The sequence below is a fragment of the Neomonachus schauinslandi genome, chromosome 3, assembly GCF_002201575.2.
Source record: "Neomonachus schauinslandi chromosome 3, ASM220157v2, whole genome shotgun sequence".
NCBI classification, from domain to species: domain Eukaryota; kingdom Metazoa; phylum Chordata; class Mammalia; order Carnivora; family Phocidae; genus Neomonachus; species Neomonachus schauinslandi.
Window position 1 is genome coordinate 39,750,038 of NC_058405.1, and position 144,179 is coordinate 39,894,216.

General features: G+C 36.9%; 1 pseudogene; it reads left to right on the forward strand.

The window, feature by feature from the left end:
- Window positions 1–52,360: 52,360 nt before the first annotated feature.
- On the forward strand, window positions 52,361–108,610 carry LOC110587657 (annotated as a pseudogene).
- Window positions 108,611–144,179: the final 35,569 nt, after the last annotated feature.

The window sequence follows — 144,179 nt, forward strand, 5'->3', positions numbered from 1 at the left end:
ACTAATGGCCTTTAAGCAGCCTTACAAATACAAGACAATTAATCTCTATTAGCAAACACACAAGACATATTCTCAAAGTATATTAAAATAAACTTTATATTCAGGGCACCTGGGTGGCTCAAGTCTGTTAAGTGTCCCATTCCTAATTTCAGCTCAGGTGTTGATCTCAGGATTGTGAGTTCAAGTCCTGCATTGGGCTCCACACTGGGCATGGAGCCTACTTAAAATAAATAAATAAATAAATAAATAAATAAATAAATAAATAAATAAATAAATAAATAAATATTATATCTAAATTAGCAATCCTTGTTCAGATGAATTATAGCTATTAAATCTACATATAGTCAGGATCAACACTATGAAAGCCATTCTTTGCTTTTCAATTGGGGCCTAATTAAATTTTACGTCATTGGAGTATGGCAGAGCAGAAACCAATATATAAAGAGTAAAAGCTGAGCAGAAAACCCATATACAAATAGTAAAATAGCAAAATCATAGTTAACTTTATCAAGCCAGAACCTTTGTAAAAATAACAACAAATAAGCAATGATTCAGAATGTCCATTGCCCTCCTTGTTGTGATAACCCTGTGACCAAGTGGGTGATAGTAGAACTTGAAGACAATGTGTTTGTTTCATAAACTTTTTTTCTTTTAATCTTTTTATTTTTTTGTTTTTTTTGTTTTTTGTTTTTGTTTTTGTTTTGTTTTGTTTGTAATCTTTTTAAAGCAATATTTTGTGGCACAGCTTATACAATCACAGATCTATAAGTATTTCACCTAGATAAAAATTTCAGATTTGGAGGAACGTCTTTAAACATTCTAGACAAGATCCTTACCCAGGTTCCACACTGGTAAGATTTTAAGATTTCTGTCACCTACAGGGTGCTCTGTACACTCTACCACACTCTTCTTGGGGTTCTTTTCCCTGATCAGAGTGCCTGAACATTCCATGTTGCCTGTTTTTCAACAGGAACCCTACAGTTTATGCCAGCGAGTGAGTAGGAAGAACAGAATAAGATGAAGCTGACCAAAGAGCAGAGCGTGTCTGGTTGAGGGTTTGGTTGGCGTGGTGAAGGTTGAAGAGCTCCTGTTTCTCAAATAGCCAGCAGCCAGCTACTGCATGTCTCACCTGCGTCCAGTCTGTCAGGGAAACAAGTGTTTGTTCTTAGGAAAGCCTTTGTGTTATTGTGTTTGTAGTTTTAAAGTAAAATTCAAAAGAAATAGAAAGCAATACAGCAGAAACTTTTTTGGGGTATATTTACCCTCAAGGTTCCTACGTATCAGAACATACATGAATAAGTTTAGTTTTTGGGATTATGAGTTATTTAATGTTATTAAATGTTACTTATGATAATGACTCTTAAATGTTATTATCATTAATATTATTCTATAGTCTGTCTATAAGAGTGTTTATAAATGTAGCAAAGTGTGATCCAGGCTCTCCTGGATCCCAGTGTTTACATAACACATTTTACCTAATGTTCAAATGTGTTACCTCCTTAATCCTCACAATTTCACTGGGGAGTCAGGATGTGAAGATGGAACATTTAAGCAAATAGTAATATCAAATCATTACTGAGCATTCCCTATGTGTCCAACATTATATTATGTGGTTTACATTTACTAATTTATTGAATTGTCATAGCAACCTTGTGAAACAGAACTATTATCCCATTCTTTAGATAAGAAAACAGAAGCTGAGAGAATTTAAGTTGTTTGTCCAACATCACACAACCATCGGATTGTGAATTCAACAGTCTGGTTCAGGAAAATAAAATTATTTCCTAATGTAAGTCAATGATAATATTTAATCTAGAAATAAATATATTAGTTTTTATTCAGTAGATCTCTTTATCCAGATTGCAAGTCGACATGATGTGAATTTTCAAAGTTACTTTTTCTAAGCAGGAAACCAAGATCCACAATGAGTAACGGAAGTGCAATGATGCTTTCATTCCATGTAAGAGAGAACAGAAGGCAGAATTGTCAATCTCTCTTCTATTAGTCCAACAGCTTTTGTGGTTTCATGTGGCAGTTCCGTGGGCTGCATTATTGAATCTGAGTTGACTCTTCTGAATTTATGTCTCTTTGGAGTTTTTAATATTCCTTATTTTCTGACTTTTTTTTTTTTTTGTAAATAGGGTAATTTGAATTCAGTATTGTGGTGATTGTTTGTAGAATTTAGTTTAGCTGTAGATAATGGAAATGTCTTTCATAAAAAGTATCATTTTATTAAGCTGAAGGTGGGCTTTGTTCCCTGGATAACTTTTTGTCATTGGGCCTGCCAAAAGAAGATGGATTTGTATTTTAAATGCTTTGAAGTTGGGACAATTTAAATGAGGGAAATTTCAAATGTTGCATTGAGACACAGCAAATTCTTTCATTGCCTGAAGCAGATAAAGAAAAAAAAAAAAGTCTGACTCATTTGCGTTCTTCTTTTAAAGCTGTTTTAAAATTGTCAGGATGAGGTGTTTGTATGTATCAGGAGTTTTAAGGCTTAGTGGCCTGATTAACTGAAAACCAAACACATTAACGCTGGTTGGTAATATCCACATTTTCATTAGTTTTTAACTTTTTATTATATGAAAAGTTGGAATTTTAGAAGGTGTCCTTGGAAGGATATTTATTTGGCAGAATCATCCCTAGGGAGGTGCACATATTTAAAAAAAAATCTTGTTTCTCATATTTCTCTCCCAACATTTTATGCAGGTGAAACCAGATAAAAAGCAACATTCATAAAACACTAGAATAAAGAAAAATATCATAAGATATAGCCTGAAGGAGAATATAAAGAAAAGGATAGGCATTTTTCCTCCCTACTTCCATTTCTAGACCAGGTAATATTGAACTTTTTTTGACTCCAACCCACAATAAGAAATACATATTACATTGTGATTTGGCACACATATCCAAATGCACAACTGAAATAAAAGTTTCATGAGGTCCTACATGCGATGTACTCTATTTGCTGTTTTTTTTCCGTTATATTTTTACCACATTTCATTTTATTTGAAACAAATACTGGTCATTACCATTCACTGAACTTCAGGATCCAGCACTGAAATTTTTGAAGTTTTAAAGGGAAAGCGGACCTTTCTGTTTCCCTTTATGCCCACCCTACGTCATCACCAACCATCTTTCCAGCCGTGAGAAAGCCATTACTACAATCTGGGGTCATGCAACAGTTGTATTCTCAGAGGACCTATATTATGAAACACTTAACGTTTCTGTGCAGTTAAAAATAGAAATTGTCCCACGACCTGATTTTAATGGATACCCGTTTACTGTGCCCTTTCCAAACACTTCCTGTACATATTTAAATTGAATACATTTTGAAAATTTAAAACAATGAACTGATTCAGGCATTCTTTCCTGAGACACATGACTGTTTCTAGGCAGTTATAAAGTATGTCCAGCTGTTTGTTGAGGGCAAAACTTCTTTTTACAGAGGAAGAAGATTTTGATTTTTTTTTGAAAATATACATGCCACAGATTTGCCTATGAATGCGCCTCTTGTTACATTTATTAAGGGATAGGATTAAACGGTTCTCTCTCAACACTTTCTTCTCATTTCTTAAGCAAACACTTCACCGCTGAAGATCAGCCATAATGTTACATTAGCAGAAGCCAAGTGAAGTCTAGATATTGAAAGGTTTGCAGAACAGCCGCAGAGGGGCAGACCTGTTACTTGCAACTAAATGCAGAATGATGCCAATCTACCGTTCTGCCTGCACTCTCAGATATCTTAATCCTGCCTTGGACCCCTTCCCACGACACACACACACACACACACACTCTCTCTCTCTCTCTCTCAGTTCCCTTTCTAGATGCTCCTGTGACCTATACTCTGCTTAGATCTCCCATTCTTGATCTCTCCACCCTCCCCGCCGGCTCTCTCTCTCATTTCTATCTCTATCACCTATGTGGATCTCTAAGCCATGGCACTGCATTGTATTCTTAGAATTCACCATTTGCATCCGACTTTATTCTTCCCATAATGATTATATTTACTTAGATGGCTCTAGATCTGAGTTTTTGTCCCTTGACCTCTGCCACTGGACAGAGCCTGGTTGAATTACAAGGTTTGCTGCTTGCTGCAGTCATTTCTTCTTTACCTGTGTGTATGCTTCCCTATATTTTCAAAATGTACGGGCCTAGTGTTTTTGTTAAGATTTTTTATTTATTTATTTGATAGCGAGAGAGAGAGCATGCACAAGCAGGGAAGCAGCAGAGGAAGAGGGAGAAGCAGGCTTCCCGCTGAGCAGGGAGCCCGAAGCGGGGCTCGATCCCAGGACCCTGGGATCACAACCTGAGCAGAAGGCAGACGCTTAACCGACTGAGCCACCCAGGCACCCCTACAGGACGAGTAAAGGCCTGGCTTTTCCTCCATCTCACTTTCTCCCTTATGTCTTTTCCCATTTGCACTTCCTCTTTATGAAGTGTCCATTATCCATCTTACTCTTTGGCAACTGACCATAAAGTAAGTTTCTGAAAAATGAATCACAATTTTCCTTTGAGTTACATTTAGGACGAACAGACATATTCCTTTGAAGAAAAATCTAAACTGCAAAATTTGGTTAGTCATCTTCTCCATTACATACTGGGAAATACTGTTTACAGTGATTTTTGTCAATGAGATATATTTCTAAATCTATACTCAGATCTCTTGGACATGTCAGACTCTAATCTCTTGGTTGACATTTTCAGTGTTTTAGGTGATAATAGCAAATCTTGCCTTGAGGTGATACATTCTAACACAAGTTTTTATTGATACTGGACAGGTCTCTTAATTTCAAATATTTAATTAGTAATACAGAAGAAAGTAATGCAAATTGACCAGTTCTACAGTTCTATCAATATATAGAATTTATTTAAAATAAGAGTATGCATGTTGAGAAATTCTAATGATACATCAACTCTGTTCACTACTCCTTTTCTAGAATCCAGCATAAAGCCTGCACTTAGAAGTTTCTTAATATATCTGTAAAATGTAAAAAGAATGAATGTTCATGTCCTCGATTCAAATGCCAAAAGTAAAATAGACTTAAAGAGAATTTTATCTGTCAGCGTAGGTAGGGAAATTCATAATCTTTTGCACGTTAAACTATCATGCTCTCAAGAAAAAAAAAAGAAAGAAAATAATTCAGCAGAATAATGTAATATGTGCTAAGTAATGCTAAAGCTTCCCTTGTTTCCATTTATTTTTCCTTAGAGTTTTTAAGTGTTACAAAAGATACTGATATTAATTGTTCTAAAGCAAAGCTTCATTTTTCTTCCAGATATGCAGGATGCCTCCATGAAGGCAAATTGGAACACTTGAAAAATATTTATGTTAATCAGTAAATGCTTTAGTGCACATTCAGCCCTGTTAGCCTCTTTGATTTAGGAGTCTGCTGGTAGGTGGGAAATGAGCCTGCGTGCATCTCAACCCTCCCTTTCCATGACTCTGAAATACCGTGCATACTCCACTATATCTCCCTCCATGGGGTATCTCTCTTTCCCACCTTTGAGGAATAGGGCCAACCATTCCTTTCTCTGTCTGCCTTCTTCCATCGGGGGTCACTCTGGTGGAGTAACAATCGCAGTATGAGAGCTAACAGAAGGAAAACAGTTTGTAAGCCTATGAAACAATGAGCTCATGGCTCCAAGGACAGGCTAGATCCTTCCAGGTGAGTACTCTGCCCGCTCCCCTGAGAATCTTCTGTCAGTCTCTCCCTCATCCTTAGTGCCATCCGGCCAGACGCTGGGTCCAGTAGCATCTCTGCGGGTTAAAGAAGCCACATTCTTTGGAAACGGCACTCGGATTGAATGTATTTTCTCCCGTGCCGGCATGCTAGTGGCCTGAGCATGCCCACATGACAGAGAATCTCATGGAAACGATTGTGAGCAAAGGAAATTGTAAGGCTGCTTCCACTGAGAGACTCTGCGGGCGAACTTCTGGACGAACTCCAGTCATTACACATTTGGAAAGGGTTTCACACAAAGGTATTTTGTGCATGAATGGTCTAGAGGAATAGGTTTCTGGACCAACTGGTGTGTAACTAATTTTAAAAAGTCAGTTTACCATAACAATTATTTTATGGGCTGCAGAGCAGATCTCATTAAAGAAGGAAGGGAATTGTAAATTAGAGGAGAAGCAAACACATTAATATGCGTAATGTTGCCTCTCTGAACACGAACATTACAAATGGGATTAAGAATACAACTTTATTTTCATCTTCTTTTCTCCTTATTTAAAAAATAAAAAGGATTGTTCAGTGAAGATTTCCAAATATGGCATCTCTCAGTTTCTTGATTTGGCTTCTCACAGACATTTTGAGAAATACCTATTAGTTTGTCCAAAAAGTTCTCTGAAGGTGTCCTAATCATTTTATTAGCTTACTCAATTTATCAGAACCTCTTTTGTTTTATAGAAATATTTTGAAATTCCTTATATTAGTATTTTATTTATCCGGTGGCCACCTGCTTTCTTCTGTAATCTGTTTTAGAATTAAAACGAGTTGCTTAAGGCTGTTCTTGATAGCTATTAGAGAAAATAAAATATGTATGCCCCATTATGTCTTTTGCTGAAATAAGCTCAATATTTTCAGTCTCATTTATTTGATTTATTTAAATATATGGGCTTTTTGCATACTTTTTTGGAGTGAGGTGTTTAAAACACCCATTTTTCTATTTTGTTTGTTCCTCTTCCTCTCTCCTCTCACAAACTTTCCCCAAACATTAATATATATTTTCAGATTAAAAAAAAATGCTATTTAGGAGAGGCGCCTGGGTGGCTCAGTCAGTTAAGTGTCTGGTTAAGTGTCTGCCTTTGGCTCAGGTCATGATCCCAGGGTCCTGGGATCAAACTCCACATTGGGCTCCCTGCTCAGCATGGAGTCTGCTGCTTCTCCCTCTCCCTCTGCACCCTCACCCTCCCGGCTCATGCTCTCTCTTTCTCAAATAAATAAACAAAATCTTTTTAAAAATTACTATTTAGGAAAAGATTGTAAGTATCTTACATATATATCTTGCAATATGTATAAGGTGCTAAACACTTTTGAGATACTTTCCCCAAATTTTAGAGGTAGTTCTAAGGTTCCTTCTAGAAATCTTACCATTAAATCCTTTTGTATGCATTCATCAACCCCATAAATATTAATTGAATATTTACTACATTGTAGTCAGTGATAGATTCAGATTTGGAGGAAACTAAGCTTGTATAATTTTGGAGTCCGTCTTTAATAAAGGCTATAGGATGAGCCATTTACAAAATGGCAGATGTTTAACAAAAAATATATGAACTTGTGAATGTATTACTTGGGGTCCTCCCAGGGCCTTGGAAGGTACTTAAGGAAAGAATGGACCCCTAAGGGCTTTGTTATGTTCACAAGAAATCTGTCTCTAGGTAAACACTGTAACTTGGGCCGGCAATACAGAGATGAAGAAGATATATTAGAAACACATTCATGGAATTCGGAGTCAAGTCAGAAATAGTGACTTTAAATAAACCTCATATACAATCAGTGTTTCTGTTCTTATTCAGCCCTGGGTGATCTGGCTACTTATTCAGCCTCTCCCACCTGAGCTCCTCTCTAGTTCTATGCACCAAGGCTTCCGATACCCAGCTCATTGTATCAAATTTCCCTACTTTTCCCATCACACCACATTATATTTATTCCCACTTTAGCCTTAGTTAAAACCTAGCTTCATCCAGTATCGTCTTCTTGCTTGTGGGTAACTCATTATTCTACTCCCTGTTGTAAACTCTTGAGGAATGGAGCAATGAGCGTTCTTCCAACTCCATGGCTATTTTGAATAATTATCTATAAGCAGTGATTCCCAAGTCACACCAAGTAAGGACACATATTGTTATTATGGTAAGTCAGTATTTTCGTGACTCTTTCCTCAATTCTTCTGGAATTCTGGACACTGTCAGATTCTTCTTCCAAAGTTAACACAGCATATTCAAGGTCATGTAATGACAGTGTTCTCTAGCCTAACCTCTTGGCTCCCTGTGATAGCTTCTCCCAGACCCTGTTTGGCTGTGACTGTATCTGCAGTCATTGACATTGTCAGAGGCTATAGCTTCTCCCCAAGGTGCCCCATTACTGTGATGCCTGATAAAGTCTACGCTGAGGCTATAATGCTCAAGGTCAAAGAAGCTATGTTTTGAACCAAAGAAAATGTTCAGAGTTTCAATAACACAGCTGGAGCTTCTGGCAGTATTGTAGAACTTCAGAACCTCATGTATTCATGTCATGAGTAGGCAATGCCCTACTCATGGGCAGGGCAGGGGAGCAGACAAGAAAACAGATTTGTAAAGAAAGGTTTCAAGCATCCAGAAAAGGTGAAATGATTTTCAGTGAATGCCGATAAAACGATTACCTTGATGCTTCTACTATTTTACTACTATTTGCTTAACTACATCTCTATCCATGTATCCATTATCATCATTTCTTTTTTTTTTTTTTTAGATTTTATTTATTTTATTTTATTTATTGAGAGAGAGAGAGTGAGAGAGAGAGAGCACGAGCAGGGGAAGGGGCAGAGGGAGAAACAGACTTCCCGCTGAGGGTGGAGCCCTACATGGAGCTTGATCCCAGGACTCCAGGATCATGACATGAGCCGAAGGCAGACGCTTAACCCACTGAGCCACCCAGGTGCCCCTCACCTTGTCTCTTGATGCATTCCAAAATACACTTTCCCCTAAATACTACAGTATGCATACCCACTAAAACTCACGTTTATGTGAATGTTTGGGGAGGTGACAAGTGTTAAAATAGCAATTCTTCTCTTTTACTTCTTACGCAATAAACATCTTGTGGTGTGGTTATTCCTTTCTTTGCACCAGAAGATTTTATTGTTATTTTCTGCTTTAGGCTTTCATCATTATCTTCAAAATCAGATTGCTTTCTGCAACTCATTAAAGGATTTGGTAACCTTATTTATAGTCTATTTCTTTGTGTCAACTTCTGCCGCTATTATGGGTAACTCCAATACCAATTAGCAACCCATTTCCAACTCAGAACTTGTTATCACCTGGAAACAATCAACTTGTGAGATTACTGGTGGCAATTCTCCAAGGCTTTTTACACATCATTTTGGCTTATCTTGCCAAACATTTTTGAATAGCAAACAGCCTTGGCAGCCAGAGATAGCCTATCCCTCTGTGTTTGTTTCTGAACTGATCTACCATACCTAGAGAGCATTTTCCTCCCCCAACATTCCACTGTAGTAAAGTCTTCTTCCTCTACCCAGGGAATATTTGCTTACATTGCAGGGTTATAAGACAATGATTCCCCTGGGGCAAAGGTACCGGAGGTGGTGTTGCTAGAAGCTCCCTTTTAGATTTGATGTTCCCCAAGCTGGGTGTTCTCAACATCACTCACAGCAGTTTTTTTGTTTTGTTTTGTTTTGTTTTAACCTGGTCCTGACCTACCATCCTTCCTAAATTACCTTTCAGTGTGTCGTCCACCCCTGCCTTCTCTTCCCTTCTTTTCATACACTTGACTCACATCTCTACCAATTCTATTGCTAATATCTTAAAATTCTTTTAATACCTGTTCAACCGTATGAACATCCTATCCAATCCACAAGCGAATGTCTCTACTCCTGCACGTGAACTTTTGAACTCTGATAGTAAAAAGAGGGTATTGACATCTTTAAAAATTTCAAGAATATGATGACTTTAGCTGGGTGACTAATCCTACCAGCATTTTTTGTCTTTAGCTTTCATTTCTTTTGTCTCCCACTCCCCACATAATCTACAGAATCCATCAGTGTTTTCCCACTGAAATCCAGACTTCTCAGAATGGTAAATTTTCTGCATGAGCTGGTTCTGGAATGCTGGTCTAGCCACCCATACCAAACAACTTGCAGGTCCTTGAGTAGGGGATGGTCTCTCTTATCCCAGGGCTTTGCAAATGCTCTTCTCTCTCTGGACTGCACTTTTCGTCTCTTTCTACCCAGTGGAGTTTTACTAATGTTTGTAAACTTGGTTCAAAAATTATTTATTTATTTATTTATTTGAGAGAGAGAGAGAGAGAGTGAGGAGGGGCAGGGGGAAGGAAAAAAGAGAAAGAATCTGAAGCAGACTCATGCTGAGCACAGAGCCTGACACCTGGCTTTAGCCCACAACCAGGACATCATGACCTGAGTCAAAATCAAGAGTTGGGTGTTTAACCGACTGAGCCACCCAGGAGCCCCTGCAAACGTGGTTCAAATATCATCAACTCTTTTGACTCTTCAGAAGGAAGGAGAAATTTATTAGAAAAAAACATGGCTTTGTAGATAGACTTACCTAGATACAATTCTTTAGTGAGCTTGGATTTGCTTAACATCTGTAAATCTTATATTTCTAGAAAATGAACATAGTCATGCTTTTTAAGTGTGTTCTGCTAAAGAAGTAAGAGTTAAGTTATACAGATAGTGGATATGTCATTTACAATGCCACTACATAATTTAACTTTGGCCTTTTGATGTCAGATCACAAGAAAGTTTGCTTTTGCTTTTGCACTGAGTATATTCTTCACAATAGTCCACACAGGTAACAGCTGGATGATAAACACCTATTCTCTATACACAGTATCTTTTAAAGTGAAAATGAAAGATATTTATTTTTGAAATGCATTATTCATGAAATAGGTGTCACTTGACAAATTTATTTTGGAATATAGTGACTTGAAATTGTTTTTATCCCTTTAAAAGTTGGTATATTTTTCTCCATTATATAAAATGAATTATGTAACTCTGGAGTGTCAAAAAGCTCAGAATTTAGAGCTGAAGTTAGTGTATAATAATGGGTTAACTATATTCCTTTTACAGACACCTTTTTAATTTCTTTTTTCCATTTCTTTGATTTTTCTCTTTCTATTTTAATAATGCTTTGTTTTGATTCTCAATATTTTTAAAAATAGATATTCACAGCGAAATAAAAAGGAAATAACTAATTCTATTTTGAAAGTACAGTACATACCTTCAAGCAATTTGTTATTCAAAATGTTCAGAATCAGCTTGCATTAGGAAGGAGTAGAATAGAAATACTGAACTTGAAAATAAAATTTTATAAAATAAAGGATGACTTTTATGAAAGGATCTATTATTTAAAATTCTACTAATTACAATAAAATGTGTGCTGTGTTATTTAAAATATGCTTTCAAACAAATCATGTTATTTGAGCCTCAAAACACCTTCCTTAGTCTGTTTGGGCTGCTATAACAAAAATACCAAGATTGGGTGGCTTAAATAACTAACATTTATTTGTCACAGGTCTGGAGGCTGGGAAGCTCAACATTCAGGTACCAGCTGATTTGTTATCAGGTGAGAACCTGCCTCCTTGCTCACTAACAACTGTTTTGACACCGTGTCCTCCTTGGTGGAAGAGGTGCAGGATCTCTCTGGGGTCTCTTTTATAAGGACACTCATCACCTCCTAAAGGCCCTACCTCCAAATACCATCACACTGGGGATTAGCTTTCAACATATGAATTTGGGGTGGGGGACACAAACATTCAGTCTGTAGCAACACCCCTGTGAAGGAGGAAATCACATGGGTGCCTGAGTGGCTCAGTCGGTTAAGCGCCTGACTCTTTTTTTTTTTTTAAAGATTTTATTTATTTATTTGACAGAGAGAGACACAGCAACAGAGGGAACACAAGCAGAGGGAGTGCGGGAGGGAGAAGCAGGCTTCCCGCCGAGCAGGGAGCCCGATGCGGGGCTTGATCCCAGGACCCCGGGATCATGACCTGAGCCGAAGGCAGACGCTTAACGACTAAGCCACCCAGGCGCCCTAAGCGCCTGACTCTTGATCACAGCCTAGTTCTTGATCTCAGGGTTGTGTGTTGAAGCCCCACATTGGGCTCCAAACTGGGTGTGGAGTCTACTTAAAAAACAAACAAACAAACAAAACTAATAACAGAGCCCTACCCAGTGGTGCCTCATAGGTTTCACCAGAAACTTCAAAATTCCAAGACCCTTTATGATATGGACCACTGCACATTTGAGTAAACATAAAGTAGTAGTTAATTCTTTGGCCACTGGATTGGTTTGAAATTCTTACTCAGCAATTAACCTACTTACACGGAGTTTTGGAAAGTTGCTTGGCTCCATGTACCTCTGTTTCTTTGTTGGTAAAATGAGGATAATATCATGCCTACTGAATAGTGTTGTTATAATAATTAAATACCAGGTGAAAAAAAAACTTAGAAGAGTGCCCAGAGTGTGATAACTATTCAATAATATTATTCTTACTATACATTCTAAAATAAAAACTATCCTCAGTTGCCTACATTGGCCAAAGGCATAAAAAGGGAAAAGGTATTTATTATCCCCACTCTGGAATAATGCTGGAGGCAGAGAGGTTGGTTGGGAGGATGCCATGGTAAGGAGGTATAGAGATTATTACAAAACAATTGCTTTGGGGAGGATAAGTAAGTAATAAATATATGTGATTTTTATGAAGTAGTAAAATGATGGCAACTTTCTGGGCCTTTTACAAAAATCTGCATAGGTTTTTTTTCAAAGACTCTATGAGAAATGCCATGAATATCACACAATGCAATGTATCAACACGTGTGAATATCATGTGAATATCAACAATCCAATCATTGTTATTTTGGAGCCCTTTTAGTTTAAGGTATCTGAATGTGGAATCTGAGTCTGGGTTATAGGAGTAAGAAGGTGAGGGTGAATATGATTAAAGATGATGTAGGGGCGCCTGGGTGGCTCAGTCGTTAAGCGCCTGCCTTCAGCTCAGGTCATGAGCCCAGGGTCCTGGGATCGAGCCCCGCATCGGGCTCCCTGTTCGGCGGGAAGCCTGCTTCTCCCTCTCCCACTCCCCCTGCTTGTGTTCCCTCTCTCGCTGTGCCTCTCTCTGTCAAATAAATAAAATCTTTAAAAAAAAAATAAAGATGATGTAAAAATATATGAGATTTAGTGAAAACTCTGGCATAATAAAGAGAAATTAGTACGGGGCAAAATGACCACTGAAAAATTTACATTGATTCAAAAATACTTTTCATTGAAATAAATCTCTGGAGTGGTCCAGTGATGACTCCTTGACATCACAAGTATGAGATACAATAAGGTGTGATCTGTGCAGTACTGAAGTTAAGGAAAAAGAGAATTTAACATTGATTGGTTTCTTCCAAGAAATTGGGACACATGGATTATATTTTAAATAGTTAGAAGTCAAATAGAAAATAAGTAGATTGGAAGTTATGAACTAACTTTGTATATAATTAACGTCCAAAATTGACATTTGCAGTGTAAATTTTATTCTTCGCAATTTGGGGGTTGTAATTTGTTACCTTATATAATTGTAATTACACTGAAGTTAAAACCAAAACTTACACTGCATCTTCTATTCAGCACTCCATGCCCAACATTACTACAGCTAAACCCTCTACTGGAAATCTTGCTGTAAAGCAGGAAGACCATCTCATAGCCAGAAAACATGAAGTCAAACCCTATGTCAAACCTTTCAAATAATGTAGCCTTGGACAAATCACCATCATCTCTCAGAGCCTCTGTGTCCCTATTTGTCTCATGGGAATTATGATCCATGTCCCATAAGTCTGCTTTAACTGAAGGTCATTGTGTAGAATAGAAGCTCAATAGATGCTTAAAGATATGTATTACACAGTTGAGCCATTTCTGTACAGTGGAAACAGGAGGAACTTAGAGTCCATTAAACCTGTGGTCTCAGGAAAATTAATAAACTACTCTAAACCTCAGGTCCCTCACCTGTAAAAGTGGAGATATTCCTACTTACAGAGAAAAAGTATTGTGAGTATTAAACAAGATGATGTGTGTAAACTGCCTAACACAGCTCTCAACATAGAGTGGGCTCTCCATAGATGGGAGCTATACTTCTTATTAAATTACCAGATAGAGACTCTTCTAAGAGCTTGCTCTTGCATGGTTTTAAAAATGAATTTAAATAAATATGTAAGCATTTAGTTTCAGCTTTAAAAAATTACAGGTATGTATGAAATTTTATATATCAAAGTACAAAACTTCCAGAGTATTAGCTGGGGTTTGTTTTTTCTGTTTCAGAAGAGCATTTTTTTTTTTCCTCTTTAAGGATGGGTAAAGATAAATTATCATTGTGTTCCTAGGATGGGACCTCTCTTAACCTGGAGACAATATAAACAAGTGTTCGTGATACCCTAGTAATAACAACAATAGTAATGATAATCATAAAATAAATAAAAACTATCAGCATATAGGTGCTGTCTTAAGCATTTTACAGGTATTATCTACCTTAATCTTCTCAACAACCTTATATTAGCAATTTTCATTGTCTTTACTTTAAAGATGAGGATTTTAAGAACAGAGAGGTTAAGTAACTTGTTTGAGGTCACACAGTAAGGCAGTTATCTGATCCTAGTGCGTAAAGTGGGGATTAGTAGGAGTGGGTAGTAGAATTCTAAGTAAAAGAATGAGAAAGAGAAGGAGAACTGGGGTCTTATAAGTGCCATTTTCTGTTCTATTTCAAAAGAAAACTCTGTTTTGTTTTTGTATTAACCATCATCATGATTGCCACTTAGTCATCTTTAATTCTCTTTTCTTTAGACTCCAACTGGAATATGGACTTCATGATTCTTGCCCATCCTCTACATCATGTTCAAGCAAGGTCATGCAACCAAAACACACTACATATTTCCTCTATAAAAATAATTCTAAAATATAAATCTTCATCTTAGTGTTCTTATGTGGCCTGAGGCTCCACCACACTTCTGTCCCTAGTCATTTATGTTTCAGATAATAATGGCACTGCTGTCCTCCCACCTGTTGAGGGCAAAGTCCTAGGAATCATGCTGAATTTTGCTCTTTTTCTCACACCTACTCCCAAAGCTGGTCACCATTATCTGCAAATTGTAATTTACATCTAGCCTTATTTAGCATCTTCACTGTTATACCAGTAATGTTGCATTGCTGGCTGCAGTGGTCTCCCCACTGGGTCCCTGCATCGTCTCTTGGCTATTCAGAATCTGTTCTCCACATTTCAGCCAGCTCAGCTTATGAGGGCAGCTATCAGATCATATTGCATTAGAACAAAATTAAAACTCATTACCTGGTCTGTAAGTAAGGAAACCATGTGTCTCAGATTGCCTGGGAGAGTCCCCATTTATATGGATTGTCCTAAATTGCTCTGTCCTAAATTGTTCTAGCCTCCTATTCTCAATGCTCTCTTTTTTCTTTTCCCTTCTCCTCTCCCTCCTCCTCCTCCTCCTTCTTCCTCTTCTTCTTCTTCTTCCTCTTTCTTCTTCCTTCTCCTCCTCCTTCCCTCCACTCCCCCTCCTCCTCCTCCTTCTTCTTCTCTTTCTCCTCCTTCTTCTTCCTCTTCTCTTCCTCCTCCTCCTCCTTCTTCTTCTCCTTCTTCTTTTTCTTTTGATAGTCTCTTTTCCACGTTAAAAATTGACACAATTAAAGCAATAAATTATGTGGAATCTCTGACTATAAAGCTCTGAATGCTCTGAATGTCTTAGACCTTGTCTACCTTTCTGTCCTTATCTCTTCCACACCTTCCCCCCTGCCCCCAGACTTTGTTTACTCTTTTCTAGCTACACAAACTGTCATTATAACCCCAAGGTAGTTCCTGCCTCATGATCTTTTATTTACTGTTTCCTCTGTGTGCAGTGCCTTGTCCCAGGTGCTTATGGTGGTCTGTTCTTTCTCCTCATTCAGGTCTTAGATCAACTATACCTATAGAAAGGTAATATTCTTCACTACTTAACTAATCTGTGTCGTCCTTTTGTTTATTTTTTAAATAGCACTTGGCCACAATCATAAATATGTATATATTTTGATTATCCATTTACTTGTGTATTTTTCCTCATCTATATAGCATTTTTCCTTTTTTTTTAACACAATTAATGCATTGACTTGAGCTTTCCGGGGCTATTGTAGGCTCTACTTCTACCATCCTTCATAAACATCTCAGTCACCTCCCAAGGAACCGGCTATTCTTTTTTGACATGCAAGAATCAAGGAAAGGGATCTACACTGAGGGAATATTTATTTTATGGTCACAGGTTCTCCTTTAGATATAGGCAGTTTATTTATTTATTTATTTATTTATTTTCGTTTTAAGTCTTATATGGGGATGGACATCCAAAGATCGTTTGAGACAATATGTTAGGGGTCTAGTAAAACTAAGATGCACACTAAAGAGAAATGATAAAATAAGCCTGCTATTTAATACCGGATTTTATAGATAAATACTGTCTGAGATGTTTATAACATAGCTGTAATGAAGTCCTGCCATAAAAATTGAACTGGAGGTTTAGCTGAGGCTTGCAACTATTCATTAGAGATGAGGGACTGTGAGTTAAGAAGAGATTTCATGAAAATCTCTGAGTGATTCTTACCAAGTTTTAAAAAGGAGAAGAAAAGCATAAAATGGGTATAATAGGCAGAATAATGGCCCCACAAAGATGTCCACATCTTAATCCCTGGAATCTATGAATACTTTGTAGATGTGATTAAGCTAAGGACCTTGACAAGGGGGGATTAGCCTGAATTTTCCACATGAGTCCCATCAAATCACAGGAGCCCTGAAAAAGTAGAGAAAATCTCCCATCTGTAGTCAGTCAGAGGAAGATGGGACTGGGAAGAATGATCAGAAAGAAGCAACATTGGCAGCTTTAAAGAAATGGGAAGGGGGCCACAAGCCAAAAAAATGTGCATGTCCTATAAAAACTGGAAAAGCAAGGAAACAGATTCCCTTTAGAGCCTCCAAAAAGGAACACAGCCCTGCCATACTGGGATTTTAGCCCAGATATCCATGTTGGACTTCCACAGAACTGTAAAGTAAAAAATTTGTACTGTTTTAAGCCACTAAATTTATATAATGTTTATAGAACAACAGATATTTAACACAATGAGGGAAATGATAGAATTATAATTTTGCCTTTTCTCTATCACCGTTCAGATTATGAGCAGAAGGAATTTTATTTTTCTCTTAGTTTGTACCCTTAGACCAATATCTCCTCCATTTCCCCCACCCCCAACCCCTGGTAACAACAATTCTACTCTGTTTCTATGAATTCAACTTGTTTTAAGATTCCCCTTATGAGATCCTACAGTATTTGTCTTTCTCTGATTGGTTTATTTTGCTTAACGTAATGTCCTCCAGGTTCATCCATGTTGTCACAAATGGCAGGATTTCCTTCTTTTTTAAGGCTGAAGAATATTCTTTTCTGTGTGTGTGTGTGTGTGTGTCTTTATCACATTTTCTTTATTCATTTATCTGTTGATGGACACCTAGGGTTTTTCTCTATCTAGACTCTTGTGAGTAATGCTGCAATACACATGGAAGTGCAGATACCTCTTCCAGATAGTGATTTTATTTCCTTTGGATATATACCCAAAAGTGGGATTACTGGATCATGTACTAGTTCTATTTTTAATATTTTGAGGACTACCCATATTGTTTTCCAGAGTGGCTGTATCAGTTTACATCCCCAATAGCAATGTATAAGGGTTTTCTTTTCTCCACATCTTCATCAACAGTTGTTACCTTTTGAAGGTTTTTTTGGTGGGGAGGGGGGTAAAAAAAACATCCGGAATTTATTGTCCAATGAAATAGGCAGCATCAGCAGTTAAACTACAGGGGTGTCTCCATAGATCGTACATTCACAAGGCATGATTTGCTTAACAGTGAGAAAGCCTTGGGTGTGTTCTGTGTCACAATATCCACTTCACAGTGTAAATAGCTACTAGTATTGTGTTCAACTTACAATTCCAGGAGGAAAGGCACAACTTGGCAAAAAATGTTTTTTTGGATCTTAAAATCAGGTGCAATAATACAGCCAAATGTTCATAAGAGTCTTGATCAATGTTTCCACATAGAAGGAGACTGGCCCACTCAGAAATGAAGGTCTTTCTTTCTCCTTCCTTGTTAAGCCATCAGAGCAATGTTTCATCATTTGCTAAATATTACATATACAAAAGGGGGGATTTAAAAAGAGAATCACAAAAATATCTTGAACGTCCAGGTGCTCCCACCATATGTCAACTTGGGTTTTAAGACAAGGCTTCAGAACACTCCAGTGGTCATAAGATAGGAAAATAGAGACGATGGCTACAAAAATAAAATAAATAAATAAATAAATGAAGTAGACAAAGCTTTCACTCCTGTGACTTGCCTGTTCCAACCTTATAGCCTTCATGCAATACTCAAAAATAGTCTTCATAACCACCTGGCATGAGATGCACCAAGGACATTTTTGTACAAATTAGTATATGAACCTATAAGAAACCTGCCCTTCCACGGGTTTCTTCAAGAAGGAAAACCCAGTTCTTCAATCGAGTGGGCATTGGCGAACTAAATTAAGTTACCTGAGGGTCCCTGCTCAGGGGCACACCTCTCCTGATGGCTCAGGAAGGAGGCATCTGGAAAGCAGAGGGAGTACCTTGGCACTCTTGGGGTTCCAATGGAACTGTATTTAAATAAGCAGCCACATGTATTGACTCCCAAAGGACTGAAATCAGTCCATTTGAGGGTATCCTACTTAAGGTACCAAGGTTAAAGGAATTTTGTAATTCTACAGCCTTATTTAAAAAAAAGAAAGTGCATTCAGGAAAAAAAAAAAAAAAAGGATGGGTGCAGAGTTGTGGGTCATACAAAACACGTCCCTAAAGAGATGCCAGATCTTGTCCATGTACCTGCATACAGTCACCAGGGAAGTATTGAGTTTTTGCTAATAGCCATCCTAACAGGTGTGAGATGATACCTCATTGTGGTTTTGATTTGCTTTTCCCTGATGTTATTAATTTTGAGCACCTTTTCATATATACCTGTTGGCCATTTGTATGTTTTCATTAGAAGAATGTCTATTGAGGTCCTTTGCTCACTTTTAAATCCGATTTTTGTTGTTGTTGCTATTGAATTGTATGAGTTTTTGTGTTTTTTTTTTTTAAGATTTTATTCGTTTATTTGATGAAGAGAGAGAGCAGAGCACAGGCAGGGGGCGCTGCAGGCAGAGGGAAGAGGGAAAAGCCGGCTCCCTGCCGAGCAGGGAGCCCAATGCAGGGCTGGATCCCAGGGTCCTGGGATCATGACCTGAGCCAAAGTCAGATGCTTAACCGATTGAGCCACCCAGGTGCCCCGAGTTGTATGAGTTCTTTATAGATTTTGGATATTAACTCTTTATCAGATATATAGCTTGCAAATATTTTCTCCCATTCCATAGGTTGCCTTTTCATCTTGTTGCTTGTTTCTTTTGCTGTGCAGAAACTTTGTAGTTTGATGTAGTCCCACTTGCCTAGTTTTGGGTTTTTTGCCTGTGTATTTGGGGTCATATCTAAAAAATCATTCCCGGGCCCAATATCAAGGAGCTTTTCCCATTGTTTTCTATGAGCACAACAAAATTAAGCTCCTGAGGACAGTGACTGCTCTACTCAGTTTTATCCCTAGACCCTAGAATATGGCCCTGCACAGAATTGGATCAATGCAAATGAGGTTTAGATGCCTGCACCCCATCCCTGAGCAAGTTTCCATTGATAGCCTATTACCAGAAGAATGTCACTGACAATTAATTTAGAGATGGAGAAGTCACACAGGAGGACAGGGACGGGATGTTCTTGAACAGAGTCTTGACCTGTGTAGTGGTTGTCATGTTGTCATCAGTGAAAGAGCAATGCTGCCAAAGACTCGGGACCTAATCCCTGACCATGTAGGCATTGGGTCCACAAGACCCTGACTGCCATTCATCTGAGATCACATGCCTGGTTCAGTGCTACAGGGGCTTTGAAACTCCACACAAAACTAGTCACCCACTCCATTGAGTTGAGTCACTATGATACCCATAGACACTTACAAACCCTAACAGACTGACTGTACAATCATAAAAATTCAGCATATCTACCTATATTTGGGGACAATGAGGAGGAATTTTAGAACATTCTGAAGTGAAGACAAGGGGAGGAGACATCATAAATAATTACATGAAAAAATACCAAGAAGTCAAGCAATTAAATGAATCACATTTCTTTTCTTTTTTTTTTTAAGATTTTATTTATTTATTTTAGAGAGAGAGAGCATGAGAGGGGAGAGGATCAGAGGGAGAAGCAGACTCCCGGCTCAGCAGGGAGCCCAATGTGGGACTCGATCCCGGGACTCCAGGATCAAGACCTGAGCTGAAGGCAGTCACTTAACCAACTGAGCCACCCAGGCGCCCTGAATCACATTTCTTCTTTGATATTCTCTTGTATATTTTTAAGTCATTCCAGTTAAGATACATGTTGTATCCATATCTGCTACTCTATGAATCCTCGCAAAATCTGTTCTGCTTCAGCCCCCTTGAATTAGAAAATTCAGATTTTTTTCTTGCCTGAAAAAATTATTAATAATTTTTTTAGAAATTGACTTCACCATGTAAAATTTTCTCCAAGTTTCACATTTTGCCCAATAACTGAAGAAAATCTCAAATCAGATTTCTAAATTTAATTTCTTTCATTAGTTGATTTTAAAAAGTACCCAGAAATATACTGAGATGTTCAGATTTTTTTTAATAGTAGGGATTAATGCTCTCTTCCAAGATCAGTCATATCACTACAATTTGCAAAGAAACCATTTTTATCAGTGTGTAATGTCTATGTCAGTTCAATCTTTCTAAAATTACCAGTTTATTAGCTTCAGGGAGTATATTACTTCTTGGTAATCTTCAACCTTCTATACATCACTTTCTCCCTGCCCCCAAGCTTAGCACTTCTTGAAATACCTGAGATGTTTGATGAGTATCATTTAACCACATTCTTGCTAACACACCTTCTACAAAGTATTTTGGTTATTAACAGAAAAGAGATATCACAAATATCAAGTGAATAAATTGTGAATAAGTTTTTCCAAACCAGTTAACTCTCATTCTTCTGCTTTTCCTAGTAGGTGAAGAGTCGGTGTTCTTCATTTAGACTTCTCACTGTTTTCCGTGGCCTGTAGAGTGGGACAGTTGGTTGGGTGAATGTGAGTAAAAAGAGGGCAGCCCCTGGGAACTTATTTGAGAAGCAGAAACTCTGGCATTACCTGGACCTTGTGAATTGGAATCTGTATTTGAAGATCTTCAGGCGATACACACAGGTCAAATTTTGAGAAACACTGCTCTGGAATACAATCCATTCGGATCAGGATAATAGGACTAATTTTTTGGCAATGCTGAGGCCATCATACTTCTCGGTCCTGTTATTCTCAGTCACCACACAGTAGGTAAGTACCTCTGGGAAACATCTTCCATTTACCCTCACCACGCCGCTGTATTGCCCTTCTCTGAATCACGTAGCCGCATGCCCTCACTCTCAATCTGTTCCACTGGAACCTGGTCATCCTAATAATGGTCATAGTAATAATAGCAGGGAACAATAACAATGATGGCTTTGATGATGATAGAATGCTTCTGCCAGCACCTGCGATTTAAGTAACACCCTCTAGTCCTGCAAATGAAGATACAACTTCCCTACAGATCTCTCAGGATGCTGTTGCTGATTCTACGATACCTGGTATACCTCAGAATCTTGAGACCCCTCTTTGCAACTTTTTTGCTCTGAGATACAGTTTTTAGAAAACTCTTTCTTCCGTTCTCATAGAAAAGACTCGGTCTTCTGAGGCTTGTGATTTCAAGCCGGCTAGTCAGCCCTTCTCCTCATCGTTACTCTTACCTTCTGCCTTCTCTGCCACTCTTTCTTACTCTTCTAAGGCTTTGAACTGGAACCCTCTGCCTTTACTGGCAGAACTCTGTCATCCACATGATTCCACAGCAGCATCGTGTGACCTCAATTTTAATGATTTTTATCTCCACACTTTTTATCTCTCTTTCAGGGATGCAACTGGACTTCGGCATTATCTGAAATTGTCATACCTCTGCCATCGGTACGATGTTTAAAGAAATGACTCTATAGTGTTAGAAAAATCATACAGACCTCCTTCCTAGTTTTGCTCAAAGTCCATTACTATTACCATTTTCTTGCAAGAACTTTGAACTATTCTGATCCTCTCCCTCTGTCATACACACTTGGCAGATCCTAATTCTGCTCGACCCAACTCTGTGTCTTCTGAGCAACTCCATCTAAAGGAATGAATAGTACTGGAGAAAACTAGACTGCCTGGCCTTACTTTAAATTCATTCCCACAGACTTCAAAAGGTTATTCAATTGCTCTGAAATGCTACACATTTTTTTTTAACTCTCTGAGGAAACAGTTTGTAGCTTCTCTTTTTTGCTCAATATTCCTACATTGTCCCTCCACCTCACTCTCAGCTGATAGCCTTACCTAGATAAGAAGGAGACAATGAATGTCTTCAGGAAAGAACTGTGTTATCATCCTACCCTGAACTGTAAAAACAATACATGAGAGTTATTGACCATTGACTTGTGCATTACACCTCACATATCCCCTCATTTCATCCTTACACCAAACCTACAAGGTAGTTGTCCTTTTTTATTTTTATTTTTTAAAGATTTTATTTACTTATTGGACAGAAAGAGAGAGATCACAAGTAGACAGACAGGCAGGCAGAGCAAGAGGGAGAAGCAGGCTCTCCGCTGAGCAGGGAGCCCATGTGGGGCTCAACCCCAGGACTCTGGGGTCATGACCTGAGCCGAAGGCAGACGCTTAACCGACTGAGCCACCCAGGCGCCCCAAGGTAGTTGTCTTATTGCAGATGGGAAAACTGAGAAAGTAGGGTGTGAAATAATTAAGTGTATTCATCCTGGATCCTGGAGTCAAACCAGCTCTGCTGCTAGAGCTCTGACTTCAGTCCGCTTTCAAACCACAAGCTGATATGCACAGGCTTGTTTTACTGCCGTAATCTGCTCAACAAGTGCTGTGTGTCAGACCGTTTTGTGGTGTTGTGGATGAATAATTATACCAGAAGACACCTACCAGAAAATTAGAATTATTATAAATGCGTTTTTCTGTTCAAAGGCTACTGTACTTTGTCAGGAGTTTGTAGTTCTAGTCTCTGCTCTGAAACTTACCAAGTCTTCCATCTTGAGCAATTCCCTTATTACCACTAGGACACTCATGTACCATTTTTTTTTTAATATTTTATTTATTTATTTATTTGAGAGAGAGAGAGAGAAACAGCATGAGAGGGGAGAGGGTCAGAGGGAGAAGCAGGCTCCCCGCTGAGCCAGGAGCCTGACGCGGGACTCGATCCCAGGACTCCGGGACCATGACCTGAGCCGAAGGCAGGCACTTAACCAACTGAGCCACCCAGGCGCCCATCATGTACTATTTTTAAAAGAAAGAGGATTGAGCACTAAGGATACTCCCAGCTCTTACAGATTAAGATTATTAATGACCACAGGCACCGATCCATTTCGGGTTGTGTGGTAATTAAAGATATCCAGAAAATCTTTGATGCTGCGTTCATTGAAAAGTTGGGTCTATGTCCTTTCTTCTTGGATCTGTTGCAGGCTCTGTGACTACTCTGACTGGTGGAATATGGCCGAAGTGACGTTGTGCCACATTCTATCTTTTAGAGTACTCATACTTGAAACTCTAAGCTGCCATGTTAGAATTGTGATCATCCTGCTGGAGAGACTACATGGAGAGGTCCTAAGAACTCCTAGTGAGGGAGAATGGCCTGGTGGCCATTCCTGCCAAGGCATCAGAAATGCGAGTGAAGCCATCTTGGATCTTCTAGTCCAGTTCAGGGCCAGCTGAATACATACAGTAACCACATTTGATGCCATTTAGAACAGAAAATCATTCAGCTAAATGGGCCCTGAATTCTTGGCCTAATAGCCATGGGCACAGTACAACAATTGTTGTTTTAAGCTACCAAGTTTGCTGTGGTTTGTAACGCAGTAGATAACTAGAACAGATTCCAGCTCTACTCATGAGTTTAGACTGTTAGGTTTGCTTTCCTGCCCAAAACAATTGCAGAAAGAATAAATCAACAAGTATAAACAAAGTGAGTGATTGAACCTTCTACACATCAGAGGGAAAATAATCTCAATGTTTGTACATGCCTCAGTCCAATTAAGAGTATCCTGAAATGAGAGCAGGTAGGAAACCCAACAGGCATTAAATGAAGGTGCTGACAGAGCCAAAAGAAACCCTCATAATTAGGGAATTCTCTTAGGAGGTTGGTTTGGGAACATAACATTTTTCCCACTAGGTTTAATATATGCTGAAACAATATAATAAACCCACTTTGTTCCTCTCTCCCTTCCCTACTCACTGAATGCTTTTGTTTCTCTAACCTTAAAAAATCAACTCCATTCTGATGGTGATGGTGATGGCCTGAGTTGGAGGATATGTCCGCGCCTCACTCAGGGTCTATATGGCAATTACTTGCATCTAACCAGTAAAACTAGTTATGGAATTTTAAAACTAGTTAACAGAATATTTCCTATAGAATTAATTTAGCAATTAAGAGACTAACTCTCTTTACCTATTTTACAATTTTTTTTGGATGAATATATGCCCAAGAGACAGAGAAATAGTAATACAAATATGAATCAGTACAATCTGATGTGTGTGGATGAGGGGTACTTGCAGGGGACTCTGAAAAGCCAAACGTTATCTATCTGACACCTGAAGTTAGACCATGGAGGGAGCATTCCTAAAAAATTCTATGGGAGCTATAGGCTCTAGAGAAGCTGTTTCTTTTGTGAAGCTGCTCCCAGGTGGGTCTACAGCCAAGTGTCTGGTTGTAAAATTGGGGCTACTTTGTTCAGTGGGACCAACACTTAAGAAGAGACACAGAGTTGGGATGCCTGGGTGGCTTAGTTGGTTAAGTGTCTGCCTTCAGCTCAGGTCACGATCCCAGAGTCTGGGGATCGAGTCCCGCATCGGGCTCCCTGCTGAGCAGGGAGCTTGCTTCTCCCTCTGCCTGCCACTCCCCCTGCTTGTGCTCTTTCTCTCTGACAGATATATAAATAAAATCATAAAAAAGAAAAAAAAGAGAGAGAGAGAGAGACACAGAGGAGAGCAAGGACCAGGTGGGACCCTCTGACATCTCTCTGTTGCTATCATGATGTCTGATTATAATGACTTTGTGAGAGATTGTTTTGTTTCCTTTTCACCTCCCAAATCTCTCAAAGTTTCTTCTTTCTCTCTTTCTCTTTTTTGCCATTCTAATTTAGAATCTTATAGGACACAGAATTCTGGGAAAAAATTCCCAGACTGAGCCCAGTTAATATTTCCCAATCCATGACCATGTGCCATATACAGTTTTGGGAGGTTGAAAATAACCAGTAATTTTCTGACCAAAACAGTTAATTCTTCAGAGCCTTCCCCCACCCCCATTCTATAGAGAATGTCACAAATAAAAATCAGAGGAAAAGAACAGTCAAATCTACATGTTACAGTTAAAGGACACATTTACATGTTTATGATATCTGTTGGCATCGTGAAAGCAATCAGTATATTCTACCAAAGGCATTAATCATCATTAATGTTTGTGTAGATAATAACTTCTTAAGAACTATAAAATTTCCCCATGTTAGCATTCCTCTTGCTTTAAGACTGTAGTCTACAAAATTCAGAAGGGTTTTATGAGAAAAGAGGGTAAAAAGGTTTCAAACTTGAGAACTTAATCTTTAACTTGGAGGTGTCTATACTTAGGGTGATTTAACCTTTGTTCTCATTTGGTGACCTAATCTAAACCTTTTAGGTCCTTGGAATTGTGCTACATATAGCACCTGGTTCTAGCCTAGAAAATTCGACAAATTAATCTTGACTCCAAAATGTTATCTTCCCATTATCTAGGATCAGAACATTAAAAAGACTATATACATCTATCTCTATCTCTATATCTATTTATCTATCTATGTATCTATCGATCTATATCTCAACTCTATCTAATCCAGCAATTACAAAAGCATAAGCATTCAAGATGTAGGAGGACCACAAGTTTCTCAGGGAATTGAGGAGAAGGGGAGCAAGTCAGTTCTGTCCTGACTGTGGAATTTGCCACTGGGTATGTGGTAGAGCTAATTTCAAATTGAATTACGCAAGACTGTTGAATCACAGATCAGTACCTCTGAAACAAAAAATGCAAAAAACGTTAAAAAAAAAAAAAAAAAAAAGAAGAAGATAGCAGGAGGGGAAGAATGAAGGGGGGAATCAGAGCTGGAGAAGAACCATGAGAGACAATGGACTTTGAAAAACAAACTGAGGGTTCTAGAGGGGAGGGGGATGGGTGGATGGGTTAGCCTGGTGATGGGTATTAAAGAGGGCAAGTTCTGCATGGAGCACTGGGTGTTATGCAGAAACAATGAATCATGGAACACTACATCAAAAACTAATTATGTAATGTATGGCGATGAACATAACAATAAAAAAATTTAAAAAATGAAATAAATCATTTTGATTGGTCCCTCAGACCCCTGCTTTAGCCAAACTTAAAAAAAAAAAAAGTGTAACTTTATTAAAGAGGCTGAAAGAACTATAAAAATTAAAATCAAAATAACAATAACGTGGCACTGATTAATAAATAAAAGTTACTTTAAGTCCTTGGAAAAAGACCTAGGGGGACACCTGGAATTTTGCAAAGAAAATATGGTCAAGCCATTTCAGACAAGCATAAATACATTTAACGTAGATATATGTGGAATTGACCCCTCTGAAGCACTTTGAATTCCAATGATCCATTTGGACATAAAGGATACTCTTTGGACCTCACTCCTCTTCTAAGTCAGCATGTCTGTTGTATCGACAAGGACTGTAGGTAATCTGCTACCTTCCTCCCCTTGGAATGAAGCAGTTTCTTATCTTCAATTTCTTCTCACTGGATGCAGGATTTTCATAGTACCTATTCCACTCTATCTTTGGAGAGAATGCAAATCTTCCTAAAGGAACTAGAATCATTATTTAAAGCCTTGCACTTAGCTACAGAATGATTCAAGCAGAGACAGTAACTCCCTTACCAGTGATCCTTAATTTTGACTTACAGATTTTGGCTCTATAGGAGACATTTCTGTGTCTCTGTTCAGGCAGTCCCAGGCTTCCCTGATGAGACTGATAGAAAAGGCATTGACTTGCATCAATTGAAAGGTTTTATGACTGGACTGAGATCAGAAATTCATTTTACAGACCACTGAACAATTGCTAAATGCCTGCTCACTTCAGTTTCCAGCCATTCACTAATAATTTTAGTCCTGGGGTGGATTTTATGAATACTGGTCAAATGCCACAATAGTGAAAATGTGAATTATTGGAAAAAAGATGATTCTGTTTTCTATGTGACCTCATTGCCCTCTAAATTTCCTTTACAATTTGTTGTGAATTTCTTCTTAATCCATGAAAGCAACTAATTTCACATATTAACATTCTCACTGTCATTTGAAATTAAGGACATTGTAATGGATTGAAATAAAATAAAAATTAATTTACCATATATTTTATCTTTTCTCTGGAATTCCCATTTTTACATGTTTAGACTGTTAAATGCTGGCTATAGAGGACTATTTTCTTCTTAGTAGAGACTTTAAATATAATATCTGTTTTAAAATACTTGTAGATACTTATCAAAATCATTAGGGTACTATGTGAATTTTGACCTTTGTGAATCATAAAATGGCCACCAGCTAACTTTGAAGTATACAGATATGTTGATAATCCAGTGCTGGTAGGCTAAATTGTTCCCTAAATTTCAGTGGTTTAGAAAGCAGAAAAGTTTGTTGGTGTTTTGTTTTGTATTTTTTCTCATGCAATGAGAAAGTTTCAGGGTGGAAGTTTCGTGTTGGCTCCATGTTCAGGATCCTAGTCTGTCATATACAACATTTGTTTTTTAGGACATGGACAAGTCCAATTAGCTGGAAGGGGTAAAAAGGATGAAGGGGTATTTTGGAAAGATTATGAAGAAATTTAGAAGACAGAAAGGCGTTAAGAACAAGAGAATTCACAGATAGGAGAATATGTATGTAAAAGGCTCCCTTGTTAGGGCTCTTGATTTCAGGTGACAGAAACCTAAATCTAAGTGGTTAAAAGAGGAAAGGGAATATTTTGGCTTATGAATTTGAAATGTCCAGAGATAGATCAGCTTCAGATATGGCTGAATATAGGGGCTCAAAGATTATCATAAGGTCTCATTCTTCCTCTGTCCCTGGGTTCTGCTTTCTTCTCTGTTGACTTCATTCTTAGTGACATTCTTCATAGTGACATCCAGTACTAAGGATACATCCTTGTGGTCTTCGAGACAGCAAAAAAAGAACATTTACTTTGTTTTATATATATATATATATATATATATATATATACACACACACACACATACTATACTATATGTACTATATATTATACTATACTATATATATACTATATAAACTTATATACTATATATATACTTTATACCATATTTTATATATTTTATATACTACACATATATTAATATATATATATTTATTATAATTATATATAATATATATAACAAAAGAACATTTATTTTGTTATTATATATATTATATATAAATACATATTTTCAATATTTTCTATTTATATATAAATATAATATAGAGTATGTTATATATAAAAATTATATAATACATATATTTACATATAATATGTATATAAGGGATATATATATTATATATCCCTTAACATTTGGTACCTTTAGCTCTATCTGACCATGTCTGTGTCACATGCCTATCTCTGAAGTCAGGGGAAATACTCTAATTCCAATCTGGACAAAGAATGATGCAATGAAGTTTCCAAGAAATTTGGGTGCTTTTACTTCATGAAAACATAGACCATGCAGCCACAATCACCAACGTCCTCTACATAGGTAGAAAAACATCTTGTGAGATAACATATTAACTCCTTAATGTGCGAAGTATCCTATTACTGTACTTGGCTTTTCTTTGCAGTCAAATAGTGTTTTTTAAACCATGGATTCATTCTTTCCTAGTTATGATTAATAGCCTCTTTGTGTTTCAAAATCATCCTGAAATCGAGATATTGATATGAGGTAACCTAATTTTCCAAATCTGACTTGGCCACACCAAAACACTTCTGTGGGTTGATTATGGCCACTGAGACCATTTTGCAACCTCTGCCCTAAGTCCTTTAAGGAAGTGAGTTGGAAATTTCCCCTAGAGTGAGAGGTGTTGAAGGCTGGTAGTATGTGTGCAAGAGTGATAAGGATTCCTTCGACTGGGGGGAGGGGGGCAGGATACCAGTTACTGAAAGTGGCGAAGAGTGGCAACAGTCTCATCATCAGTGTATTAAAGGCTGAGGAGCTTGGTTGGTAGTAGCTGGGAATATCTGTGATGATTGAAATCCTAAGAACTCTAATCTTGGGAGACTGGTAGAAGTCCTCATGGTTCTGGTCAAGGAGCAATAGTAACAGTGACAACTATAACGTGAGAGGCAGTGGACCCCATTTTTCCTGGACTATGGCAGCTACAGCTTTTTGGTAAAACTCAAGGGAAGGAGAGAGAACCATGAAAACTGAATCATCTTGAACCTCATGCCAATATTGGTGAGTGGAGGATTTGAAACAATTTTTTTAAAAAGTGCCACTTCACATAGTAGTGATGTCTTGGGACGTTCATACTATTACATTAGCATAGTTCTGAGATTGAAGATGGCACACTTAGAGATCAGGTGCCATTTATCACTCAGTGCTAATAGCACTTGGTAAGGAAACACCCATACACTCCATTGGAAAAGATGAAAGAGAGAGAAGTGTGTAATGAGATATAAATCACAGGGGTAATGGAATAGCCAATATTTTTGGTAGTCCCAAACAAATTGAATAAATGACAGTTGAAGATTGGAAAGCTATAATAATGTTCATAACAGAAGAAATTTTAAAAAGCGGAAAAGTGAGATGATTATCCACTATGTTGCCTTAAAATGAACAATCTGTAGTAGACAGTCTCTGGGGATGAGTGACATCCCCAAGAGATACAGTAGCCTCTTCTACTAATGAGAAGCTTGATGCTACTGTGTTTTAAAAGGCATGTTATTTCATCTCTCTGGAATTACCTGGGGCAAAGATACCATAAACACACTCAAATCACCATTGCACACTGGCTAATGACAGGTCTGCCTGACACAGGCCTGTGTCCCCGACCTTATCCACCTTCTACATCAGGAGAAAATCAAGATCATTATGGTTATTTTTTCCACCTGCTTTAAGCCCTCACTGAGTGAGAGACCCATGTTCACAGGAAAGGGGGGGCGGGGAAGGGGGTGGAATCTGTTGCCTCCGTAACTTAGTTTTAAGCCATTCACAAAGAACATGCACATAGTTTCGTTGTCTTTCTTTCTCTTTTCTCTTTTTCTTATTCAGAAACAGAGAAATTTGTATAGAAGTAGTTACTTTCTGGTTATAGGTAGAAAAAGGAAACAGAATATTGATTACATATTTGGGGGGTATTCTTATGACTTGATAAAAAGGGATATAGGGAAAAGAAATGCCAATATGAGAAGTGTGCTTGAATGATAAAATATGCACATTAGAAAATACAAAAATATTTGTATGTCTGATATATCCTTTTTATTATTTTGCAAAACCGGAATAAGGCATATATGTAATATTTAAATGAAACAGCATTATGTAGGAATCAGATTACATTCAAAGTATCATACTAGATTCCATCTTTACGTTTAAACCATAAATTAAATAATAGTTTTATGATTAAATCACTTACAAGTTAAGCAACTTTATTCTGTTTTCTGGAATGAAGACTTCAGAGTTATAACCAAGGACATCAACCAAGTGTTTGAGACAAATAAGAATCAATTTTTAGTATATGTGGTTTTGCTCTCATGAGGACACATGCATTTCTCACATAAGGCCGGAAGAGTCAATGAGTAATTAAGCTAACATAAAACATTAATGTTTATTTTTGAAAATTAAATTCAGAACATGCCATCTTCTACCTTCAAATGCATTGACATTTCACTAATTAAAAAATGAAGCTTGTCTTTCCTGTGTTTTTCTGTCTGGACTGAGATCACGGTTGTTGACCTTGGCCAGCTACCGCGGCACAGCCCTGTGACGCTCTCGCTTCGCCTCCTGCCGGAACCACCACCGTCCCACAGCAGGCGTCCCTGGGGTTGGTGGACAACACCCATGGCTCACCTATTCAGAGAAAGAAACCAGACAAAGTAGCGTCAGTTCTGAATCTTGACCGACTAACGGATTAGATGTGAAGTTGATTTAATACATTTAGGACTATATTTTCTTCTAGTTACTGGAGCAAATCATCAGGTTTTGGCTTATTTTAAAAGAAAACAAAACAACACAAAAACCCCCTCACTATCAATTCACAGTGATTACTTTATACCTTTCTCTTTTGTTGTCCAGTAGATAAAGTTTTCAAGCCAATTAAAAAATGCATAGGTTGTAACTATTAGTTGGCTGTTTATCCATTCGCCATATCCAGCCCTAACCTAAAGCCATCCCCAGAATGGAAACGCAGCTGTGTTGTTAAATTGCTGCCTGGCTAACTGCTCTGTGAAGAAGAACGGGGCAACGAGCAGTCAAGGGCCATTATGACTTAAATGCAAACGAAGGTCATCTAAAGTTGTCTTAATCTTTTCCCCATTTTCCACAGTCTGTTTCACAATCACTACCATTGACATTCATACTTTCTCTCACCTTTGCTAGGATTTGGTCTGACCTCACCAAAGCAGAGGAGGCCTGTTTTGAGGTGCAGCCTGGGAGAGCTCCTGTCTGTTTAGGTATTAACCAGCTTTGCCCCACACTGAAGAGTGATTAGTTTAAGAAAAAGAAAGGAAAGGAAGAAACAATGAAATTGGCTGACACAGCAGTCTAAGAATGCTTAAGGAGTTTACTGTAATGAGTTTCTGAAGAGGACTCCAGCAAACTTTTGAATATATATGTATATGAATATATAAATCTATTCTATAAATTCTGAATTTGGATTCCCTGGCATTTTTCTGATCTTGAATGAATTTTAGTTTATTTACTTATTTATTTTGCCAATATAATAATATTTCAAGTAAAAAAAAAAACAAATGTGGGCTTAGTAAGGAGAGACTTTATTAGACAGGATTTTGTAAGTAGAGGGAGAACATTGTGGGGCATCTCAGCCCACAGATCTGCAAGACTCTGAGGGTTTTTCTTTTTTCTTTTTTAAGATTTTATTTATTTATTTGACAGAAAGAGACACAGCGAGAGAAGGAACACAAGCAGGGGGAGTGGGAGAGAGAGAAGCAGTCCTCTGACCGAGCAGGAAGCCCGATGCGGGGCTCGATCTCAGGACCCTGGGATCGTGACCTGAGCCGAAGGTGGACGCTTAACGACTGAGCCACCCAGGTGCCCCAAGGGTTTTTCTTTTTTAGTGAGGAATTAACAGGGTTACAAAGGACTGGGTTTGGGGAAGTAGGATGAAAGGGTGGCCTTCTAGGATAGTAGTTCAGAAAATATTTTACAATAAGGCCAGCATATTCTCAGGAGGGTCTGTATGCTGGCTCTAACTGAGGGGGAGTCAAAGTTCCTCCTGGGAGGAACACGCATTTTGTTCTGACTGATTACTGGGGACAGTAGACCAACTAATGAAATCATGGGGCAAAGAATGGAAATTTGGACAGAAGGTCTATGCCTGGCCTTGTCATAGGTAAACAAGGGGGACATCTACATCTTAAAAGGTTTCAAGTATCCCCAACAACTTTAAAAAGATGCTATAACTTGAACATAAAGGAGAAATAAAAAGAATATAATTTATAATAAAGTAATATGTATTTTAAAAATGCAAATACTCAGATATGAATTTACCAAAAATACATGAGATTCTTGCATCAGCAGAGTCACCCAGCGTGGGAAAAGTTACCAAAAAAAAAAAAAAAAAAAGGAAAGAAAGAAAGAAAAGATAAAAACAAACAGACTTAAGCAGGTGTTTCTTTGGTGATTTAAAATCTGTGATCAGCGTGACCAGTAGTGACATGATTTTCTGTAATGATGATCAAATCTTGGTAATGTTTCAAAACAAACACAAAACAGTCTTCCCTGAATTTAAAAGTTAGCTGCATTCCTGGTTGATGCATTTTTATTAAAACCATGTGAAAATATTTGTGCCCATATATATAATGGAGTAGGTCACCAGGCTCATGTAATTATAAGCAGTTGTCTCACTTATATAAAAGCGGGAGATGGGGACAATTTTTTCCTCATGTGGGACCCGAACAAGGTGCCCTTAATTTTTCCCTCAGCTTGAGTCAACTTCAAACAAGCTTCTTCCTGACTCTAGGCCCCTAACCTCCTTTTCCTGAGAGCATTTACTTTAGAAAGCAGGCAATTGTAAATTATTTCTCTGCCTGTTTGAGATGCAGATCTTCTTCCAGCACCTCACCAGTTTTAATTAAAATCCAGTTTCTCAAAGACCTTGGGAGCCATCTCTGGAATGTAATCATCAAGGAAGCTAGCGCCCCTATCTTTCATTCTCTGTAGGAGGGTAGGCACCTAACATCGATAAGCAGCAATTAGCAAACACAGAAGGCCTAATCACATTGAACAGCCGGCCCATAGTCCTCTAGGATTTTTCCATTAGTTCATCACATGCTTAAAAACACTCCTACTTTTTGTTTCAGAGGAGTTCAGCTCAATCTCTCTGTTCCATTGCAGAAATTTTGAGTAAAGTCTTCTTTGCCTGTCCAACTGATCTGGTGCAACCAGACTCTAACACAAGCTGCAATCAACCTACACCCCAGACCCCTCCAACCCCAATAAATGTCGCGACTTCTCCCAGTTACAGTGTAACCAAAATCCTCCCACACCATTTCTCAAAATTCCTTCTGCACATAGTATGACTCTCTGGAGATCCATTGATTTAAAGTATCTGACACCTGAGGACCAGAGTTTGTAACCTGCTTCCATACTACTACTTGATTATAACCTGGAGAAAGTTACTCAAACTCTTTAAAATGTAGTTTTCTGCTCTTTGTAAATACATAGAAATGATACCCACCCTATATATGACTAATCCAAACATAAACCTAAACTAGAACCACTTTATAAGCAAATTACAGGGAAATATCACAGCACACTTGTTTTTAAGTTATCTCAATTCAAAAGCATTTGAGAGAGAGAAAGAGGCTGAGAACATTCAGTGACTGGTGGAAGCAGGTGGTTACAGGCTTCCGGGACCTCCTGTAGAAAGCTATTGAAGGACTAATTAAGGGCCAAAGAAAATATTGCCTAAACACAAAGTGAGATGTAGCTGGGAGACAAAGGCAAAACAACAAACAGTAAAAGGGCAGAAGCTTGGTAATTTTACTGAAGAATTCTAAGCACGGAGAGCCTTGAATAAATTAATTTCTGAATATGGTACTTGCTGAGAAGTTCGTATAAAATATACTAGTAAACGCATCATGCATCTAGACATAAATCCATTTCGAATTGTATGGACAAAAACCAGCTTCATATACTTTATGGGTGAGTTAAGAGATTTTCAAGAGTAATTTTAAAAATTGCTCATGAAAATTTTGCGAGTTTTGCTCCATGCTCTGACTTTAGGCTCCAGCCCCTCCAGGTAACACATGGTTCCTCCGGATAAAAGAGGAGTCTGTATCACAGGCTATTTATCAGCCAAGAGCTATTGAACTCTTACTTTGTGCTCCGCCGCTGTGCTAAGCCTTTCCATTCAGGGATTCATTTAAATTCCACCACTCTTTGATCTAAATACTAGTTTACATACACTTGATAATTTCTCCTCCATTCGAAAAATTTCAAAACATATTTACTGAATGCCTGATGGAGGATGTACAGAGTCCAAGGAATAAACATTCACAGTTCTGCCTTTGGAGAGTATATTCTTCGGAAAAGGAAGAGGAGACCGTAGAAAGTCAATGTCACAGGAAATGCAATCGAGATAAAATCTTATCTGGTACTTTAGAAACCATAGAAGAGAAAAGTGGTCGCTAGTTCAGGAAGTCACAGATGTGGCCTTTGAGCATGCTGTATGTTACATTAGGTACCAAGGTACTGATGGAGCCAAGTGTGTCAACTGCACTAGCTTTGGAATCTGAAGACCCAACTTCCACTGCAAAGAAATCACTTAACCACCCATGAACTTTTTCTTTTTTTAATCTGTAAAATGGGTATAAAATACAGACTGGATCTGGATCCAGTACTGCTTTCAGCCAGCATGTGGTGGTTCATTATACTGGTTCCCTGTGACAGCATTTGTGTGGATATTTTGGGCATTCATTCGGATTGGTCAGCGCCCACACTCTGCTGATTGTTAACTATTCTGAATATCACCTCTGCTTATGCCATAGGAGTTTTGTGAATATACAACCGGTTTATGTTAAAGTATTTTATAAAATATTATATCAATAATAATAGGTATGTTTGCTCAGAGTAGTTTGTCAATTTACAATTTAAACAGTTCGAAAGTATATTTCGTGAAATCGAAAACCCTGTCTTATTCATCCTTGCTTCTCCAATGCCCATCTGCCCTAAATGGAGAGATTCTATACGTTGTGACCCCATCTACCTGGATGCCAGTTGGTCACGGAACACGTGGTTATATAAGTAAGGGTGGGGACCAGAGATTTGTAGCATGGCCTGGGAAATGATTTATGCATATCACTTTCCTGTTCTTGGCACTTTGAACAAAGAATGTAAGAAGGAGTTTGACAAAATAAAGAGGAAAACAAACAAAAATCAACCCGGATTTCATTAAAGTGAAAGTCCAAATATACTACTAAGGTCCCCAGGGCTTCCTCTAGTCTAGGAAACTTCCTCAACTTGGTCTTGAGTAAGCGCTAGCCTTGTCAACATTAGTCCTTACATTGTGTTTACTGCTCCTTACTACCTCTCACAACAGACTTTCTTAATTTGATCTATTTTGATGAATCTTTTATCATTATAGCAAAATTATGACCGATTTTGTATCCCAGTGTCTAGCAAAATGTCTTGCCCACAATAGGCAATCAATAAATATCTAAAAAACAAAATTATCTATACCTAAAAAACTTCTATGAGTTTTTATTTGAATTGTCAATACTACCATTTTATATATACATCTCTCTTCTCTCTCTCTCTCTCTCTCTCTATATATATATATATATCTCAAATAGGGAAGAATCTTAAAAACCATAAAAATGAAAATTTCCTCTTTTCAAAATGCCTTTAAGTGATATAATTTTCCCTAAAGACACATGAATTGACCTAAAAACTTCTCCTTTTCTAACTCTTTTTAAAATACATACCATAAATTGCCCTTAGACAGCATTTGTATTCCTGTTTGAGTTGATAAAAACCTTTGTAGTTCACTGCCATCTTCATTATGCATGAAATGTGACTGTGGAATATACTGGGACTCTAGGAGCAATAATGTATTACCTTGATGCTCACATAGATCAAAATCTGATGGTTAGATTGAGAGATGGGATGAAATGCAGGTTGAGCAAACATTTTCAGTTGAGGTTTCTTGACTTGACAGGATAAAGGTTTTATGACTATTTAGGCTATTTTGTAGTGAGTATCATGCATTCATCGAGAGGGCTGATGACCAACCTATTCCATTGTTGGCCCTAATACTGTGTGTTCATCTCTTTTCATTTCTCAAGATAATATTTTGTCATTTTAAAATTCCTTTATTACAATGCACCTAAGTATCACAATGATACTTGCCACAGTGTCTTGATCCTGACTCACCTCTAATATATATTTGTTCATTAAATAATCCATATTTTAGTCCTAGTGAAGCCCAGATAATGTAAGTCTTGGATGAAATAATTTAAAGACAAAGTCACAAAACTATGCACCAACAATTAGAACTATGCTTCTATAGATTTACTATTTATTCCTGACTGGGACTAGTTTTCTACCGATGTTGATTCCCGCTTTCTATTTTTAATAGACCTTCTGAGTTTTAGGTAGGCACAAGGCTACCCAGCAAATTACATTTCCCAGCCTCATTTGAAGCTCACTGTGAGCAGAGGTGATGTGAACCACTTCTGTGTTGTCTCTTAAAAGGGGATTTTGCCTTTTCTTCCCTCTCCCCGAGAAATAGACACAATATCAAGAGCTGGAACAGCTTCCTCAGATCTCGAAGTTAGCAGCTGCAGGTTGAGGACAGCAGTCCTGCCTTACTAGCCATATCCTCTGAAACATACTGTAAGAGAGAGAGAGAGATGGTAATTTAAAGCTTCTATAATTTTTGGCCTCTTTGTTGTAACAGCTCAGACTATACCTTACTAGTAGAGTAACATTTTAAAATTCAACTTCTATTTTATATCTTTATTTCTTTCCTCATGTCCTTTCCTCCCGAAGAGGTTACTCCTTGTTGTCCAGCTGAGGGAGCCTTAACTTTTCTTCTATTCCTATATCATTACTGCTGTCTGTCATCGCCTCTGGGCTTTCTTCTATTTGCCTTAAGCACTAGGGTCACCCCATTTTCTGCAGTGATTTATGATGTCTAGGCATTTTAAAAATCAGCCCATAACGCTTTTGAATTTGCGTATTTCTAGAAGTCAGGAGTATAATTAGTATTTATATCTTCATCCTCAGCCCTTAGCACCTTCCTTGGCAGACACTATGATCGAAGAAATGTGGCTTGGATGAATGAACACAGAAAACCTCCCCAAAAGGGGGCCATGACCAGAGAGGAGCAGCATGGGGACGGTGGGATGGGGAGGGTGGAACTGCCTCACCACGGGGCTTCCCTCCAGACTGAGGAAGAAGGGAGAACACCAGGAATCAAGGCTTGATTGTTATGCATGTGCTCCTCAGGTTGTTTTATTTTTTTTTCCTTAATTTTAATTTTAATTTTTAGCACCAGCTGGCAGAGCCCACTCCTCCCCTGGCCAGCTGTCAGCATCTGTGCCTATGGCATGGGGGAGCCCCCAGATACTCAAGGCAGACCACTGTATACATTCCTTAAGCTTTCTTAATAACTTGTTTTTTGTTTTTTGTTTTTTGTTTTAGCACCTAATCATTAAGCTAGTTATCCTTTGAACAGTTAACCTTCTTCAAGAACTGAAGTGGTTGTGGTTCTCTAAAGAAATGTTTAGTTCACATCAGCTTAATTTTCATGAGCTCATTTATATATTCTAGTCCCACTTTAGATTTTTGTTTGTAATTTTCAAGTGTACAAAGGTGTTCCAAGACCTAAATGTCATAACAGAATTGACACTTCAGTTCAGTGACTGTTTTTTCTTGTTGCTTTTCTTGGCAAGTGAGGTAAGCTCAAAAAGTTCTTTCCTTTTTTTTTTTTTCGGTCTCAGGTTTGTAGTCATGATCCTATATGTAGTGACCCTAAGCTGTCACCTAACGGAATCAGTTCAGTGACCTGTACAAACTACATTAGCAATCTCTATCTACTTTCTACTGGATATGTGTCTAAATCACAGTTGGCTATCTTGTTAGCTGCCTCAGTTAAAAGTTGGGTGAGAGAATGAAACAACCTAGCTTTCATCCCTAGGGGATGTCCCTTAGCATATTGGAGGCTCATTAACAGAGCTTTGGCACTGAGATTGACCATAGTATACTTGTATTAACAGGTTTTTGTACTTGATAAATGTCTATTCATGCTAAATGTCTATACCAAATTCTATTGACATTTAGTTTTTAAATTATCTTCCGTATTTGTTTGTAATTTGCTCAGGAAGTATGCATAGTTCCCATCTGTTGAAATACTGATTCTGATTTATGATTTAGTAAATTAAGGAATGGTTGGTTTGCATATTAAGCTTCACAAGTGATTCACAATATATTACATTTATATTGCCCTTTAGAGTTCTACAAAGTCCTTCCATGAATGCTATCTGTGAGCATATTGGGGAAAAGAATCATGTTTAATTCATCTTTACATCCTTAGCATCTAACCCAATGCTAGCACATGGAAGCTACATAATACAGGGCTTTTAATGAACTCATTTGAGTCTCTCAACAAGTCAAAGAAGATGATAGAGGGGCTAATTTTAAAACATGCACACAAATTATTTGACATACCTTATGTTAGTTTCCTATTGTTGCTATATAACAATTTATCACAAAGTTAACGGTCTAAAACAACACAAATTTATTGTGTTATAGTTCTGGACACTGGGAATCCAAAATGGGTCAAACATTAACACAGGGCTCCAGTTTTCTGAGAGTTCTGTGTAAGAATCTGTTTCCTTGCCTTTTCCAGCTTCTAGAGGCTGCCTTGTGTTGGCTTGTGGCCCTACCTCACACTGACCCCTGCTTCTGCCATCACCTCTCCTTCTGTGATTCTGATTGTCCTGCTCCCTCTTAGAAAGACCTTTGTGATTACATTGGACCTGCCTGGATGATCCAGGATCGTCTTCCCTTCTCAGGATGCTTAACTTAATCACATCCGCAAAGTTCCCTTTACCATGTAAGGTACCAAATATACAGGCTTCTGGGATTAGAAAATGGGCATATTTGGGGGGAGGATATATTTAGCCTACCACACTCCTCGAGAGAATGAGTCTAATATGGACTTCCCTGGTCTTGGTAACTTGCTTATAGAATAGAATGCCATGGAAAGTAACAGTGCACGATTTTCCAGGCTAGGTCATATGAGTCAATAGAGCTTTAGAGCTTCTACCTGGCTTTATCTCTTTCATCTTCCTTGGGCTATAGGTTTTGGGACCCTAAGCTGTTTTATATATATATATAAATACAAAGATAAAAGGTCTGGTTACACTAAAGTTGCTGTTAGAGAGATGACCTGGTATTTTGCAAGATGTGTAAGTTCTAGAGATCTGATTTACACATTGTGTGTATGGTTTACAATATTGTACTGTGCACTTAAAATTTGTTAAGAAAGTAAATTTCATATTAAATATTGTTAATGTGCATGCATGCACACACACTAACAGAATACTTTTGGAGCTAAAATTTGGATGAAAACATAAATATGAAAGTTAACCCCTTTGGAAGCCTCAGCAAATGTTGGGAAGGGTTTGGACTTATGTAATTACATGAGATGGGGCCTCTAGCCATTTTCTCTGGATATTAAAAGAAATGTTAACTCAAGAAGTCTGGAAGAATTTGTTTGTTATTCCAAAATTTTATTCCAGTCTAGATGTTGCTCTGAAGCTTAAATAGTCTCTTAAAACAAGTAAGTTCAAAAAATGAGTTTGACTCACTTCCTCCAATGCTCCCTATATTAATAACACCTGTACATAGCTGGAAGCCATCTCTCACCTTACCTTCTTGTTTCCTACTGGCCATTAGATTTTAAAAAGGATCTACTTCTTAAGAGCTTGCATATCTCTCTCCAACTTATCACCCCTCCCCACCCTTCTGTCCATAGCTTTAATTCTCACGTGGGTTACATCCACCCCTTAGGTGCTTTTGTCACCTCTTAGTTGTTGTTTTTTTTTTAAGTTTTTATTTATTAATTTGAGACAGAGAGAGATCACAAGCAGGGGGAGGAGCAGAGGGAGAGTTGGGACTCGATCCCAGGACCCTGGGATCATGACCTGAGCCAAAGGCAGACGCTTAACCGACTGAGCCACCCAGGCGCCCCTGTCACCTCTTGTTTTGTTCCTTTCTGAATCGTTCTCCATCCTCCTTTTAGGGTTATCTTTCTATAGAACAATTGAATTGTGCTCTTAGGTTTTGATTCCATTTGCTGAGTTCTTGCCCAGTGATTTGCCTTTTGCCTTTGTGTTAGTCTGATTGGACTGCGGTTACACAATACCATAGTCTAGGGGACTTAAACAGGAAAATGAATTTTCTCACCTTTCTCAGGTCTTGAAGTCCAATGTCAAGGTTTCAGCCAACTCAATTGCTGGTGAGGGCTCTCTTTTTGGCTCACAGACATCTACCCTCTCTCTATGTCCTCACGGGGCCTTTCCTTGGTGCATGCGTGTGGAGAGAGAGGAGAGAACTATCTGGGGTCTCTTCTTGTAAGGACACTAATCCTATCAGATCGGGGCCCCACTCTTATGACCTCATTTAATCTTAATTTGTTCCTTAAAAGCCCCATCTCCAAACTCAGTCACACTTGGGGTTAGGGCTGCAAAAATATGAATTTTGTGGGAATACCAATATTCCATGTATCACATCTATTTTAGTTAATTTAATTTTTCATCTCAACTAAAGCTATGAGGTAGATATTACTATTACCACTTTATAGAAAAGCATACTGAGACAAAAAGAATTAACTTTCTCAATTAGTATTGGAATGAAGAATTTCCTGATTATTGGGTTCATGATGGCAAACTTGGTAATAATAACCAACCGTTAAGCCCACTAACTTTTGCTGGGTATCCGAAGATTTACAAATAAGTCCCTTTATAATTTCTCCCACTGACTACTTGCCTCTTCCCTTTTGCCATTCTAATCACCAGCTTATAGGCCATAATACGTAAGCTCCTGTGACTTTGCACATGATTCTCTGCCTAGCCAACTTTTTACTCATTTTCTAAAGCTTATATATGTCAATTCCTGCAAGAAACCAACACTTGCCCACTCTTATCTGTGTATGCCGTTTGGGGTAATTTTTTTCATAGACCTTCCATATAGCACCCCTGGCCTATCTCTCACCACACCGCGTTGTCATTGTTTCCTCTCTGCTTCCCAGGTGTTTAGGAACTGTTCAATTTCAGTGACTGGATCTTGGCATTACTCTAACACATAGCACCCATACCTGGCACATAGTTAAATTTCCATAAATGCTTGTTGAATGAACCTAAGGTTGTAAGTATAAGTGTGGCCCACTTCTCCCTAGCAGTAGAATTGTAGTTTTGTCTCCAATCTGTTCCTCGCTATCCTGATGACTGGGAAGTTCAGAGTTCCAGCATTTTTTCTTACTTAAGAAGTGTAATATCTGGGGCGCCTGGGTGGCTCAGTTGGTTAAGTGACTGCCTTCGGCTCAGGTCATGATCCTGGAGTCCCAAGATCCAGTCCCGCATCGAGCTCCCTGCTCAGCAGGGAGTCTGCTTCTCCCTCTGACCCTCCCCTCTCTCTTGCTCTATCTCATTCTCTCTCTCAAATAAATAAATAAATAAATAAAATCTTTAAAAAAAAAAAGAAGTGTAATATCTGTGTATAGATTTGGAATTTTTTTTTTTTTTTTTTTGCATTTAAGTAACAGTGCCCATCCTTTTGGAAAAAAATTTACCTAAGCCTCAAGACTTGAGAATGTGGAACTTACAGAAAATTTCATTCTACTATTAAACTTTGGAAATGTAATTTTTAAAGTGCAAACAGAATCCAGGAGTTATATTTAGTTTCTAAATTGGCATTTAGTGGGAGCATAGTATTGAAAATTGCCTTTCAATTTTCTGTTAGCTTGTCAGCTGGTATATTGTTCAATGACTCCAAGATATAATATCTGCTACTATAGTAGCCTAAGTACCTTAAAAATGATATGTGACTAGTGGAATTAAATTTTGTATAGGATAGGTGTCTTATATAATAATGGTCGTAAAATACTGTTCCTTTACATCAAGACTATGACAAGAAAAAAATCATGATTTTTTTCATTCATAAAGCAATAAAGAGTTTAACAAAAGGCTTTGGCTTGTGGTATATTAACAGATAACAATATGTTAATTTTGTTTATCTGAATAATAATTCCATATTTTATGAGTTCAATCATCAACCTGGGAAAACTCATTCAGTAGCAATACCTGGGATCATGTATTTTTCATTTTGCATTAATTAAATAATGCCAGCCATAATACAAGTTGCCAAGATAAAGAAGTTTTTCAATCTGTTAAATTTCACACTTGTTGGGCGCCTGGGTGGCTCAGTTGGTTAAGCGACTGCCTTCGGCTCAGGTCATGATCCTGGAGTCCCGGGATCGAGTCCCGCATCGGGCTCCCTGCTCGGCAGGGAGTCTGCTTCTCCCTCTCCCACTCCCCGTTTGTGTTCCCTCTCTCACTGTGTCTTTCTCTGTCAAATAAATAAATAAAATCTTTAAAAAAAAAAAAAAAATAAAAAAAAAAAAAAATAAATTTCACACTTGTTTATAAAACAGAAGGTCCTTCAAAGTTTCTTAACCCGGCGCTTACCATTTTAATTATAAAGACCAAATGTCAAGTTGTCTTTGCAATGATATATAACAAAGCAATTTTTAAAATTCTTGCATCTTGTTGTAGTCTATTTGTGTTTCAGTATTCTGGCATAGGTTTGAAGATGAACGTCTCTTGGGCGCCTGGGTGGCTCAGTTGGTTAAGCGACTGCCTTCGGCTCAGGTCATGATCCTGGAGTCCCAGGATCGAGTCCCGCATCGGGCTCCCTGCTCAGCAGGGAGTCTGCTTCTCCCTCTGACCCTCCCCCCTCTCATGTGCTCTCTCTCATTCTCTCTCTCTCAAATAAATAAATAAAATCTTAAAAAAAAAAGATGAACGTCTCTCCTTCTCTCATTATGTTTTCTTGCTAAAGTAAACACTTTAGGGATATAAAAAATCCAGCTACCATTTCCTCCTCCCTAATTTTAGTGTAGTACACTCAGATTAGTGTTTCCGTGAGGCACAGGACAGAGCAGGTTTGCATCAAGGCACAAAAAAGAGGGGGTGGAGAGAGAAAGAGGAGGAAAACAGCATTAACACTAATAAGGATAGATCTAAGTTCATGCAGCTTTTCGAAAACTGCTACTGAGAAATATTTATAGCATCAGCAGTTATTTTTATCTTTCATTTTTCAAAAGGGATACATGTGTTAAGTTCTTTTTCTATTTTAACACTGTTGTGGGGGATGCCTGCCTGGCTCAGTCTGTAGAACGTGTGACTCTTGGTCTCAGGGATTCGAGTTTGAGCCCCATGTTGGGCGTAGATTGTACTTAAAAAAAAAAAAAAAAAGGTAACACTGTGATCCTCATGCCCTTGGCAGCCCTGAGGGATCATTGGGCAGTGTGTTAGGGTGCCAGGGCTGCCATAATAAAGTCCCGTAGACTGAGTGGCTTAAACAACAGGTATTTATTTATTTCATAGTTCTGGAGGCTGCAAGGCCAAGATTAAGGTGCTTCCAGGTTTGGTTTGTCTTAAAGCCTTTCTCCTTGATTTGTGGACTGTGGCCTTTCTTGCTGGGTCCTGACATGGCCTATCCTCTGTATACATTCACCTTTGGGATTTCTCTGTAGACTTTAATCTCCTCTTCTAAGGACACCAATCAGATTAGATTAAGGCCATCCTAATGACCTCATTTTAACGTCATTACTTCTTTCAAAGCCCTATCTCCAAATGTAGTCCCTTTCTGAGGTGTTGGGTGTTAGGGGTTCAATAAATCAACTTTGAGTGGACACATTTCAGTCCATAGCAAGTAGTGTTAGTAGATTAACACAAGCCATGTGATCTCTTTCCCTTTTATGTTAGCAATTTAAATTATTTTTATAAGAGAGAATGTTTGGGAAGTCTGTAAATATCTATATTGAAATAATGATTGCAGTTTTTCTTATCTCGAGGGCACATAGGTTTGACTTACTAAGCATAATAGATCTCATTTAAATAATACTTCTTTGTCATATTACCTAACTTAATGGAATTGTACCTAGTTATTATAATTCCTGTGTAAATGTTTATGTATTACAAATTGTATTTAGTAAGATGGTCACATGATGTTAAACTTTTGTCTAGCATATGAGAAAGGGAAAGAAGAAAGAATTCAATGTGATTATTACATTGAATGATACTTTTAAGGAGAATATACATCTGAAGGAGCAGAGTAGTTGAACTATAAATGAAAAACTTTTCTCATGTGAGGTCTCTACATATAAAATGTGGAGGCTATAAAATCTTTTAAAACTAATTTCCCAGAAAAGTGAGGAAAAATTATAAAGGAATGAGATTTCTTTTTAATGAAACAGAAAATGTAATAGAACACTGTTTTTTTTTTTTTTAAACCCTATAATGCGTTCACTATGTAATACATTTAAAATTGGGTTATTATAAACTATATGATTATCTATTTACTTAGTAATTGAATTAAATATCTTCCATCAAAGGAATAGTTGATTTATTTAAGAGTATATCTATGTAGAACTATATAAAACAAATTCGTGGCATTATTTTAGTGTGAAATAGCATATTATAAAGTTGCAACATGGAATGAGTGGAAAATACAAATATAACTCAATGTTTGACCTACCGGTCATAACTAATCAAAGACCTCCTATTGTTCTTTATTTCTCACCCCTATTAAGGGGTTGCCACATCATGATTTCAGATATCATTTAATCTATCTTATATTTTTCCTCTCTCCCAAGATTTCTAGGTTTTTTTTTTTTTTGCATGAATGGTATCTTCATAAATAAAATTTTAACAATACCTGTAATTCTCTTACAAATTGCTGTTCTTGATTAAGCCATTGAATGGGTACCATCTGATAAGCAGTGATACAGACAAATCAAAGGGAAACTTGCTCTCAAGTTGCTGAGATCTGGTTGTAGAGACAAAAAGCACACTGACCTTGCAAGACAATTTGATAACTGCAATATTAGAGGTAAACACATGGTGCTTAGAGAGGAAGACTATAAATTGGCTCAGGAGTTGTGCTAAGGGTGGTGTCATGAAGGTTCACAGGAGATGACAGCATCAGAAGTGAATTTTGGAGGGGTGCTTATGTGACTCAGTTGGTTAAGCGTCTGGCTCTTGATTTCGGCTCAGGTAATGATCTCAGGGTCCTGAGATCAAGCCCTGCATGGGGCTCCACACTGAGCATGGAGCCTGCTTAAGATTCTCTCTCTCCCTCTCCCTCTATCCCTCCCCAACCCTCTCTCTCTAAAAAAAAGTGACTTTTGAAAGAGATAAGAATGGGTGCAAAATGAGGAATTCTCAGCAAGAAATTGTTCAGAGGTTCTGATGTACATTAGAGAATGTTCCAAGTTTGAAGAAGAGGGTTGAAATAGCTTGGTATTAACCAGGACAGACAACAATTTGAGTATCAAAATTACAGAAGGAAGCAAGACACCTTTCATAAAAAGCCTTCTATGCCCTACTAAGGTGTGTAAGTTTTATTTTGTAGGCAATGGAAGCTTTGCAGAGGTTGATGCTGGAATAATATTTTAGAAGATATCATATTCAGTACAAATTATCACAGGCTTAGCAGCTTCAAACAACACATATTTAGTATCTCATAGTTTCTATGGGTCAGGAGTCCAGACGTAGCTTATTCAGGATCGCACAAGTCAAGGAAGGTGCCACCTAGACTGTGTTTTCATCAAGATACTCAACTGGGGAAAATTCCACATTCAAGCTCATTTTGGTTGTTGGCTGAATGCATGTCCTTGTGGTGGTGTGACTGAGGCTGCCAGCTTCTTACTGGCTCTCTTAGAGGCCAACCTTAGATCTCTGCCAGGCATCTTCTGTGGAGGCGGTTCACAATCACAGCGTGGCTGCTTGTTTCTTCAAGACCAGCAGGAGAACTTCTCTGTCTCCTGTCTCCTCTAGCAGAGCCTTCTACATCATAATATAGTCACCGGAGTAATATCCCACCACTTTTGCCATATCTGTTGGTTAGAAAAAAGTCATAGGCTCCTCCCACACTCAAGAGGAGTGCATAATACAAGGGTTTGCAATACAAAAATTAACAAACAGACTATGGACTAGATCAGAATCATTCCTAAGGTCCACACAAGCAGCATCAGCATTTCCTGTGAACTTGTCAGAAATTCACATACTCAGGCCCTACGCCAGACTTCTTGAATCAGAAATGTCAGGAGTGGGGCCCAGCATTCTGTGTGTTACCAATTTCTCCAGGTGATTCTGGTGCCTGCTAAAAAAATTGAGAACCACTGATTTAGGTGCTAGATCTTACTCACCTAGGAGTAAGGTTTGATGTATCACCTGATGATACTAAGAAATGAGCTGGGGGATGTTTTTAAAATCAGGTTATCTCCTCCAGGATTAACAGGAATTGTAGTGGTAGAAGAGAGCAAAGAAAAACTATATAACAAGAGTCAGAGTGTGAAGCTAGGTTCGAGTTGTTAAATCATGTACAGCAACAGGGGATGAAAAGATGGGAATTTGAGGAAGTGGGCAGTGAAAGCAGTTCCTGATCCAAAGCACAGGAAGATACAGTGAATTTTTATCTGTTTTTCTCTATTTAGGGACCTGGCTTGAGCAATAGTGATACAAAAGGGAAGTAGACAATTGATGTTGGTGTTTTTATCCAAAGAGAGTTTATTGAATGAAATAACAAAGGGCTGGGATAGATCCACATTCAGGGGACAGATAGAGAAAGAAATCAATAAATGTAGTATTAAAAATGCAGAGGAGAAAGCTGGAGAAATGTATCTTAGAAGTTCAGGACAGGGAGGGTTAAAAAACAGAGGGAGCATTCCAGAGTGCCGTGCTCTACAGGGTGGTCCGAATACTTCCAGTTATGAATGGCACAAACCTAATTCAAACCTTTTAAAGCAATGGATATTTGAATGCATTTATATTTTTCACATATATGGGAAATCCAGGGTGATACCTGATGGGACCCATCATGACTGGATCCAGGGTATTAAAACAGGTTACCAGGAGTTTCTCTCTCTCTTTCTTTCTCTCTCTCTCTCAACCTCCCCATGCCTTTCTCTCTGTCTCTCTCTCTGTTTCTCTCTCTCTCTTCCCCTTTCTCTCAATCCTTCCCCCCACCCCACCAGTTCCAGACTCATCTTTTATTCCAGAGTTGGGGAGACGCAACATGAGTTTTTCTCCCCTGGTGCCCATATACATCCTGTGAAAGGATTCTGATTGGCTCTGCTTCAATCACATGACTACCCCAAGAGGATAAACTATATCCACTGGCCAGCCTGCATCGTGTGACCACTCTTGCAAAAAGCAGGAAGGACTAACTGAGTGACAGCCCACCAGAAACAGTGTTATTGCCGGTGAGGTAAGTTCTGTGAAATATCCACTGGTTTTGACAATCAAAAGGTCATTGATGTCAGAACTATTTTGGTAGGTGGGCTGCTACAAAAGCAAGATTGCAGTGACTGAAAAAGTGTAAAGGAAAGGAGGCAATGATCCTTGTTCTGTCCATGGCATCATGGCCCCTGAAACAGCTCTTCACAGAGAAATTCATCAGTGAGCCCTGGCCAGAGTTGACAAGTTTTCAGTTTTTACCATTTTCAAAAGAGAATTTAGTTGTTCCTATTTTCTGACCTGAAATAACCAACAGTGCACTGAAACAAGAGGTTTTCAGTCCTGGCCCTGTGCTTTCCACCTGCAGTCCTGTCCAAGGGGCCGGAAAGGCTTCATGGGTCAGGTTCCATGCCCCAATTTCTAGTTGTGTCCTGGAGTCCCAATTCCTTGCCAAAATGTCTGTAAATCCACTTACAAGGATTGCAAAGTTCTCTCCTCCATGTTGATTGACTCAACAATAGGCCCAACAAGTGATTTTTTGGTGTCTGGAGACAAATAAAATACTTGGAAATGTGGACTATGATAAACAAATGCATGGGTATGAAGCTCCCTATAAGGCTACAGCTGGGGCTGAAAGCACAGAAGGGTATGCTGTGGACCAGCTCTGCTTGGGTCTCACCTTCCAGCGAGAAACTCCAGGAAGTCCCAGAAATTTGAACTTGAGGAAAATGACATTGAAATGAAGAGTTCAGATGTAGGAGTCAGAAAAAAGCCCAGGTTTAAACCTTGATTTTGCTTCTTATTAACTTTGTAAGCAGGAACATGTTCCACACCCTCTCTTAGGGGCAATTTCTGGATTTAATATAATAGGATTATTGTTAATATTAACTAACAGCACTTCTAAGGTGGCAAACAAAATACGTGGCATATAATAGGTTCTTGATAAATGGTTTGTGCTCTTTCCCTCTATTACTCCAAACAGCAGCAGAATAAAAATTTACAAACATGTGGTCATTTTTGTGGTGAATAGGTATTTCTTTATTAAGAAACACAGGTTTGCATGAGTGGTATAACCACATGTTGGGGATGTTTAACTTTATAAATTCTATACAAACAAAGTATATAATTAATATTAATAAATGTTAAATGTCTTTAAACTTCCTTAGAGGTATTTGCTTTTGCAGTGCCTCATTTACTTCTCTGTTCTATGCCTTAGTGAATTCGTAACAGGTATTGGAATCTAGTTGGGGAGGAAAAATATCCAAAAGCTATTCAAATATGTGAATGTTCTTCAAATATATTTGGTCCAGAAAGAAATGAGTACTAAAAAATGTGTGCAGAACACTTTTTATGGTAAAATTATTGTACATCATAAATATCTATCTATCTATCTATCTATCTATCTATCTATCTATCTATCATCATCTATCTATCCATCCTTCAACCGGGAAGCATTTGGGAGTGGAATTCCTGGGTACATTCAGGATACCAAAAGAGAAAGAGATAGAGAGAGAGGGAGAGAGAGCATACACAAGAGCACTGCCCCTCATCACTGAGCTTAATTGGCATTCCAAGGTCATCCTATCAACCATCTCCGATTCCTTCCAGCCTCACACAGCATACTGCCTTTCAGATCTCCTCTTTTCCCAAGGACATAGACAAAGAAAGTGTCATATCTGCATCAAGAAGGGCCTCTTTAAGAACAGGATATCTGACCAGACATGCTGGGTATGCTTGGACTGTGTCAGCATGAAAGACAGTGGCAGGCCTGTGGGAACTGTTGGAACTGCCCACTCTTCCTCAGCCCTCCTCTTTGGTCTCCTGGAAGCAGCTATTCTTTAATTCTGTATTCACTTTTCAGACTTGGATTCTGGATCTCTGAGCCACGGCCAAGAGTTGCCAGGAGTCAGATTCTAGAGCAAGAAGTTGTTGTGAAGTGCTTATTGTGGGTCATTGGCAACAGGAAAAGAGGCAGAGAAGATCCTATATTCAGGAATTTAGAATTTAGTCAGGGAGACAGACTAAAAAACAAATAAATATACTGAGTTAAAAATAAGAGTTCTGAAAGAAATGGGACATTAAAATATAAAATAAGAAAGCACTCTAAATTCCACTACTTGGATTTTTCCGTGATTTTGACTAAGTGTGATTTACAACTCTAATCCTATTCCTGAGATGCTTAATCTTATGAATGCATATAATTTATTTCCCTGGAAAACCTTGCCAAGGAAGGAAGAAGATGCAGAGGTTTGGATAAAGATTAGTAGGGAGGATGAAGCCTTCTTTCTTTGTAACAATAACTGCCTCTCTGCGCTTTTGGGCAAATACAGAAAGCAACAGGTCCTGTGAATTTACAGTGATCAGTTCAGCAATGAAGGGTTGGAAAACTGGGTGGTGTAGGATCAAAGATTTCTCAGTCTCAAAGCCTGAGTTTGAATTCTAGCTCTGACACTTACAGGTTGTTGATTTTTGACAGGTCGCTAAACTTTGTTAATCTCCACTGTCTTCATCTATTAAAATGGATATTAAAGTAGTATCTACTCCGTATGCCTAAGAATTAAGAAGATGACTCACATAAAGCAGCTAGCACATTATTTTACCCATAGATATTAGCTATTTTTACTAATGTGAAATATGTTTTGATAACTGTGGTAGTAGGATTGCTTTTCATTCATTCCATCTATAAATATATCTTTTTGTATATCCATGAATATATGTAGTTTGCACTATTTATAGAGAATATGATAAAATGTTGGGATTATAAGGAAAATCGTTTTTAAAAGCATACACATTGCTAATGTACATAAAAACATAAGTCCATTTTTTATTGATTGTTGTTATTTTTCTTTGAAGTCTTACTTGAGAGTAAAAGTGTCATATCTTTAAAGATATATTTTATACTGTCCTGGAGATATTTAGTCACTAGTTTCTGTGTGTTCCATTGAAATCTGCACTTTTCGTATTCTAGTAATTACCATGTTTTATTTAAATTTTTTTACCTTTACTCTTATTTTTTTTTTTTATTTTTGCTTGCATGTCATGCTGTCCCTGGAATATAGTAAGCACCAAGGAACCCCTTGTTTAATGAATAAGTAGATGAATGAATGAATCACTAAAATATGAGAAAAAGGTCATCACCATCATAGAAAAACAGAAAAGTTGTAGATTCACAAATTCTGTATTCTGGATATCTGGAAAAGTACATTTCGTTCATGATACTTCTCACACATAATGTTAACATCATCAGTATTCATGGACTAGGTAGATATTATGGGGCTACATGCAAAGACTTACGTAGAATTCAGCTTAACAGTCTCTTTGAAACATAAATATACATAATTATGAAAACTGAGTGGGTGATCCTGCTGAGATAGATTGACTACAAAATAGTGCCAATTTATCAATCCTTCCTGTGTCCGTCCATATGCTTTGCAATATGACCTTGCTGCTCCTCTCAACAAGAAGGGAATCTGTTTTCCCATTTGGGATACCCTTGATACTTACTTTTGCCAAAAGAATCTGTGGAGAATGGTCTTGCACTAGGTTCTGAGCATAGGCCTTGAATGGCTTCGAAGGTTTTCTCTTTTGACAGCCTGATACTATCATGTGAACAGTTACAATCTAACGTACTGGATAACTAAAGACACATGAACCATACCAGGCACACTTGACAAAAGTCAGTTAATCACCAGGCCAGTGAGCCTCCAAGTGAACAACCGGCTGATGGCAGAAACATAAGCAAAACCAGACAAAATCAGCCAATCCTGGATGAGATCAGCAAAATTGCCTGGCTGATCAATAATCTTAGGAGAAATAATACTTGTGATTTTAAGACACTGGATTTTGGCATAGTTCATTATACAGCAATAGATAACTGGCTCACGTATGTACTCATATGCAATCAGTTATGTAATATATTCATACTCACACATTAGACATGAAGTATATTTCCAACCTTTAGGTTGTGCAATAGATGTGTGCAATTATATGCATACTTATAAATATATTTATATAAATGGAGGGCAGAGAGCACGCATGTGTGCAGAAGAGTGAGTGACTTTGGAAACTCATTTTTTTTTGTCTCTCCTTAACAACCCCAATGACAACAGAAAATTCTAACTCTAGATTTAGATTAGAGATTTGCTGTGGTAGATCTCCCTCCATAAGTAGTCTTAGCTCACAAATTTCCTTTAAGTAGTCATTGCCACTCGATGGTGGTTGTGGTAACTATAGCAAATAGAATAGAAGTAGAAGAGAAGTTTGAATCTCTCTGAAGACTCTCAGTGAAGAATCAGGTTTAAAGCCCCAGTAGGTAACCTATTCTTGGTCTCACAATGTAATCTCTTGCAGATGTGAAATGGCTAAGGTTCATGGAATGCTGTAATATTAAGCCTTCATTTTATCCTCTGAGAAAGAGATGGCTTGGTCAAAGCTGTCAAGGAATTAGTCATAAACATATGAAAACACTCAATTTTTCTTCTCTTTGGTAGTATTCCAATATTTCAGATCGTTATTTCTAATATTTTTCTTATATCAAAATGCAGAATATCTCTGTATAATTCTAAGATTGTTTAATCATGGATTTGCGGGTCCTACATTGACATTCTTAGGGGAAAAAAAAAAACCTTTCAATTAAAGGTTCTGAATTAAAAGCATAAAATGGATGAAAAATAGTAAAGAATCATAAGGTAAAACATGACAACTGTAGATGCAGCCAGAAAATATGAAAACCTGAGGGCCCTTGGCAATCAAGACCCAACCAACTTGCAAACCTTAGTTTTGAAGTTCTGCAAAGTCAAAGTCAAAACAGAGTATCTGGTAAGTCTTCTGCTCATTAAAATGAGATCAGGGTAAGAGTTAACCAGATGTAGACCAGCCCCCTTTATTTTACCCAGGAGATTGCAAAGGAGAGTTGGCTTGGCAGTGATGAAGAGAGAGGGAAGGAGAAGGAGAAGGGAGAAGAAGAAACAAAGGAAAATCTTGGTCAGGTCTATCAACAATGTGCTGCCCAGATTCTCATCACTACAGTGGTTTAAGGAACTATCTCACAGTAAATTGTGTTTAAAGTAGTTCTGTCCTGGCCACCTGGCAACAGAGAAAACACTGATCCATAATGGAAAAGCCATATCTATTTTAAAACTCTAGAAACCACCACAATAATACTTACAAAGCAATAAATAGTGCAGTGGTTGAGATGTTTTCAACTTGCCATTTGAAAAGGGTACAAAGGAGGGCCCTGGGGGAAGAGAGAGAGTCTAGATTTCTTTTAGAATGAGAAGTTGAAGATAAAGACTACAGAAGAGATTGAGAACATAGAGAATTTTGTAATAACCAACATTAAATTCCAGAGGGTGCAAAATGATGCAGGAGTTGGAGAGAGGTAGGAGAGGAGGGGTCAGGAAAGGGATTAGAGTAGATGATATGTGGTGATGACTTGGGAATCATGGGATTCTTGTAGGAAGGGATATACCTCTAGGATATGAGATATTCTCTGTAATAGATCTTGATGATCTCAATGTAGAAAGTTAGTGTCTATGAATGTGTTAGTGTCTATGAAGATTTTTCTAGGAGCATGTGAGTTCCTGGATTGCAGCTCTCTTGACTCCTGCAGAACGAAGATCAGAGTAATCTTACACCCCAAATTTCAGACTTTCTCTAGGTAGGATGTCTTACTCATGTTCTGGGGCATCTCCTTTACTTCCAAAGATGGAGATATGGCACATCACCATAAAATTCTCTAGAGACCCCTAAATAGACCTTTAAAATATATTCTAGATATCTATTGCTCTTATAAAACTATTTTATTTATTTATTTATTTTTTTTTTTAAAGATTTTATTTATTTATTTGAGACAGAGAGAATGAGAGACAGAGAGCACGAGAGGGAGGAGGGTCAGAGGGAGAAGCAGACCCCCCCGCCGAGCAGGGAGCCTGATGCGGGACTCGATCCTGGGACTCCAGGATCATGACCCGAGCCGAAGGCAGTCGCCCAACCAACTGAGCCACCTAGGCACCCTTATAAAACTATTTTAAATTATATTTCCACTGTTTTTGCTTATGTGTAAATGCTCAATGAATTTGAGTAAAGTTACTCTTACAATCTTTTGTACATCTTGGATTTTTAAAGTGTGTACACACACACACACATATATTATTCTCAGACAGTGCATATATACATGTACTGTCTTTGAATAATACCATTTTCATCCTGTCAAATTATCACAAATTCTATTTTCTTGCCATATTGTGTGGGCTAGCACCATGAGTAAAATGTTGAAAATTTGTGGGGTTTTTTTTGTTTTGTTTTTTGTTTTTTAAAGATTTTATTTATTTATTCATGAGAGACAGAGAGAGAGAGAGGCAGAGGGAGAAGCAGGCTCCCAAGGAGCAGAGAGCCCGATGCGGGACTTGATCCCAGGACCCTGGAATCATGACCTGAGCCGAAGGCAGACGCTTAACCATCTGAGCCACCCAGGCGCCCTGAAAATTTGTGATGATAATGGAAATTTTGTTTTGTTCCTATTAACAGAGAATGTACCTATCATTTCATCACCATGTATGATTTTTTTAAGGTGTTCTGAGAGACAATGTCTTAGTTAAGGAAATTCCAACATGTTTGAACTCAGCAAGGCATTTTATCATGAAGATCATTAAGTGTTTTGACATGCTCACTATATATATATCAAGGTATATATATATATGTATATATATGTGTATATATATATCAAGGTGTATATATATATATATATATATATATATATATATATATATATGATATATGTATACATATCAAGGTATTTCAGACTTTGTAATTTGAGTTTTTCTGTATTTTGGAATAAATTACATAAAATTGGAAATCTCTACAATGAGATATCTGAGCTTGTTTTGGTTAGTAGATTTATAACTGCTTACTTTGGTTATTGTTTTTACAGCATTCAAAATTTGCTCAACCTTATTACTGCCACAGTGACCATTTCTATGTAGATATCAATTTGCTTTATGCAAGGAATAATTGGGCATCCCATCACCTTGAACCAATCCATGTACCCGTATTCTACGATGCGTCCACTTTCAGAGACACTCTTCAATCATTCATGGACAACCTGGAAATGCTGAGAAATTAATGACCCTTGGACTATAATTGACCAAAGAGGAATGAGAACAAATGGATACCTGTCCCCCTTACTTTTCCTGGGTAAAGGTTTCTGAGACATATCTTATAAAACCCAGCAGTATTTACCTAGAGTTGAGGACAATTTCATAAATCCTTAGGTTGGTCATCCCTCTTCTCCAGTTTCATTCCACCTGTTCTGTTCTTCTGCTCTATGGCATCACATTTCTACATATGTACCACATGCAAAATTTTATCTTGGTTCTAAGGAAACCAGGCTAAAACATTTTTAATAATATGTATATATAGTTTTTCTATATTTTGTGTTAATTGTGATACGTTGCATTTTTATAAATAAGTCAGTTTTGCCTCAATTGTCAAGTTGGTTGACATAAAATTGCTCACAGTGCTTTCTTATAATAATATTTTATTTAGTCATTTATAAGATACACAAATTCATGTTCCTTTAAGAAAAAAAACTTCATCAATTAAACTATGACATATTATTGGTTGTAATGCATCCTGATTTCAGAGATGTTAAAATATAAGAGAATATACATTTGTAGATTTCAAATCCTAGAATTGATTTTCATCCTTTCAATTTGTTTATATATCTTTTAAAGTCTTAAAAAAATAAGCTGTTGGTTTTATTGGTCCACAATTTTTATATTTTTGTTTTCCATTGTGGTTTTATGTTAATTTTTTACTTATACTTTCTTAAGATAGTTCTTCACTTCCTTTTCCAGCTTCTCATGTTTTGCTCTAACCTCACTAATTCTCAGGCATTTTGCCCTTAATGTAAGCTTATGGGACTAAAGTTTCTCCTCTAAGTTCTACTTTAGCTGGATCCAACAAATTCTGGTATGCGAGTGTGATTACAAATAGGTTCTAAATTGTTATCCCTTATGACTTAATTTTTGACTTATGAATTATTTATATACTCATTTAAAACCTTCCAAACTTTAAAGAGGGGGCTTTTAAAAGTTAGTTTTGAACATGGAATTATAACTTATTTATATTGTGATTAGGAACTATGCCTGAATGGTACTCTTTCTTGGTTATTTGTTGAGAGTCATTTTTATTACATTTAGTATATTAATATTTAAAAAATATTTATAAATGTTCCACATAGGCTTAAAAATATGTTTACTCTCCAATTTGTGGACTCAGGATTTCACCTTCCTATTTTTTTAATGATCCTTTTTTTTTTTTTGAACTTTCACTAAATATCTGTTGGACATTATTATTTTGCCTCTTACATCTTTTAATTGCTCTTTCATATTTCCTCTCTCTGTGGGTTTCTATGTTTTTTTTTTTCTATAATTTTCCAGGTATATCTTTTACCTCACTAATTCTCTACTCAACCTAATTTTCTATTTGATTGATTCAGAATTTGATAATGAGATTTATTTTCAGTATATGTTGTATTTGCAAAAGTTTAATTTTGTTCATTTTCAGTCCTGTTTATTTTCAGAATGTTTTTATATCTTTGCATAATTTTTCATCATTTAAAAGTCTGTGTCTAATAATTCTATTACATAAAAATATTACTTGTTGTGTCTACATTCTTGATCTTGGAAGACTGCATAAGTATTGTGTCATTCAGGGCCGTGGATTCACATTCAGAGAGACCATATCTGTAGGAATCCTCTCTAATATAAATTAAATGTTGTTCTTCTAGAATAATTTTGCCATGTTTCTATCACTTTTGGTCCCACCTGAGATTGTTTTTTATATTAATTTGTTGGATTGGGTGTTCCTGGATAATGCATGAGGGAAAATATTTAATCTCATACGAAGTCATAATCATATTTTAAAATTCTCAATAAAACTATTTTTATTTCAGCACTAATCTCAAGCAAAGACAGATGAATTTGTTTTCTAGCTGTCAACGGTTGATTTTTTTTTTCTAACCTGTCTGTTCAATGATAGTGAAGTCCTTTGAATGTCCAAATAAATGATGATGTAAACTTTTAAATGTTCTGAATTTCAGCTACCCACCATATGAGGGCCCAACCCTTAACTATTGTGTGGCCGTTTAAACCAAAAGTTTTAGTCATTGAGATTGCAACACTCAATCCCAACCCATCATCCCTTCCAATAGATGTAGTCTCTAGTTTCAATTTTTTCTTTATGACTCATCAAGATTTCTATCCTTATATACTCACTATAGTTTTTAAGTAATGTCTTTTTAGCATGTGCGTGGAAGGGTATTCAGGACATTTAGTCTTCCTAATGCTGAAAAATAAAATCCAAATTCATTCATTTCTTAAGTTCATTTAAAGTGTAATGAAATAAAATCCTCAACTGCCTCACTTTCCACCTGATGTGAGGGGAAAATATCTTAATCACATCTGTCTATATAGCAGAACTACATAATGGGTTGGACACAAGAGATGCATAAAAAATAAGCTACTACAAATAGTTGTACAACATGGAAATCTTCAATAGCTTTGCTGGTGGAAGGGAATATAATTGTAGGCCTTTCTATCCAACCAAAATTAGCAGTTGCTATTTTTCTACCCCAGAAAAATGCATCTAATAGCAGTTTACTGAAACTCCATCATTGCAAAATGTCACTAGTATAGGGAAAAAAAACCCACTCATATAATCAGAGAAATACTATGTTTAGCTCATTTCTCAGCCTCTGAACCTCTAAATTTATAGTTTTTAAGCATAAGTACAGTCATGAATTATGAAGTTATGAAGAAATGATTCATCACATAGGCCTTTGATTCATTCACTGCCACCTGTGATTGTAGCCACCATTTAAAAGTGTCACTTTGATGGGGCGCCTGGGTGGCTCAGTCGTTAAGCGTCTGCCTTCGGCTCAGGTCATGATCCCAGGGTCCTGGGATTGAGCCCCGCATCGGGCTCCCTGCTTGGCAGGAAGCCTGCTTCTCCACCTCCCACTCCCCCTGCTCGTGTTCCCTCTCTCGCTGTGTCTCTCTCTGTCAAATAAATAAAATCTTAAAAAAAAGAAAAATAAAAAAATAAAAGTGTCACTTTGAAATAAATTTTTAGACATATATAAATGTGTAATATTATGTGTAAAAATCCTTTAATAGAAATAGAAAATACCCACTTGATTCAAAATTAAATATACAAATATAGAATTGGTGATTTAAGCAGCTTTAAAAATAGTTGCTTGCATAATTTTGTTCAAATGAGGTATCAAATCATATTTTTAAAAGATATCTACAAGGAATACTTATCACGACAGTTACTGATTTCTTGTCTTTCAGCTCCAAATCCATTCTTCTTTGCCTTGTCTTGTGTAATTAGAAGAGTTCCACTCCAAAGCATTTTTTCTTTGATACCTAGTACAATGTTTATCATTAGATAGCATTATAAGGAATCTGGAAGGAAAAACAGAAGCTTTTTTTCTTGGTTCTGGTGTGTTTTATTCTTCCTGCCTCTGATGGTCAGTGGTCTGAGGGACACCTGTTAGGACTGTGCATTCAGCAAGATTCAACGGTATCGCAGTGGGCAGCTTCCTTGCTAGTGGTATGTGGGAGACCTGGTGGTGCACGCCTTCCAGTGAGTTTCATATCACTGCAAAGTAAGATTGTCATATTTAGCAAATAAAGATACAAGACAGTTAAATTTGAATTCCAGATTGATATTTTTGTAGTATTTGAGATATACTAACCTTTTATTCATTATTTATCTGACATTCAAATTTTGCCCTACATACTCTATTTTATCTGGCAACCCTATATCCAGTGGGGGTTTTCTGTTCGTCAGCCCCGGACAGTTGGCATCCTGGTTGGCAGCTTTCTGCCCAGCAGCTCTGGTCTACCGTACATCTTTGAATTTTGTTTTCCAGTGTGCACAACCACACCTTCTCCAACAAAGTTTGAATTTTGGCCTGGGTCAGGGTCATTGGGGTAGGTGCGGGGGTTGTTCTCCTAACTTTCTTTCCTCCTTGCATCCTCTCCCTTGGCTTTGGATGTAGCAGCTTTTCCCTACCTTTGTTATTCCTATATTCTTTAAGAGTTGTCTTCTGTTTACTAATCATCTTAATTAGTTAATAATTCTTTATATTAAATTTTCTCTGTGCCAATTACCATAATGGATTCTGTTTCCTAACTGGATCCTGGCTGATGCAGAATTAGAACTGGAAGTGGTCCTAGGAGATAAACCTTTCGAGATGAGATTGAGGGATTGGTTTGGTCATGCCCATGGGCTTGTGTACAGTGGTGAAATCCTGACCATTGGGACACAGGATGCTAATAATTCAAAGCATGTAGTGGCATCACGGTTAATCAAACTACCACCTGTGGTTGATTCTGATGAAGTGCCAGTTGAAGCACGTGCCTTGGGAGCCTAAGTGGCTGCAGCACTTGACCGTTAGGCAATCACGATATGTATGAGCGTTGTGGTGTGAGAGGAATCTGCTGAATGCACTGGAGCACTTACAAAAAATAAATGACAAGATCAAGTCCTTTAACCCTCAGTTCAAATCATGATCTGAAATCTGAGCTCTCATGACAGCCCTCATAGAATCTCTTATATTTTTAGCCTTGGAGCTGATTCTGCTCAAAAATCAAGCACAATAATTGTGCGGGTTGCTAAATAACATCAATTGAATTCACAATGTCACCATGTGACACAGTTTCTTATGTGAACATTGCATTGATCCGGAAAGAATGGAACTGAGCTTGGAACTGACATCATTAGCTTGGACTTAGATGAAATGGACGTGGCAAACTCATGAGTCAATCTGAGCTTCCCTTGCAAGTGGAAGAAGCTTTTCTTTTGTGTCAGAAGAGACTAACTGCCCTTGGTTTGGAAATGCTGTGATAACCTCACCTTGTGCAGATGCTTTGAAAGGGATGCTTTTTCTTCTCAAGACCCATCACAGCTCCCCCTTGATGCCACTAGACCCATAAGTAGGGTCAAACATCAGAATGCTTCTAGTGGTCTGAAGAAGACCCAGTGGCTCTCACCGTCCAGCGTATTTCCAGCATCTGAACGAGCAGTTTCCTTGTTAGCATGATGTGGAAGACACACTGGGAACTATCCTCCAACAAGCTTCACTGTCATCTTACGGAGAAGCTTCTTCATGTGTTTTGCTGACACCCTCACAGGTGACTTCCGTGGGAGAGGTGTGCTGGGGATCTCATGGTCTGCACCCTCCAGAGAGGTTTGTCAGCACCCTGGCACATGGCTTCCCCATTCTTGGTGTTCGGGAGAGCCAGGATTGCCCATCTTTAAGTGAGAGTTATTAACAGCCCAGAAGGCATTTTCTTATTCTCAGCTAAGGGAAACTGTTGTACCTAGGCTTTTGGTAATGAGGTTGTGAGGTGTAGGGGGAAGGGAAGTGTTCTGTAGTCCCATTATTAGGTCTCAATCTTTTAGCCAGCTTCTGCCTCTGGACTGGGAACTACATAAGAGTCTATCACATTTTGTTTGTTGTTGTTTGCTTATTTATTTCCACTGCTTAGATGGGACAGGATGGCAAGAGTGAGATGAAGTGTATTTCTGTTCTCCCATGTAGAAGGCTAGAGCCAGATGGAGTTGGGTATTTCCCGTCCCCCCGGTGAGTTAGGGCTCTGATAATATCCCAGCAGGTTAGGCTCTGGTTAACTAGTTTCTCCAGAGGACAGGCCTTGTTAAGAACACCGTGCTCTGGAGAATTAAAATGCTTCGTTTTCCCCTCCTCCTGACAGAAACAGGAAGGAAGTTGTCTCTGGTATTTACTGTGGGAATCTGGTTAGAGTTTCTGGAGGTAAATCTCAATAATATTGTGGGGAACTCCTATGATTGGGTCCCCTAAATCTCAAACTTGTCCAAAGAGAGGCATGTAGCAATTTATCAATTATAGACTATGTTTTCCTGCCTGCACTGGTTCCAGAAGAAGTTTCCATTGTGAGTATTGGCTCTGGTGGCCATGACTTCCTTATATTTGCTTATCTCTCCTGTCTTGGGATAGCAATTTTCCCTGTCCTCCATATAGGATCTCTTACATATTCAAGAAGAGTTGATTTTTCAGTCTATTTAGCTTTTGACTTGTTGTTAGGACAGAGTGGAGACTTCCCAGCTCCTTAAAACAGAACTAGAAACTGGAAGTCTATAAATTAGCTATATAAATATAGGGCTATTTATATCTATATCCTTTAGCATTCTCTTCTACTACTTTTAGTAATCACTTTTTACTAGTAATAGTTTTTTTTTTTTTTTTTTACTAGTAATAGTTTTTTATGATATACTGGACCCTAATACATTTATAATTATATTCAGCCCATACTTAAACACCCTTTGATATCTGGGAAGCAAATTGATGGCTCTGTATTCCACCACAGATTTACAATATCTAACTAATTTCAGTTGGATAGTATATGTGGTGGCTTCAGTGTTTGAGTCTCTGTAACTACAGCAGTAGAAAAGCTGTAAAGAAAAAAAAAAAGAAAAGAAATGCTGTAAAGTAGAAAAACAACTACTGTGGGGTTAAGCCTGTGGGACACAGGGATAAGTATCCAAAGACCTCGGAGACCATTCATGTGGTAAGTTTATGCCCCAGCATGGTTTTTCAGCCACTCACTGCATGTATGACCTTCTTGACATCAATTTAATTAATTATCTTTTCTTATACATTAACTAAAGTTGTCTTTTAATGTTTGCAACCAAAACCCTGACTAGTATAGCACCAAATATCAAGATAAATTACCTGAGAAGTTCCTTCATAATTAGCTGAGAAACTTTTACTAGACCAATGATTTAAATCCACCATTGATTTGGCATACAGTTAAAATCTTGATTCATATAACAGTTAATTTTTGCTATTAAATTAGCCAGCTAGATTAAAAAAAATAAACCTAACATCTGGCTACCGAAGTTTTTTTTTTTTTTTTCCTCAAAGGTTTATTTATTTATTAGAGAGAGAGTATGCATTGGGGGAGGGGCAGAGGCAGAGGGAGAGAATCTTCAAGCAGACTCCCGGCTGAGTGTGGAGCCCCATGCAGAGTTCAGTCACGTGACCCATAAAATCATGAACTAAGCCAAAACCAAGAATTAGACGCTTAACTGACTGAGCCACCCAGAGGCCCCTGAAGTTTTCTTAATGTATAGAGAATTTTGTTCTAAGGTTTCAGCCATCTGACATATCTTGTAAGAGGCAAGAGCCAGAAAGAGAGATTGATACACTGATTTATCATAATAGTTTAGGGAATTATTATAAATATGATAGCATGGTGTTTGGCTATGTGGAAGGTGATTAGATGGTCTAGGTAAACAGTGAGAAGGATCACGATGGTGGATAAAAACTAACAGAGGACAGGGAGGAAGGGGCTGAGTAACATGGAGGCAAGCAGAAGGGCCTACAGTATAATTGTTGGCCAGTGAAAAATTCCTGATGGCAAGGAAGATTGAAGGATTTTAAGAACAGAGATGTTGAATATCAAATTGTAAGGATTTTTTTCTTCAAATGGATGACCTCACAACTACTAGTATTTTTTTTTTTAAGTTAATTGTTTGTAATACATTTTAAAGCTTTACTTAAAACATTTAAAATTAAATCTTCCAATTTTTCTTTTTAAAATCTTGATGCAGGGGCACCTGGGTGGCTTAGTCAGTTGCACATCACACTGGGGTTTTTGGGTCAGGTCATGATCTCAGGGTTGGGAGATCGAGTCCCACTCTGGACTCCTTGCTCAAGGTAGTGAGATCAAACCCCATGCTGTACTCCCTGCTCAGGGGGAGTCTACTGGAGATTCTCTCCCTCCCTCTATCCTTCTCCCCACTTGCATGCTCTCTCTCTCTCTAAAATAAAAATAAATAAATAAATCTTTAAAAGAAATAAAATCTTGGGCGCCTGGGTGGCTCAGTTGGTTAAGCGACTGCCTTCAGCTCAGGTCATGATCCCGGGTCCCGGGATCGAGTCCCGCATCGGGCTCCCTGCTCTGCAGGGAGCCTGCTTCTCCCTCTCCCACTCCCCCTGCTTGTGTTCCCTCTCTCACTGTGTCTCTCTCTGTCAAATAAATAAATAAAATCTTTAAAAAAAATAAAAAAAATAAATAAAATCTTGATGTAGTAATATCCCAGTCTCTCTGATACATATAATTATTAAAATATATATTTTTTGTCCTGCAACCTGGAACTCCAATAGGCTCTCCCCTGTCTCCATTTTCTCTAACAGAGACCATTTTGATTCTCCACATGAATATATTTAATAGGTGACCATTTACATTCTAAATGGTTTCTTCAGTGTGCTTCTCAAAAGTTTGTTACATAATTTCCAGAATAATGGAAATAAACATTTAGATATGGAAAAGAATTTAAGTAGATCTCAACATTCGTTAACAAAGTATTTATGTTCCCAAACTTGGACAAATTAACATTTTTGTAGATTTGGCATTGAGAAATTTTGCTGTTGCCAAGAAAATGACACTAAAAATCCACAGCAAAATTAACCTCACTTTCTCCACTGTATACTCCATTGCGTAGTATAAATTTGTTTCATAAACAAACAACTCTTAGATTAGCAGTGCAGGGAATTCAATGGGAGTTTTGCCCAGGGAACAGTGCATAATATAAAAACTTTTTGTATAACACAGAATAGATTCCCAGAACAAAAACAAAATCCTAAGTGTAAAAGCACAAAAGGATTTTACTATTGTTTATAAAAGTTGAGACTTTAAATTCAGAAAGTATAAAAAATATATTTTGATCATATCTGAGCATGTGGTGTGTATTCTGAAATAAAACTATGCTTTTCCAGTGACACTGAAGTTTTTAAATTAAGTTAATGGCCAGTTATACACAGCAGAAAGGCAGAATTTTAGGATATAAAAAACTGGTATATATCTTACATATAGATGGAGATTCTTAATGCAAATTAAAAAAAAAACAAATGGAAAATAATTTATCAAATGTATAATTGCTTGAATGATGGATTGGAGACCAGTGAAAAAATTTATATCATTTAGAAAGAAAGGAAATTGTTAGCTTTGTTAAGAGTTGGACAGTAGTGAACAAGGGGCAATAATAAGAGCCTGTACAGTTATTTAAAATAAAAGGAAAAATTGCCACCTATAAATTAACCAACAAAAACCATTCATAACGGATGCAATCAAAATTATCTACAATGATCTCAAAGGGACTGACATAGTATAAGACCAAGCTTTACATCAACTTAACAGATGAGTTAGTTTATCTATGGAAGGTTTATACTTGGAGTAGGAGTTCGGTTAGAAGAAAGAGACGGGCTCCTGGGTGGCACAGTGTGTTGAGTGTCCATCTCTTGGTTTTGGCTCAGATCCTGATCTCAGGGATGTTGGATGGAGCCCTGCTTTGGGCTCCATGCCCAGAGGGGAGTCTGCTTGAAAGATTCTCTCCTTCTGCCCTTACCCCACAATAAATAAATAAATCTTAAAAAAAAAAGAAGAAGAAAGAGAAAAGTGAGTCAGAGTGATTAAGGTCAGCAAAGCCCATGCAAGCCCTTTTGCTATGTCAGTGATTTTGAAGTACAGTGCATCTGTTTTTTCCCCAGTACACATGTCCTTGTCCTACACTTACACCCTGAATCAGAATTCAGTTTGAGGAAGTGAGATTTGTGCATGGGTTTGTAAAATCGCTACCCAAGTAATTCTGATTCTGATGCTCACTGCTTGAAAAAATTATTGACTTAAAATATTTGAATATTTAGGAAGTGGGCCTGAGTATGTTGTAGATAGATTAATTTAATTAATTGACTAAATTTGCTTAATAATCTTTCAAATAATAATGCTTAATCTTTGTTTATAAATTTAATCTAATACAAGAGTATTTACTAAGTATATGTTACGTGAAAATGATAACTTCCTTGTAAAACACATTTAAAATTTTTCCCCAATATTTAACTGTGAACCTGTTTATGTTTTTTCAAATAAAAAAAGTACAAAAGGGGTTCAAGACCTTCAGACATCTTTGTTCAAGGGCAGAATTGTCTAGATTTATTTTATAGATAAGTGCTTTTATTTTATTTTTAAGATCTATTTACTTATTTTAGAGAGAGACAGAAAGGGAGAGTTGAATGAGAGTGAGGGGAGCAGCAGAGGGAGAGAATCTTCAAGCAGACTGCCCACTGAGCATGAAGCCTCCCCTGGGGCTTGATCTCATGATCCATGAGATCACGACCCGAGCTGAAAACCAGGAGTTGGTTGCTCCACAAACCAAGCCACCTAGGCACCCCTGATAAGTGTTTTTAAAACAAAAAATATATCAGTGTACTTTTTATCTAGAAGAAGAAAATTAATTATTGCCATTATTAAATAAATAGCATGATAATAAGAAATGCAGTCCCAGCGTATAGCACTATGACTTATATATTTATAAATGTACTCAGTATGCTCAGGAATCCAAGCTTTTGTCTTCAACCTCAATTTCTCCCCTGAGTTCCAATTATATATACTCCTATAGTTTAAGTGACAATTCTATTTGGATAGGGTTCTCAATATTAATATGACCAAAGATAATTTTTCTTAAAATACTCTTCCAGCCTTGGTCTTCCCCATCTTAGTTGTCAACCTTGACTTCTCTCTTTATGTCCAACCCTTATCCATTAGGATTTTTTGATTACTTTCCTTCAAAATACAGCTGGAATCTAGCCATTGACTAATCATCAGTCTAAAACACCCTCCTACCTCTCTGACTTGCTGTCATAGCCCCCAACTTGTCTTCTTTCTTGTATCCTTACATTTCCCTTAAAGTCAATCCTTCAGGAGGTTGTCTGTGTAATCTTACAAAACATAAGATTAGTTCATGTCACTCAACTGTCCTAACCCGCACAAATGGTCTCCAAAACTTTTAGAATGAAACCAAACTCCTTGTCAGGGTCTACATAACCTTTCCTAATCTACCCTAAGAAGCCCTCCAACCTCGTCACTCTGCCGTCCCTACTTCCCTCCTGCTGTTCCCTTTATAGTTAGACTTTGACTTCATGGCCTGTACTCACTATGCCTGCTGTCTGGAAAGCTTGTCCTTCAGAGTGGTATGACTGACTCCTCTCATTTCTATCTCTGTCCAAGTGTACCTCTTCAGAGGGGCTATTAACCACCCTAAGTAAAATAGTCTTCCCCAAATTCACCATCTATGCCTTTGTTTTGCTTATTTATCTTGACTCCTTTTTTCATTACATGTCTTTTATTATTATTATTATTATTATTATTATTATTATTATTATTTTTATTTTTATTATTATTATTATTATTATTATTATTATTTAGAGAGGGAGGGAGGGAGGGGGAAGGGGCAGAGGGAGAGGGAGAAAGAATCTTAAGCAGGCTCCAGGCCCAGCACAGAGCCAGACAGGGGACTCAATCCCACAACCCTGAGATCATGACCTGAGCTGAAATCAAGAGTCAGTTGCTTAACTAACTAAGCCACCCAGGTGCCCCATTACATGTATTTAATTACTTGTTTAAAATCTGTTTCCCTCATGAGAGTGTGAACCATGAATCAGTCTTTTAAAAAATCAAATTAATTTTCATGTTTTAATTAAGATTTAATTTTTAAATTATTGTTGAGATCTCAGAATTTAGAACAGTAACTGTATATTAAGCAAATAGTAAATATATTTTAAATGAATGAGTTGGAAATGAAGAATGTTATATAATGCTTCCTTTCCCCAAATATCAGTCATCTCTTCTGCAATGCCTGAATGGCTTAAACCTGTAAGACGCTTTTTGTCTGTGCGGCACTAATTTTCCCTATTCAAGAGCACCTTGTTGACAAGGAGAAGCTAGGTGCTCAAAGTGCTGTCCTGCAGCATTCATTCTTTCCTGTCAAATCCCAGCACTGCTCACCTTTTCAAACCTATGTCAAACCTGAATTCCTAGGCTTTTTCCCTGAAACTGATGTCAGATACATTTTTTAATGATTTTCAGTTTTTTCTTTTTTTTTTGTTTAAAGATTTTATTCATTTATTTGAAAGAGAGAGAGTGAAAGAGAGAGAGAAAACACGAGAGGGAGAAGAGTTAAAGGGAGAAGCAGACTCCCACTGAGCAGGAAGCCTTATGTGGGCCTCAATCCCAGGACTCTGGGATCGTGACTTGAGCCAAAGGCAGACGCTTAACCAACTGAGACAGCCAGACGCCCATGATTTTCAGTTTTTCATTTTACACATATTAATTGAGAGGTGTTTGTATATTAATAACCAAATAAAAACCCAGCACCATTTTCCTTATTGTGTCCCCCAACATAGAACATATTAAATACAGCTGACATTCATTTTTTTTCCCAAATTCCTGCCTTTCCAGTCTTATCTCTGACTATTCTTATATAGATCTTCTAGAATAGCCAGATCAGAAATATTCTCATATGAATGTTGTAAGATAACCTACTAGAACTGTTATTTAGGTATCTGGACGGGGCGGGGTGGGGGGCGGCAAGAAAGTGCTGGATACAGGATGAGGGATTGATGAGAGGAAATAAAAAGTTTATGTTTTTATAATCCCCTAGGTTGTGAGGGATATTGTGGGTCAAGAAAAGATTGGTCATGAGATGATAATTCCTCATGTTGAGTGATATATTAAGGTTTAATATTCTATTTCTCTCTCTCTCTCTTTGTATACATACACATATACATATATGTGTGTGTGTGTGTGTGTGTGTGTGTGTGTACTTAACTGTTTCTCAATTCCCCATTTGTTCCAATCACTCATACATTCTCAATGTTAAAATAGAATGTGCTTTAAGGTCACTAAATGTTAACTTATATCTATATAATTGACTGAAAATTTGTCTTTGCATCTGTATTTTTTAAGTTATGAGGTCCTTGAAACTATTCGTCAGGAGGCATATACTTTGTGTGCCAGATGGTTTGTAGAAAAATGTAAGAAATCAGGATTACTTTGTAAATAATTTTAGGTGTTTGTCGGAAGCATTTCCACTCAAGAAGAGAGTTAAATCATAATATTGTTTCAGAATGTTTCAATTTATTTTTAATTAGGCAACAATTATTGTTAAGTCCCTGAAGGGGTTTACAAAAGGAGTAGGACATTTAAAGGTAAAATAAAATTCTTGCTTTTATGTGGATTATGATGGGAGGAGGGCCAAGTTTATATTAGTCTGTTGAACTAATAGGATCGATAGAGAAAGGAGAAAAAGGGAAGGGATCCATATAGCTATTATAGGATAATACCTATAACATAACAGGCAATTGATTGAGTGGCTGTTATCAGTTTCCTAAGCCTTCCTTAATGAAATAGCACACACTTACTGGCTTGAAACAACAGAATTTTGTTGTTTTACAACTTGATAGAGTTTAGAAGCCTGAAGTCAAGGTGTTGGCAGGGTCATGCTCGCTCTGAAGGCTGTAGAGAAATCCTTCTTTGCCTTTTCTGATGGCTTGCTGTAAACTTTTGTGTTTCTTTGCTTACATTTGCATAAATCCAATCTCTGCCTCTGTCCTTACTTGGAGTTCTCTGCGTGTGTCTCTGTGTTTTCCCTTATGGGGGCACCAGTCATATTGGATTCGGCATCTACTCTCCTCCAGTATGATCTCATCCTAATTTAGTTACATCTGTGAAGGTCTTATTTTCCAATAAGGTCATATTCCAACATAGTGGGAGCACAACTTCAACATACTTTTTTTTGGAGAAGACACCATTCAGTAATAACTGTGGCTTATGAGAAATGTTAACAAGAGTGTATTAATTTGATGGAAACATTACATGACAATATTAAAAGGCTTCCCACGTGAATAGAAGAGCTTAGATAGATCTTGAAAAAAGTATGAGAATAGTGATAGTTGGAAAAGGTGGAGATTGTGTTTAGGAAATTGTAAACATACAATTAAACTGGAGAATAAGTTGTGTATAAATATCACAAAAGGAAAATAGGGAAAACTGGGTTGAAACTATTTGAGGAAGAGTCTCCATTGCCAGACAATTGAGTTTGTATTTAATTCTCTAGACAACTTTGTCAGCACATGCCATGTCAGAAGTTGATAGGACTGGATCTGCGTGTTAAAGATCAATATAGTAGACAACTGGAGTAAAAGTCCAAGTTAGAGAAATGACCCCCTGAACTAGAATGGTAAAAATGAGGAAGTCCCGGATTGTTTTTCAATCCATGTTTGTATCCTTTGTAGTAGGGTACACACGAAATAAAAGATTCACTTTTGTTTCAAGCACATTTTCCCAGTTTGTTTCATGACACGTAACAGAACTCAAAAGTCATTCCCCAACACTTGGTGTTTACATTATCTCTGGAAAGTTTTGCACCAAATTACCTCAAAGCAGTTAATTTAAAATTGTTGCGGATCTACTTTATTTAGAGAATGCATTATTAAAATTAGCCAAGTTCCATCTTTGTTTATATTGTTATGCTTTATTTTGTAAAAGGTATGGTTTAAAAATACCTCTTTGATTTTTTTATAAGAAGCAAATTGTATTTATACTTCCTTTCCTACACCTAAAAGGTTTTCTTCTCAGGAACAAGCCTTCCAAAAATATATTTCAGGAAACATTTTATCAAGTCAAGAAAAAATATCTATTTAGTCACAGCTAAGAATAAACTTGTGCAAATAAAAACCACATGCCAGACAAAGCCTTATAAATTTATTCACTCATTCAAAAGAGTTTCATCGATTATCTATTATAATTAAGCCACTACATCAAGCAAAATGTAGAATGAAAAAGCTTTCCGATGTGGTCTCTTCTTTGAAGTTACTTGTATTCTATAAATGAATATAAGACTCTTATAAAAATAAGTATAGTTCAAGAAGAGTGATTGTTGCAACAGATGTGGGATAAATAAAGTGTGTGTGTGAGACATGCCGTGCTAATCCAGTAGCACCAACATCCCCTTTGTCTTTGCTGTTAGAACTCTTACATTGTCCAGGTAGCGGAAAGCCATACGGTAGTTGATCTTGGTGAGTCTAAGGTTAAGAAATCATGGTAATTCTAGCTCTCCAGACAGAGGCAGGTGAATGGCCATATGACATGATTCTAGCCAATAAGATATGACCATGTTAGAAACATCTGAGAAAACTGTTCTCACTCTTAAAAAGAAACTTAAGGAGAGGCGAACCTTTTCCCATCTGTCTGCCTTTTTAAAAGTGTCATCTTCCTTCTACACGTGGAACAATGGCAATCATCTCTGAATCTTGAGGTTTGCTAACGCTATAAGGAGATGGCAGGCTAGAAAGATGAATCCAGAGACACTGGATTCTTGGTGCTTTGAACTAAGGAATTTATCAAGCATACAAACATCTTACCTTGTGATTTTTCATTGTGTGTAATATTATATTTTTCTTATTTAAAAACTAATTCTGTTTGGTGGAGGAGGAGTGACACAGAGCTGAAAGCATCCTAATTAAAAGAGAATTCTGTGTAGATGGCACTGGGGCTAGTTCTTAAAGAATTATTACAGTTTTATTATATGCTGAAGTGCCTGGTGATACACATGAGAGAGGGTCTGAGGTAGGTCCAATGTTTAAATGTCAAATAATCTATGTAGAAATAGCAACCATTTTATTGTTATGGTTAATCTCAATTGATGGAAGGAAATTACTGTATCTTATTATATACATGTGTATATATATATAAGTAAATGCATATATATATATATATAAATAAATACATATACATATATATTTCTCTTTTGATCTAAAACTTTCAAATTCATTTCTATTTAAAAACCAAGCATGTTCCTAAAGGTCTTTTACCTTGTTCTTATTTCTCTAACTACATTGCAAAGCCCATCATTTAGTGCTTTAAAGAATGTATTTAAAGCTCACAAGAAGGCATCACATACAAAGATACGAAGCAAAACTTCTATTATGGAAGAGGATTAAATAAGCAAATATCAAGCAAAATCTAAGCTTTATTCCCGAGGTTAATTTTGGTGAAGTCCTTGAAATAGTCATTGCTGTCAGGTCAATTGCTTTGTTCTGTGCTTAAAAAAAATCTGCATCTATTTATTGGATTGGAACACTAATATTCTTTATACATGGACCTCTGAGATGCCCAGAAATCCAATTAAATTCCAGGGGATTGAAATGGGATATTAATCTAAGCTACTTAAGAAACGTGAGGACCGAGCTACACTTTTCTGACAATACTTCCTGAAAACCTTACTTCTGTAAATAGTATACACACCCTGCAATAAAATCTATTCTGGAGACTGAAAGGCATTTAGGAAGGCTGAGGTGGGGCACACAGGGAGAGCGGACATTCTGGTGACATTGGTTCAAAGCTGCTGATTCTTTTTGTGGGCCTTTCAAAGTCTCTCTTGTTTTTAGTAAAGCCATGTGTGCCTGCAAACGATGTATAATATGTGTTATTTCTGGATGAATGCACTTAATTATCTCTAAAAATCATTTCACCAACAGATGTCTCCTCCTCCTTTTCCTTGTACTAATCATTCTCTGCAGTTGCAAACTTTTTTTTTTTTTTTTCCTCGAGTCCTGGTGTCCCCTCTCTTCTTCTTTCTGAAGGATTTCTTCTCCAGGGCAATTCTCCTTCTCAAAACCAGAATGTGTGATAGCATAAAAGACACCATAAAAGCTTTGAAAATGTTCCCTAGTGCATATTTTAACATAACTACCAGATTTGTCCAAACAAAGAAAATGAATTTTCATCAGTTTAGTAATTTTTACAATGGCATCATAATCCAAATTTATCAATTTATCTCTTATTTATTTATCCATCTAAGTGCAGTTATACTTCCTTGTTTTGACAGTGATTAGAAAATGAAAAGAACTGTACAAAATTTTATTGTTATTCATTTCCATTTCTATATCTCATTTTGTGAATCACACCAATTAAGTTGTTTAGGTATTAGAATCACACAGGGCTTATTCCTTTAGCTCCCTATTCAAGTTCCCAGTCTCTAGAAAAACAAACAAACATATCACCCAGGTTCAGAAATGAGAAGAAGACCAGTTGTGATTGCACATATATTAGAGTTTTATTAGGCCTTAAGCCGATATTGTTATCACATTTTAGATTTCATAAAATCTTGGCTCATTTAAAGTGATTATGGTAGACGTATTTGCTTTCTAAATTATTATTCAACTGAAGATTTGATATGGTACCATCAAAGCCAAGCCACTTAAGTGTTCAGAAATGAATGAAGATGGAGGTCTCTTTATGTATGACCACACACCTAAGCCTGCCGATATTTACAGTTGCTTTAATTAAGGATGAGGTTTTAAATTTCACCAGTTTGAATTTTATCTTTTTAGTCCTTACCTCAGGTCTTTGTATGAAATTGATTCTTAAGTAGAAATGTCCACACATTGCTCTGAGAAGCTTTCCTTTTTTTACCATTTATTTTCACATATCAAAAGCCTGCAACAAGGGATTCTTTTTTTTTTTTAAGATTTTATTTATTTATTTCAGAGAGAGAGAGCGGGGACAGGGGGAGAGGGAGAGAGAGAATCTCAAGCAGACTCCATACTGAGTGCAGAGACCGACTCGGGGGCTCAATCTCAGGACCCTGTGGATCATGACCTGAGCCGAAATCAAGAGTCGGACACTTAACCGACTGAGCCACACAGGTGCCCCCAACAAGGGATTCTTATGTTGGAATTAGCCCTGGCATTTTGAGTTTGAAAAATCCCCCTGAGATGATTGTTCTGATATGTGACCCTGCAGAAGAACCACTAAGTTGCATGATTATGGAGCATCATGGCCTGGAAATTTCTGGCCAGGGCAAGTATGTGTTTCCTCAGTGGAATACTTAAATAAAAAAAAAATTCCATTAGATTTTGGAAGGTGTGCAGTCTTTTCAAATTGGAGTCCATTCAAAACAGCACTCCTAAGTATCAGCCACTTTGGAGAGTAAAGATCCAATTGGAAACGCTAAAGGAATTAAAACATGTTATACTAAGTTTGATGTGACGTATATAGAAAGGATCCTGACCTTGAGAACATAATTTAAAATTCACAAGCCTTATTTTACTTATCTGTACAATTACAAGGTTTATCTAATTGCTCTTTGAGCTCCAATATTCCGTGATATGTTCCTACTCTATCCAAGAGATTCAATGATTATCTTATAGTACTTTTTTTCAAAAAGGATATGAAAGCACATGAAAAAGGAACATTTTATTAAATAAAAAATAGAACTTGAGAAAATGAGGATTAAGGCAAAAGACCGATGTCAATAAGGTTTCTTTTATTTGGCATTGCCACTACCTCCAGGCTTCCATCAGTCATGTATAAGAAATAAAATGATACTATCTAGAATAATGATCTTCATAGTGTGATGCTGTAAAATATTAGCATTTCTAATTATATTTTTAACTCATCCATATCTTACTGTCCATTTTCTGTGTGCTTTATGGTATACATAATATATTAGCACAGTGTTAATAAAAGATAGAGATGTCTAGGCATGGTTCGGAAAAGAAATTTAATGATGCCATAAACATTTGGAAGACACTGATATAGGGAAAAAAATAGAAGCTCCTTAGAAAAGACAAAGTTTTAGTGGTTCCAAGTGCTGAGAAAAAGTCAATGTGAGAAGTTACATTTAGAAATATACAAGGGAAGGAAAACACAAAGGCTTTCAAGAGTCAACTAGGTAACACAAATGCTTAAAGCAGCTTGCTTTGAGATAGCTGGGCCTTGTGCAGATATGGACAGCACCCTGCCTAAAAGCACCTGAATGTTTCTACATATAGATTTATAGGTTTATATATAAATGTTTATATATATTTTATATATATAAATACTACTTTATATATAGAACCTCTCAAATATTGAGATACATATATATAATATATATTTATGTATATTTTAGAAAGATAAAAAAACATATTGTTTATACTAAACACAACATCTGCAGGCTTAAGGTTTAGAATTTGCTGTTCCTTAAAATACATAGTACCCTGAACAATGATTTCAGAACGAATAAAGAAGAAATCATATGCTTTTTAATTTAATGAACTTCAAAGTTCAGAAAACAATATTGAAATACACCTTTGTAAACATGATTTAAAAATACAACATAAATATTTTTTTTTTCCACTGAGGTTTTGATAGGACCTCAAATATATTAAAAGTTATGGTGTCGATTATGAATCTAAAGTGAAGGTACCTTGTACCATTATATAAGATGAGATTTATAAGGAAATTAGTCAAATAGGAGGAGAAAATTTTTATCATCAACATTGAAGATCTTAATTAAAATTTTAACTGAATATGTAAGTTCGTATGTTCTCTGTATGAAGACAGGTCAGAGAAGTCCAAGAACTTCCTTAAGAAGTATTTTTATATGATCTCTGAACTAAATAAAAACTGGATTGATCTAAAAATAATTCTATATTAAAGGCTATGACAAAGAATCTGAACAGTTGTCAGGCCAAATGTTGCTGGTATGTTGACAGGGGTCTATGAGCCACAGAACGCAGGCAGCCTTTAGAAGTTGGAAAGACAGGGAAATAGAGTCTCTCTTAGAGCCCCCGCAAAAGAATATAGCTCTAACTGACATCTTCATTTTAGCCAGTGAGACCCTTTTCTGGAGGACTTCTGAACACCAGAACTGTGAGATAATACATTTATGTTGTTTAAGCCACAAAATTTGTTGTAATTTGTTAAAGCCACAATGGCAAAGTAGAACAGTACTTTTGAGGACCTCGGTATAATTCTTTCACTTAGACTTCTAAATTAAATTTGTTAAAAGGAGCAGTCCTACTTTCTATACCTCTATACGTTTCTATATAGCTCTTTCTTATCCCCAGGCAGGATTATGGCTGTTTATGGAAAACTGATGACTCCCATTATTACTACTTGGCATACTTTTTCCCTTTTACTGTTTAAATAACTTTACATCTTTTCCCTCAAACTATACATTTTGTTTTTCAGTCACAAAAATTCTTTAGATTATTATATAGTATTACTTACTTTGGTCGATTTCTTTATGTTGCTGCTGAGGGGAACTCTCATCTATAAATTAATTACCTTTTGGTTGCCCGTCTTTTCAAATTCGGTAACATGTATTTATGCTCTCTCTTCGTGGTCATTCAGTGGACAGGAATAGTGAGATGTCCTTTCCAATGAAAATTGCTTTATTGTTTAAGATGATGTGTACTCTCAAAATACATGAATAAGAATGTATATTGCAATATGAATTTGTTGAATACTTTTTCTGCAACGTGACATAATATTTGTGTGATATAATAATAAAAACGGTAGAACTCAGTGATAACCCGTCATGAAGTAGTTCGTTCTTTAATTACAATATTTGCACACAGACTAAGAATGTCACATATGAGAAAAAATAAAAGGATGTCTATATGACATTGGGTCTCAAAAAAATATTTCTGGGAATATTTTTAACCCAGATAAATTGAAGTTTAGAAGGTTTGATCAAAGCCATATCAGTCTTTATTGAAAAATGAAGATTTGCTGCATTGTCACAGGAGAGAAGCCTGGAGGTAGTCACCCAGAGCTAATTGTATGTGCCGTGTTTAATAAGGTTGCTGCCTAATGGACTCCATCTCAGGCAAGGTCCAAGAGACCTTGACATTAGGAACATTATTGGAAGGGTTTCTGTCTACACATGTATCCAGCTATTTACTCGCCCAGAGTTAACATAAGATTTTTTCTAAAGGTTGATTGGTTCAGCCATCACTTTGATTTTCTGTCTCCTGTCACTTTTTGCAATAATCACATAAGTAGTTTTTGTTGTTGTTTTCTAAGCAACCTGTATTAAGGAAATAGTTTTTCACTTGTAGTAAGAGGTATTTTTCATTAAACAACCTGATCAAAGTTGCTATTTTCAATTTATATGCTAATAAAGTGTACTTTAGAACTTATAAACATGCGTTACCCAGTGGGATTTTATTCCTGGATCCAACATAATCTATGGCCTCCAAGGATCTCTTCAGGTTATAAGAGCAAGAGAAAAGTGGTTGTCAATTGAAAAGTATGAGGCCGTATTGACAGTGAGGTGGAGCATTAGAGCAATAAATGATAAATTTAGGAGAAATTAGAAAGAAATGTAGATGGGGCGCCTGGGTGGCTCAGTCGTTAAGCGTCTGCCTTCGGCTCAGGTCATGATCCCAGGGTCCTGGGATCGAGTCCCGCATCGGGCTCCCTGCTCGGCGGGAAGCCTGCTTCTCCCTCTCCCACTCCCCCGGCTTGTGTTCCTGCTCTCGCTATGTCTCTCTCTGTCAAATAAATAAATAAAATCTTTAAAAAAAAAAAAAAAGAAATGTAGATATAGCAAACATCATATATAATTTTTGGCATTAATTATTCATGGTTCCTTTTCCTAAGAATATTATATATCAAATGATTACTTTAACTGTACATTTATCTCTTGAATATTCCATGAAATTTCTTTATTTCCAGTATATATAATCTGTAATGCCTAATAGATATTGCCCTGCTTTCATCAAGTCTTATAAGACCATCTACAGCTGCAAACAGCTATGACCACTGTTTTCTTTTGAGATATTCACTGATTAAGATCTCTGCTCTCAGTGGTGAATCTAAAGAATTGGTGAAGCCTAGGGAATCATGTTTGTTTTTATGTGACCATTCTTCAAAGAAAAATACTATGGGCCTGATGTGACAAACTGATTCAAAGGAAACCAATATATAGGTCAGTAAGTTTTGCCTGAAGAGGCTTAAAATTAAGATTCTACCTAAATGGGCACGATGTAGCTAGCTGATTAAATCAGATCTTTTCTGAGAAATATAACTATACAACATAGAAAAGCAGAAGCATTTTATTATGGAAATAACACCTGAAGAGACACAAAGGGACCTTGAGATGGTAGAGGAAGTGAGTTAGCAGAAACTATGAGTAAACTAAAGCTATGAGTCATCAGAATTCATAAGTAAACTGAAATCAGAAGTGATGAGGAGTCAGAAACCACAGGACACATCCAAAGTTGAGGTGGCTTGCTCACAACAAGCAACTGGAGCTTATTAGAGTTTCATAGCAGCAGGGACTGTCAAAATACAGAAAGTGAGAAGTGTCTCAAATAGAGGTCTCCAGACACCTGATACTGATAGAATAGGTCTGAGCTAGTTCTGGGTTTGGGCTCAGATGAGTGTAAGATGTAGTGTATCATAGAATTCTGTGATTGGCAGCGATTGATGAAGCTACTTTACATATGGGTGCCTTACAGGGAAATTTTTCTTCTCAATTTGATGCACTGATGTTTTTTGGAAATGAAAATGAGAAGCCTGTGCTTTCAGATGCACCAGAAAGAGCCATTGCTCAGAGTGGATAACCTACTTTCCGTTTATTTAGGGCCCTCTCTCTTTAGATGATTCTTACTTAGAATTAAATGTTTTTTCTGTACATTATTAAGTAATCTCATCAAAAAACTTGTGCATTCTGTTGCTTTTAAATTTATACTGAAGTTCAGTTAACTGAGGCCCTGCATTGCCTTCTTCCTGAGTAATTTACATGATTTGGGTACTGAGTGAGTATATGTGTGGGAGGGTATATGACCGCAAACTAAGATATGATATGTTGAGTGCCATGAGCAGCAATATTAATCATTTTCTAATTTAGTTTACTTGTAATAAAAATATATTCAAAGCATTCCTGTGGTAGACACTCCTATGATTTGGTGATACCTGATTTTCTTCTGACTCATCTCACTCATCTCACTCATCTCCTTGGAGAGATGAGGCTATGGGACTGCCTGCAGCCAATGACATTTGAGCAGAAATCACATGTATCACTTCTAGGTAGAAATATTTATCAAAGATCAACTCTTCAACTTGTCCTTTCTTCTGCTGCATGGATATAGAGATACGTGTAGATATATAGGTAAAATATCCAACATATGGAAAACAGCTGCACTTGACAGTTGAAAGAACATCAGCAGTCTGCACAAAAAAAGAAAGAAAACTGTTGTTTTCAGCCACTGAGATTTTTAGGTTGTTTGCTATTATAACATGATCTAGTCTATTCTGACACTGCCATAAAAGAAGAGAACCGTTACAAAATTTTATAGCTATTGAAGATAGAGACTTTTATCAGGTAAGGGTTAGTCCCCAAATGTTTCCAGAATTTAGGGAAAGAATTCAAAAGATGCAGACTCATAGTCTCTTAATCAGGTAAAAATCTTGAATAACACATTTTATAAGTAATGATAATCATTTGTGAACTAACCCTTCACAGCAATATGTTAAAAATAATCTCATTTGTAATCAAGTGAAATATTTTTCTACCTAATATTTATGATTTTATAAATAGATTGTGTACTACTTCTTTAGGAACATTAAAGCATTAATTTGTAAATCCAAGTTTAACAAAATCAGATATGTAAAAATTTCCATGCTTTACTTTGTCATATAACTTTTATTTCATATGAACTTCTAATATTCCTGGCTGGAAATCTTCAATAACTAATTTTTGCTTAAATTATTGTTAAATTAAATTATCATTAATGTCAGTTATATTATTTTTATATACTTTGAATGGTGGTAAGATATCTTCTTTTTCTGTCCTCTGGTATCTACTTCAATAATTAAGTTGACCAAAATAAAAGGAAAAATATAACTGCTTTACTTCGTTCTGAAATTGACTTGATTCTGATCAAATCTGATTAAAAAGAAAATGTAAAGCGATGTCTAAATATTGCTTCTGTTACTAAGAACTGACTTTCAGGAAAACAGGTAAGCCTAGAAGTAGCTATGTGACTTGCTTTCATTTCATTGGCCAAAGCAGGTCATATGACTACTTACACTGATTATATTCAGAATAATGATAAATAATAGTGACAAAAGTGTGTATCAATTTGTTGTTCCTGAGTTTATCAGAATGGTACATAAGTTTCCCTGTTTTGTATGATATTGGCTATTAGCATGAGAAAATATTAGTTTAATCATGATGGGTTTTTTTTTACAATAGGAATTTTTCTTGGGCATGGATGCTGATTTTACCAAAACCTTTTTGGGGTCTATTAAGAGAATCAGATAGGTTCTTTTTTTCCATTTTATTGCTGATTAATTATTAATTAACTAACTAATTAATTAATGTATTTTTGTTTACCCATCTTAGCTCTTTGAGATTCCTGGACCCAACTATAAAGTGTACATGTAGAGGGGGCTTCCCACATAACACTAGGCAATTCTCAGACACCCGCTAATGTCCTGCTCATGTCCAAGAATTCAATTCAATTCTGACACTATGTACCCAAAGATAGCATCAGATTCCACACTTCAAGTGTTCAGTCCTACAAGGCTATAACCCTATACCCTGCTTCAGAAGCCAGTTGCAAACCTAGGTTGTTATCTGTGCTTTTGACAAACTGGCTACAAATTGGAGGTTCCAATGACTCCCATCTTCCTTAGGTTTGATTAATTTGCTAGAGCAACTCAGAGAACACAGAGAAACATTTTATTTACTAGATTCCTGGTTTATTATAATGGGATATAACTCAGGAACAGCCAGATAGAAGAGATGCAGAGGTCAGGGAACTGGGACTGAAAGCTCTACCCTTCTAATCACATGGTTGGGCCCATCCTTAGGTGCTGTCCAAAAGTCACCTCGTTAACATGATGAAAGACATCTTTGTTGCTTTCATCGCTTAGGAAATTCTGGAGGGTTTTGGAACTCTGTGCCAGAAACAGGGACAAAGACCAAATACATATTTCTTATTACAAATCAGAATATCACTCTAGCCCTTCTTATACACACTCTATATTTGATAATGATTTCTTCTTTCTCTCCTTCTTCTTAGCAGCTCTTCCTCCTTTACCTTTTTTTCCTACTTATTTTTATATCTCATTCTATAAGTTTAATTTGCAGCCATTTACAATTGTTTATTGGTGTTTGTATAAGTGAATCTGTTATGGTCTGGTCTGGAAAATAGAAAGCATACCAGATATTTTTAAAAGATAATTATATATAAGGAATTGATAATGCAGGCACTAGAGAAATTGAGAGAGGGAAGGGGGGAGAAAAGAGAGAGAGAGGGAGAGGGAAACTAAAAGGGATAGCAACCAAGGAAGTAGCTCACTCTTAGGGCAGGAGGAAGAAATGGAAGATAGAGGTGTTATCAGAACCTAGAATGTAGTAAGAGGGGCCCCACAGAGCTGGGACCTAGACCTCTGAGGGATTGCTTGTACTACAGGAGCTTGGAGACCACCTAAAGAGCTCTGAGGAGAGGGCACTGTCCATCTTGTTTTGGAACCCCTGAGGGCGTGCGGTTGAAACTGGTTCTGGAAGAGTGGAGAAAATAAAAACATGGAATCTGGAGTATCTGTTTTTGCTCAAGTGAAAAACTGTTGGTGAGATGGTGTTGAACGGACAGCAAGCAAACCAGAGTGAAGCAAACTCATCTCCCTCCTGCCTGCCAATTGCCCTCTGACACCATTGATGGCTGAAAACTGATAGGCAGCCAGCTGACAAAGAAGAAATGTCATTTTCAGGGGCCAACAAGCTCCAATAACACAAACATGTATAACAAGGTGGCTTTGGAATTGAGAGACAATAGCTTAATAAGTGATTCAGTGGCACTGGTTTCTAATTTCTATTTTAAGTATTGTTAGTATGGTATTGCAGGGATACTAAGTTTGTAATATAAAAAGTAAACATAACATGAAAAATTTCTGTCCATTAAAAACATAAATGCAATTTGAATCAACTCTCTGGGATCGTGGCCATTTGGGATAGAATTTTGGACAACTTATTTAATTTCAGCTGAGGTTACTGGTAGGTATATGTTTTCTAACTTTGCTTAATTATTAGGCACTTTCTGATACATTCTGGAAAAACGTTCTGTTGCTACTCTTAATTGTGTTCATCTTACTTGCGGCAAAATATTTTCACGTAATATATAGTGTGATATTGATTTTGAAATTATGAGACAAAGTGATCATTTAGAACACAGGGATATTTCATAATGCAATAGAAAATACAAATATAGACAAAACACACATGCCAACATTTTTATAGATTTACATAAATAATCATATTTTGAATAATAAAATCTTAACATCATACTTTTCTCAAATATATATGGAATTTTAGAATAGAACTGATTGAGCATTAAATCAAAGACAGCAGTTTATTTTTTTTTATTTTATTTATTTTTTTTTTTAAGATTTTATTTATTTATTTGAGACAGAGAGAATGAGAGACAGAGAGCATGAGAGGGAGGAGGGTCAGAGGGAGAAGCAGACTCCCCGCCGAGCAGGGAGCCCGATGCGGGACTCGATCCCGGGACTCCAGGATCATGACCTGAGCCGAAGGCAGTCGCCCAACCAACTGAGCCACCCAGGCGCCCAAAGACAGCAGTTTAAATACAGTTGTCCTATGTAGGTGTCTCTCTCGCAGGTGCATATCAAACTGGCTTCAGTTGGGCACCTTAAGGTTTGAGGACTGATATTAATCTATCTTTGAGGTAAACAAAGTCTAACCATTGCCATTTATCACTGGACTAGAACAGGGACAGTTATTGAGATAAAAGGAACTTGAGAAAGCTTTTGAAAATAACTAGTTTCCTTTCTTTATATTATAGATCTTTAAAGCTCTGTGCTCCCTCTGGGACACTTTCCCTCACTCACCATTTGGGTCATCTTGTCTAGAGATTCCAGGCCATGCCACTTTTGAAGAAATTTCTCCTTTATTTTTAGATGGTAGCTTCCTTTTGACAAGTTTTTTGATCTTTGTTGAACAATTGTATTCATTTTTACAATCCCCAATATGAGGTCAATGATAGTGGAGTTAAATGTTCTAGTGCTTTGAGGATGACACATTTGATTCCTCTTAGTTTCAGGTGAGCTTTCAGAGCATATCAGGAAGAAAAAGCTTGTTTACTTCTTTGCAGAAGAGAGTGTGAAAATGTATTCAGCATTATCATTTTTCCCTAACCCCTTCTGGTTTGTAACAGAAAAATACTATTTAAAAAATGTTTTGTCATGATAAGTAACAACCTAAAATTAAAATGTTGAATTTATTTAGGTATATAAAATACGTTCCTTAGGGAGATAAATATGGATATAGAAAAGAAAGAAATCTTTATACATGTAATTTATTAACCTTTACAAAAAACATAAAAACATTTGCTTTTAAGCAGTTAGATATCAAAAGAGGAAATTTGGTTTTACTGCGAAAGTTCTCAGAAGAAAATTTGGTCTTGATCCTGTCTTTTATAGTCATTCTTTGCATCTTGAGAGCATTTTCCTTGCTCTACCAATAAAATTATTCTTTTCTTCTGTTTTCACTAGTAGTGTTCCAAAAACATGACTAACTACAAAGCAAATCTCCCAATGCATGTGTCAAAACAATGTGATACATGCCTGAGTGCAATACCAGAAACAAAGCTCTGGTGATGTTTCTAAAGCAACACTTAATTAAGTTGTTGTTCATTCAGTAAACACAACATCAGACTCTTGGGTCCAGCATTCTGAACCAAGGGACCACATAGCTTCACAGTCTCTGATAACAGGACATGCTTTGAGCAGGGCAAAAACACTCATTCGAAAGGAAAAGCAGACATTTTAATAAATTATCTGATTAAAAACTAGTTTTACAAGCCCATTTTATTTTAGAGGGAAGGATAGCAGATGGAAAAAGTATTGTGATAGTTGATAGAGGTGTCAAATTTAGCAAAATAATAATATGGAAAAGTAATCTCACTTTTAGCTTAACAGATAAAGGGAAAATTGTTTTAGAATTGTAATTGGAATGGACATAATCTTATTTCTTATTTTGAAATCATGTTTAACTCTTAGACTAAGATAGGACAATATCTATGTACAGTTAAAGCATTCACAGAAGAAATAAAATTCTAGTAAAATTACTAGAGGAATGAATGATATTGGTCTCAGAATGTAAATGGTTCTTGCCTGTGGATTTTGTGTTACCATTTGTGCTAGCTTGTCTAAAATTAAAACAACACAAACTCAAGGTCCATGATACTAAATATATGAGAAAAAATTTGCCTAATTAGTAAATGTCGTATCTCTTAATTTAAAAAGTCAATTTAGGATCAGTTAAAATTCAAAACACTTTCTTTATACCCACCTTAGATCATATTAATCATTGAATAATTGTGTATTTGGATTAGATGCATGAATGATAGAAATATCACTTGTTTAAGACATATTTTGATGAAGTAAAATGATAGTTATCTCTAGACCCATAGAAAATAAGTAATTGTTTATGTACGTAAGTTCTGGTTTTAACCTTATAGTGTATTTCTTCCCTTAATTGTAAGAAAATGTTCCAGAAGTTGAGTTAATGATATAGCAAATAGGACAGGTAACAGCAATGTTAAAAAAGTACAATACTGGCTAATGTGCTTACATAAAAGGGTACAAATGAGATTTAGCAGGTCAGGGGAGAGGTAAGCAGAATGTAAGACATAGACTTAATAAAAGCCATGAAAATGACAAATATAGAAAACAGTTGGGAGGTCAACATAAATCACTATAGTAGCTTGTCATAGACAGTTGATTTGGTTCTCCCAAACTCCAGTCCAGCCTCATTCAATCTGGAGATAATAGAAAGCTGAAAACAACCTTCCCACGCTCTCTTACAGATAGGGTCTAGGTGCAAGTAAGGTATCCTCATAGTTGGCACACATATAAGTCTTGGAAGGCAGACATGAGGCCTAAGCTGTCTCCTGCTGCTTTCTCTTGCAAGCAAGATCACGAGACATGAAGAAGTGTGGTGACAAGACTCAACATCTAGTTTCTAGCTTTCTGGGCACTGAGAAGCACTGCTGGCCAGTCTTGGTGGCTGCGGTATCAACAGCATCTTCTTGCATTCCTGACTGGAGCTAGATGGTATTTCAAGTCATTAGTGAAATGATGGCCTCCTGACTATGGTATCTCCAGGCCTCCCAAAGGCTTGGCTAACTCTTTTTTTTTTTTTTGGGGGGGGGGGCAGGTGGCTAACTTTTCATTCTCTGCATTAAATTCATTTCTGATTGAAATAAGTAAGAGGGTTTCTATTTTCTGCGCTGAACTTTGAGTGATAGATACAAGATTTGACTACAGTGTTATTGATGATAAGGAATGAAGGAGGAAAAATGGGTAAGAAAAGAAGGTTGAAAAGAGAAAGGAAGAGAAAATGGAGTTTCTTACTGATTATTGATCACCTATAATACACTGGTAACTGTCCTTGTCACTTTCACTTGTTTGAATTTACTGGATGACAGATGTGAAATTAGAAAAAACAAAAATAATAAATCTATCCGTATTCTGCTTATTTTACTTATAGCTTCAGGTCAGAATAGCAGAAGCATATTTCATACAACAAGCACTCTTTCTCAAAACACACACTCAGACACAGCCAGAGCTAGTATAACATCATTAAAAATGGGTATTGGGGGGGGGCGCATGTTGTGATGAGCACTGGGTGTTATACCCACCTAACGAGTCGTTGAACACTACATCAAAAGCTAGTGATGTACTATATGTTGGCTAACTGAACATGATAAAAAAAAAAGTACACAAGTCTTGTAAAATAATGAGTGTGCTCTCCACGGATAATTTTAAAAATCCGTTAGTAATCCCCAAATATTCTGACTTTCCAATAATGACTACTTTCATATTTTCATAAAGGATGACATATTAAAAATTCCCTACATCAAAAATTTGGACTTTTCTCTGGCTAATGGCCTAGGGAAAGACTGATATGCTTATTAATAATCTAACACTACTCATGAACCCTCACTTTCTCTCCATCTCACTCCAGTCCAGAAGGGCCCAGTCTTTATCTCAAAGTCAGGCACGCTTGAAATCCATTCTTCCAGAGGTAAACCACTCTTGCTACTGAGCCAATTTAAAAAATAATAACAACGACAACAAACCAAGAAGCCCAGTTTCCCCCTTTTTGATTTTTCCTCTTCTCCCTCTTTCTAGTTTCATTCATAGAGCAGAGTCCTAGCCCATGTACCTAATGCTCTATTCACCTTCCCAATCTTGGCCGGTTCCATTTCTTTTGGAGAGTTCCTTCCCTTATATTACTGAGTCTACTAACTGGATTCTCTAACATTTGTATATGCTAATCAGAATGCTTACTACTACTTCCCATATTCATTCTGCTCATGGATTCCCCAGTGCCACACTCTGAATAGATATCCGGAAAACCATCCCTGTCCCCTAATATTATTCATCTTCCACTGGAGACAACTATGTACAGAGCTAATTAGGAATGACACAGCTATACTCCCCTCCCTGTACCCTACTATGATATCCTCAGCTTCCTTTGTGCAACAACCTTTGAGTAGATTTGTGCCACACACCCCCACATCCTCACAAATGACTCCATCTTCTTATAGGTCAATATATATTTTGTTCTAAAACAAAATAAAGGATGGGGTGGGAGGGATGGGATGGCTGGGTGATAGACACTGGGGAGGGTATGTGCTATGGTGAGTGCTGTGAAATGTGCAAGACTATTGAATCACAGATCTGTACCTCTGAAACAAATAACACATTATATGCTAAGAAAAAAAATAAAAGAAGAAGATAGCAGGAAGGGAAGAATGAAGGGGGGGAAATCGGAGGGGGAGACGAACCATGAGAGATGATGGACACTTAAAAACAAACTGAGGGTTCTAGAGGGGAGGGGGGTGGAAGGTTGGGTTAGCCCGGTGATGGGTATTAAAGAGGGCACGTTCTGCATGTAGCACTGGGTGTTATGCACAAACAATGAATCATGGAACACTACATCAAAAACTAATGATGTAATGTATGGTGATTAACATAACAATAAAAATTTTTAAAAAAAGTAAACCAAATTCAGTTTCAATAGGTTGATAGATAAACAAATTACAGTACATCTATATAATAAAATGCTACTTAGCAATGAAAAGAGCAAAAAAAAAAATAAAACAAAATAAAGGATAATTGGTATAAAATGTAAATAACCAAACTATTTAAATTTCTAATATCCAAAATTCTTTCCATAAAGTTATTTTATTTCATTTAGATGAAGAAGCATACCTCTAGAAAGGTAACCTCCATGGGGATAGATATTCTATTTTAACAATTACTATGTTCCCAGATCTCAATATAATCCTTCATACAACGTAACACACATTTAATAATTTTTATATGAATAAACAAAAAGGCATTTATGAGTTTGTTGTCACTCAAAGGTAGTTATTATTGACTGTAGTTAGTATATGTTAAGTATAATTTACTATTTATCCCTGAGTGCTATAGGTTATAGATACGTTCAGTTTTTCCACAGGAAATGTAGTTTTTATTTAATGCTGAAAAATACATGGTCCATTCAACTAATTACTACCATTGACTACTTTCAATATTCTTAGCTCAAACAAAATACACAAGAGAGTGAATTATCTAAATGTGAAATAAAATCTGATCAAACTCAGATAAACAGAGGGGCGCTTGGGTGATACAATCGGTTGAGAATCTGACTCTTGGTTGCAGCTCAGGTCATGATCTCAGGGTCATGGGATGGAGCCCCATGTTGGGCTCTGCCCTCAGCATGGAATCTGTTTGACATTTTCTCTCTGTCTCTTTCTCTCCTTCTGGATCGTGCTCTCTCTCTCTCTAAAATAAATAAATAAATCTTAAAAAAATATAAGGAAATAGGAATGCATCTAATAAAACGAGATAATAAAAATACTGTGACCTAGCTATTACCTGTGGATCAGCTTTTTCTTCACCCAAAGCCCAACATATTCCTCATCAACTAACCTTACAGTTCACTGGTAAACCATTTCTTATATACACAGGAAATGTAAACTAATTTGGGTTTTTGCTAAGTAACACACAATGATTTTTTATTACCAAAAAAAAAAAAAAAAAAAATCCCCAAATTGGACACAAATGCTTTCTGGATTATTCATAGTTTTGGATAATCTACGCTGCTGCTTTTTGTAAGTTGAGAATTATTTGTAAAAAATTCCAAAAATGTGCTAATTACTTAAAATAAAAATACATCTTTCTATACTTGTAAGCAGAATTTTGATATTTATATGCTGGATATTTATGATATAACATCTGTTTAAAATTTCATGTGCTATTTAAATTAACTATGATAGATTGAATAAATTAGTAGGAAGGTTTTTTATTAAGCTAGAATAACAAAAATAAGGATGTTTAAAAACAAACAACATCTCAGCATTTTCAATTATACCTTGGAAAGTGACATTACATAAATAAAGGTATATTTATTACTTTTTCACAAACCCAAATCACTGAGAAATTCTTTGACCTCTATGAATGGTTTAAGTTAATACTTTAATCCTTTCTTACCAAAAAAACTGCATTCACCTAATATTTGCTCACCTCATTGGAACAAATAGTCACTCTGATATCTGATATATACACAATGAATCCAGGAAAAAAAAATAAGAAGACTGACTAAACATTTGTTAGAGTTCCTATCTTCTTCAAATAGCTGGCTTTATTCCACAGAGAGCATGGTGAGATGATATAAAAGTTTTCCAGAGGAATATTAAATATGTTTATAGATAAAAGAAATCAATTTCAGTGTGATCCGGCATCACATGAAACGTAAACATGTAAACCGTATCAGTCCCTATTAGGAATCCTCCCAGCTCTCTCAAAGACTGATTGACTTGTTATCTCATTCACTCACCTAGTCCAGAGCATTCAGTGGGTCTACTATATACACAGGATTATGCTAGATGCTACCTACTTGTAAACAAATGAGCTTGGTACTTCACAGTAATCTCCATGATGCAGGTGAGCACGTTGTGCTGTGGGAGCAAATGTGAGGAGCTCTCTACTTGGGAAATATCTGAGTGGAATAACGTATGATTGGAAAGATTACCACCACCCATGATTTTCTCAGTCTTCCAATGTATTTTTAGACTTGCTAAAATTATTTTTCCTAAAAATGAATCTCATGTTACTTTTCAAATTGAAATCCTTCCTACTGCTTTCCTGGAAAAGTCTAAACTTCCTTTCATGGCTCATAAGACTCTCCATGATTTTCTCCTGCCCACATCCACAAACTCATCTCTAAACATTCCTTAAAATATCCTGCACCATAAAGCCAAATAACATGAGTTATATTTCCCCAAACTCATCCTTTGATCATTTTTCTGCTTGGAATATTTTTATCCAACTTGTTTACTCTTAAATTTTTAGACTCATGTCAGGTTTCACCAAATGAGGAAAACTTCCCCAGACCCATAATTGAGCTGCTTTGATGGCCCTCCATAGTTCTCCCATTTTATCTGGCACTTTCTTTTGAATATTTGTCATATTGTGCCATAAAAGCCTCTCTGCCAAACTGGACTGGGAAATATTTGAAGACAGACAGTTTCATTCATTTCTACATTTTCAAGCTAACACACTGTCTGGCAGTCAATGAAACTCTGCTAAGTGAATTAAATAATAATTGATTGTGGAGCAGCACTCAATTGCTTTTTTGTCTTTTTCCATCAGAGCGATTCATCCCAGGGAGACAAGAATGAACACATTTTAAGTTTGGGGTATTAGTATGGCAATACCTCTCAACTTCCCAAGTGATATCTCCACCTCCTGTGTTTTCCCCATTAAATTTGTCCTCAGGTTGTGTTAGGACATCCTTTTTGGACACTTATATTAACCTGAGCTCAACTAGGCTGCACCTGAACTATCACATTATAATATGTTCACACATATATATGTCTATGTAACTCATTTCCTGGTCGTTCTTTTTTTGCAAATCCAATATATAATATGGTGCCTGGGACATAATATTTCCTCAATTTTTCCATTCATTTATTTATTCATTTGGTAAGTACACATCTAGGAGCTTCTATTGAGCAGGAGTGCTAAATATTAAGGAATCACCAACACAGTGTTTGTAATATTAAAACCTGAAATAAGCAAACAAAAGGAGAGAATAATGTCATAGAGGTCCATGTCAGACAGGAACCTGACCTAAAAGCTGGGGCACCAGGTACGTATTCCCTGAGGATTTGAGTGGGAGAAAAACATAGATGTTGACTTGGCATTAACTAGGTGAAGTTGGACAGAGGGGACGGCATTTCAAAGAGATAAACAAGAGTATGCAGTAGGGAGAAGCATGACTTAACCAAGGAATAAAATAAATAACAATATGTTTGAATCTTAAAGAGAAAGTGATTATGTGGTGTGACATTAAAGGAAAGAAGTAGGAAGGTAAGGATGGAACCATTCAGGCCTATTTGACCCAGTAAGAATTTGAGGTTTTTTTCTAGAAGCAACGAGAAGCAATTAATAGGCTTTACATAATAGATGATACATATTTCATTTAAAAAAGAACTTAAGTGTGAGGAATGGAATATAATGAGGCCAGACAAAATATGAAGAAACTAGGAGTCCAAACAAGAGATGAAGTAGCCAGATGAGGGTAGAAATACTGCATGTGGAGACAATGAAATGGATAGTAGTAAGTTAGAGTGAAATCAATAAGATTTAATGAGAGATGGGATGCTGCAAGTGAGGGAGAAAGTCGTGTCAAGTCAGTAGGACTGATGTGAATAGAAATTTGAAGTTGAAAAATGAAGTCAAGTATAATTTGAAGAGGGTTGATAAAGACAGTTTATAGTAAGGGTAGAAAGAAACAAATGAAGTATAATAATTTTCAGAGGTCATTATAAAAGGGAAGGTCCTGTTTAGGTTTTTGAGGTTTAAACTGAACTTTGCAATGACCAAGATGAATGAAAATCTTAAAAGGAAAGTGGAGTGATGTAAAGTTAGTTACAAGGCAGCTGATTTGGAAAAACAGAATTGAGTGATAATGGTGACTGCATTGAGAAGTTCAATAAATCATTGACACTGTTATTAAAAGAATATAAATGATTAAGCATGAATGGAGGAAGCAAGTGAGCCAGATGTTGAAATCATCAAGGAAGATGGAAGAATTGCATTGATTATTTGGGAAAGATGCAAAGTGAAATGGCACGACTTCAAATCAACTGTGAGAACTAACATGGAAGCAGGAGAGCTAACATTTCAGTGTGAAGCAGCAGCAAATCAATAGTCTGGAATTTGTACCATAGCATGTGGGTAGAGTGGCTACAACCCCACCTTCATTTGAGTTGTGCAGAGTGGGAGATGGTAATATTGCCACTTTTGTGCCATATCAACATATGTTTTAGCACTCTTAATTGCAAGTTACAGGTATACAATTCAAATTAACCCTTTTTTATATTATTTTTTTAAGATTTTATTTTTTTTATATGTGAGAAAGAGAATGAGAGACAGAGAGCATAAGAGGGAGGAGGGTCAGACGGAGAAGCAGACTCCCTGCCGAGCAGGGAGCCCGATGTGGGACTCGATCCCGGGACTCCAGGATCATGACCTGAGCTGAAGGCAGTCGCCTAACCAACTGAGCCACCCAGGCGCCCAAATTAACTCTTTTTTTAAAAGAATTTTTAAAGCAGAATTTTTTGGCTCTCATAATTGAAAGACTGCCTTTGGGAATATCATTGTACAGGTAGGTACTGAGCCAGTCTCTCTCCTTCTCCTTTGCTGTGTGTGTCAATGGCAGGATGGCTCTCTAACATGGTGGCAAGGATAATTTTAGCAGGTTGAGGGTCTACATGGTACTTAGTTCTCCTATTATTCATTCTTCTCAGTACCAGTGAAAATTATGGAAAGAACTTCTACTGGCCCTGTTGCACTACATACCATCCTCAGCAAATCACTATGACCAGAGAGATGCTGTACTCGGCTTGGTGAGGCCTCACTCCTGTGCCCCCCCTTTTTCTGGGTGAAGAAGGGGTAACTCCTCTAAAACTACATAATAATATGATGTTTACTTTTGAAAAAAACTCATTCCATTTTCAGAGAAGGAAGTGTTCCTGACTCTCAAAAACAACATTTATATAAAATGTATAAATCATTTATATAAAATAAACACTTATATAAAATATAAAAATAGTTAACATTTCTTTTTTTTTTAAGATTTTATTTATTCATTTGAGAGAGAGAGAATGAGAGAGAGCACATGAGAGGGGGGAGGTCCAGAGGCAGATGCGGGACTCGATCCCAGGACTCCAGGATCATGACCTGAGCCGAAGGCAGTCGCTTAACCAACTGAGCCACCCAGGCGCCCAATAGTTAACATTTCTAAACTGAATTCATCTTGCCCTAAAAATATATTTCTCCTTATATACATGATTTCTTAATCACCTTATCTACATTTTTTATTTAATTATTTTTAAAATATATTTTAAGTGACACCTTCATTTTTTTTTTTCCTGTTGCCCACACAGACCATCTGGGAGTCCTTTATGATGCTTTTCACACAAGAAAAATAATTTATGTTTAGTTAGAAAAGCACTGAGAGAAAAATATTTAGATGTAGTTAAGCTTTATAACATAGACAAGGAAGATTTTTGGTTTTTAAACACTGTCATGAGGGGCGCCTGGGTGGCTCAGTCGTTAAGCGTCTGCCTTCAGCTCAGGTCTTGATCTTAGGGTCCTGGAAATCAAGCCCCACATTGGGCTCCCTGCTCAGCGGGAGGCCTGCTTCTCCCTTCCAACTCCCTCTCTCGCTGTGTCTCTCTCTGTCAAATAAATAAATAAAATCTTAAAATAAATAAATAAATAAATAAATAAATAAACACTGTCATGCTATTAATGGTTTTCTTGCATTTAGGGACCAATGAATCCCAGAAATATTTAGTACTGTGACTGCTCTTTTAGCAAGTCATTTTCACATAGTGGTTAAGATAAGAGAGTATGGCGTCAACAAACTTGATTCTGGATCTCAGTCTACTAAACCATATTGTCTGACATTGGACAAGTTTCTTCTATAAAATGGAGGCAATTACCTTATTCAGAGATACTATGTGAGGGTAAACTGACATAAGGCACAGAATTTGCTGTATATAGTGTCTGGTTCATGGTAAAAGTTTAATAAATATTAAAGATTATCATGTCATTATTAGAAATTGCCTCTGCTTTGGGATTTGGCCTTTTCTCTCTGTTACAGCTTTAAGATGAGGAGTATGCTATTATCTTGCTTAAGATCAGTACATGTTTCTGTGTGAATGGCCTAGTGGTGTCAAGGAGGATAGGTTCCTACTGCAATGCTAACAGTTCTAGTTAATCCATTAGATTATTTTACACAGACATCAAAACAGTGGAGAATGGCATCAGCCTGGAATCTGTAGATACGCTCTCTTCAGGCTCAAAGAAAAAACATAGGAAAAGGGAAAGCTGGAATGTTTCAGAATATAAAAATATCAAAAAGGATCAGAAAATGGAGGAAAGAAGTAAATTTAGGGGACTCTTTTAAGATCCATCTTTAGCTTTGCTCCAGTAACCTGAACCTTTCTTTTTGTCGTGATCCACATGGCCCTGCCCATCCACCTTCCTTCTCTGACACTTTCTCCTTCTAAATGTAACAGCAGGGCTAATTAAGTGCTTCTGGGACAATGTAGTAACTAGTCAAACCCAATTTGAATTGTTTAATCAATAAAGCAAATATGCCTTCTGCAAACTATATTAGTTTTGCTTTTTACCTCCATCTAGGAAAAGTCGATGTATGTACTCAAGTAGAGCTTAAAAGATAGCACAGATAAAAATACCCATTGCACCTGGTCACTCCTTTCTTGTGTGATACACCTAAGTGCAAATAAAATGTTCATTATTCTGAGCATGAATTAAACAAATATGTACGAATGATACAAAGTCAAACTACCTTCAGGTTATCTTGGTCCTATGCCATGAGAATCAATTTAGAAAATGTGAACAAATCACATTATGTGAATAAGTGTTAGAATGGGGAGTTGCCTTTCTCTTCACCTCGTGTTTCTCTGCTGAGGGACAGCAAATTACTGCAACACAACCTTGGTCTTCTTAGCTTTTTCCCTTATTTCTTACCAGGGCAAGATGAGTGAATTATCTGATTGATAAGTTTTGATGCAGGAACTGAGTAAATGTAGTCAGCATCATCACTCTCCCTTCTCTTAGGGAATCTGTCTACTTCCAGGGACAACGCATCCTACTCTCTGCTGGTCCCTTCCATAAGCTTAGCTCAGGGTTTGTCAACCATGGCACCCAGTGACATTTTAGACCAGATAATTCTTTGTTTTGTGGACCATGTTGGGCACCGTAGGATGTTTAGCAGCATCCCTGACTCATACCTACTAGATGCCTGTAGCACCCCTCCATTTGTGACAATTAAACCTTTCTCAGATATCGCGGAATGTCCCCTGAGGCATGCGCAGGGAGTGGGATGGCTTCCCATAGAGAACTGCTTTGAGGCTTTCCAGTACAGGGAGCCCTGCCTGATCGAATGGGTGACTCAGCCTAATTCTTAAGCAATCTCCACACCCAACACGGGGCAGGAACCCACAACCCCAAGACCAAGCGTCTCATGCTTCATGGACTGAGCCAGCCAGGTGCCACTCACCTAATTCTAATTAACCTGAGCCAAATTTTACAGTAACAGTAACAAAGTTGATACTTTAACTTCTTTTTATGTAACTCCTTTGTCCCTCAAACAGTCCAAACTCTAGAAGGGGTGTTGGTTATGGGCCTTTTACAACTTCAGTTAAGGAGAACACAATTCAGTTTTTGTTTGAGAAAATTAACTATAGATGGACTTTGAGTCCATTGATGGGAGGGAGGAGGTAAAATATTTTAAAAAGCTAAAATAGAATCTTTACTTTCCTGCCAATATTAATTTGTCTGAGAGCCATACTTTTGCTTTTTAAGCAGACTATTTCTTTCTCTCTTTTTTTTTATTTTACTTTTCAAATAATTTTGTCATTAACATTTATTTCAATTAAGGAAATGTGAATTCAGAATTCATGTAAGGTAAAACCTTTTCAAAGTATTTGGCAATGGAAATACTATTAAGAGTTTGACTAAAATGTTTGTGGCACTTGCGCTGGGATTAGGATGGCAACTTTCGACCAGAACATGCTCAGAGAAGGAATACATTTTCCGAGCCTCACGTTGCCTGGAACCATTTCTCAACACTGTGGAGATTAATGGACAAGAGAATAAACTCTAGCGTCAGACAGGCTTGGGTCATTTATGAGCTCCGTGACTCTATTTAATATACAAATTTTCTCTGATACTGTTTTCTCACCTCTAAAAGAGGCTAAGATGAGTACCTCCTTCATACATTTTTATTTTTGAGGATTACATTAGATAGTATGTGTCAAGTACTAATCATGCTCTCTGGCATACAGGAGACACTAAAAAAAAATTACAGCCATTATTCTAATTCACACTCAAAATGATGACAGCAGGACAAGTATCTATTTATGATGTGCTCAGGGCAGAAAGCAGAGTGATCCTTGAGACTGTGGGATCCACAGAGAGGAGGGAGACTATTCAGGACACCAGACCACAGAGCACCGCGGTCGGTCAGCCAGCGCGGCAGGACGAGGCGATAGTAGAGACCAGGGAGACTGAGGCTACGGTGCCCAGCACCGCGTGGTGCAATCACACCAATGTGAAGGGTGCAAGAGGGGCAGTTTCCAATCAATACGGGAAAAATAAATCACAGAAAACATTACCATCGCTAGGTACCCCGGTCGGGAAGAAAAATTGGGGTTAGAAAGGACACTGCGGACGTTAAGTGAATGCAGATGGTGTCAAATAAAGTCCTGAAGGTGACCTACTTCTGAAGCTCTTTCTATTTAACCGGAAGATAACCAGAGAGCATAAGAGAAGAGCACAGGGCAACACAGACAGCCGGTGTCCGTACTGAAGTCTTTCCTCTAGCTGCAAAAGATTTAGAAACCCACCGATGTGGAAATGATTGTTAAAGAAAATTCGCAAGTGCTGTGCTTATTGATATTTTCAACATATAGAATATACAGTTCAATTTTCTAGTGACTGTTTGGAGGGCTCTCACGTAACTAAATTTTGAAAGGACTCTGCTCAAGTGCTGTTAAAAATGATAGATAGAGAGGCCCAAGGAGACACAACCAACCACGCGAACACAGGAAGTGTGCATAAGAAACAACTTCTCTCAATTGTGTCTGACAGCTGTATCGATTCGAGTTGCACGAGTGGTACCTGAGCGGCGATTGTTGCCAGATAACCCATTCTTGCAGTAGCAGGTTAGAGAGACTTTTCCACATTGTTCTAAGTGGGACCAATGACCCTTGGGGTACAACCTTTCCCCTACCTGCTGGGCTGGTAAGACATTGAAACCGAGGTGGATAACAAGTGAAGAATCGGGTGGGAGACGTGAAGTAGAGTGCTGGTATTCTGCTTTTTTTCTTTCTGCATACATCAGATTTTATTTGTTCACGCTAACTCGCTTGATAGTCTTATTGCAAGAAGAGTAAGGAGTTGTCATGGAGAAAAGGTAAGAGGAAAGGAAATCACAAAACTCAAGAAAATTTTCTATACATTCTACCCTTTGAAGAGAAGAAAGTGACATCTTTGTTTAATTTCAGTTTTCCCAATTCTCTCTCAATTGGTTATCATGTAATTCAGCACTCAGGCACAAAGACTGTGCTGTTACAACTTCCTTATGAATAGAAGGAATTCTGTACTCTATGGAAACAGGCAAGGCAACGTGATTACCCTTCTCTTTTATCTTAAGACGCCTCTCACAATTTGAAGAATTCAAGGTACTACAGTTCAAGTTTAACATAGTCACATCCTTACATTCATTTCACATGGGAAGAATGTTAAATAGAAACCTAGCAAGAAGTTAAAATTTAGCCTTAGAAAATATTTTTTACTTTAAACAAAATCCATAAAAATATAATGCAGTATATCAGTAAGATAGAGATCTTGTTTTGTCTTGTATGTTAATTTCATCATTGTCCATGTAAATTCATAGTTTTGAGGGAAACGTGTAAAACAGATGTTTCATTATTAGAATGTCACTATGATGACCTGGAACTATTAGATATGAAAAAAAAGTATTAAAATACTGCACTTGGGAAGTAGTGAACTATATTTTTTAAAACTCTAAATAATTTTATCAAACTGCTTTGACCTGGTTTGATAGCAGAGTTTCTTAAAGGACTTTGGAAAGTAAAATTTCTACGTCTTTATTGTAATTTTACTTATACACACAGTATAAAATTGAGAAATGAAGCCAAAACTCAAGCTCAAATCAGGTCTTATCTTTTTGACCTTTGGAGTTTAGATGTCTTGAGTTGATTTAAAACAAAGGAACAAAATAACCATCACAAACTCTTCTTGTCTTCATTTCTTTGGAATCACCTTCATTGCTATCATGTGCTTACTATTGTGCTGCATCTAGAAAATATCCTTTCTTTAAAATGATTTTATTTATTTATTTGACAGAGAGAGACACAGCGAGAGAGGGAACACAAGCAGGGGGAGTGGCAGAGGGAGAAGCAGGCTCCCCATTGAGCAGGGAGCTGGATGCAGGGGCTCAGTCCCAAGACCCTGGGATCATGACCTGAGCCCAAAGCAGAAGCCACCCCAGTGCCCCAGAAAATATCTTTTTTTTTTTTAACAACAATATCCAGTGACTTATTCTAGCCACATGTAAATTAGACTTAAAAATAAATAATAAATTTATGTTTTACTCTAGGAATAAAATTTCAGTATTCCTTAGATTTGCTTCTTATACAAAGCACGCTATATCTTAAAATCATTTTTTTAAAAGATTTTATTTATTTATTTGAGAGAGAGAGAGAATGAGAGACAGAGAGCATGAGAGGGAGGAGGGTCAGAGGGAGAAGCAGACTCCCCGCCGAGCAGGGAGCCCGATGCGGGACTCGATCCTGGGACTCCAGGATCATGACCTGAGCCGAAGGCAGTCGCTTAACCAACTGAGCCACCCAGGCGCCCCAAAGCACACTATATCTTAAGACCAGATGAGCATTGCCCATTTGCTTACAGAAGAATGGGAGAGTTAGGAAAGACTGGGACCTGGAATTATCCTAAAACATGGTCTTTCTGGTCTCTATGGGCTTGTGTAAGCAGTTTCCTTTGGCTAGAATGTCTTCTACTCAATTCAATACTACTGTTTTCTATACTCAATTCAAATGTCACTTCTCCTTTTGTAAAACCTTTCTCTGCATTCCAAGGACAGATTATATGTGTTTCCATAGCACTTTGTGAATGTGTACAGTGTGTCGATTTCCCTGGTTTAAATACCATCTGTCTTGACTGAATTGTCAGCTGGGTCTTAGGCATCTCTATGCCAGTTTAGTGTCTTCTCTTATTATTCATCCAATAAATAGTTGCTAAATAAATGCTAAATGAAATGCTTATCCATCTTGGATACTGAAGTTGATAGGAAATAGGACTCAGCTACCAATGCTGAAAGAAAGTTTAGTCTGGAAGAAAGAGCATAACACACACACAAAATCGTGATTCGTGGTGATACTTTTCTATCATTTATCCCTAAACTCAGAAGTCATCCTTTAAAACCATCTCTTAATTTATCTCATGTCCAATCAGTTATGATTCTGACAATTCTAGTCTGACTCTAATTCTGCCCCTTCCTCAACCTATCAAATGCTAGAGCCCTAGTTCTGGACCTACCTTGCAATTTTACCATGAAATTTGTGCTAATTTTACATATTTCCAATATACAAAATAAATATACTGATTTCATATTTGATTTAAATTGTAATATATAACTGAATTTTATCTGTTTATAATTTCATCTTACCTTTTTTAATTAAAAAAAGTTCTTATGAAATTCTCACTTTGTATCCTGTACTGTGCTAAAAGATACAGGGGATATAAAAACAAGTTTATATCACCAAATACCTATCCTTGAGGTTCTCATACCTAGGCAGAAAGAAAAATGCAAATGTAAGTCAAAGGAAACTGGGACATGATGGGAAATTTAGAAATATTTGTGGAATGACTGAGTAAAGTTTAACTTCATCAGATAAAGATCACAAGCACAATGGTAATGTGAAAATGAAGGAAATCAATGAATACTCAAGTGCCAGTAAAGAGATAGCTAGATGTCAGAGTTAGGGCAGTTTGGGAAAGTAGATGGTGGAAAAGAGTCTATATGACAGAAACAGTGGTCCCAGATGCTACAACCTTCGAAAAAGAGACATAAACACTGGGGCAGAGTCCAGAACTTTCACAGAAACTTTCCAGAAATGACCTTACTGTAGAAAAATGTTTAATATCTTCTAAGTTCACATACTTTGCTTTCTTCAGCATGGCATCTGGCCTTGACCTTGGATTTGTATAGAGATCTTACTTGGACTGAGTGCTGCTTGCTCTGATTTTTCTGTACCTGACACTATCATGTTCCTCACTCATCACCGACTTTATAGATGAGAGTTTTGGCATGCCTTATTCACTTTGATTGGTACGCCATAAGTGTACTGGGAATATTTTTTTTTATTATTTATTTTGATAAGAATTATAAGCTGAAACTTGGGCTACAAGCTGGTGGAGCAGTTTGAAAAGCACAACCCTTGTACAATCCAACAAGAAATATTTCTAACAAAAAAACAAAGCAACAGACCTTTTACTGGCTGGGTCAGGAAATGGCATCTGTTAAGCTCACCTGGCAGAATTGTTGCTTTTAGTCCACAAGGGAGCTGATGAAAAGGAAAGTGCAAAACACACACAGAGAACACGGGCCTTCACAGAGAGGTATCAGTAATTAGGGGAATTTACTTGTGAGCTACAGATGGCACACACCAGAACCATATAATGTGAACGAGTCTGTATTGTGTAATCCGTTCCTTAGTAGAAAAACTATCACTGTTTTCATTTTCTGACTCTAAGCTTATTCAGTGGTAATGGTCTGCATTCTGATATGAGCAAGAATAGATGTCTGCATTCATGAGCAGGACAGGCTTCTCTTTTAAAGAATAGAACTGAACTGCCTTTGGCAACATATTTCTAGAAGATGTTCATTTACAGCAAGGGGGAGTTTACGCATGATTTACTTTGCTGATATATTCACTTAACACTGGTGGGTGGACGTGAGTGGGAAAATTGCCCAATTTTAGTTTTCTGTTAAAAACTGAGTCTGCTGGATATGCTCATTTACCACAACTAGATTCAATCCTCTGAAATGGTTAAGAGTGAACAGAAGGGTGAAGAGACATTCAGTGGAAAGCAACTAAACCTTCCAAACAGTGAGGAAAAGTAGGGAAATTTTCAACCGTATCATTCCATATTTTTCTTTTTTTTTTTTTCAAGCTGAAACATTGAGAGGATTTTATTTCTACCCTAGATCTCTTCTACCTTTTGTCCTTATTCTCCTCATTACCCCCCTTTTTTTTAAAGCTATTGATTGAACACTGACTGTGGAAGAAAGTTGGCTAATAGCTTTATTCTAAAATTAAAGTGATATCTGCTTTCTTGCTTTGCTTCATTATGTGTTATTTGTATAATCAAAGAATAGACAAGAATGTTGCGGTGCCTGGGTGGCTCAGTAGGTTAAGCAACTGCCTTCGGCTCAGGTCATGATCCTGGAGTCCCAGGATCGAGTCCCGCATCGGGCTCCCTGCTCGGCGGGGAGTCTGCTTCTCCCTCTGACCCTCCTCCCTCTCATGCTCTCTGTCTCTCATTCTCTCTCTCAAATAAATAAATAAAATCTTAAAAAAAAAAGAATGTCCTGGGACTCTGATATTGATGGAGACACTCACTTTATAGGGATTTGAGGTAATCTTCAGATTCATTATATCTAAATTGTGCATCCAAATGATGGAATAGAGAAATAGAAGATAGTAGATGGAGAGAAAAATAATATATACTTAATATTCTTAGTATATATTTTATGGAAGAGTTAAAAAGCATTCAGAGCCAGCAGCTGCATGCAGAATTTAGCAGACTGTTCAAATGGAGAAAGATGGATTTGTACATCTGTATCTACTCTGGCCGCAGTCTGACTCTAGTGCTTATGACTGATGTCCCTTAGCCTCTAGGGCAACATTCAGATGCATGGGCAGAAACAAAACAGAAATGGTTGAGCTTGGAAGAGGGCATTTATGAGAGCATTGCAAACAGCTCATTTAAAAGGTTTTCAAAATATGGTTGTAATATTGCTCAGTCACTTCATTCTGAAGACTCTTAAAAGTCACTCGCCTCAAAAATTGTAAGCTCATAAACACTGTTCTATTTCTTTCTTTTGTGGTTCTACATTGTTAGTTTCAACAGTGAAAAATCACAGTGAACAAGATTGGCCTCTGTGATCAGCAAAGACCTCAAATTCTACTTTGGTGTCCAGGAGCCAAAATCATTAAATACTAATATGTCTGTCTTTAAAAAAAAGTAGATGTTAACATATCTAAAAAGATGTCAAAATCTTGTGTTGATACTATGGAAATCACTATGTTTGTCACTGAGGTCTTCCAGTAAATTTCTCTAATTGCTAACATCCCTCAGATTCTTTTTTTTTTTTTAAAGATTTTATTTATTTGACAGAGAGAGACAGTGAGAGAGGGAACACAAGCAGGGGGAGCGGGAGAGGGAGAAGCAGGCTTCCGGCCGAGCAGGGAGCCCGATGCGGGGCTCCATCCCAGGACCCTGGGATCATGACCTGAGCCAAAGGCAGACGCTTAACGACTGAGCCACCCAGGAGCCCTGTCATGCCTCAGATTCTATGTATTGTTTTGCACTTCCCTTTTCTTCAGCTCTCTGGTAGACCAACACAAAAAATGTGAAAAGTTTCAAACATTTTTAACTGCCAGAGTGTTTAATACATGTTACCTTTTTAATACCTGCTTCAGCTAGAAGTTTCTATTTGATACATCATCACTAATAATTTCAAAAAGAATAAGGATGGCTCTCAGTTTTAATACTTTGCATAGATTTTGTGGCTATTTGTAATACCACATATGGAATTAAAAAAAATTAACTATATTTTTGGATAGGTAATCATTAATAGGGCTCCAATATATAAATAAAATAAAATAAAAATTTACTCTGTTGCCTTCCTCATAAAAAAAAAAAAACTGCTGGTATTATATTTTTATGGATGGCCTTCTAAATAAAGGTACTTTGTGAATTACTAGGCATGTAAATATAAATAATTAAATGAATAGATAAATAAAGTCATCTGTTTTTACATAAAAAAGCACCATTATATAAAACATGTTCTGAACTTTGACTTTATTATATTCATATGGTGGCTGCTAATATATCGACAATTCATATAAAAATACATCTATTCTGGCATATTTTGAAAGGTGCTACAAAGTCATAACTGGAACTATGTTGTTTGTAATGGATAGACTTTAAAGCCACTGGTCCCGTGTGTTATTTTCTTTGAGTGTGGGAGGTAACTGTGATTTGCTTCCAACCACTAGCATGTGGAAAAGGTGATGCCATGTTATATCATCTATGGAAGAACCCACCTTGTTAGGTGACTTAGTCTAGAAACTCCCTTTGCTGGCTTGATGAAGAAAGTGGCTATATTAGGAAAGATCATGTGGATAAAATCTGTGGGCAGCCTCTGGGAACTCTAAGCATCTTTTCAGAGTTGAGGACACTCTCCAGCCAATAGCCATCAAGAAGCCAAGCCCTCAACTATATAGCCTCAAGAAAATAAATTCTACCAGCAATCTGAGGGAAAGATGGAACATTCTGGAAGTAATGTCTTCCCCAGTCAGTCCACCAATGAGAATATAGCCTGTTAAACACCTGGATTACAGCCTTGTGAGACCCTAATCAGAAGGTTCGGCTAAGCCAGGCCTGGATTTCTGACCCATACAAACTATGACAGAATCAGTGTGTGTTGTTTTAAGCTTCTAAGTTTGTGGTAAATTTGTTAATACAGGAGCAGTTAACTACACATCCATAAGTTAGTATTTAAAGACTTGGCAATGTAAAAACAATAGTGAGACTAGACAAAAGTACAAAATGAAGATGAATGTGGATTAACATGAGAGAAAAATAAATAAATAACAGGAGACATTAGTTTGTAGTAAGCAATGTAACAAAACATATGTTGTATTGTCACAAAATATATCTACTAAATACAAACTAGTATAATGCGGTCATTCTTGCATAAAATGTCAACATACGCGGGTAATGGAGTTGTAAACAAGAGCAGATATGTCTCATGTGGCTTGCACTGTAATTTTCCTTAAAGGTAAAAATAAGAGCTATTGCTAAAGATTATGCTATATGTAACTGATATGTCCTAAATAATGACCATAGTCTATTGGCTCATTAAAATTTATTATTTTTAATACATATGCTATTTAAGATTTATTTGCTGTTTTAGTGGTACACAATAAATACTGTGTTAATATTTTAGTATTTCCCTCATCTACCCACAGGGAGAGAAATTATGATGTGGATGAAGGACACTGATGATTCGATGGTGGATGGGGGAGACCATAGGGAAAGGAATGGAGGGGCTGTAAATAGATACAGACAAGCAAGTATTCTCTAGTGTTGATGTCTATTCTCACATTTTTTTCACACCTGGGCCCCCTACACTGGCACAGCTCTGCTGTTCTTGATAAGCCCACCAGGCTGATAGTTGGATCCACAGCTTGGGAGAAGGGCTGCTTTTCTCTTATTTCTCTTTCCATGTGTGTGTGTATGTGTGTGTGTATGTGTGTGTGACTTTTTTCTCTACCTAAACGTCAGGGCTCAGCGATGCAAGAGCTCAATGGTATGGACATGTGGAAAATGGCCTAAGGTGCTCACTTAGCCTGCTTCTGGTTTAGGCCCTAGATTAGTGGCTCAAAGGTAGAAAATGTCACCTAAGCCAGTTTAAGGACCCCCAAATAGTTTATTTTTTTAAATAATCTTATTTATTTTAGACTACTTTTTGAGTATTCTAAAGTGTGAATATAGGACAGAGTTCCCATATACACCCACATCACTTCCCATTTTACTTATATCTTACATTAGTATATTGTCATAATTAATGAACTGGTACTGATACATTATTATTAACTAAAGCTCATACTTTTTTTCATATTTCTTTATTTTTTCCTAATATCTTTTTTCTACTCTAAAATCCCATATAGGATACCACATTGCAATTAGTCCTCATGTCTCCTTAGGCTCCTTTTGGCCATAGAATCTTTCAGACTTCCCTTGTTCCCTTCCCTTGTTTTTGATACCTTGACAGTTTTGAGGAGAACTGATCACATATTTGTGGAATATCCCTCAACTGGAATTTGTCTGATTGATTTCTTATAATTGGACTGGGGTTATGGGTTTTTGGTTAGAATACTGCAGATATAACTTCTGTTCTGATCACATCATACCAAGGGTACATGACATGACTTACTGATGTTAATCATGATCACCTGGCTGAGGTGGTATTTCACAGATTTCTCAACTGTGAATTTATTCTTCTTTTTTTTTTTTTTCTCTTTCCAAAGTGTATTCTTTGGAAACAAGCCAGTATGCATCCCATACTTAAGGAGTGGGGAGTTCTACATAGACTGTTCACACTGATAGGTATCAGGTTAAAATCCTTATTTGGGATACAGTAAAATGAGGCAATGTAGCCATATCGCCATAGACATATAATATGTATCTTCAATCATCAGTCTAACTTATCTATATATCTTATCTATGTATCTATGTATCTTATCTAAGAACTATTATTTTTTAAGGATTTAATTTATTTATTTGACAGAGAGAGAGAGAAGAGAGAGAGAGCACAAGCAAGGGGAGGGGCAGAGGGAGAGGAAGAAGCAGGCTCCCCACTGAGCAGGGAGCCTGATGTAGGGCTCGATGCAGGGCTCCATCCCAGGACCCTGGGATCATAACCTGAGCCAAAGGCAGACGCTTAACTGACTGAGCCATCCAGGCGCCTCTCTAAAAACTATAAGTTGTGTGCATTTCAATAGTAAGGTTGGACTCCAGAGACTCAGAGAGATAGAGAAAGGTTTTACAAGGCTGTACATTTTTAAACCATCCCGTGAAACTTTGTTAAGTGAATAATATTGCAGAAGCAGTAGGATAAACTGAAAAGAGAGAACACCATGAAAAGGAAAAGGAAGAACATTCATGAAAGAGATCAGGAGCAGGAAAGACTCTCTGGACTGGAGAAATCTATAATAAAAGAGCTATAAAGGTCACTATCTTAGGAACACTACATAGTTAATAACAGCAACCGAACAAATTTGTGGCTTATTTAGAATCAACCAGGACGCAAAAACATTTTTTAAATAAAAACATGTGATGAATTTTTATACAACCAAACATACATGGTACTTGAAATATATACATATATGTGTACACACGCACACACACATTTATATGCTAGGGACTTCAGTGTAAAGAATTCATACCATGGTAGAAGAGATGGAATTGTATTATTCATATGATTTTCCAATCCATATCATTGTACAACAGGTTTACTGGCTCATGTATGTGAGTAGTGTAGAAGGAAGAAAGGCTTGAAACCTAATCTGATCAGGGATTCATCTGTTTCTTTAACATTTCTTTATTTTTGTTCTCTTCCTTTGTCCTTAGGTTGATTTCCTCATGGTTAAAAGTAAATAGAGGGCACCTGGGTGGCTCAGTCGTTAAGCATCTGCCTTCGGCTCAGGTCATGATCTCAGGGTCCTGGGATGGAGTCCCACATCAGGCTCCCTGCTCGGCGGGAAGCCTGCTTCTCCCTCTCCCGCTCCCCCTGCTTGTGTTCCTGCTCTCGCTATCTCTCTCTCTGTCAAATAAATAAATAAAATCTTAAATAAATAAATAAATAAATAAATAAACAAACAAATAAATAAATAAATAGAAATGACAGTTTCTTCATTTTCCCATAGGTAGGGGAAAAAAAAAAACACTTCTTACCTAGCTATTCAAAGAATAGTCCTATAATTCTTTGACAATTGAGCTGGTAATTTTGGCTAGGGGAATGGAATCTGTTGGCCTTTAACAGACCTTTTACCAAAGTGCTCTTACTGTCAACATCCACCTCCCCAACTCCATCTGCTGGTGGGTTTGTTCATGAAACACAAGGGCTCCATTCTAGACTTAGCCATATCCTAACAAAAACATGGAGAATGTTAGGAAGAAGAAAATGTAGTGGTCAAGTCTAGCGAACTTTCTATGTCCTGATATATCAGGGAACATTTTTCTGCCTCTACTAAAATCTTTTTAGCTATGAAAGAATTACCTTATATGTTCTCCTTATTATCCAGAGAATATGAATATGACCTATGTAGTTAACTCTAATTTATTGAGCAATAGATCACATGTTTTCAAAATCAGATCTCATCATATACTGCATATGTCATTACTTCAGAAATTTTTAACAGGGTGTCAGAACACTGACAACATAGCAATGATTCTGATATTACCAATAATATACATACTCTTTGAATTAAGCACATGCGTGGTTACATGAGTGGATTGTGAAGTCGAGTGTGTAACTTTCCTCTCTTGGAAAGATTTTAAGCTTTGGATGCAAAAATCACATTTTGGTGTTTAGTTTTCTCATAGTCCAACTTGTGAAATATTTCGTAGGGTATTTCCTAGGATAGAACTGTAGTAATAATTAAGTTAATACTATCTGTCTTTAGATTAGGCAAATATACATGAGAACTATTCCACTTTTGGATGAATAATAGTTCAGACAATGATAAGTTTATTTAATTTGTTTATCATTTGTAAATGTCCATTGATGTACTACACACCTGATGTCATTGCTATCATATTACTTAGCATTAATATGACACACTGAATTTTCAAGATGCTATAATCATTAATTAGTCATATTTCATAATACTCCTGTGAGGTAATGTGGTGATACAGAAAGTTAAGTTACAGATAATTTAGGTTGCTGACCCGAAGGAATTACCACTTATAGGTGAATATATTGTAAATTAGTGGTTAGCAATCTGTGGAATTATTGAGCTTCTTGCATTGATATATGCAAATACAGATAACAATTCAAAAACATGTTTGTTATAGCTATGCTATAACATTTCTATCATATTATGTAATATTATGACATTTGTATACTCCTGGAAAGTCTAAAACGAGAGGTTTCCAGACCTGGGAATAAACTGAGGAATGTGAAGGTGTGTGGAATTAATTGAAATTTTGGATCTAAGAAATGATGTCACCTGAACAAATCACTATGCAGAATTTAAAGGCCAGCTGAGAGCCTCAAATGGGGGAGTTTTGGAAAAATAAGAATGTTTTGCAAATAGACCTCTCAGTAGCTGCATCAAATGTTGCCGATTTCCATTGTTCTCTGGACTCAGTGACCATCTACATTTACTATCTTCACTGTTCCCTACTGCAGTCACTGTAGGATATGATGCACCTTGAAATACTTGTTCATATGTGAGTTAAGAAGTTTGATCATCTCATTTTCTTTTTTTTCAGATAATTTAGCTTGACCAGCTGTCCTCTCTCTATCCCTTCATGGTAGTTACTATAAGATATTATAAACTGTACCTACCCTAAATCGGCAACTTGTAGGGTAAGTAAAAGGATTTTGGGGGACAGACTGGAGCATGTTAATAGTATCTAGCACTGGGGAAAAGGAAAGTGCTTACTATGTATTAGAGATGTAATGAGAGAGATGAGAGTATTCCAGCCTGTGTGAAATTCCTACTGTGGTGGGAAAAGGTGTTCTAGTTAGGACTTCATGGTTAAAAAGAAGAGAGTCACTCATTACTTCCAGTAATGAAGAAGCTGTTTTAAGAATAACTGTTCATCCAAGAAAAAAATACATAATTAGGCCATAAACAGATAGAAATGATAATATTGCAGACCAATGACAAAATTTAGAAACATACTTTTTTATTGCGTGGGGGGCGGAATCTCAGGCAGTATACTAAGAACATCAGCTGTAGAAGATTAGACAGAATTATTAATGATTATGTGTTTAGCTATAAAATGACTCATGACCCTGCAAATTTTATCATTCCTCCCTTTTGTTACAAGTTTACTTTGTCTTGTTCTCCATTGTGCACAGATATTTGATTTGTTATATAGCTTCTGTTAACTCCTAACTATTCTTTCCTCATAACTCCAGCATGAATCTTGCTCTTCCTTACCTGAAAAAGTATTTTAGGGTTTCCTTGAGCGGGTCTTTCTAGATTTATCTTCTGCTAAAAGCTACTTTATTGCCCCTATATTTTCCAGTTCGAATTCCTTAAAGATAAAATATGATCACCTAGTTGATCTGTGTTTTCTGTACAGTTGATTGAGCAGGAAACCATGGATTTGGAACTCACCCATTGTTTTGTTTCTGTGGATTTGAGAGTGGGGTGGGATGGGGGGTCGAGTGATTAAAAATATGGCTGTTTTGACTTTTCTTTAGAAGTTAATAGTAAAAAAGCTTGAAATGATCAACTTGTTTCACATACAGAAATAATTTCAGAACAATATAAAGAATGCCAATGATAAGATCTTGTGAAATATAGAAGGGAAACACAAGGAGGTAATAAATGACAAACACTGGGAAGTCGGAGACATTTTCATATAGACAATATACTTGAGTTAGAGTTGAGTAGCCATTTTCCAGGTCCTTAAGCAGGCAGAAGAGCTTTTCAAAATGAGAGAACATATGCCATGGCACAGAGACAGAAAACTCTTTTATATATTTGGGAAACCATAAAGAGTTTTGTCTGGTGGAGGAGGTAAAGGTCGGAAATTTGCCAGCAATCATTTGCAGCAATAGCTAAGGGCCAGGTAATGGAGATCTTCCACATCAATGAAATGATTGTGGACTTAATCCAATGGGTGATATGGAAACATAGAAAGATTTTAAGTGGATATGTGTTATAATTAGATATGCATTTTCAAAAGAGCATTCTGGGAATACATGAGACAGGATTGAAGATGGGCTAGATAGGTGATCAATTAGGTATCATTCGCAATGGTGCTATCAAAAGAACAAGAGAATGGGATGGCAGTGATGGTTGGAATGAAGATGTAAGGATAAATGCAAAAGCTGCTAATGAAGAATCAGTAGCCCCTTTCTCTGTGAAATCACCACGGTGGCTGGAATCTTGTACGCATCTCCTGAAAACTGGAAGGACTTTAAAGCCCTCATTGCAGCTCAGGACAGTGAGGTTCAGGTTGGCATGTTGTCCATAGCACCCACTTCCACTTTGTCCAAACCAACTACACCGCTAAATATCTCCATAAATTTCCAGCAGGTTTCCAGCACTTCAGCGTGTCCTTGGATCCTGTGTATTTAAGAGTAACACCACTGCCTACCATGTGAGCAACGAGGAGCTGCAGGGATGTACTCTAGAAACAGCAGGTGGCTCATTGGGTGAACTTTGTTGACAGCAACGTAGTGCCACCAGCCAGTACCTGCCCACCTTGGACATCATGCACCACAACAAGCAGGCTACAGAGCATGGAAATGAGGAGGTGGGGTAACTCTTGGGGCTGCCGGATGCTCACTTGAAAACGAGGACTTTTTTGATGGAGAACACATGACACTGGCTAACATCACAGTTGTCTGAACCCTGCTGTGGCTCCATCAACAAGTCCAGCCAGACCTTCTCCACTATCAACCACTGGTTCCTATATGCATTGACCAGTCCCACTTTCAGGCTGTTTGGGGGAAAGGTGAAACATCCGTGAGAAGATAGCCCAGTTTGATGTTAAAATGTTTGCTGACACACAGCCTAAAAGGGACACCTCACAGAAAGAGAAGAGTTCACTAGAGGAAAAGCAGAATCCCTAGCCTGAGTGGGAAGAGGAGAAAAGAGCACTGCCCCCACTCCTGAGGAGATGGATGAAGATGACAGAGGTACTGGCTGCTAAGCTGAAGGCCAAGGACTCCTTTGCTCACCTGCCCAAGATGACCTTTGTGTTGAATGATATTAAGGACACCCTTTCTGTGGCACTGCCATATTTTGATAAGGATGGCTGGTCCCTATGATACTCCAACTACTGCTTCTCTGAAGAGCTCACCCAGGACTTCATGAGTTGCAACCTCATCAATGGAATGTTCCAGTGACTGGACAAGTTAAGGAAGAATGCCTTTGTAAGCGTTTTCCTCTTTGGAACTAAGAGTAGTCACTCCATTTTGGGAATCTAAGTCTTCCGAGGCTGTGAACTGGGTCCTGGAAACAAGGAGACCCAGAGAGTTGTTTGAGAGCACTTTCCCTGGGAAGGAAGAATATGAGCAAAGTCTCCAATCAGAGCAGTATCTTCAAGTGAACATCTCTTGCCATTCGCCTAGCTGCCTGCACCTGAGCTTTAGAGAGATGGGGGTTAGTAAAGAAACTGAACATTGGAAGAAAAAAAATCAATGGGTGTCAGTGATAGGTTCTTGATTTTAAAACTAATGATCAAACATTAACAATGTGAATATTATTGTTAGATCATCATATTTAAATCATTATTACATTTTTATTTTGGTTATGGGATTTTTATTAAGAATGACTGCTGAAATTTTATGAATGATGTCTAAAAGCACCAGGAACTTTTCACAGAAGATAGGATGATTGAAGGCTGAGAGACTATTTATAAGATTATCATTTATTAAACTGGGGGTAAGAGGTAGTGGGGGAGGGCATTCCAACATCAAAGACTGAAAAAAAATTGCTCTGCTTCTATAATGCTGGAATCCATCCCCTCAGTTTCTGAGGAACTAAAGTCACCTTCACAGTCAGGGAGCTTTAGAATTTATCATAAATTCTTGGTAACTTCCTGGATATATAAAGGGTAATGTTACATGCAGACATTTAATTCATTTGCTCATTCATAAAATACTTATTGACAAACTGTTCCCTCCACCTCTGCACATAAATGTTAGTGAGAGTGATAAGAAGTAAAATATATATTGTTTGTCAGATCCTGATAACTACAATGAATTAAAATAAGGCAGAAGTCCCACCCAGAGTACTGGAGTCTCTCAGATCCCCTTGCCTTCTGCCTATGCCAATGTGAAGGTCCAGGAAGAGGGCAGTTACTTCTTCATACCTGGAAGGCAAAAGGATCTGGAATTTTCATCAGATCCTGTCCCTCCTGTTCTTACATCTTATACTATTAGCCTAGTGTAATTGCTCTTAAGGTTTGTTGCATATGTATTGAATACAAAGTTTATTAAAAATGCAATCTCCTTGGCCTCTACGATTTATATTCTGATGTGATAGAGATATGGCGCCATTCAGGAATATGCATTTTTAACAACACCCCAGACAATTCTTATTCAAGAGGTCTGTAGTACACAATTTCACAAATGCCAGTAAAGTTATTCTCATTTCTAATACAGTAAATTAGTATGAAGTCAAGTGATTGGCGGGAAATGAGCTTGTAGAACAGGTATCAGATGCAAACTTTGAGTTTAGCTGCCTGGTGGGATAAAATGCCCTGAAAGCCAACCAGACTTCTAGTATTTCATAGAACTGATTGGGTATGGCAAGACATACTTGTCAAACATGTGCCATGTTGGAGCATATCCTTAATTTAACTCCCTGAAAGTTACTTCTAGTGGGGATGACTACTTAGGAATCATAACTCCCGTGGTAACCAACCTACATTAGAAAGGATTTCTTTGATTTATTTAATTTAGGCGTAGAAGACTATTTTCCACTTAGGGGGTCAGAAACAATCTAAAAATATACAATACTTTATCTTTAAAGATTTATTTTATCTTTAAAGATTTATTTATTTGAGAGAGAGAGAGAGAGAGAGAGAAAATGAGCGGGGGTCAGGGCAGATGGAGAAGGAGAGAGAGACTCTTAAGCAGACTCAGTGTTGAGCATGGAGCCCTACCTGGGCTCATGACCTGAGATCATGACCTGAGCTGAAATCATGAGTCAGCTGCTTAACCAACTGAGCCACCCAGGGGACCCACCTTGTTTTTACCTTTAAATATAAGTCTAATTGAATTTCAGAAGTTTTTACTTTATGTGTTTAGAAATATGCAAATTAAGGCCAAAAGCATAATTATCATAAATTCAACAATGCACAATGTCAACTTAGTTTTGTGGTCTTCTTATGTTTCCTTTAAATGTATGAATTTGCTTTCATGTTATGAAGCAAGTGTTTACTCTGAAGTAGTACCTAATGCAACTTTTCAACCATATTCTTCCTGTCTTCAAGATGATTAAGCTACATGTGTAAAATATTTATATTTGGGATATTAAGAACTTGTTTCTTCCTTATGGCAAGAAACTTGTTAGTATTTTTATTCTCAATACGGAAAGGAGTTGTAATTTTTATGTTTTAATAATATTTGGATAACTAAAAGCCATATGTGTGTAGTATAACTTAGCAATTTATTACGAATGAAAAAGCATCTGGCTAGCTTCAGCAATAATTTCTATTATGAGCATACTTTTTTATGCCTTCAAGCTTTTATTTCAAATGTGTGTTGGGAATGTATGTGGTATTGTTATAGATCAAAGAATTTACTATATCAGAAATGTTTAGAGGCTTTTTTTCCTCCTAATTAATCTCAGAAAGTTCACTAATTCTATGCCTTCTTTGACTTTCTATTTGCAAGTTGGAAGCCCTGATAATAAGCCTAGATTAATTAGAGTAATGGGCTAAGACAGAGTTGCTACAACATCTGGTAGGATTTGGACTTTGCTTCTGGGAAGTGCAGTACACATAAACACTAACAGCCAAGGGTCATATGTATCCAGCAATTATCAAATTTACTGTATTTCGATACTTCCTAGATTCTAAAGGAGATTGTTCCACACCAAAAGTATATATCAAAGTACATTTCATTTTTTTTAAAGGAGGAAATTTGAGGTAAAGACAATAATTTGGGAGTAGTCCTCTGAACTAATTCTTAAATGATTAGAAGTTTTACATGAATTTGAGAATAATTTAAGTCTTTAGCTTAACTGATTTAATTAATTGATCGAAGTCAGCACACGGTGACGTACTTTTTGTAGAACTAGGTAACGCGAAGAAAATAGATTACAGAAATTCAACAAAGACATATAGACATAAAATGGAGCTAGAAATGAGGTTATCATAAAAATAGGAACCATAAATTTTGTATCTTTGCCAAGCAGTGAACATGAGAAGGGAAGTCTAGTTATTTATACAATCTACAGAATTCTTAAGGTAAATAATAAACAGTTGTTTAGAAAACACACGGATATTTCTGATTATTTAAAGAAACAGAAAGTGATACAATAAAGTGAATGTTCTTAACAGAGTGTATTCTGTTCATATAATTCATAAATGCATAATAAAATATAATATAGAATGCAGTACAAAAAATAACAAAATGTTGGTGTAGGGTATTGAATAATATCCCAAAGCCCACTGCCAAATTTATTGTTATTGTTTATTAGAGCATCCTTCAATAAAAGGCCTGGCTTGATATTTTACCTGTATTCCTCTTCTTACAGATTTTAGTCTTAGAATTTAAACTCTGAGATCTGGGATGACAACCAAAGGATATTACTATGATTCTATTATATGAAGTTTTATGGCAGGCAAAATGAATCAATAGTGATTTAAATCAGAACCAGGGCTGCCTAGGGGAAGGTTTGAGGGAAGATTGTCTGTGAAAGGGCATGAAGAAACTTTTTGGGTGATAGAAATACAGTGCTTGGGATGGTCGGTACATGGAGCTATGTATTTGTCCAAATTCATCAAATTATACATTAAAAATGGGTGCATGTATAAATGAAAGTCCAATAAAATTATTTAAAAACACAATTTAATGTAAATTAATTTAATTTGTACTTTAATTATTTTCTTCTGTGACACACTTTTTCCATGTCAAACTGTATTTTATTATACCATTGTTATTTTATCCTCTTCATGTTTAGAGGCCAGAGGCTGTGTTTATCTTGTTTACCGTCATATTCCTAGTGAGTGACCCATCATTCATATTCAAAAATATTTTTAGAATGTAAATAGATAAGATGCTCAGAATTCTATTTTCATTGATAAGCTTGAAATATTTGAGCTGCCAAAAATTTATTTAAAAATTAGTTGTCCTACAGAAATCCTATGAGAAATCCAGTTGTCCTACAACTTAACTTCGAAGGTCTCTGATTTCCAGAGGAGTGAAATATTTACATTATTGTGACTACACTGTTGTATCTATATCCATTATGCTTAAATGTGTATGTTAGTGTATGTCATATTATTAGCTGAATGAAAAAGGTAGGCTTTATGACACTAATTTTATATACATTAAAACTAGCTGGACTATATTAACAAAACTGTCAAAATTGCAAATAATTATATTGGTAGTTTCTAAAATATTTTTTGTCACAACTTTGTGTATTATGTAACTTTTCTCTCAGTTTTTATTTGATAATGAAATGAGAATAATTTATGGCTGAACTCAATGGTAATTTACAGACTCCCATGCCCTCCACTTTTTCACCATGTAGGGAACTGTGACACATTTCCGCAGTGACAGGAAGTGCTATATTTCTATGCTCTCCAGGTATCTACTTAGACCACAGAGCTGCTCCATCACAAGAGTTACTTCAAAATGAAAGCTTCATTTAAGAGAGACAGAATGAATGTCACAGACTTAGAGGGAATTCTGGAGCATTTTAACCTGTCCAAGCTTCAGTTTCCTGACTTTTAAAACAGGGAAATTGAGATAAACATTCTTAAAGATCTCATTCAAATCTAAGTCTGTAATTCAGTGATCATCATAGGATTCTAAGACTCTTTTTTTAAAGAACTCAACCTGAAAATAAGAATAAGATATGAAATACGAAGAATGAGATTATCTTTTAGAATTTAGGATGACATGGTAATGACTTATAGACTAACACTTATTTTCTCATTTCATGTCTCAAAAACTGTGTCTGCACTGAATGCACAAATCATGCCTTAAAAGAAGGCCCATTAAAATAATTTTCTCTCAACCTAACAGACTAAATAGTATAAAGACTTATGAGTACTTTTCAATCTTACAAACCTTCTAGTTCATATTATTCTTAAAATCTAGCACGGTATCTACAATTTAGCAATTTCTCAATAGTTATTCATTATTATTATAGGAGATGACATAATTAAGAAAAAAATTATCAATGTCTTTTATGCTATTAGATCATAGTTACCTCGTTTAGGAACAGTTTATAAGCATTTAACATTAAAAACAAGACACAAAAAACTTGTATATTTTAATGGACATTATTACTTCAATCCCAAATCTCTCCCTCATGTTTTTCTGTAAGGCTTTCAATATTAATAGCTTGAACACACACACACACAGATTCTTAGCAGATGGATATCCTGTGCAGTATTGAGTACCTCATTAATTATTCAAGAATTTGTAGGTCTAGTTACAGAATCAAAAACGTCATTAACCGTTAATACTGCTTGCTTAAATGCATTAGAATAAGCATTTACTTCTCACAACAGAAACACCAAATGTATGGATCACTCCTGTTTAAAATTGCTTTCTCCCCCATTTCACCAACTGAAAAGTTGGTTCAGGTTCAGTCCTCAAAGCCATTTTCCATCAGAGGAATATTGCCTTCATTCTGTCTTTTAAATGAATCCATTTAAATGGGTTTTTAAATAATTTTCTAGCTTTTTATAAATACTTTATTTGGAAATTCTGTCCAAAGATAATGTCTTTAAACTATAAATATGTTTTAAAAAGTAGACTTGTTGGGGAACCTGGGTGGCTCAGTCAGTTAAGCGACCTACTCTTTTATTTTTTATTTTTTTAATTTTATTTCTTTTTTCCTCTTTTTTATTCTTATGTTAATCCCCATACATTACATCATTAGTTTTAGATGAAGTGTTCCATGATTCATTGTTTGTGCATAACACCCAGTGCTCCATGCAGAATGTGCCCTCCTCAATACCCACCACCAGGCTAACCCATCCTCCCAACCCCCTCCCCTCTAGAACCCTCAGTTTGTTTCTCAGAGTCCATCAAGCGACCCACTATTTTAAAGATTTTATTTATTTGAGAGAGAGAGATAGCCACAGAGGCAACACAAGCAGGGGGAGCAGGAGGGGGAGAAGCAGGCTTCCCGCAGAGCCGGACCCTGGGATCATGACCTGAGCCAAAAGCAGACCCTTAACAACTGAGCCACCCAGGGACCCTGCAACCCACTCTTGATTTCAGCTCAGGTCATGATTTCCAGCCCTGCATCAGGGTCCATGCTAGACATGGAGGCTGCTTAAGATTCTCTCTCTCCACTCCCTTTGCCCCTCCCCCCCAAAAAATAAATGAATAAAAATAAAAAGTAGACTTGTTAAATTTCATGGCATTTTGTAAATCTGTAAACATTTTTAAATAGAATAAAAAGTTCAGAAATTTCAAGGCTATGATCTGGGAGCTAAAGTGAAGTGAAAACTGACATAAACATAAGGTATTAGATAAAAGAAAAATGGACGTGATTCAGGCCAAGTGTCTCAATTTATAGATGAAACTGAGACCAAGTGACAGTGTGACTAGTTCAAGTTCACATGTGTAATTAGAATAGAAGCTAATACTAGAGATAAAATTCCAGACTCCTCAGTAGTACTCTGCTAAAGCATTACACTGTTATATAATCTGTGTAATGTAACTTCAAACCAACTCTGCTTGAATTGTGTAATTATCTAAAATTGCTTACGAAAACACAACCTTAGGGTAAATATTTTGCCCTTTTCTAGATGAATAATCCATGCTTCTTAAATGCGAAGCCAGACACAATGAAAGCACAGGATTCCTTGTAGCTACGAGAAAGAATTTTGTATAGTTTGTACAAAGTTCAATTTTTTTAGAAGATTTTATTTATTTATTTGAGAGAGAGAGAGAGAGAAGGGGGAGCAGCAGGAGAGGGATAAGCAGACTCTGCACTGAGCAAGGAGTTTGAGTCAGGGCTCGATCCCAGGACTATGAGATCATGACCTGAGATCACGACCTGAGCCGAAACCAAGAGTCAGAAACTTAACTACTGCACCACCAAGGCACCCCAAAACTTCAATTTAATAATTTCATTTTTATTTGCATGGCAATAGGAAAATACAACAAAATAATTTTGGAAATATCTGCTAAAATGTGTTATTTGAAAAGTATTTTCTCATTTTGTCAATGGTAAGAATAACAGCCTATTTGTGATCTACAAACCTTTGATCAATTTAATTTCCTGGAAAATCATGAGACTGAGTATGATTCTAAGAAAAACTAATTAATAAGGTGATTATTTTCCCCAGTATCTTTTGTCTATATATTCTGACTTATTCATACTGCTGTTAGGTTTCTTAATGGTATTCTTCTCGTTACTAACTAACTAACTAATGCTAACTAGTGGGTTATTAATAATACATCTCCCTCATGTATTAAATATCCTGAGATATATCACTGGCCTATTACTGACTATCTATAGCATAAGTCAGTAAGTGAGTGTCGAGAAATGAAGCAAGCTCTTTAGAAGTTCTCATATTATTATAAACTTTTGGTAAGGTGAAATAAATACAATACAAATGGACAAAACCTACAAACATATACAGCAGCCCCCCTCCTTATCTGTAGCTTCACTTTCAGTGGTTTCAGTTGGCCGTAGTTAAATGAGGTAGAGAAACAGATGATCCTCCTTCTGTATCATCAGAAGGTCAATAGCAGCCTAATGCTACATCATGGGGCCCGCATCCTTCCCCTCCCTGCATCTCATCACATGGGCCCTTTATCATCTCACATCATCACAAAAAGGGAGAGTGCAATACGATGAGATATTCTGAGTGAGAGATAGAGAGAATGCATTCACATAACTTTGATGGCAGTATATTGTTGTAACTGTGATATTTTATTATTAGTTATTGTTGTTGATCTCTTACTGTGCCTAATTTATAAATTAAACTTTATCAGGAGCGCCTGGGTGGTGCAGTTGGTCAAGCATCCGACTCGTGGTTTCGGCTCAGGTCCTGATATCAGTGTTGTGAGATGGAGCCCCGGGTCGGGCTCATGCTCAACAAGGAGCCTGCTTGAGATTCCCTCTCTCTCTGCCCCTCTCGCTCATGTGCTCTCTCTCTCTTAAATAAATAAATAAATCTTAAAAAAAAAACAAAACTTCATCGTATGTTTGTACATATAGAGAAAACAGTATATACAGGGTTTGATACTATCAGTAGTTTAAGGTAACCACCAGGGGTCTTGGCATATCTCTCCCTCTGTTCCGTAAGGAGGATTACTGTAGATAGATAGATAGATGATAGATAGATAGATAGATGATAGATAGATAGATGATAGATAGATAGATGATAGATTTTTAAAATCATATAACTCAGAAACTGTAAGAAGAAAGAAAATATAATGTGATAGAATATTAGTAACATATAGACTATAGACAGGGTTTAGAAAGATTTGTGTGAAATGCTTTTGCAAAGAAGATGAATCTGATTTCCAAAAAAAAAAAAAAAAAAGGTAAGGAGAAACTCAGAGAAGGCCCAAGGTATTGTACGGTGTCTTTTCTGGAAGCACATTAATATATGGGGATTATCTCAAGATAAGGCTGATTTCAGCCAATGAAAAATGCTTAAAAATGGAAAATAAGGAACCAATGTTAAATTCTGTTTGAAAGGGAACAATCAGGGGCATCTGGGTGGCTCAGTCCGTTAGATGTCTGCCTTCAGCTCAGGTCATGATCTCAGGGTCCTGGGATCGAGCCCCACATCGGGGTCCCTGCTCAGTGGGGAGTCGGCTTGTTCCTCTCCCTTTGTGCCACCATTCATGCTTTCTCTCGCTTTCAAATAAATAAAATCTTAAAAAAAAGAGAAGGACCAATTAGAAAAACAACATATTGAAATGTTCAAAAATCTTGAATTACTCAAACATTTGGAACCTCATCAGATATGAAAGTACTTCATAAATTTCTCAACAGAGTGTTCACTTAGTAACAGAAAAACAGACACTTAAGTTGCTTTGAATCCTTTTTATACCTATTGTGATGTAGTTGTGTTTTAGGATGGAAATTAAAAAAGCATTCTCTCAATGAGTTTTTATTACGTATTTCCTGTAGATTATTGGTTGGACAAGTCATTGAGTCAGGGGAAATATATCATCTCTTTTATTTCTGGAATTCTCACCATGCCTTCGCAAAATACTGAAGACGAATTATTTGACTAATTAAAAATTCTGTGGGTTTTTCAAGCTTTTACCAGCCCCATAAACCTAGTTACTATTTCATTACTAATAGTAAGTAGCGTAGATTCAGATTTCTGTCCCTCCTGCTATCAGAAATTACTCCATTGCCATGTTTTCTCTCTTTTTTAAATGTGGTTGAGCCCTGAAGTAGTCTGCAAAATAGAAATGCTCAGTTAATGAGTTCAAACCATTTAAGCTAGCTCTAGTTTACATTTGCTTGGAAATCAGAAATCATGTTTCCCAAGTACAAGTGTTTCATAGTGCAATAAAAAAAAAATTTTAAAAAAACCTTTTCATTATTTGGATTGAACAAATTTTTCACTTATGATTTGACAGACCATTAAAATAAATACATTTCCAGGTTTATGTTTAGCTTTTGCTGCATGCTTTAGTATAATATAAAATGGCAGGGCTGCTGAATTCTAATAGTGTGCTTGGAATTTGGAAATAACCCACCACAGTGAGGATGAATAGCTAAAGATCATGTCCACTGGATAAGAAGATCCTCTGAGTTTTTGCTAAACACACTCAGTATGCGATGGTCCAACTTGCTCAGTTTTCGTCTACCGGTTTGGCTGGCCTCTGGGGCTGGCTAACTGGCACTGCTGGTTACCTTAAGAACCATTAACTGTCAATTCCGAGGTCTCCAGGTCATGGGCAATAGTGTTCATTGTACATGGTTGTTACCAAACTTGGAAGTAAAATCCAGTAGTCTAGAGTGTTTCTCTGAATTAAAAGACACATACACTCACAGTCAGAGGAAATGAATGCCATAGCTTTTCTTGATTTATTTTGAGTTGAGAAAGAAGAAAAGATTTGCTTACATAGCAAACCCCTCTGGAAACTTTCCTTTTATGTGCTCCAGAGAGTTAACAGTACACTTATATTCTGGAAAGAAGTAATGGTACTCAAACTTTTAAAACACCTGTATCCGTGATTCCTCGAAGGAGATAATGGAAAGAGGCTTTATTTTGCAATCAATATTGTTGTTAAAAGACATTTATGGCTTCATGGAACTCACTTAAAAGAGCCCCTCAGAAAAAGTAACTGAACAAGAGCTGATACCTGACTCTGTCTTTTCTCTTAATTTAAGACAGGAACATCAAAGTCGCAGGCCCTCCGCAATAGCAAAAGTCAAGTGCTGCCATTAGACTACAAAGCAGCCTCTGTAAATTATTAACTTTCCAACTGCAGCATCAAGTTAGCTTCTATATAAAATCATAAATATTAATCAGTCAAGGAATGATTTAAAATATATAAAAATATTTTAAAATATTATTTTAAGGGGCTAGCATCTTGAGCCCTTTCTAATTTAGAATCATTTACCATTAGAAACATTAGTTACAGGTAAATGGGGGCATCTATCACATTGCTGGACTAATTTTCAGCTTTATTCATGGCTTAAATTGTCAAAATTGAGAAAGCATTCATACTCAAGAGAGGTAAAAATTCCATCCTCAAAGATTTCCAACTACCAAATCATAAGTATACGTAGCTGAGGTGGTGACATGAGCACGTGTGGTGATGTGAATTTTTTTCCAGACATCCAGAGGGGAAGGAATCTTTATTAGTCTCCTACTCCTGCAAATGCTTCTGAGTCCCTAAGGATTTTGCTTATCTCTTCAACCTGTTTTGTAGCATTAGACATAATCCAATACCAGCCTTCCTTTTATATAGCATGCAATGACCCGACTGGGAAGAATAAAGAGTTCCTCATTAAATGCAGCATTCGATTCTCTTCTTCCCAGATTCACTCTCCTCTTTACTCCATTAGCATGGATTTAGATGGTAGCAGAGAATTACTTTATCTTCAGGGACATTACACTTTTGTGTGATTTTCAAGAGCGTGGTCCCCTGAGTGAGCATTGCTAAGCAGCAACCCCTTCTGTAAGACTTCTTTCGTCTTTTTCTTTTTTCATGACAAATCTCTGAAGAATCCAAGAGACCCATAAAGGGTTATAACGTATTTTCCTGTTGCATTTCTTGCTCTTTTCTGGATGTGAAAGTGAATATTGACTTCATAAGTTCAACATTACTTGACTTTGGTTGACAGGTGAGGTGAAACACACAGGACTTTGGGAGTGAAAGTTTATGTACAAGAATTAAATATGCTTTCTCTGAGCTTCAGCATTCTTTGTACTGTATAACTGGATCCTTCTAAGACTGGGATTGTCAACTTCATGTTTCTATGCACTAAGTAAAATTTAGATATTTATTTTATGAAATTAAATATTTGTATTTCAAGAGATACTTTTTACAATTTCAACTAGGAAAATTTGAAAATTTTATCAATCTGACTTTCTTGCACAAATAAGGTGATGCTAGAGGAGTTGGAGAAGAGTTTGGTTAAAATAATCAAAATTCAGGAAAGACTGCTTCTATTTCTAATGACATTTGTTTATCAATTGTGTGACTTTGGATAAATCAGTTATACCCTGAGACTCACAGCTTTCATCTATAATATTAGACACAAATCTTTGTATTATCTCACAGAGCAAATGAGTGGGAAAAAAGAGGATGCTGTATTAGTAATATAACAAAATAAACACTTTCAAAACTGTAGGGAAGGGTGCCTGGGTGGCTTAGTTGTTAAGCGTCTGCCTTCGGCTCAGGTCATGATCCCAGGGTCCTGGGATCGAGTCCCACATCGGGCTCCCTGCTCTGCGGGAAGCCTGCTTCTCCCTCTCCCACTCCCCCTGCTTGTGTTCCTGCTCTCGCTATCTCTCTCTCTGTCAAATAAATAAAATCTTAAAAAAAAAAAAAAAAACTGTAGGGAAGTGCAGATAAAAGTGTTAATATGTTAGATGATATGAACTCTGATATATGTTACATTATGAAATGCATTTATATTTTTAGAGTCATTTTACAGTTTGAAATGAAGTTACCAGTTTCTTCATGGTCAGCACTGTATGACAGGATTAGCATGAATAATTTCTATGTGATTTGACAAAAGTGACACTTTGTGAATTCGACTGAATATGATAACATGAGAGTGCATGTTGCCTTCCTCCCCTCAGCTAAATTACCCTGAGGAACCACTATTGGGAGAATGGACTGAACGAGCACATATTAGGTCACCTAAGAAGTGAAGACATGTGTATTGGTATCATTAAAGAGAAGTGTATCAAGTCTCACACAAAGCAAAAGAAAACCTTCCTTCTGTCGACTTCATTCAGCATGATAAATAGCTCCGTTGGCTTTCCAAATATCCTGTGGAAGATATCAAATGACTACATATGCGGAGATACGGTATCTTTGCAAGGAGTGGGGTGCTTGGGACTCAGCTGATTTTACCACCTTAAATAGGCAAATATATAAATCTCAGCTTTGTGCATGTATATATGAACATAAAGGCACTCTGTTTTTATTTTTTAGATCCTTATTACTTTTGTATCAAGAAAAATTAAAGCCTTGGGAGAGTTTTGAATCATGTAAATTTCTTCAAAGGCAAGGCATAAAAGAATCAGTCGGAGGTGCACATTTTTTGATAGCATAGTTGCCACCATCATTATTCCTAATTATTCCTGACATTTTCTCCATTATACCATGAGGCTCCTTGGAGGATAGAAATAATCAGCTGGAAGTGAGGACTAGTTAATTATCTATATTGTATAAAAAAAAAAGTTGTGGTATCGTAGATGAAACATCAATTTTGGAAATTGGTGATAAACCCTGACAGTAGAAATGTATCTTGGAAATGACTCTTGGACACAAGTTTAGAAATCTTGTACCATCTCTTCTTCTCAATTAACTAGTAAAATCTCATTTGCAGCAAGCAATATATATAAGAGTAGTTTAAGTGAATTACATCATAGGAAACTATAAAATATAATCGCCTTTTAAACATGCAAATACAGTGGTTTTTAAAATTGATTCTTTATGCAAGATAATTATATACATTGTTCCTGTCTATATTAAGAAGCGATTGTTACTTGGATTTTGTTTATATTAAACAAGAAAATGCTAGTTAATTTTGCAAACATGATTTTATTAGCATAGTTATAATTTTTATATGTTCTTAACCCAGAATTTGGACCATACTAGGCTTTTGGATCTGAATGTTGTTTGTTACAAAAGTCATTTTCATTGGAATTTTACTAAAGCACATTTAGGAAAAGGTTAACTTATGAAAATAATTAGCTTACCTATAATACCGGAAATGAAGTTGGTGTTTCTACATAATCTTATAACAATGGGTTGTAAAATGAAGGTTATCCTTGTTTTATGAGAAATTTTGTCTATATTTTGCAATTTTAAACATAGACATTTTGCATTCCTTGCTTACCACTCTTTTTTGAATTTGTAGATTATGTTAGTAAATGCAGCAAAATGCCTGTTTCTTTTGAGAATTCTGTAAATGAAGGAAAATGTAAATCTTATTAACTGGAACAATCCATCAACCGACTATTCGTACAGCTGGGAAAATAATAACAAGCCAAGTGTGGTCGGACTGCCAGGCCCCAGCCTGTTCTCTGGACCATCTCGATCGGTGTTGGCATCTCAACCAGATGAAATTCTGCTAACCCAGGGAGCACATAGGCACTGGCAGTATTTGGAGTTCTCTTAGTGAGTAGGTGGGAGAACTACCGGAATTCAGTGGAGAACAGGGGCACTAACGTACAGGACAGACTGTACAAAGATAATTTGCCCCATCCTAAATTTGCCCCAGGGCTAGTGGGTTCTCAAGATGAAAGTTGATATACAGAGAAAATTCTGTAATTTTAATTTCTATTCACTTGGATTTAAAAATGAAAAAAAAAATAGTTTTACTATATCGATATACAGATTAATATAATTACATGTGAATGATTCATAAAGTAAGCAAATACATATCTGCTTCCACGGATCCTCAAATTTACTGATAGTGGTTTGCAATAAAATAAAATAATGCAATGAAATCATGGTTGAAGATCCTTGCTTTAGAAAAGCAAATATCTATTAAGTTATACCTGATAATGAGCACACCCTCAGGATTATCAGTAGAGCTTAGTGATGGTTTATCAGGACAATTCTTTGATTAGCTAGCTTCACGATGAAGGAATAGTAAAGGGGTTTTGCTGTCGTTGTTTTTACATTTTTTTTTCCTTTTCCAGTGCCAAAATTCCTTTTGCTTGACTTTTTTTTTTATTCTTATGTTAATCCCCATACATTACATCATTAGTTTTAGATGAAGTGTTCCATGATTCATTGTTTGTGCATAACACCCAGTGCTCCATGCAGAATGTGCCCTCCTCAATACCCACCACCAGGCTAACCCATCCTCCCACCCCCCTCCCCTCTAGAACCCTCAGTTTGTTTTTCAGAGGCCATCGTCTCTCATGGTTCATCTACCCCTCCTATTTCCCCCGCTTCATTCTTCCCCTCCCGCTACCTTCTTCTTATTCTTTTTTTTCCCTTGCATTATTTGTTTCAGAGGTACAGATCTGAGATTCAACAGTCTTGCACAATTCACAGCGCTTACCAGAGCACATACCCTCCCCAGTGTCTATCACCCAGTCACGCCATCCCTCCCACCCCACCCCCCACTCCAGCAACCCTCAGTTTGTTTCCTGCAATTAAGAATTCCTCATATCAGTGAGATCATATGATACATGTCTTTCTCTGTTTGATTTATTTCACTCAACATAATACCCTCCAGTTCCATCCATGTCGTTGCAAATGGCAAGATCTCATTCCTTTTGATGGCTGCATAATATTCCATTGTATATATATACCACTTCTTCTTTATCCATTCATCTGTTGATGGACATCTTGGCTCTTTCCACAGTTTGGCTATTGTGGACATTGCTGCTATAAACATCGGGGTGCACGTACCCCTTCGGATCCCTACTTTTGTATCTTTGGGGTAAATACCCAGTAGTGCAATTGCTGGATCATATGGTAGCTCTATTTTCAACTTTTTGAGGAACCTCCATACAGTTTTCCAGAGTGGCTGCACCAGCTTGCATTCCCACCAACTGTGTAGGAGTGTTCCCCTTTCTCCGCATCCCCGCCAACATCTGTCGTTTCCTGACTTGTTAATTTTAGCCATTCTGACTGGTGTGAGGTGGTATCTCATTGAGGTTTTGATTTGGATTTCCCTGATGCCGAGCGACGTTGAGCACTTTTTCATGTGTCTGTTGGCCATTTGGATGTCTTCTTTGGAAAAATGTCTGTTCATGTCTTCTGCCCATTTCTTGATTGGATTCTTTGTTCTTTGGGTGTTGAGTTTGATGAGTTCTTTATAGATTTTGGATACTAGCCCTTTATCTGATATGTCATTTGCAAATATCTTCTCCCATTCTGTCAGTTGTCTTTTGGTTTTGTTGACTGTTTCCTTTCTTTGCAAAAGCTTTTTATCTTGATGAAGTCCCAATACTTCATTTTTGCCCTTGATTCCCTTGCCTTTGGCGATGTTTCTAGGAAGAAGTTGCTTCGGCTCAGGTCAAAGAGGTTGCTGCCTGTGTTCTCCTTTAGGATTTTGATGGACTCCTGTCTCACATTGAGGTCTTTCAACCATTTGGAGTCTATTTTTGTGTGTGGTGTAAGGAAATGGTCCAGTTTCATTCTTCTGCATGTGGCTATCCAATTTTCCCAACACCATTTGTTGAAGAGACTGTCTTTGTTCCATTGGACATTCTTTCCTGCTTTGTCAAAGATGCGTTGACCGTAGAGTTGAGGGTCCATTTCTGGGCTCTCTATTCTTTTCCATTGAACTATGTGTCTGTTTCTGTGCCAGTACCATGCTGTCTTGGTGATGACAGCTTTGTAATAGAGCTGGAAGGCCGGAATTGTGATGCTGCCGGCTTTGCTTTTCTTTTTCAACATTCCTCTCGCTATGTGGGGTCTTTTCTGGTTCCATACAAATTTTAGGATTATTTGTTCCATTTCTTTGAAAAAAGTGGATGGTATTTTGATGGGGATTGCATTGAATGTGTAGATTGCTCTAGGTAGCATTGACATCTTCACAATATTTGTTCTTCCAATGTTTTTTCCATTTTTTTGTGTCTTCCTCAATTTCTTTCATAAGTATTTTATAGTTTTCTGAGTACAGATTCTTTGCCTCTTTGGTTAGATTTATCCCTAGGTATCTTATGGTTTTGGGGGCAATTGTAAATGGGATCGACTCCTTAATTTCTCTTTCTTCTGTCTTGTTGTTGGTGTATAGGAATGCCACTGACTTCTGTGCATTGATTTTATATCCTGCCACTTCACTGAATTCCTGTATGAGTTCTAGCAGTTTTGGGGTGGAGTCTTTTGGGTTTTCCACATAAAGTATCATATCATCTGCAAAGAGTGAGAGTTTGACTTCTTCTTTGCCAATTTGGATGCCTTTGATTTCTTTTTGTTGTCTGATTGCGGTGGCTAGGACTTCCAATACTATGTTGAATAGCAGTGGTGATAGTGGACATCCCTGCCGCGTTCCTGACCTTAGGGGGAAAGCTCTCAGTTTTTCCCCATTGAGAATGATATTCGCTGTAGGTTTTTCATAGATGGCTTTTATGATATTGAGGTATGTACCCTCTATGCCTATACTCTGAAGAGTTTTGATCAAGAAAGGATGCTGTACTTTGTCAAATGCTTTTTCTGCATCTATTGAGAGGATCATATGATTCTTGTTCTTTCTTTTGTTAATGTATTGTATCACATTGATTGATTTGTGGATGTTGAACCAACCTTGCAGCCCAGGGATAAATCCCACTTGGTCATGGTGAATAATCCTTTTAATGTACTGTTGGATCCTATTGGCTAGTATTTTGGTGAGAATTTTTGCATCCATGTTCATCAGGGATATTGGTCTGTAATTCTCCTTTTTGATGGGGTCTTTGTCTGGTTTTGGGATCAAGGGAATGCTGGCCTCATAAAATGAGTTTGGAAGTTTTCCTTCCATTTCTATTTTTTGGAACAGTTTCAGAAGAATAGGTATTAATTCTTCTTGAAATGTTTGGTAGAATTCCCCTGGGAAGCCATCTGGCCCTGGGCTTTTGTTTTTTGGGAGATTTTTGATGACTGCTTCAATTTCCTTAGTGGTTATAGGTCTGTTCAGGTTTTCTATTTCATCCTGGTTCAGTTTTGGTAGTTGATACATCTCTAGGAATGCATCCATTTCTTCCAGGTTATCTAATTTGCTGGCATAGAGTTGCTCATAATATGTTCTTATAATTGTTTGTATTTCTTTGGTGTTGGTTGTGATCTCTCCTCTTTCATTCATGATTTTGTTGATTTGGGTCATTTCTCTTTTCTTTTTGATAAGTCTGGCCAGGGGTTTATCAATCTTGTTAATTCTTTCAAAGAACCAGCTCCTAGTTTCGTTGATCTGTTCTACTGTTCTTTTAGTTTCTATTTCATTGATTTCTGCTCTGATCTTTATTATTTCTCTTCTCCTGCTGGGTTTAGGCTTTATTTGCTGTTCTTTCTCCAGCTCCTTTAGGTGTAGGGTTAGGTTGTGTACTTGAGACCTGTCTTGTTTTTTGAGAAAGGCTTGTATTGCTATATCCTTTCCTCTTAGGACTGCCTTTGCTGCATCCCAAAGATTTTGAATAGTTGTGTTTTCATTTTCATTGGTTTCCATGTATTTTTTTAATTCTTCTTTAATTTCCTGGATGACCCATTCATTCTTCAGTAGGATGCTCTTTAGCCTCCATGTATTTGAGTTCTTTCTGACTTTCCTCTTGTGATTGAGTTCTAGTTTCAAAGCATTGTGGTCTGAAAATAGGCAGGGAATGATTCCAATCTTTTGGTACCGGTTGAGACCTGATTTATGACCTAGGATGCGATCTATTCTGGAGAATGTTCCATGGGCACTAGAGAAGAATGTGTATTCCGTTGCTTTGGGGTGGAATGTTCTGAATATGTCTGTAAAGTCCATTTGGTCCAGTGTGTCATTTAAAGTCTTTATTTCCTTGTTGAACTTTTGCTTAGACGATCTGTCCATTTCAGTGAGGGGGGTGTTAAAGTCCCCCACTATTATTGTATTGTTGTCAATGTGTTTCTTTGCTTTTGTTATTAATTGCCTTATATAAGTGGCTGCTCCCATGTTAGGGGCATAGATATTTACAATTGTTAGATCTTCTTGTTGGATAGATCCTTTAAGTAGGATATAATGTCCTTCCTCATCTCTTATTACAGTCTTTGGTTTAAAATCTAATTTGTCTGATATAAGGATTGCCACCCCAGCTTTCTTTTGGTGTCCATTAGCATGGTAAATGGTTTTCCACCCCCTCACTTTCAATCTGGGGGTGTCTTTGGTTCTAAAATGAGTCTCTTGCGGACAGCATATCGATGGGTCTTGTTTTTTAATCCAGTCTGACAGCCTGTGTCTTTTGATTGGGGCATTGAGCCCATTTACATTCAGGGTAACTATTGAAAGATAGGAATTTAGTGCCATTGTATTGCCTGTAAAGTGACTGTTACCGTATATTGTCTGTGTTCCTTTCTGGTCTATGTTGCTTTTAGGCTCTCTCTTTGCTTAGAGGACCCCTTTCAAGATTTCCTGTAGGGCTGGTTTTGTGTTTGCAAATTCCTTCAGTTTTTGTTTGTCCTGGAAGCTTTTTATCTCTCCTTCAATTTTCAATGACAGCCTCGCTGGATAGAGTATTCTTGGCTGCATATTTTTCACATTTAGTGCTCTGAATATATCCTGCCAGTCCTTTCTGGCCTGCCAGGTCTCTGTGGATAGGTCTGTTGCCAATCTAATGTTTCTACCCTTGTAGGTTACATACCTCTTCTCCCGAGCTGCTTTCAGGATTTTCTCTTTGTCTATGAGACTCGTAAGTTTTACTATTAGATGTCGGGGTGTTGACCTATTTTTATTGATTTTGAGAGGGGTTCTCTGTGCTTCCTGGATTTTGATGCCTGTTTCCTTCCCCAAATCAGGGAAGTTCTCTACTATAATTTGCTCCATTATACCTTCTGCCCCTCTCTCTCTTTCTTCTTCTTCTGGGATCCCAATTATTCTAATATTGTTTCGTCTTATGGTATCGCTTATCTCTCGAATTCTGCCCTCGTGATCCAGTAGTTGTTTATCTCTCTTTTTCTCAGCTTCTTTATTTTCCATCATTTCATCTTCTATATTACTGATTCTCTCTTCTGCCTCATTTATTCTAGCAGTTAGCGCCCCCATTTTTGATTGCACCTCATTAATAGCCTTTTTGATTTCTACTTGGTTGGATTTTAGTTCTTTTACTTCTCCAGAAAGGGTTTCTCTAATAACTTCCATATTTTTTTCAAGCCCAGCTAGTATCTTTAAAGTGATGATTCTGAACTCTAGATCTGACATCGTACTAATGTCCGTATTGAGTAGGTCCCTGGCAGTCGGTACTACCTCTTGTTCTTTTTGTTGAGGTGATTTTTTCCATCTTGTCATTTTGTGCAGAGGAGAATAGATTAATGAGAGAACAAAATGCTAGCAGAGTAATAACGTCCCCAGAAAATATACTCTAAAGAAATCAGAAAAGACTTGAAGCAGTGGGAAAAGAAAGGGAAAGAGAGAAAAAAGAAAAAGAAAAAGAAGAAAAAGAAAAAGATAAAGATAAAAACAAAAACAAACAAAACAAAACAACAACAACAACAACAACAAAACCAGAATGTGATCAAATATGATCAGGCTGGTATATAGATCAGTGCCACACACTAGATTTGGGGTGTATTTTGGTCTTTTAGAAGAAAGTGCCTCCCAAAATTTTAAAGAAAGAAAAACTTATATATGTACAAAAATAAGGGTTGATATGATGAAGGGATGGAATATGACTGTAAAGATGGAAATTATAAAAAATTTTATAAAAGGAATTGATAAGAAGTTGTTTGAAAAAAAGAAAGAAGAGGATTTAAAAAAAGAAAAAAAAAAGGGAGAGGATTTGATCAGGCAGGGGAATAGAAAACACCATATACTAGAGATTTAGGGTATATTTTAATCTGTTAGAAGAAACGATCTCAAAATTTTAAAGAGAGAACAACTTATATATATAAGCCAAAAATATGGTAACTACTATGAAGGGATAGAATATGACTCTAAAAATGAAAAATAAAAATGTTTTTTTTAAAAAAAGGGTTTGATAAGATGTTGGTTGAAAAAGGGGAAAAGAAAAATTCAAAAAAAAAAAAAGACAGTTAAAAAATAATTAACTTTGAAAGACTAAAGAATCATGGTAAAAAAGCCATGAATTCTATGTGCAGTATTCCCCTAGCGGTGGAGTTCTGCCGTTCTCATTGATCGGTGAACTTGGTCTTGGCTGGCTGTTCTCGCTGATCTTCTGGGGAGGGGCCTGTTGCCGTGGTTTCCAAATGTCTCTGCCGGAGGCAGAATTGCCCCGCCCTTGCCCCATCCGGGCTAAGTAATCTGCTCGGGTTTGCTCTCCGGAGCTTTTGTTCCCTGCAAGCTTTCCGTACAGCTTTGGAGGCGGAGAGTGAAAATGGCGGCCTCCCAATCTCTGCCCCAGAGGAGCCGAGAACTCGGGGCCCCACTTCTCAGTGAGCCCCCAGAGAAAAGCCGTCAGTCACTCCCGTCTCCCCGGTCTCCAGCCACACTCCGTGCTCACCCGGCCTGTGACCACGCGTTTCTATCTCTGGCACCCGACCCGGGTGGTGTCTCCAAACCCAGCAGATCCCTGCAGTGAGCTCCTGCACCGCTCCTCCCGGGTGAGGAAGGTGAGTCTCCCCGGATCTGCCGCTTGTTGGGTCCCTGCTGGAGGAGCAGTGGCCCGACTGTGCCACGGATCACAGTTTATGGCAACCCCGAGCTGAGAGCCCGCGCCTGGGCTCCGCCTTTGCAGCCGGCATCCCTGCTCCGTTACCTGGGAGCTCTGCCACACTCAGGCACCCCCGGTCTTTCTGTGACCCCGAGGGTCCTGAGACCACACTGTCCCAGAGGGTTCTACCCCCGGCTTAGCCACTAGAGTGACGTCCCTCGGCGGAGCAGACTTTTAAAAGTTCCGATTTTGTGCTCCGTGGTTCTATCACTTGCCAGTAGCGGCCGATGGAGGCCCCTCCCCCGCCATCTATCCTCCCGATTCACTTCTCCGCACATCCTACCTTCCAGAAAGTGGTCGCTTTTCTGATGAGAGAGTTGTTGCTCTTCTTTTCTTCGATCTCCTGTTGAGTTTGTAGGTGTTCAGAATGGTTTGATCCCTATCCAGCTGAATTCCTGAGAGGAGACGAAATCCAGGTCTCCTACTCCTCCGCCATCTTGCTCCGCCCCCGAAAAAGTCTTGCTTGACTTTTTTAGGAGAGTTCCATCAGTGAAGGTTCACTCAGAGAAGCAGAGAGCATATATGGGTGTGTAGAAACACAGACCCACAAACAGAAACAGGACATATTAAGAGATTCGATCTCAGGCAATTGTGCCATTTGGCTAAGCAGTCTCTGGAAAGTTGTATTCACATCTGATGTTGGAGTTTAAAGTCTGCAGAGCAGGCTGACACATTACAAAGCTGCTTTACTAGCCATTTGGAAGATGAACTGTGTCTCCCCCTCTGAGGCTTAAATGATGTATACCATCTTCTCATAAAGTAGGATAGATTCTGAATAGGACTGGGGTGCAAGATTTCTAATAGGCCAACATCAAGGCAATGTAAATATGACTGGAGTTGTAAGTGGTTATATAACTCTGAGGCAAATATATTTTTCAATTCTCACATATATAATTAATATCTATAGAATTGCTTCCTTAGAGAGTAAATTAATTTAATGCAACATGTTATTTAGATCCACTTAAAATTTAGAGGTTAGAGTAATATGTAGAATACTTAAGCAATAGAACATGACAAACAATGCAGTAGTTCTGACTAATTTACTTTTTTTGGTGCTTCCAGTCTGTATCAGAAGGGCATTAATCAGCTTTATTTTATGGCTAGCTATGCCTTGTTGCAATTATAACATGATTTTCTATTATTAATATTTAAGAAATATTAATAATAATGTTTGTATTCGCATTGATAAAAACATACTAACACCTTAAAATGTTTAGTTAAATACATTATTAGATATTTGCATATATTTATCTATGGTAGAGAGTTCTGTTGTCAGTTACGCAATTCAAGAATTTTAACTGGTAGTGTGTTTTCCATGCAGTCAAGGCAAAAACCCAAATGTGAAATAATAAAAATAGTAGGATTTAAAGCTGAAATATAACACACAGAGACACACACACACATGCATGTTTATATATAATTTTTTATTCTAGATTTTGGTTATGACTATAAAAAGCACACTCAAACTAACTTCTCTTACAGAATTTATCAGACGGCTACATAATTGTTCACTTATTTGTATCTATCCCCACCAAACTCAGGATATAATAAGCAAGGGCAGTTTGTATAATATGAATGCTTGGTGTAAAAAAACTTTGGGGAAAATGTAGCACAATGTTAAAAAGAAAAAAAAAAAAACCACACACACACAATACTTCTAGTATCTTCCCTAAACTTAACTATACAGGTTATCAAACCCTTCATTTTTAGAAAAGGGGACCTAAGTGAGATAACCTAAAAGTAACTTCCTTTCTAACTCTTTGTGAACTATGATTCTGGTTCAGCTCTAACTTTCCTTCTCCTTTTTATTAATTGAATATAGAAGACACATAAAAATGATGTTCATATTTTATTTATTTATTTATTTATTTATTTAATTTTATTTTTTTTTAGATTTTATTTATTTATTTGAGAGAGAGAATGAGATAGAGAGAGAGAGCATGAGGGGGGAGGGTCAGAGGGAGAAGCAGACCCCCCGCCGAGCAGGGAGCCCGATGCGGGACTCGATCCCGGGACTCCAGGATCATGACCTGAGCCGAAGGCAGTCGCTTAACCAACTGAGCCACCCAGGCGCCCCGATGTTCATATTTTAAAGAGGAGAAGAAAGAAGCATGGACAATGTGATAGCTTTGCCCAGTTTAAGAATGGATCATTCTGTGGATCTGCAGTGATTCCATTACAGGATCCCTAAGTCTACTAATCTTCTCCAGAAGGCTTACTGTTCTCTTAAATGATTGTCACTTTTCTCCTATATTGCCATTTTAGACAAAAGCTGCTAAGTAAATCCCTCTTGTATTGTTTGATGAAGTAAAATCTGTAAGTGGAGAGAATAACCAACTTTCTTCACATGCTTATGTAAATACTGGACTATGTTAAATGTTTTGGCTGAGAATGGTGCTGGTTTCCTCACCAAGACATTCAGTCATAGAATAAATCCATTTTTTACAGGTAAGACTGAAGCTTATTGACCCTCTCTTAGAGTTTGCTGGGCAGGACTCATCTCAGCATTTCCCCATAAACAGACTCTGAGAAGGAGATTAGCAAGCAGGAGGAATTTTAGGATGCAGTCTAGAGATTAACACCAGGAGAACGGAAGGGAGAGGAGCAGGATTGGAGAGAGGATGGACTTGAGCTGTGATGCAGTCCCAACGACCTCAGTTGATCCATGGTGAGTTCTGGCGCTCGGATGGACCGTTATAGTTGTTCTGAATAGGAGCTATCTCTGAGCTATCTCTGACGATGAGCCAGTCATTGGCTCCAGGAAGTCCTGTGAAGACACCATGCCTTTGAGGAGGTAGAGGAGGTTGACGCCATTCAGGCAAAGCTGTTCTGAAGAGAACTGTCAGCGGAGAGATGTCTGCCAGTGACCTTCCCACCAGCTAGAGGAATATGTGCTGTCGTTAGTCCTAAAGGAGCAGGGAATTAGAAAATCTACTGCAAAACCTTGTCATCTGTGCCTCACGCATCTCCACAACTCCTGTAGAATATCTATTTTCATGCTCTTTATTTGGAATCTGAACAAACTGAGCTAATTGATCCAGACTGATGAATTTTGGGTTCTGTTTTTCAAATTAGTAAACAATGTTTAATCCATAAAAATAACAGATTAAGAGAATTAGTAAATTTCAATGACAATAAAGAAAATAGAAGAACAAAAAGGAGTCCAAAATCAAATCAAATCAAATCAATTAGAATATTTGAATAAATCATGAGACTATCATGTGATATTCAAGATAACTGATTTCAAGAAGGATGGACTATCATGTGATATTCAAGATAACTGATTTCAAGAAGGATGTTTTTTCCTCCTTATTGCTTTTCACTAAGAATTGTAGGAAAATCTGATTTGACAGGGCCACATGCAGGAGTCCATTTTAACCAGCACACTGCTGCTTGGCACACCTTAGAGGTACCAGGATTCATGCCAGAATGGACAGATTCCATTTTAACAGTCTAAAAACACTTGAAAATAATTAGACATAGTATTAAAATGAGATCAGGCATGTCACATTCTGAATTACAAGTTAACATTCCATTTTATCTCAATAAAATTTTAAATAAAGATGTTCCACTCATATGAGACAGGAGAGAAGTGATTGTTGAAAGAAAAGTTAAAACTCAAATCCTTCTAGAAAATATTTTTTTAAATATTTGGAAAACAGCCTGCAAAAAAGAGTCAGTAAAGGTTAAACCTAGCAGAAATACAATTGTGGTGGTGTCTTTTTATAGTAAATGTTGCATTAAAATTAGTCTTTTTGTATCAAAGCCAGGTAGCCCTATCATAAAGTTTACCAAATCATAGCAAAATTAGTTCTTGTAGATACCGCCTCACAAAATCATACATTCATTGAGGGCAGGAATTATGTCTTTATAAACGTGGGACAAAAATCTTCTAGAAATTGCTTGGTATTATTCAAATGTTCAAATGTTTTCTGGGAAGTAGTTCAAATGTTCAAATATTTCTGTTCAAATAATTTCTGGGAAGTAAAACAGCCTTACCTTTTTTGAAACTTTATTCTTGTAGAAGTTGTTGTAGGATTATTTTTTCTCCCACTAGATCTTGAACTCCTTGAACACAGGGGCCAAGTGGGATTTGTCTAGGTAGCTGCCACACCCAGCACAGGACCTCACACATCGTGGGCACTTGGCCGACGTCCGTGCAACTAGTAATGAATTAATAACTACATTCAGTAATACCTGGAAAGAGAGGCAAGACTTCCCGTATTAGGAAAGAGGAGGACCGAATGCTTCTCAGCTCCTTTCCAAATAAGAATGCTTCAGAGCATATGGTCTCACAAGAACATATACCTAACCCTCCCAAGAACAAGACAATGCCAGCGTTATGGATAGTCACGTAAAACCCATAGCAACTTTGAATCTTACCTGAAAGAACAAAAATATTTTTTTCTATGTAGCTTGAAGTCTGGAAATAATTTTAAAATCCTAAGAAAATAATTTATTCTTGCCCATGGGGTGGTCTTAGATTGCAGTTGCTCTAATAAGGACATAAAATTGGTCTTTAGTATTTTTTTAAGATAATTAAGATAAATTCAATTTTTACTCAAATAGTATAAACCACTTCAGATTAGGTTATATAGAGATAAAAGACAATGTTAACACCATATCTTACAAGGGAAGTCTGGTTTAAGGAGAATGGAAAATAAAGCTCAAGTAATAACAGAAGGGCAAATTAGGTTGAAAAGATATATTTTTGGATGACCAAGAAACCAATCAAGATATAGAACCTGTTCTTCACCTCAAATATTTCCCATTCTTCATTCAAGTCAATCTCTATGTTTCATAGGTGCAGTGTTGTGATTTCTATAATGATTGAATTTTAACTCAATTTACCTCTCTCTTACTGATTTAGAAACACTGAAACCATAATGTTGGTATAACTGAATTTCATAGGCATTAGTGTAAACAAAAGGAAATTTTAGGATATGGTAGTTTTTTTTCTGTGTAGTGGTGTGTGTGTGCAAAAAAATCAACACTATGTAAATTTTATTTTATTTTTTAAAGATTTTATTTATTTGACAGAGAAAGAGAGAGAGCACAAGCAGGGGGAGCGGCAGGCAGAGGGAGATGTGGGACTCAATCCCAGGACCCTGGGGTCATGACCTGAGCCTAAGGCAGACGCTTAACGACTGAGCCACCCAGGCGCCCCTAGATTTAATTTTTCAATGGTTTATATATTCCATGGTTTTACACAGTAAATACAAATTTTTAGAAGCAAAATGGGAATTATTAATTGAAAGAAATATTTAATGATAGAATGGTTGATAAATTAGGACTACAGAGTGGTGAACTAGGCATATATAAATAGAATAATACTGGAGTAAATAATGAAATCTCTTTATATCACAACTACAATGCCTTAACATATACAGTGCAGGGTGGGAAGGATGAAAGCAGTGGAAAGTTTCTTATGAAGAATCATTTATTTTTGCAGTTAATAGAGGGTTGTTTTCAGATGTTTGGTTAGTTATGCCATTGGCTAAAGCATTTTATTAGCTCTTATATCAATCATGTAAGAGGTTGCTTTTTGTATTTGTTCAAAATGGCAAGTGCTGGAGTCAGAAGACCTCAGTTTTTATTTTGACACTACCATTTGCCAAATGTGTAATCTCTCTTTGTTCAGTTTCCTTCTCTTAAAGTGGGGATGATAATTGTACTCACTCAGAGGATTGTTTTGAACATTAAATGAGATAAATAATGGATGTAAAGCTATTAGCACAGTGCCTAGCACTAGACAAGTGCTCAATAAATGTCTGTTGTTCGGTTGCTGTTGTCAGTGCTTTGTTTGTTGCAGTCTCAGTGCTAAAGGGAGACTTTACATGGATGAATTTATCTTAATGCCTAATCAATGAAAAATTCATCCCTTCATTCAAAAAGCATTGTTGGGAACATGCTGTGTATAAAGCACTGTGCTAATGGAGTGGCAGAATGGATGCTATATTGTCTCTTCTGGAGGAGTGCCTGGTCTACTGGGGGAAGCAGGCATGTCAAGTGTTATTACAATATAATAAGATAAATGCTATAATAATAACATATACCAAACTCGGTATATCGCAACACAGTAGATGGTGGCCTTGACTTGTGAGAAAAAATACATAGATAAATTTTATTTGATTTATGTCTTAAAAGATAATTAAGAGATTCCCAAACTTGGGGATAGGAAGGAGAAGCCAGGAGGAGGGTATTCTTTGGCACAGGATTCGGTATAGACAAATAAGGAAATATGACAGGATCTGGTCTATCTAAACAATGGCAAGTGCCATATGGGGAAGTAGGTAGAAAATAAAGAGACCTGGAGAAGTAATTTTAGATCCTATCCTGGAGGGTCTTGAGAGTGAAATTTATCCCGTTGTCTCCTTTATTGTTGTCAACACAATAAACCCAGTTATCTCTCCTTATATGCGGACTTCAGAGAACAATATTGTATATTTAATGAACACTTGATTTATTTAGAAGGCTCTAGAACTTCTTTTACTCAAACAGAAGAATGGACACTGAATAAAAGGTATGAGAAATTTATCTAATATTCGACAGCCTTCAATTGGCTTCTCAAACTGATTAATTTTGGCACACTTATATTTGAAAAATTTAATAACCAAATAAGGGCAACAAATGACATGTTGCAAGCAGCTAAGACTTTCACCAGTCTTTTCTGAAATCTGTCTTTACCTGCATAATTAAGCAGTTACTGCATTAGAAAAACATTCATCTATGGCGAAAGTGATTTGTTCAATGCAGTTTTTTAATGTTTCCAAAAAGTTCTCAAGGGAGTCTACTGTTTGAAATAGAAATATCGTCCTCTTACAGCGTCAAGACAAATGTAAGCCATTTTCTTATGGAATTTGTTATAGTCTGTCATATATTGTAGTCACTTGTATTTGAGAGGGGCCCATGAAACTCTAAGTATCCATCACCATATGCACAAAACTCCTTAGGAACTAAGCAGCCAGAGATATTTCCGTGGGAACACTTTGGCATACTTTGTCTCATTTAATCTTGGAATACTAGTGATAGTTGATTGGACCAGAGAATATTGACATTTAACCCTAGTGATTAAACAGACTTGAGTATGGGCCTAGATTCTATATTTTAACAAGCTCTGGTGTAATGGTCCCAGAACTATTCTTTATGAAGTAAAGATTTAAAGGGGATAAGATTCAGCCAGGTCTACCTAAGGTTTATTTTAGAATATGGGGATCAGGTGAGAAATGTGGAAGGTATCAAATTATACAGGAATCCATGTCTACCCTTATGGAGAATAACTTATATAAATGAAGAATGTCAGGGAGGGGAGTGTGTGAATGTAACCCTTGTAAGCAGTGTGAGGGAGAAGAAGTCTGAGAGTCCCAAGCATAGAATGGAAATCTGAGTTCTTCTCTTGGTTTCACAATACACTAGAAGGACAAGGCATCAATAAGCTTCCCCCCCACTCCAAAATAAAAAACAAGAAACAAAAAAATTTCATGATTACTTACATTAGAAGAATCGTATATGACACAGTATTTTTAAAAATAAAGTTTTATTTATCTAAGAATATCTAGTATTTTGCAGAGCCTTTTTCTTCAGTTTTTCATCAGCTTCTCTTCTGTAATGGTAATTTAATTAACTACCAAAGCCTCTAAAAAATTAATACATTTGAAGACCAAAGTGGCTGTATATCTATAGCACTGTTTCTAGAAAGGGATTCAAACTGAAAAGGAGAAGAGATATTTAAGTAACATGTAACAATTGTACAGACATATTTTTTGAAATTCTAAATTTACAAATTAATATACCAATTCAATTTTAAATGTTACCAAATTACATGCTTATTTTTCATGTAACAAGATGATGGTGAGAAATGCATAAAAAGCAGATAAGCAATGCAGTGATTAGCGTCGTGTGAAACCAATCGTAATGCAGACCCAAATAGATATCTTGAATTTGTTAGTAATAACGTGTTTTATGTTGGAGCAGAATGATTGGTAAAAGTATTATACAGCTCGGGGGGCACCTGGGTGGCTCAGATGGTTAAGTGTCTGCCTTCAGCTCAGGTCATGATCTCAGGGTCCTGGGATCGAGTCCCGCATCGGGCTCCCTGCTTGGCAGGGAGTCTGCTTCTCCCTCTCCCCCTACTGTTCCGCCTGCTTGTGCTCTCTCGCTCTCTCTGTCAAATAAATAAATAAAATCTTTAAAAAAAAAAAAGTATTATACAGCTCGGACCTTAAAAATATCTTCATAACCGGGCGCCTGGGTGGCTCAGTAGTTAAGCCTCTGCCTTTGGCTCAGGTCATGATCTTGGGGTCCTGGGATCGAGCCCCGCATTGGGCTCCCTGCTCCACGGGAAGCCTGCTTCTCCCTCTCCCACTCCCCCTGCTTGTGTTCCCTCTCTCGCTGTGTCTCTCTCTGTCAAATAAATAAATAAAATCTTAAAAAAAAATCTTCATAACCTATACATGTATATATTTTGGAAAATTCTGTTTCATATATATTCATAAAATGTAGATTAAAAAAATTACATACCACGGGGCGCCTGGGTGGCTCAGTCATTAAGCGTCTGCCTTTGGCTCAGGTCATGATCCCAGGGTCCTGGGATCGAGCCCCACCTGGGGGTCCCTGCTCAGCAGGGAGCCTGCTTCTCCCTCTCCCACTCCCTCTGCTTGTGTTCCCTCTCTCACTGTGTCTCTCTCTGTCGAATAAATAAATAAAATTTAAAAAAAAAAAATTTACATAACACTTCTCAGTTACTTGTGAACCTATTTCAATCTTTTTCCCTCCTATATGAACAACATGTTGAGATGTAAATAGCTCATTAAGTGTATGTTAATAATATGTGGACCCTCTTCCCTCTAATGGCAGAAGGATGAGGCTCGCTGAATCTCTTCATACCCAAAGGAAGAAAAAAAAAAAACAATTTCAATGTACTGTACTTCCTTAGTAGATGCTGATATTTGGAAAGAGCACCAGAACTACTTTTTATAACTATAGAAACATACTGATTCACCATTTAAGCAGTTCTACTTTAGTTCATTAGAAGCTTAAAAGTAAAATCATCTGGTTTCAGAGTTTGGAAAAGCTTCATAGGTGAATTAGTAATACATGTACATTAAATTCATGAAAAGTTCAAGCTGGTCTCGAGATGGTATTTAAAGTTTTGACAGAGTTTGATCAATCTTTTCTTACATACTCCATATAGTCCAATTAGTTTTATTTTAAGTTTTGTTTTGACATCTAGCAATTGTTTCATATCTCTGTCGGTGTTTTCACTAAGATCATTCCTTAGTTTAAATACTCAACATATTAGTTAAAACAACCACATATATATGTAGTATATATCATATATCCACATATAACCACATATATACACTGGTATATATAATATATCACTTTCAGTATTAAAATTAATAATTATTATATGCCTTGCATTTTTGTTATTTTACCATATATTTCCTATTTAGTAACCATTCAGTGAAAATTTATTTTGGTTGGAAAAAATGTGTTTTTTTAATGCCATTTATAAATTCCATCGGTTTTGCAGGTAAAATATGTGCATAGATGTTAAGTGCACATTCAAATCGGTGGTACTTAACTAAATCCGACAATGGGGATCTGTTTTAAGAGTGTATGTCATAATTATTTAAAGCTCTGTACATTTGACATTTACTACGTGAACACGTGCCCTTCACAGTGTGAGTGTTTCCTGTGAGTGGTACGTGAGTACTTGTTGATAAAGCTTTGGTGGCACTTAAGGACCTAATCGAGGTTTGGGGTACAGAGACTATGAAGAGTTCTAATGAATCATGAGGTTTTTAAAAATAGCGTTGATGTCAGGCTTTATATCTGTGAAGTAATTTGCATTCTCATTTTCAGATAAGAGAACTTGAACCCTAGAGTGGTCAAATGAACCATGAATGACTACTTCAGAGAGTGAATAGAGAGTAAAGTACATTTCCCAGCACACCATTTACATAGAGATGTTTCTAAAATCAGGGAATTCAATGGGGTAATAAACGTCAAAATGTTCCTATATTCAGTGAAATTCAACCAAAAATAGATGAAGTAATTCTGGATCCCCCCCCCCAAAAAAAGTGTTTTGTTGGTGGTAGATGCCATTAAAGGGGCATTTGTTCGGGGCTGGCCAGATCTATTTCTTATCCTTTAAGTTAGCTAATAGATACAGAAATGTTTCTCTTTTGGTAGTTACGTGTTGTTTATCTCATCCAGCTGTGCACTGAGTTCCTTGAGGGAAGGAAGAGACAATGGTATAATAATCTTGTGTTCACAAAAAGTGTCTCTACATAATAGGTAATTAATAATTATTTATTGAATATATATCAACGCAATTTGACAATTCTGAAAGGAATTCACCTTTGGTGGAAAAAAAAATGGATTTGAAGCTTAGATAATTAGAATCCCATAGATTTCTTAAGTAGTCACTAGACAGCATTAATGGCCCCTAGATAATGGCCCCTAAAATGCTAATTTGTGTCCCCACTAAGTGGGTCTCTCTCTGTACCTTTTGATATAACGGTCATTTGTAGGGTTAGAAGAATGAGTTGAATCTCTTCCTGACAAAGACAAAGCATGTTCTCAGCTGATCCCTGAGTCAAGAAACCACAGGTAGTAACATTCATTTCTTCTTCCCATTATTTGGCTATGGGGATGGGCCTTGTGCATAATTGCAATTAGATGCAGGTGAGCACCAGTACAGTTTTTTATTGGAAAGCCATAGTCAACTGTAGGTAGCTGCCAAATTATTTCCTCTTGGTGAGAAATAGAAGGGAATTCTGATGAGACTTTTTGGGAGAATAATAACTATTAAATGCTCATTTTTATGTACTTAATAATATGTATTGAGGACCAACATTATTTGCTCAGTTAAATCAAGATATAATCTGATGTTATTGCGAAATTGCTTAGATAATACATTTAGTATTTCTTAAATATTTTTCTTTTAAGGGAAAGGAGTGTGTGTGTGTGTGTGTAATGTTTTAGGTTCACCCTTAAGTGAAAAGTCTACTATCTGAATTTTGAAGATCCAGAGATTTGCGATGCCAATTTCCCAGAGAAGTTTAGGTTTTGGAATTCCTGTTGTAAACAGCTCACATGTACAAAGGATTGAGTTTTTTGTTTGTTTGTTTGTTTGTTTGTTTTAAGATTTTACTTATTTGAGAGAGAGAGCACATGGGCTCAGGCACAAGTGGCTCAGAGGCAGAGGAAGAGGGGAGAAACAGACTCCCTGCTGAGCAGGAAGCCAACCACATGGGGGAATGGGACTGGATCCTAGGACCTTGAGACCACCACCCAACCGGAAGGCAGACACTTAACTGACTAGGCCACCCAGGGGCCCCCAAAGGATTGAGTTCTATCAGACAATCTGTAATGGTACAATATACTTTTTTAGAATCTGAGCATTTCTATTAAAAGGAATTCATTGTTTACCTAGTGTCAGGAAGCATGCTTCAGCGTGGACACCACATAATTCCTCCCACTCTTAAAAGAAAATCCTTCATTTTTAGAGCAATTTACCTTTTTGAGAAATTTTAAAATAATAATACGATTTCTTTTTGATGCATTTGAAATCAGAGTTTCATAAAGTATGAGGGTATTCTTTTTTTTTTTAAGATTTTTATTTATTTATTTGAGACAGAGAGAATGAGAGACAGAGAGCACGAGAGGGAAGAGGGCAGAGGGAGAAGCAGACCCCCTGCTGAGCAGGGAGCCGGATGCGGGACTCGATCCCGGGACTCCAGGATCATGACCTGAGCCGAAGGCAGTCGCCTAACCAACTGAGCCACCCAGGCGCCCAGTATGAGGGTATTCTAAAACTTGAAGTGTTACACCCCAATGGACACTTATAAAACAGTTTTATAGTGAATCAATATAAATAGATATTCAGAACTGCCAGACAAGTCTCTTTACTTAGATAATGTGGAAAAAACAAGAATAAGGATTCTTCCAATTTCTTCTAGTTGTGCCCAAATTATTTATTATTGTATTAGTGCAACTGTGGTGACACATCAGCATTCTTTATTGCTATTTCATTTTATAATACTTTCTCAATATGCAAGTTAATATTTCATTTTTAAAGGCTTAAATTTTTAATGTAGTTTGTAAAGTCACCTGAGGAGTCTCTAAAATCAGCAACAAGTTGTATCCAAGGAAATTGGATTCCACTGTAAAAATAGAAACCACTCTGAAGTATGTGCAATATGCCTCAATGATTGCTTGCGTTTAGTCTTGGGATCCATTTTATCTTAAGCTTTTAAAGCATTTTCATTTACTGATGTACTAATAAATTTATTGAAGTGTATTTATGAATGCTCTATGTAATTATCCAACCTATTTTTGTCTTACCAACTAAAAGAAGGGCTGCTAAAATATGCTTGTTCTGATATACATTGCTTTTCCTACTTTTCTTTGTGTATGCATACATAAACATACCAAATTTCAATGAGAGTTAAGACCCTTATTTTCTTTATTATTTTATAGCCTCTGTTAATTTACTATTAACTGTTCATGTTAAGAGTGCCATTAGGTATGATGAAAAGATTAATACTCACCCTAGAGTTACATAGCAAAAAAAAAAGTTGAATTTTTAACAATTTATACTTAAATACATTATGGATATGAATATAATGGAATATTATATATGGAAGATATTTGTGACTGAATGCTAATTGAGAAAAACTGGATACGTGCACATATGTACAAATACATATGTATATATTCACATACACACGTACATGTAGGCCTCAAGTTTGCAATGTGTGGATGGAAAAAATTGGAAAAAATATGTCAACAGATAAAACAGCTGTTGTCTATAGATGGAGAGATTATAGGACTGTCGTTCTGTGTATGACACAGTAGTGCTACTGCCAAGATCCTAAATATTTAGTGAATTCACATTCAGGAAGAAGAATTATCTTTATATTGTCTCACTGTCCCCATCTGCTCCACGGTTTCTATAGAGAAAAGCAAGAAGACAGATGTATAAGCAGAAACCCACTTTGGAAACATTAAATATTTAAGAAAAATTGGATGCCAAGTAATTTATATAGAAATTTGCAGTTTACATGGTTTTAACCACTCTTTATTTCTCAGCTACATTTTTTTTTCTTTGCTTTGTATGGATAGGCCTTTAATTATGCCCATATGAATGAATTTAATTTATATTAAACTTTGTCCTTAAATAACACACTAAAATAATTTCAATTTCCCTGAATAACACAGGTTTCTGATCATTATGGACACAACTACAAGACATATTGCAAGGTGTATTTTCAAGATCATGAGATGCTATTTATTAAACAGATATGCCAACATTAAAAAAAATGTATGGAAATATGAACTTATAATTGAACACTATTTTAAAATTTATATATTACAATTTCCTTGGTCCAGATTTCGTCCTTTTTAAATATTCATTCAGATGTGTATTTACACAGATGATAACCTATTCTATACACATTTACTCAGATAACTATTTTATGTGACTTAAAATCCACTTAGTAAGAAAAATTGTAAAAAATAGAAATCAGATAATGAGGTTAAAAGAGGAATGCAAACGTGCAGATCTTTACAGACAAGCATTTTTTTTTTCTCAAACAAAACAAGATTTGGTATTAAGATTCTCGATAACCAAATGAACAATGTAATCCTGTCACGTAATTACTTTTTTCCAGAATCAAAGTCTATCTAAAAAGATAGAAACAAATTTTAATAGTAGAAATGTGTATATACTTAGGGTACTAAATAATATGTGGAATAATATTTTAATATTAACAGTTAATTCAGAAACAGATTTCATTTCGTAATCTTTACCAATGAAACCTGATATCATTGGTCTTTAGAAACATTTTCTAGGTAAAAGGAAAGCAGCATCAAAATTGAAGGCTGTGGCTGCTAGTTCCCTTTGCCCAATAAAAATGACTCTATGCCTGGAAAGCAAATCTCTAACCAATAAAGAAGCTGTAGAATACTATTACTGAATCTTTACTTTCTGTTAACTCAGGAAATACAGCATAGTGGTTAAAAGCATGGAGTTTGAAATGGAAAGAAATGGATTTGAGTTTGTCTTGTGCTATTTGTATCATACTTTCTCTACTTTAAACTTCTGAAAACTTCAATTTATGTATCTTTAAAATTCCAATTAATATCTGTCTATGCCTATATATATATATAATAGTTCACAGTTCATACCTTCAGGTTTGAAAAGAAATTACCAACTTATCTGTTATTTGACCTGTTTGGTTCCAGAGCTAAGTGTTCTTTTTTTGTTGTTGTTTTTAAATGGTCTCTAGTAGCCTCTTGTCAGTTAAAACTTACTCATATAACATAAGTACATTTTAATATCTCAAATAGTACTTTTTGCAATGTTATGCATGTGACTGTAATTAAAAAAAATAATTTTTTTAAAATGAAAAAATCCACAGTTTAAATAAGGGCATTTTTAACAATTTAAAATTATATTAATTGCTGGCCTTAGTTATTTTTGGTTTTTATTATCCATATTTCCTTAAATACGTGATATTATTCTCCTGCTTTAAAAGTGCCTATTTGTTCAAGTCTTGCATTATCTATAAAAGGTTTATCTACTTAAGTTTTACTTTTTTTTTTTTTTAAGATTTATTTATTTATTTATTTGAGAGAGAGAGAATGAGAGAGAGCAAGCACATGAGAGGGGGGAGGGTCAGAGGGAGAAGCAGACTCCCTGCCGAGCAGGGAGCCCGATGCGGGACTCGAACCAGGGACTCCAGGATCATGACCTGAGCCGAAGGCAGTCGCTTAACCAACTGAGCCACCCAGGTGCCCTACTTAAGTTTTACTTAACCTATATCTTAAGATGGTACAAAATTGAATTTACTCCGATAAATGAGTATTCATCATTACAACATCACAAATCAACCCTAATC